Here is a 144179-nt window from a genome sequence, read left to right as displayed (position 1 = left end):
TTCTTCTGGCACTTTCCAAGACAGTGGAAAGGCCAGGTAGGACCATTGGAAACGCACAGAGACTACGTTAGGTGCCTCTCCTGGCCTCTGAATGTCCACCCGGCTTTCTTCTGTCTGCAGATTATTTGTATCTTAATGGAAGGGTCTGGGAGCAGTGCCGTCAAAACAGGTTGCCTTCTCCCCCATCTTCCATGGTGGCCACAACACGGCAATGAAGTGCAGCCTCTCTGGGCGAGCTGGCACGCATACCGGCGCTGCTCCGTGTGCACCAGGTGGACCGCCATCATCGAGAACCACGTTCTTCCATCGCTCGTGATTTTGCATTATGCCATTTAAGAAAATGTCATCCTGATGTTGTAATGCTCTCAGTTCTCTTTTCTGTACCTGAAATTGCCAATTAGATGAAAAAATTTGTGACGAGCAAAAAAAGCCCCCAAAACCCCAATCGCCTTTTGAATGAAATTGCCCAGAGGTCTAGTTTCTTCTTGAATCAGTCCAAAGACTTTAATTTTATAATGCTGAGATTTTTACCCACCAAACAATATAATTCTTTTGGTTTTAATTAAAGAATGTTTTCCTTTGCAGTAGACTGATGCTAAACTGGCTTCACTAAATCTTCTTATGCTGTAAGTAGCAGTGACCCAGATAAACACGTTTAAAAATGCAACTACTGAAACTACGGTATGTTGCCTTTGTAAGACACAGCAAGAGAAAGACTAAAATAATTCTATACATTTACAAGGGTAGCACATAGCATTGCATCATTAAAAGCAGATTCATAGACCAATTTAGTTTTTTTAGATTACAACTACAAATCTGTGTGAAGAAAGCGTTACTTATTTTGGCGTCAGATGCTTGAAAGTTACAGAGGCCTATGAAAAAAATTACTTTTTCGTTTTGCGTATAGTCCTTTTGCAGCATAAGAAGGCCTTTTGAAAAAAAGGGGCTAAGTGTGTGTTTAAGAACGCGTCGTAACGCAGCCACGCAGAATCAGGAGCGTATAGGCAACCAGGAGAAGGTTGCATTTCTGTTCTCCTCGGGGCCTGAGTTTCCAGCTTCGGTGGCTTTTTAATGTAAAGGCTGGGCTCTACGCCCAGCCAAACGCACTCGGCGCCCACGGCTCACCTAAAGCCAAGGCCTGGGGGAGACACCCGTCCTTCTCCACCGGCTGCACGGAGGACGCAGACGTTGCCCAAGGGCCTTGTTTAGCTGTGTTTAGGTAAACCCTTTCTAGGGCCTCAAAAACTGCGGTTAAGAGGATGCTGCCGCGTTGTTCCAGATGCACATTTTGTGTGACATCGTGCGTACAAGCAATGCCCGGGATGCTCTGGTAACGACTTGACTCTGCTGTCGGAATGCGCTTGCTCCAGCTACCTCGTTAAGCTCTGATTGCACGTAACTACTGCCGCTCTGAGAGCGAATGCTGTGGCCAAAACTTCCCTTCCCGGTAGCTATTGCCCAAGCCACAGCCAGCGTTGGGCCCAGCACCGAGCAGCCGCGAGCGCCCGCGCCTGTGGCTGCTGGCCGGGGAGAGCCGGGCGCTGGCGGGGCGGGCTGCGGGGCGTCCCTCGCACCCCATAGCTCGCGCAAACGCGGCCTGTTCCACTCCTTTCGGTTCTGCAGGTTTTTTTAGACGTCGGCTGTGTTTAGACAAAGAGGAAATATACGCTATCGGGAGCGATCGGGTAATAAACAACCTTTAATTAACGCTGAAGACGCAAAGGGACCTAATCCCTCAGTGCCTGTTTAGACAGCTAAACCCAAACAGCCGGCCTCCAGCACCCCGTTCCCGGCGCCCTGCAACGCCGTGCCCGGTGCTGCCGCTGCCGGGTCGGTGGCTTCGGTGCCCCCTGCCACGGAGGGGGTGGCCACCCGCCGCCCCCTGGCTGCTCCGCTTCCAGCCCCTCGGCCTCTGCCGCCCTGCGCTGGAGGCTGGGTCCTGGCGGAAGCTTTGTCCCGGAGCAGGGGCATAATTGTCCTTGTAGGACGAGAGAAAATGGGCTTAAGCTGCGCCAGGGGAGGTCTAGGTTGGAAATTAGGAAAAATTTCTTTACAGAAAGGGTGGGCAAGCATTGGAACAGGCTGCCCAGAGAGGTGGTGGAGTCCCCATCCCTGGAAGTGTTCAAAAAACGGGTAGATGTGGCACTTTGGGACATGGTTTAGTCCAGTCTACCCTTGGTTGGTTTAGTGTGGACTTGGTAGTGTAGGTTAATGGTTGGACTGGATGATCTTAAAGGTCTTTTCCAACCTAAACGATTCTGATTCTATGATTAATCACTGTAAGGACAGGGCAGGGTTTACCAGACGTTCATCGTACTGCGTGACTTTGGGATCTGTGGTGATCCACCCCCCCATAATTAAGTTTTGGTAGCAGTGTGCTCTCCTACTTACTCTGGTTAGCATTAAGCTATAAAATTGCTAATGTCAGACAAAAAGTCAATGGAGTCTATTGATTTTTCATGCTTTTGCGGCGTGCTGCAGGAGCGTATCCGCTGGACGTGGAGGACACCTGGGGGTGGCAAGATGGGTGCGCGCCCATGGCCATGTTCTCCATGAAGCCATGGGCGCCGGCACTGACTTTGCCAGCGGGGTCCGGCCAAGGGCCCTTGCCCAAACCCAGCAGCTGGCAGCTGGCTACCATCCCTCGAGATTACTGGCGTTAACCTGCGCGAAGTGTTTTCTGGGAAATGCACCGCATGGGTATGGTCCTATTAGTTGTACGAGGCAGCCAAGGAAGTGCAGGTTGGCTGTCGCAGCCCACCCTGTCCTCCTCATTGCAAAAACTGTGGATGCTGAGTTTTGGGCGGCTCCGGCGCCCTCTCGGTGTGGAGCACACCTTGGCAGAGAGCTCAGCTCCTGGTCTGCTGGCCACTGACGCCTGCCCTGGTGGCCACCCTTCCCAGTGCAGCCATGGCCAGCAGCTGCCTGCTCAGTTTCTCAAACTATGGATCACGACACCTTTTTCGGAGGATTCAGTTGGGGTCGCAAAGGGTTTGTGCTTGCCAGGGGACAGGTGTCTCCTCTGGTTTGGTTTGTGCCGTTCCAGTGTTTACCCAGCTCAGCCAACAGTTTGGCACATGAGCGTGTCCGCTGAGACGTGTTAAAAAAAGAGGTTTTTCTTGGTTGCCAGCTTAGCTCTCTGGGCTTCTCTTGCAACCCCTGTTGCAGTGCGGTTTGTTCCTGCCGTGCCTCTGCAGACTCCTCCGATTTCCCTCCGCCGCCACCCCAGGCAGAGGCTGGCCAGCAGCGGCCCCCGGAGCCCAGCGGCCTGGCACGCGCTGCTTCGGCCCCTCGCAGACTGCCCGTCCCTGCCTGTGGGGCGCCTGGCCTCACCCCCATTTTGCACATAGTAGGAGCCAAAAAGCGAAGCAGCCCCCTGGGTGGGCGCTTAGCCCCCTGAGCAGGCGGCACGTGCGGAGACCTGGTTTTGGCTGCCTGCTGGCTGCCCTGCCAGAGGGCCGGTGGAGTGCTTGTGCTGGGGGCGTCCGCCCTCCCCCTTTGCCAGCAGCAAGCCCTTAAATGAGCATGGTTGTTTTCTCTAACACCCCGCCAAGAAAATACTGATTATTTTGTACTTCTTGGGTGCTCTTGCTGTTTCTGTTTGCAAGAAAGGGTATCATTTTTGTAGCTGAGCTTGTCTACCAACATATGGATTTGCCTGAGGCAAGACGAGCATGTGCTGTTTCTCACAACTTATACAGGCTATAGGCAGTTTTTATGCCATGAAATTATTATGTAGTTAAAACTACTTCCTCCTTGTTTTGCTAATCTCCTAAGCTCTGTTGTGCTCCCTTCTGGTTACCGTCAGGTACTCGCTGCTGCAGGAGCTGCAGTAGTTCAAGCCATTGGTCTCCATCTCTGCTCCTCTGGCCAAACCCTGTGCACCCGTATGGAGCTAGCAGGAGGGGGTTGGCCGCCCCAGGGGTGAGGAGTTTAAGGGCTGGAGCATGGGGATGGGGAGGAGTGGACAGGCACGGGCGGCACCCCGAGACTGTCCCCATTTCAGGGAGCATGCCTGGCAGTGGCCCCATCCTGGTGGGACCAGGCGTTGGTGCTGATGCCCTTGTGCTGGGTACCCGGGCTGAGGGAGAAGAACCACGTGCATCGCCCGTGGCGCTGGGGCAGGCGTGGGGTGGGGTGGGTGGTGAAAGCCGGTGCCTAAGGGAAGACGGTCAAGGGGTCGAGCGCATCCATCACAGAAGAGAGGACTCGAAACGGTTAAGCCTGGGAGCAGCGATGCCGTGGCAGATCCCCACCCCCAGTACTGTACAAGGAAATGCTTAGCTCCAGCTACATGAACGACGTGTCAGGAAAATATATCGTTGCCTGAAACAGAATTTACACAAAGCGGGAGAGACAAAAGTGCCCTCAGACCCCCTTGCTCAGAGCTGCCTCCCAAACGGGCTTCGATGGAGTTGACCTTCCCCTCAGCTGCTCTTACACAGCTCCTGTATTTGCATTAGTGTGGGTGAGGAAGGGAGACAGCCTCAGGTCCTATTCTCCTGTTATTACAAGGATAAGCTAGGACATGGTACAGCCATGGAGGTTTTTATTTGTGGGTTATTTGTTTGGCTTTCCCGAAGGAAGAGCCTGTGAGAAGTATGTTCTTCCCTAATAGAGCATCACCTTACATTTTCACGGCAGACAGTCTGCTCCGCCTGCTGAGGTGGCCTGAAGAATCAAGAAGATTGACAGCAAAAAAATTTACTTCAGAGCTGCACCGGTCTGCTGGCAGGTATTTTTTTGTCTGTTAGTTTTGTTCTTCTTCATTTTTTATTTCCTTTTCTTTGTTGTTGTTGGTAAAGGAACGAAGCTGCGCAGTCAGCTTTCTTCCTTCACAGTCTACAATCTGCGTACCGAAATTCGGTTCTTTGAAGAACCGACCATATGAGGAATTAATGCCAGGCTGCAGCCCTGTGTGCCTTTCCATGCTGGCGTGCAGGACCTCCTACTGCCAGAGCTTCACGGCCATAGAGCAGCATCACCTCACCGGGAGAGCTGAGCCGTAGTCATGCTGCGGAGTGTGTTGCTAAACTGCTTCCTAGGGCTGAGCTGAACAGCCAAATACAAAATCTCCTGGTCAGATTTATTGGAGTGGCCTGGTGACGTGCCCCAGATCTACGATCTATGGTGATGGATGACGCCGATCCATTAACGTGGTAGTCTCATCTAGGAAAGATGTAATTGTCGTTCTGCATCCTGCAGTTTCCCTAAGTTCTTCTGAACACGTAATAGCACACATCGCAGCAGAAATTGCTGGTGAAAAATGCTGCAGTAAATATGTCAGGGGCTTTATATCCTATGGCAGCACACTCCTCTTCTGGTACCACGTGGCCATCATTAAGATAGGGGAAGTGATAATAACAAAATTTGGTATTCATCATGATGTATGTGCTCTCCAAAGGTTTGATGGAAGAGTACGGGCAGGACTGACCTTGTTTCCTCTTGCAGTATGTGTCTGTGAAATTTGTTCATGTTGACTGGTTCACAGTATCAGGAAAATAATATTTACTTTTACCTGCAATAGCAGCGCTATTTTTACAGCACTGATTGCCCTGCCTGCATTTCCTGAAATATAGCCCTTTTCTTCTGAGTGGCCGGAGTCTGGATCCCTGATGGCAAAAAGCATTATTACTTTTTTGTGTATTCTGGGCACAGTTGGGAATAGTCTCACCTCTGTGCAGTAGGAGCAGTGTGTCAGTCGGAGCTGGAATACCTGGCTGGAGAAGACTTCTTTGAGCTGGCTGGAAGGTCTCTGTCCATATAGTGTCAAATGAATAAAATTTGGACATTAACATTCACACTTAGACTGTAAGTGCTCCAGCAGCAAAGAAACATGGTAGACCTTGATGAAATGGGAGGAAAAGACAGGCTGGAGGAACACAACGGCAAGTAGTGGCCAGCAGCTGGACTGCAAGGGAAGGCAGTGCTGTGCCACCTCGGTGAGCATGAGTGCGCGTGTGCGTGCCCACTCGTCCTCCCGAGGGATGGATAATCGGGATTGCAGCGGTAACTGGAATCCAAGCTGAGGTCTGTGCGTTGTGCTAATCACGTGCCAAAACGATCGCTGCCCAGAAGGCCTCACAGTCAAATGGATGAGGCAAAAGGCATTAGCGAGGAAGCACTTGCAGACTGTAAATGCATGCATGCATGTATGTATGTGCGTGTGGGGCATTTGTAGGTGTTAGAAGTAACCTGGACCGGTTAACTGAACAGCAGTAACCTCAGTGGCATTGAGATGCAACAGGACAGATTTTCAGTATTTTCTGTTACTGACATATTATTTGTGGTTAGAGGCATCTATATTTCACAGTTCAGCACAGGGGCTTCTAGGAGAGCTAAACTGGTCTGTGAGGGTAAAAATGCCTTGAAAAGTTATGAGGTCTTCTCATATATCCATCAGCACTGTAATGCTGCATCTCACACTGGTGTTATCTTGAATTCAGTCAGAAGGCTGACATCTTGTGCGTCACGGCATGGTGGAGAGAAGAGGTCATTTCTCTGCCTCTCAAAGTCAGACCAGGAAACAGTACAGACAGTGGGGTGAAAGCAAGTGTGTAAAGGATGCAAAATTCAAAGAAAAAATGCTGCAGTTTTCCTCACATCACCGAAGTCCTACATTTTTCTGTCTCTTTTAAACAAAATCCTTGCAGCTGCTTACAAACAGGATCCTTACAAAGGATGAAAATAACAGGCTATTTTTGCTTGAAATTTTTTCCATCCACACATTTTTAGATAGGGTGGTGCAAGAGTAGGGCAAGTTTGAAATCTGTTGAGGATTAGTACTGTCATGTAGCTGATGAAATGTTGGGCTTGGTTTATCAAAGTGATGGGGTGGAGGAGAGGGAGAGTCAGTCTAATAAATCTGAAGCTATGAACATAAAACTTGATCTTGAAGTGGCAAGCTGAAGGAGCATTTGGTTACTCAAACCAGTGCGGAAGGATGAAGTATTAAATAACTGCATTTTGCACTGGGGAAGGGAGGACTCCTCTACCCTTTTGCTCCCCCAGCAGCACCCCAATACTTCTGCGCCTTTGTATCTGCCTGTGCTCCCAAGTGAGACCCTGTCCCACAAGAGAAGAGAAGCTGGTGAGTCTGTTTTCAGTCCCCAGCTCTTTGGCTCATCCCTAAATCTTGTCATTTGGGACAATATCTGTGCCACTGGGAGCCATCAAAGCTACAGGTGGGAGAAGGGGTTTGCCCTTTCAGCCCACCGTGGCAGGCTGGGTGGCACACAGCACACGTGCGTGTGGTTAATCACCTGCAAGCCCTTACCTGTGGTCTTAGACAGGAGTATTCATACCTCACCAAAAGGGATCTGCGAGCTGGAAGGTTCAGTTTTTTAGTTGGTTTTGCTTTTCCTCTCGTTATTTATTTATTTATTTAAGCCAGACTATATTAGGGACGATGAGAGGTTATGTGAAAATTTGGCTTTCAGTTGATTTAGGATGAGTTGCAGAAGTGTTGGAATTTGCTATTCTAACCCCCATGGCTTTAAAAGACATTCAGACTGGTTTCTGCTTCTTCTTCCTGTCTCAAGAAGGTCTAGAAGCAAGACAAGTTTAAGGGCAGTCCCCTCAATGGTGCTGAGGTTAGCCCTATTCTGGCCTTGTCTACACCAAGAAAAACGGGTTTTTAACTGGAGCTGGCATGCCATAAAGAGGGGATGGGAAAGGGTTTGTAGCACATCTGAGGGGCTGGGGCTCTTGGGGCACGTGTGGTGGTGGTGGCACCTCACTTTGTTTATGGGTTTTGAGCTGGTGAAGCTGGTTTACCCCTCGAGGGGTACTCTAGCATGCTTCGCTTGTGTGGCTGGTCGGGAACAGCCGAAGCATTTGAAACCATGCTGGTGTAATGGGGCAAAGTCAGATGTTTTGCCTGCAAAAGTGCTGTAGCAGTTTAAAAACTGATTTTAACTTTGCCTCACTAACCTGTTGGCTGAGACTTGGTAACTGGTCCGTGAGGGGACCCCATCCTTCGTAGCCAGGAGCAACACAGATTCACGTAAGCAAGAAGATACCGGCAATGATGTCAGCCTTTGCCACACCAATACCAATTCTCATCTGGATATCGGAAGAGATCAAATGAATGTAGTAAAATATCTGAGCCTGGGATTAGTGGAGAGGGTCAGGACAAAATAGCAAGCGGAGTGTCTCTGAGCAGAGAACAAACCTCTGCCGGGGAAATAATGAGGCTTTGATGTCGTTTCACTGACATCAAACTTGGAAATCCTTTGTAAGAACTGAGATGCTTTAAGGACTGTTTAATAAAGCACTTGACTGGGAAAGGAGCAAATATTTTATCAGGCTGACACTGAGTGCTTTTTGTTTTGGGGGAAGCAGGGCTGGCAATTATATTTAATTGGTATCCTTTTCCTCGTGTTATCATTGGTGTATCGATTGCTGGGAAAACAAAATGCATGGTTTTTAAAATTTACTGTAAAGTAACGTCTCTCTTATTTGTTTTGTTTAGCTCTGTGTTCTCAAAACAGCTCATTTTGCTTTGCTTTGCTGGCAAATATAATGTTTTGATTGAAAATGATACTAAATAATCAGTTAAATGGGATATTTAATGACAGGAAAAATTGTTTAAAATATTTTTTCCCATAGGAAAATCATGCACTTTATTTTTTGAGCCTAAGAAGTCTTTTAATGCTAGCGTGAGTCTGCATTCTTCCTATGATCTCACTCCAAAAGTAAACACGTGGGTGCACCGCGTGTGTGAAAACTGTGGAGGTCAAGGTATAGTAAATCTCAGGAGCTCTGATGCAAGAGGTATCCCTAGAGTAAGTGCAGTTTTTCCCTGATACCATTTTAGTTGTGACTGTCTTAGACTCTTGCCTGCTGCTAGTTTGTCTTCCCCATGGGAAGCTGTCCTACTGTATGAGAAGCAAACCTGGCAGATGAGGGGAGAGCAGTGGATATTGTCTACCTGGACTTCAGGAAGGCCTTTGACACTGTCTCCTATAAGATCCTCATACGCAACTTCTTGATGTACGGGCTGGATGCACAGACAGCGAGGTGGATTGGAAAGTGGCTGAATGGCTGTGCCCAGCATGTGGTGATTGGTGGCACAAAGTCTAGTTGGAGGCCAGTGACTGGTGGTGTACCCCAGGGGTCAGTACTGGGTCCAGTCTGGTTCAACATCTTCATTAATGATCTGGATGATGGGCGGAGCATACCCTTAGCAAGTTTGCTTATGACACTAGACTGGCAGGAATGACTGATACACCAGAGGGTCGAGCTACCATTCAGAGGGACATCAACTGGCAGGAGAAGTGGGCCAACAGGAACCTCATGAAGTTCAACAAGGAGAAGTGCAAAGTCCTGCACCTGGGGAGGAACAGCCCCAGGCACCAGTATGTGCTGGGGGCCACCCAGCTGGAAAGCAGTTTGTCAGAAAAGGACCTGGGTGTCTAGGTGGACACCAAGTTGAACATGAGCCAGCCTTGCCGCAAAAAGGCTAAAGGTACCCTAGGCTGCATTAGGAGGATGTTGCCAGCAGGTTGAGGGAGGTGATCCTTCTCCTCCTCTCAGCACTGGTGAGGCCACACCTGGAGGGCTGGGCCCAGCTCTGGGCTTCCCAGTACAGCAGAGACATGGACATATGGGAGAGGGTCCAGCAAAGGGCCATGAAGGTGATGAACAGACTGGAACATCCCCTCCTGTGAGGACAGGCTGAGAGAGCTGGGACTGTTCAGCCTGGAGAAGAGAAGGCTCAAGGGGGATCTCATCAATGCATACAAATACCTGAAGGGAGGGTGCAAAGAGGACGGAGCCAGGCTTTTCTCAGTGGTGCCCAGGGGCAGGACCAGAGGCAATGGGCACAAACTGAAAACACAGGAGCTTCCCTCTGAACATCACGAAACACTTTTTCACTGTGATGGTGACCGAGCCCTGGCACAGGTTGCCCAGGGAGGTTGTGGAGTCCCCATCCTTGGAGATACTCAAAAGCTGCCTGGACATGGATCTGGGCAACCAGCTGTAGGTGGCCCTGCTTGAGCAGGGGGGTTGGACCAGATGACCTCCAGAGGACCCTTCCAACTTCAACCCATCTGTGCTTCAGTGATGCTGAGCAAGCAGAGGTGCACGATGGGGCTGAGAGGTGGGGAGTGTGGCGGGACTGTCCCAGGAGCAAGCAGTCCTGCAGTTTGGCTTTTGGAGAGCTGCTGGTGAGAAGATGTTCCCCCAGGGCACATCCCCACCGCAGGTGCTCGGGACAGGGGTATGGTTTTTGGGTCCACGACACACCCGTCCCGCCACACTGCTGCAGCCACCGACGTCCCCATCCCGAGGAACTACGTCACGCTCTGGGAGGAGACGTCTGCACGCTACCAGCAGCGTCAAGGGAAAGCTGATTTAAACAGATACTTCTGCAGCTGCAAAAGCGGTAATTCATTTTCTCTGAACAGAAATTTGGAGCACGAAAGCTGCAACGAGTCAGAAGAGCCTGCCAGGTCAAAGGGATGTCACTAAACTGGGTGGCACATGACTCAGCAGTAATTATGGCTGGCGAATTTATATTTGTCCTTCACATGTCAGGTTTAATACATCAGACTTGTGTGCACTGTCTCCGCCTCGGAGTGTGTGTTCAGCTTACTGCAGGCTAAGCAAGCTGCCGCTGTTTAGGCATTTCTGTACCACGCTAAGGGAAAAAAATAAACCACCTTCTGAAAGGTTTTATATTTGGAAACTTGCTGCAAGTTTCCTCCAAGTGTAACAGTTTAGAGACCCCAGGAACCAGGATGTGCTGTGGCTATGAGGAGCTTGAGCATTTGGGAATAGCAAGATCAATCTCAAGTCATTTCGAAGTAGCCCTGTTTTTATAATGCCTGCTTATATGTGATACTATGTACTGCATGAGCGGTGGTCCTTTTGAAAGTAGGAGACCTTCAGTTAAGTGTTATATACCGTTATCGGAATAGTTTGTGAATGGAGCAGAGGAAGGGAAAAGGCATCTGGCAGTACGGTGGCGTGTGCTGTCTCCCTTACACTTGGGGTATGCCACAGTTTCTGCTGCAAATGTAGGGGTTTTTGCGAAGCTCTCAAATTGGATATAAAAATTCACTACAGGTTGAAATTTGTCAGGCAAATGCTCTATTCCTTCCACAGCATTTATCGTCTGTCTTGTATATATTGCCCTTGGGAGTAAAGACACTGGTTTCAGGTCTGTGACAGGATTTTTTTTTCAGTTGGTCTGATTTGTTTTTAAATGAGAAGAAAGTGAGTTCTCTCCTCTCCGGAATGGATTGCTAACTACAGGCTGTTGACAACAGCAATATAGTTAGCAAATATATGACTCTAACACGGCTCTTTGCAGGCGATTAGCCTGTGCAATAGGCAGACCGCCATGGTGTTTCTCAGCTGAACTATTTAAGAGACCGAAGTACGATCAGCCAGGCAAGCCGCTGCAGCTGAGAACGAACGTGCTGTGTGCCGGAGCACTGTATACATATTGTCAATGTCCCATCTATAACGTGCCATTTTGCGCTGCCATAATGATTTCCTTTCCCTCTCGTTCCCCCAGGGCTTAACAGCCTGGATGGGAGCCTTGACACAAATAGGTTCGCCTCCCGGAAGGATCCATAATGCAGCAGTGGAAAATAAAAGAGTACCTGTTGCATGGGCTGCGTCGGAGCCTTGTTATTCCTCCGGCGCCTTCTGAAGTTGTCTGATGAATCATAGAATCATAGAATGAGATGCTCTTATTTTAACTGCTCCTCGGCAGCGTCCAGCTCATCCTCCACGACATAGCTCCCGTAGAGTGAGAAGTAACGCGGGGCGGCACGTAGGTGCGTGCTCAGCTGGGGACGTTGCGCAGAGGGATGAGGAGCAAAGGCTGCGGGTGTAGCTTTCATACTGGCGGGGATACCCCGGTGTAGCCCTCTCTCCTCCCTCTGGCTGATACCAGAGTGAATCCTGCCCGTCCTTCCAGTGTCTTTCACACCTTGCCCTTGGTCACTTTTGAATGGCGCCTCCTAAATCTTAACAGGGAGTTGCTGGGTCTTTGAGTTGAGGGAGTGAAGGGGGAGAGGGCAGGGCTAAACTGGGATGTTTCCTCGGTGCCCCTTGGAGGCGACAGAGAAGTGCATGCCCAGCGGCTCCCCTTTGGTGATGACCAAGGGGACATTGAGCCCCCTTTCCAGATGGGGGCTGCATTTAGGGTCTGACTGTGAGCCAGCGGGAGGGCGAAGGGCTGGTGGCCTTACAGCAGCCAGCCTGCGGGTCTCTTCCGCTCTGCCTGCCCCGTACCTCGGAGGGGGGTCACCGTCAGCCCTCCTGCGAGCAGAGGGGGGACAGGTCCCACCGCCCCTCCTGGTGCCTCTGCACCCAGCTGGGGTGTGTTGGGGGTATCAAACGCAGCACCACGAATAGTGAAATGCAGGGGAAAAGGTTCCTTCACCATTAGCTGTGAGTTGGTTACTCCTCTGCCCTTCGGTGCTTGAGGATTACACTACTAAAAGGGTATGTCGGATGGCCAGGATTGTTCATCCCAGGTGCCTGAATACGTGAATCGGTGAGAAATGTGAGAGGCAAACACTGCTGAAATCATCTGTGGTTTGCATGTATGGGAGAGCCAACCTGGGTGTTATCTGTGTATTAATAGCTCTATGTATTTGGTATATGAAAGCTCACTTCATTCAAATACATTTTTTTCTATTTTAGCAAGAACACACCGCTAACAATACGGTAAAGCCTTCATTTGTGTATGGCTCGAACTATACAAAGCAAAACCTGCAGGATGGAAGAGGATTTATTATTTGTCGGTCTATGTCAACATGTGTCCTCGTTGCCTATTTATGTATTTACTGCAGAAGGATGCAGAAAGAAGTCTCAGCTTCGGCTGCTGAGACTGCTGAGGACGAGCAGGCCTAAACCTGAGCTCCTTAAGAAACCTGGGTCTCAGTAGGGCGCAGGTTGGGTGCGTGGTTTCGTGGTGTGTCGAGGGCGATGGGGCGTGCTGCCGGGCGGTGGCAGGATCAGCCCGACCTGGATCAGCGTGCCGCCGGGGGTGCTCGGCGGGTTTGCCGCCCTCCCGAAGGGCGGTGGGGTGTCCCCGTCGGGGAAGCTCTCACCATGGCCCTTGTTAATGGGCTTCTGCAGAGCAAAAATCAAACATGTTGCTTCTGGCAGGAGGATCAGTGACAGCAAGCAGTGAGTTTTGGCAAAACACTGAAGTCCAAATCTGCCCATAATTTTCTCCCCAAGCTGTTCCATTAAGTCAAGATTTCGAATTTTGTTTTGGTTTTGATCTTGTGTTTATACTGAAAGGAAACCAAATTTTTCCCAGAGATACTGAGCAGGGCATCCTACAAAGGGAGCATCTGAGACCCTTTCCATAGTGTGCTCAGTATAATTTGAATTATGTGTCGATAGCGAGGTACAAGCCGCTGTACGGACCAGCAAGGGGAGCACGGGGAGAGCTGCGCACGGTGCAGTGCTGCTGTCCCACGGGAAGGCACGCAACAGCCCTGAGAAAAATGTGTTGCATGGCCATTGGCGGGAGATTAAAAAAAATAAGCTAGAGTTATCACCACCCCTTTCATGGCATTTCTGTATAGCTAACATACCATTTCCTGTACAGTTACACACATCATTGCATAGTGCCATGAACTTAACTCTTATCAGCACCCCGGTGGGAAAGCCCGGGTTATTTACAATAGGGCTCTTTTCAGTGTTGCAAGCTTCTTTTCAATTAAAACAAACAGCAAATTAAATATTAAATAGATAAGTAGGGAAATGAAATTAATTGATTTTCCGGCGCTCAGGTGTGGTAGACAGAGGAAGCTTAATGGCAATTTCACTGAATTATTTTACCTTCATTTGTGTATATAAGGTACATGAAACTTGTTTTAAAAACTGGGTAACTCTGAATACTTTATGTGCAGTGAAGCAGCAATCTTAAAAAGACCACAGAAAACCCCAAACCCAGCACATACTTCAGGTTGATTTTTGTTAAAGGAGAAATAGGGTATAGCTATCGCCGTCAATACCAACATTGAAAATGTACTTTAGTTTAAGTCATCTCCATGTTGACTTATGGTTTTGTACTGTGTACTCAGTGTACGTAGTATAAAAAAGGAGTCCAGAAACTACAGAACACCTCTTTGGGCAACTACAGACTGTCTCTTGATCCCAGATCTTCAAACGGTTCCTCCTTTGAGACTTGGGGACTTGCATCCTTTTCGCTCTGCTTACTGACCTTGATAATAGGTGTTTAGTGTAATACGTGTTTAGCAGCCCTGGGATTGCCTCCCGGGTGAAACCGAAAATTGCTTTACGGGGCGCAGGGGGCAGCTGCGCTGGGACTCTGCTGTACCTGGCAGGCAGCTCCTGCCAAGCTGCAGGCTGTGGGCAGGATCATGAAATAAAAAATTTTTAAGTGTATATATATATATATATATATGTGGGTTTGGGTTTTTTTTTTTTCGGTAGCTATCACATGCTCAAGAAGCAGGTGCACTGGAAGTATGGAAAGGTACGCTTCCACGTAGGAAAGGTGAGGGGGGAAAAGCCCAGCCCAAGCCCATAAACCTGGGTCAAGGGCTGCACCTCACCCTTCTCTCCTCGTCTTTCCCCTCGCGTGGTGAGGCCCTCCCAGAGGCAGTGTAGGACCGTGAGCTCAACAATATATATTTATAGGTCCCAGAAACATACAGGATTCAGTATGGAAAACAGTATTTGACTATGCTTTAAAAAAAAAAAACCCAAAAAAAAAACCAACCAACCCCACAGGCATTTCTTCAAGGTGTCTGATGGTGATAGATGAGCTCTTCTTCCCCTCATCTAGATATTTCCTCTGCCTCCAGCCCTGTCGCTTCTTAAAGCAGCAATGGGAGGATTTTATTATGGTTTATACTTTCATCTTCAGTGGTGATCTGTCTCTCTCTCCGTGGGTCCATACAGCATGCTAATCCCTCAAGTCTCTTACGCAGCATAATTTTCATCTTAATTTTTCTGTTTCTCAGCGTTAAATGGGTTTGCCAGGGGAACAGGGGGTCATTTCCTGTCCCTGCCAGGTCATTAATTCCCTATGAAAACACTGCGATCTCACGCTTCTCAAGCAGACAGAAACATCGGGAAGAGCCAGTGTCGTGCAAAATACTCGGCTGTGCTGCAGCAGCTGGAGGGGCAAAGATGCTGGTGTACGCTGCAGAGACCACAGGGTTTTAAAATGGTCATTTTTAAAAAGAGGGAGGGAGAGATTATATAAGAGCAGTAGAAAATGGCTTTTTAATTCCTTAACAGAAATGACGATGTCTCTTTTCTTTCAGCCTGAATCTGCTGAGCGATCTTCTCATTGTCTTTATTTTTAGAAACGATTGCTCTTCTTTTTTTTTTTTTTTTTTTTTTCCAAAACATGACTGGCCCAATTTTTTTGGTACTGATACTTGTGATACTTGTCACTTTCTGAATAAAGGATTTGATTTTTGCTCCTGTTTTTCGGTGCTTGGGCATCTCTGCCTGCCTGTAATCTGTCTCAGCCAAAGCTGGAAAAGGAAATAAACAAAAAAACCCGCAACCCTGTATTTGTGAATGTTTTCTGCAGAACATTTCATGAGATGAGAAAAATCCGGAATTATTCTCCTTAAGCCAGCAGCAGGAGGGGAAAAGAAATGACTCATCTGTTTACTTTTAAAAATCCTTTTTAAGAACTCAAACGCGCCTGATAAATTATTAGCATTTTACCCAGCCAGCCTCCACTATTAACTCCCGACATTTCTGCAGTCTTGCGCTCGCCGTGGCATCTTGCTGCCAAATCCAAGGATTTACAGGTCTCAGGAGAGACTTGGGAGATTTCCCGCTTCCCTGCCTTGGCCACTTTTTAGCCTTTGTTTGTGGGGTTTGCTTTTTTTTCCCCCTTTTTCCCTGTCCCCTCTTAGTTTGCAGGTTTGTCAGTCCTGCAAACATCTATGCGAGCAAATCATTTCTGTAAGCGCCAGAGCCAGCGGAGCTCTTCTTGTGCTCTCAGACACAGACGCATCCCCAGGCTGGGACTCCTCACCCATCCAATTTCGGAGAGGTGCTGCCCTCCCTATCACCCCAACGCCAGCGTGCCTGCGGGACGCAGGGAAGCGCCTCGCTCCCACCAGCCCGGCCAGCCGGGCGGCGGCGATGGCACGCCTTTCCTTCCTAGGGAGCAGGATTCAGCCGCGTGCAGGTGAAAAATGTAAATTTGGGGTGCGCCGGTGCTCTCCCATGGTAACGGAGTTGAAACCGGACAAGTTTCCATGGTGATTATTACTACGGCAGGATGCACCGCGCACTTCGGGAGAGGCACGGGCGGCGCCAGGCGGAGCGGCCAGCCCCCACCCAAAGTCTGCCAGCGGCAGCTCGCGGGGCAGAAATTATTTATCCTGCTGAATAAATGGATGCGCAGCACCGTTAGCCTGCTGCTGTTTTTTTTTTTTTTCTCCAGGGGAAGGGGGTGTTAATCTTTTTAGGGAAGAGGCTGCAAATTTCACCGCAATCATGAATGGAAACCATCTCTGCCCTTTTTTCATTGCCATTTGCCTGGTTAATATAAAGGGTTGCGCTGTCAAAATAAATCTGAAGTTGTTTTTTTTTTTTTTTTTTTTTAAATTCTTTGTGTCTTTTACTACTCAGGTGCCTGGTTCACGTGACCATCTCTATCTAGCTCTGTGGCAGGGCAAACATCAGGGTTTGGTTTGGGTTTGCTCCTTTCTCACCCTGCACACAGCAGTTTCGGAGGTGCTGTACGCAGCGTGCGGCGCTTGCCTTTAGTAAATCCCACTGGGACGAAAAAGGGACGAGTATTTTAGGGGAAGCGAGGACCCTTCACCCATGGCGGAACGTTTCTTAGTCACGGTATTTTTAGAAATGTTTGGTTTTGGGGCTTTTGTTGAGTTGAAACAGCACGCTGTCGCTCGGCTCCGCCGTGCACTGTCATTATGTGAAGCTTTGTTTAAAAAAGTGAAACGGACGGCCCGAGTCCTCGTCTCAGGCTGCGTCCTGGGGGGGTGGGCTGGCTGCAGGCAGCCCTCAAGGCCTTTTAAACTATCTGTGTTTACGGCTAAATACAAGTTCCTCAAAACTCTTTGTACAACACTCATGGATGAATGTATATCCAGCATCTCTGTATATATACTACGCTGTATTATGGAGCCGTTGGCCTGAAGTGTGGAAATGTTTAACGGCTTTTCTTTGGCGATGGGGTCTTTAAAGGCAATTGCAAATATTATTTTAAGGAGGAGATTTATGCGGTGCCTAAAATACGTTTCTGGTTTGCAGGCCAAATTATGTCCGTGCCGATGCTCCTGGCAGCCCGGTGCCGCCGCGGGTCCCGCTGACGGCGATGTAGAGGCGGTGCCAGCAGAGCCCGAGAAGCCCTGTGACATGGAGGAGCTGTACAAGGACGCCCCAAACCTGCCCATGGACGTCACCAGCTCGCCCTCGGCGATGGCCAACAACAAGCTGGAGAACGGGGTGGCCCAACTGATCACGGCGGAGGCCTGGAACATCAACTCGGCCGACCTGATGAAGAAGGCCCTGTCCCCGCTGGTGACCGTCCCCGCGCCCTCCATCCTGACGCCGCCGGCCGAGTCGCAGAGCGGGGTGGCCCTGAAGGTGGCGGCCACCGTGCTGCAGCCCATCTGCCTGGGGGACAGCCCCGTCGTCCTGCCCATCCACCTGCAGGTCGCCGGCAGCGCCGCCCCGCAGATGCCGGCCACCAACGCCGCCACCCCCTACGTCATGACCAGCCAGGGCCCCGTCCCTCTGCCCGTCCTCCTGGAGCAGCACGTCTTCCAGCACCTGAACTCGCCCCTGGTGCTGCCCCCGGGGGCCGCCTGCCCCGCCAGCCCCCTGCACGCCGGCCTCTTCCCCGGCGCCGCCGCCCCCGTCGGGCAGCCCCAGCTCCTGGACCCCAAGCCCTCCGGCCAAGCCCAGGAGCCCGTCCTGCCCCCCGTCTTTCAGACGCCGGGCTTCGCCGCCGTCCTTCAGGACCTCTTTCCCTCGCAGGGTGCCCTGGGCTCTACGCCCTGCCAGCCCCCGCCCGACTACGCCACCCTCCCGCCCCAGGCCTTCAGCTCGCCCCTGTCGCCGCTGGTGCCCCCCGCCACGCTGCTGGTGCCCTACCCCGTCATCGTGCCCCTGCCCGTCCCTGTCCCCATCCCCATCCCCGTCCCCATCCCCGTGCCCCACGGCGCCGAGGCCAAGGCAGCCCCCGACCCGCCCAAGCCGCCGCTCTTCACCCCCAACTCCTGCAAGGGGACGCAGACCCCCCTGGAGAAGGAGGAGACGAAGCCCTTCGACCTCCTCCACCCACGGGAGTTTCCGCAGCTGAGCCGCCACACCGTCATCAAGATGGGCGGCGAGAACGAAGCGCTGGACCTCTCCATGAAAGGGCCGCCCGCGCCCCGGGCCGGCGAGGCCACCCCGCCGCCGCCGCCCGAGGACGGGGCCCTGGACCTGTCCCTCGCCTCCTGCCGCAAGCCGGCAGGGCCCCACGGCGAGGCGGCCGGTGCCGGCCCCGCCGCCGCCGCCGCCGCCGAGGCCGGAGGTCACCCTGCGCCGGACAAGCTCCCCGGCCCGGCCGCCCCCTTCGCCCCCTGCAAGCCGCAGGAGGCGTCGGGCAAGGCGGAGGGCAGGGGGCCGGGCGGCGGGTCGGCCGAGCTGCTGCGGCAGCCGCAGAAGTGGTTGGTGGAGCAGGCGGGCAGGGCGGGCTGCGAGCCCAAGGCCGGCAACAACATCGAGATCGTCAGCACCTCGCAGACAGCCAAAGTCATCGTCTCCGTCAAGGACGCCGTGCCCACCATCTTCTGCGGCAAGATCAAGGGCCTGTCGGGGGTCTCCACCAAAAACTTTTCCTTCAAAAGGGACCTGCCCCAGGACTCGGTGCTGCAGTGCTACGACGTGAAGAGCCCGCCTGAGCCCCGGGACAGCGCCGAGGCCCTCAGGAAACCCGTCAAAAACAGGAGCGTAAAGCTAAAGAAAATGAACTCGCCGGAGATACATATTCTTCCAATCAAGAAGCAACGGCTTGCTGCCTTTTTTCCAAGAAAGTAAATTATGGGTTTTTAGAATTTTAAGATTATTATGAGAAGAAGAAGAAAAAAAAAATAATTAAAAAAAAAAAGATGCACTTGGTTTTAAACTCATTTAAAACTTTAAACTATCTTTGTAAGTTATTTTTGGGGGAAGGGGGAGAGGATCGGATGTAGAGTCCCTATAAGCTGGGTTGGTTTTTTTTGTTTCTTTTCTTTCGTTTTTTTTGTTATCGAATTTTGACTTTTCATGGGAAACTGAATAAAAAGCAACCTATTTTTCAAGCAGATTGCACATTTTGCAGCTTTAATGGAGTAATGGATGAGTCAGAGGGGTAAGAGCTATTTTCACTGCCATAAAGTGCTTTGATGATGTAATTCTTCATAACGGTCGGAATGGAAGTTTCAAAATAAATGTTTGTACGTGCTAATTGGTTGCGGCATTTTTTTGTCATTTCTGAATCGCTTTCAGTGTACAGAGAAGATTTGGCAAAAAGTCGGTAAACTGTAAAGCGCCGCAACTGACTTGTGATGAGCCTAAAATGTTAAGGAAAAAAGAACAGGCTAAGAAAAATTATATTGTCCCGCAGCACTGTCGGAGAGCACGTCGTGACAGCCGCTCATGGTGCGCCCACACGAGCTTCTGGAGGAGCGAGAGCAACTGAGCGGCACAGCCCAGTGCGCACCTAACGCCAGCTTCATTGCGAGACCCCCGTAGGAAACCGTCTTAAAATATTAAGTACCAGTAGCAGTCATTTGAAAGAGAAAAGCCTAAAAGTCAGAGGAATTCGGTTGCCAGGGGGTGGGAGGGGAAGGAAAAGTTGCATAATTTTTCCCAGCCTGACTACAGATATATGGAAAAGTTGTTTGTTGTTGGTTTTCTAAGTTTCTTTGATGGCTGAAATCAATGCACATGAAGGAGCAGAACTGTGTAACTTTATCACTTGGCAGTGTACAAGCCGCCCACGTCAATGGAGAAATGTGAATGTACAATTAAAATAAAAGTTCTGGTAGGTTACGGTTTTGCACTTGTGTATGGAAATGAGCTGGAGATGCATTATTCTATATTGGCTTTTAAGTTCACACGGCTCGCTTGTAAAAACCCATCCCGATGGAAGGACAAACGTGAGAGCAGTTTCTGGTGGGCGCTGCCTTTTTGTGGCTATACCTGTTACGTAGAAAAACTCTTTTTTGCTCTTACTTCAAATGACATGTTCCCAGCACCGCACCAGTGCTATCTAAATAAAAAAAGCCATTGTAAAGCTGTCAGCTGGATGCCGTCACACGCTAACTGTGCCTTCCTTTACCCAGCTGCAGCCCAGCTACTTCCAAGGCTCCTCTTGGACAGTTTTGGGAAGGTTTTCGCAGTTGTTCGCGCAATGAGAAGTTGCCCAAAGAAGCGGTTTCAGGATTAGAAGTCTAATCACGCCCTTAGGCAGCGGTGTCGTGCCGAAATCTGTTGAAACTTTTGATGCCAGCAGACGCCAATTCACTATTCAGAAAATGCATCTGCATTAGGAGGCTAGGAAAGGCATGCTCTTCCTCTTTTCCTGGGCTGAAGGATCGCTGCCCTCTTGCTTAATATGAAAATAGAGGACTTTCACGTAAGCATAGCATCAAATTCTGTTAAACTCTTGCCTTTGAAGTATTTTTAAAGCCTTTTATTTTTCCCAAAGCTGGCAGAACTGACAATGTTTAGAAGAGTGTAAAGTGTTGATGGGTTCATTAATGTTTAGTCATCTGACTGTATTTTTTTTTTTTTAATTTAATTGAAAATACTCTGCTACTTTGTTTTGCTCCTTCCAAGAAACTGTGTTGATGAAATGTGTCATCTTCTGGTTGCTGCATTGCAGAGGCTCAGGATTTCGACATCCCTTGGGACAGCCATCCCAGTTGTCACTGCCCCACTCTGTTTCAGCTGGGCCCATTCCAGAGTGTCAAAAACCTTCCGAAAATGTAGTTTTCCCCAGGGCTACAACCAGATTATTTAAAAAGGAGGAGGTCACAGCATTAGCTGTTGTCATTTTTATTTCGCAGTTGACAGAAGCAAATTCAAGTTTGTGGGTTTGCTTTTTTTTGTTGTTTTTTTTTTTTTTAAAAAAGCATGTGCTTCTCACATTGGTGGTTACATCTGCATGGACTGCCCCAATCCCCGCCATCCTTGTGCAAGCATCACCCCCCGCAGCATCCTCAGCAGGCAGAGGGGGGTGTCCGGCTGATGCGCACCCCTCCTGCGGGCCACGGGGCACCTGGGGCAGGCAGAGCAGCGCCTGTCGGTGACACTGGCTGCAGGGGCTGAGGTTTTCTCTCCGCTCTTCCGCAGGCCTTTACTGGGAGCTGTTAGTGCTCCCAGGTTAACTTCAATGCCCAGGCTACCTCCCGGCCCGCTCTGCAAACAGTGGTCTGGTTTAACTGAATTTAGAGCACAACAAGTTAGGCTAAATCAGCTTTATGCCATTATAAACCCATACAAGCACTGTCAAAACACCCAATGCCTATGGGCAACTAATTCAATTTAAAGGCAACTGGTACCGGCTGTAAAGGCAGACCAGACCAGCAGCCACGCAGATGCATCTTCCCCCAGACCATTACAAGAGTAACTGCAATCTCCCTGCTCTGAAACAGGGCTGAGGAAAACCAGAGCAGGCTCCAACTATCCTAGCATCCCCCTCTGCCCCCCTGCCACAGGACTGGCCCCCCTGGCTTTACGGGGCCATCTCCGGAAGGGCCAAGCCCCCTGGCACTGCTGGCCACCACCACCGTCCCCATTGCCACAAGGCGAGAGAGGCTGGAGCCACCCCACTGGGAATGGATGGGCAGAGCAGACTGGGCTCACCCGCCCCACCGCCTGGCTTTTCCATTGCTTCAGCTGCAGCATCTTTCCGGGAAGGCTTACGGCAGCTCCAGCTCCCTCCCCTGCTTACCCGCTCATGCAAGCCCAGCCTTCAAGGCCGTGCCGGAGGAAGAGCAGCCACGCATTGGCACCCGTCCTAATGTTCAACTCTGTTGGGCAAAATGACACTAAGTAGGGACGTTTGCCTCCCACCATCCCTCGTGTGTGAAGCACGAGCCCCACAGCCCATCAGCACGGGGGAGAAGCAGCCACAGAACAAGGTACTTAATTACACCAAGATTGAGCACTTCCACCTCCTCCTCCTCCTCCTCCTCGCCTCTGGCGGCAATTACAGATTTTGTATATTGGGCCATTAATTTTCTACAGGGCTACATTTTAACTGCTTCTGAAACTTCTGTACGAGGAGAAGGACGCGGAGCTGCACTCATGATATATGGAGCTTCCATTTCTGGTGGCTGTTAATGGAGACATTAATACCTCTTGTGAAGTTGAAGAGAAAGTCATTAAGCCGTAATGGTAGGAGGAAGACGTTTTACATTGATGGGTATATGCAAGGTAGAGAGAAAGAGAGAGAGACAGAGGAGCAGTGCAGACCCTCAAGGGCACTCCTTCTTGGAGCCCTTGTTGGCTCCAAGCTTCCTTTGACTTGGACTTTGGGTGTGGGCTTTTGTTAGGGGGTAGGGGAGAGGGGAGAGGGTTGCAGGGGTGGGTTACTTTCCCCTCATCTCTCTTCCCCCCGTAAGGCAGGGGCTTCGCAGGAAGCCAGACACCAAATCCGAGGAGGGGAGCAGGGCTGCGCATCCCAGATGAAGGCCACAGTACGTGGCAGCCTCAGGGGTGGGAGAGCTCAGGTGCACCAGCCTGGAGCTTTCCTCCACAGGGCAGCTGGTCCCCTTCCCCTACGCTGCCCAAGGCATGGCCCTGGGACCAGGGGTGCACAGAAAAGGCTTTGGCACATGGAGTTAGCTGTTAGCAACACAAATGAATCCGAAAGAAGAATAAGGAGCTTCTCAGCCAGAGAACTTACCTGGAGCGGGCGGTTTTTAGGCAGAGAGAACAGACAAGCAATCAGGTAACGGGGAGACAATTACGAGCGCAAGGTGAATGTGGAGAAGCAGCAGACGGAAGCAGGCAACAGAAGCCGAGGAAAGAGCCACCTCCCGGTCTGTTGGCATCACACCTTTCTCAAAGTTAGCAAGCAGCCAGCCAGAGAACGAAAGGCAGGAGCAAAGCTGCGGCCCTTGGCCATGAGCAGATGACAGACAGAGAAAAGGAAAGTGTCAGCTTCAAAGACAAGGCTCCAGGGCCACTTGGCTTGGCGAGAGCGGGAAGAAAAGGTGAGCACTGAGCGCTGGGAGGGTAACGCTTTCTTGGGCTGAAGGCAGCTGAGAAGCGAGGGCGGGGGGAGACGGTACCTCAAATCCCACTCATGCAGAGCGCGCAAGGCAGCGTGGCCTTCCGGCTCCTGTCCTGACACAGCAGGCGACGGGGAAGAGCAGCAGCAAACCCAGCCCGGCGGGAAGGAGAGGAGGAGGAGAACAGCAAAGGCGTCCATTTCTGCGTATCGCAGGCCTCAAGTGACATGTGTGACCTAGGCTCTCCTCCCACCCACGCTCCTATCCGCTATAAAACTGATATGCCAATATATGTCCCCCGATCAGTGCCAACTTTTCTTTTTTAACCACTTCCACCCATTTTCTGCTCAGCCCCCCACCCCAGAGCACCGGGATGATTACACCGCCTTGCACATCCCCGCAGAGGTTTGACCCGCAGGGGCTCAAGGAGCAGCTTCACGCGCTTCTTGCATGCGAAAGCTTTCAGGGGAAACTGGCTGGCACAGAAGTGGCCACCGAGCACCGAAGGGAGCGATTTGGAGAAGTCCGAGCCCCTTCACTTGCACAGAGGCACCTCAGGACAGCGATCCAACAACAATAAGCAACTCATTAACAGTCCTCATGAAGAATCCTGGACAATGAAAATAGCATAAAACAACATTGCATAATATCCTGGTGCCAGATGTTCTAGTTTCTTTTTGTGCTCAAGTTTATAAAAACATGCTGAAGGGCTCAGTCAAAGACCTTGTTTTCCTCAGACTGGGATCAGTTCCTGCCTTCCCAAATGCAGCCAGCCTGCCACTTCGACATTAATTACGTTAATTCGTGCAATTTGCGTTTTTCACTTACCTTCCACTTTTTTTCCAATGCTTCCCCCTCCTCTTATTTAAAGTTGCATTTCTCTTAGACTATACCACATACTCTTAATGCTGAAGTTTGCAATTCAGAGTATGCTGGGGCAGTCCTACGCACACAAGCAAATCCCCTAATTTTAGTGCGGAAAACATATTTTCCACAGTTGTTAAAAGTCCTGGTATCGCAGCTCTGCTAGGAAAATCCATTCTGTTGTTGAACCATCTGAAACATTTCTTTGTGTTTGGGGAGACAAATTACTAATCACTAAAATATTTAGCACTGCTTTGTGCCCATATACCCCAAGTTCTCCTAGAATAATAGCATAATATCCTGGTACTGAAATTATTAGGATACTTTCAAATTAAGAGGGGAAAATTAAAAGAGCAAACGGCAGGGTACAATCTAATCAAGTATCTGGAAGGGAGCACTATTTTCAAGGTAAAACATTAGTTTTCACTGTTAAGAAGAGCATGTTTCCAGTGAAGCGCTGGTAACAGACACATTGAATCTCCACGTCAGCCTGTGTCCAGCCCCTCCTTGCTCCTGGGATTACTAATATTCCTTAGCCCACAGCTGTCTCAAAACAGTTGCATTTTCTGCATTGTTTCAATATCATCCTTCCCACCACATCCTCGTTGACGGAGTTCCCATCTTTTTTTGCTTCAGAACCACAGATAGGCAACATTTTGTCCTAGTCTGGCATCTTGTAGACCAAGTGTGCATCACTGACACAAAACAAGGAGGTCCTTCTTTCTAGAGCTTATGTACTGCAAGAAAACCCCTAAAAGTCCCATCAGTAAGCATGTGAAAGCTATTAATTTTTGAGGCTTCTGATGTACAAATAATTTCCTGTTTAGTGAGACACCCCCACCCATTCACAGTTATAAAGGTATTGAGTGGATTCTTCATTCTTTAAACAAATGTTTCTAAATACGTACCTTGAAAGCTTGGTCTACAGAGCACAGTCCAGCATAAGAGAGCATGTGCCTGCCCTTCAGAGACCCTCCACAGCTCAACCACGATGGCACAAAGCCACCACACTCAATCTTAAAGCCCAAGGATGCATAGGCCACCAGTTGCCTAGCACCACCCATAGTCGTGTACAGCAGGGTCAGGCTTGGATTAAAAAAGACCAATAGAATATTTAAGCGCTGGTTGTCTGCCTTCCACCACTTTAAACAAGAGATATGCAACAGTGCTCTAACTGTGCAGCAACAAGGAACTAAGAGAGGAGAAATACTCTCCATGGATAACTTTTTGGGCTAGATATTCTGGACATCTGGACTTCTGAGTGAGACCCCCTGTATGGCAGACCATGGGATCTGGCTAGCATTTCTTGGTTAGTACAACGTGCACCTCAACATTTCCTTCTGAATGCCAACTAGGTCTTTCAATGAAGGACTCAAATAATGGGACGGTTCCATCTTGCTTGCAACAAACAGCACTTTAGGTGGGGAATTAGCTCACATGCTGAAGTTAAGCAAGACAGGTATCAAGGCTCCCATGACAGATATTGGAAATCTAGTCAATAAAACCAATAGAGTCAAGAGAGCTATTAATCTCTTTGTAAAGCAGATGCTGGTATCTGGTCAGATCACTCATAACCTCAACTCAGTCAGCTTGAGCTCCATGGACTACAATGAGAGAGAGTCTAGACAACCATGATACACAGACATGAAGTTATATGAAATTAATCCCAATCTTGTATTCCTAGGTTTTGGCTCTTCGATCGGGCTTTAAAAGAAATTGCATCAAGAGGGAGTCAGTAGCAGCAGCTCATTTGATTAGGAAGAAACAATTTAAGGACAGAGGGAGGATGCCCCAAGAATTGGGTAGGGAGTTACAAGGACTCAGCCCATGTTTTCAGATGATATCATGTCAAGATAAAATACTCCACATCCCTAACATGGCTCAAAATGTTCATCTCTAACTTTCCTCTTTAAAACCCCAGCTCAATGCAAACAAAGACACTACTTATGACTCAACAGCCAGTGCATCCAAATCTGAAACAGTTTAAGTTAGTATATCCACACGGTTTTCTCTTTTCCGATTTTCCATTACTTCATTCTTCATACATTTTCCTTCCCATGTTTATTGCACGCAAAGCCTATCACTCATCCCAGGCTTCCATTTCTGTTTTCTTTCAAAACATTTAAACTTTCCCCAACCTGTTCATTTCCTGTAGCCAAACACCACCCAGGCAAAGACAGTTTACAATTAATACACTATGGCGAATACAAAGATGTATGAAAGTAGTATGGTCCCTTTGGCTGAGCTGATCCCTTGAAAATAAACAAACTGCTGACAGCATTCAGTTAAAAAAAAACCCCCAAAACCCCACAACAAATCAGCAGAAACCTCCAACCCCCCACCATTGCCACTGAGCCTAATAAGCAATATGTCCCAAGTACATTATGATGACCCATCTAGTACCTCACCCCTAAAGCACAAGTATAAACCAAGGGTAGACTAAAACTGAGCATTTGTTTATTAATTTCTCCCTCCCCACTATTTTGTTCATGTGAGCACAGGGACTTAAAAAGAGAGAGACAGACAGACAGACAGAAAAGCACTCTGTAGACCACACCTTGAGTAACATCGCCCAGGTGAGAGGCATCTGTTCATAACAGAGTACCACCAACATTCCCAGGCAAGGAGAGAACTCAGTAGCAACAGTTAGTATGTACATCGGAGATCAAGCAAGCAAGCTGCAGCGTCCCTTTCTTATTTTTCAAAACATGCGGGAGTAAGAAGCACATGCAAAGATCCTTCCCTCAAAATAGAGGGTCTCCAATAAGAGGAAGACCTGGTTGGCAGCGCTGGTTTGGAGAGATGGAGGTTGAGGGAAGAGCTGTTCAGACCCGTTTGAAAACCCCACTCTTAGGGATCTGGACAGCATTGGCACAATTGCCTGGGGAAACAGAGTGCCTCCATGTCCTGGTTTCGGCTGGAATAGAGTTGATTTTCTTCCTAGCAGCAGGCATAGTGCTGTGTTTTGGATTTAGTAGGAGAAGAATGTTGATAACACACTGATGTCTTAGTTGTTGCTAGGTAGTGCTTACCCTAGTCAAGGACTTTTCAGCTTCCCATGCTCTGCCAGGTGCACAAGAAACTGGGAGGGGGCACAGCCAGAATAGTTGATTCAAGGTGACCAAAGGGCTATTCCATACCATATGACGTCATGCTCAGTATATAAATGGGGGGGGGGGGGGGGTTGGCCAGGGAGCAGCGATTGCTGCTCGGGAACTGTCTGGGTATCGCTTGGTGGGTGGTGAGCAATTGCATTGTGCATCACTTGCTTTGTATATTATCATTATCATAATTATATTCTTATTATTATCATTACTATTTTACTTTATTTCAATTATTAAACTGTTCTTATCTCAACCCAGGAGTGTTTCTCACTCTTACTCCTCCGATTCTCTCCCCCATCCCATGGGGGTAGAGGGAGTGAGCGAGCGGCTGTGTGGTGCTTAGTTGCTGGCTGGGGCTAAACCACAACACTCCATAACTACTGAAAAAACCCTAAATATGAGAAAGGGAGAAATCTAGGAAATTATGGCCTCTTGCATTTGAGCACCAGACTTTCTAAGGTGCTCCACCATTCATGAAGATTTTTCCCAGTGCCTTGCCAATTGCCTTGGCTTCCACCTGGGCGGGTAGATGAGTCTTTGTCTTTCCACTTCTTGACCTCAATGCTGAGACTGCGAAGGCAGGGTAATGGCAATTATCATGGTGGTTTCGTGGTGTATTCATTTCCTTCCAGCTGTCATGACTAGAAAGGAACCATTGGCAGAAAGGGTTTCTGCCAGCTTCAAGCTGTACATCTGTTCGCATTTGTCTGTTCACACAACATGGGATGCGATCTCCCTTTCCTCTTGGGCTGGCATCTGTTTGCTTGTACTGTTTGTCCTGGAAGGGCTTTGATTTCAGAGGCTGAAAAGTGAATCTCTGTGGATGAACACATCTTCACGTATTTTAAAAAGAAAAGAAGTAGAGGTGTGCAGCCTTTGCTATCAGCACTAAACAGTTCCCCTGCAGATAATGAAAGCTGAAATAAAACTAGCAGTGGTCCATAAAGCTACGAGGAGAAGCAGCTCATGCAGGACTCCTCAGCTTGTACAACAGGACTGGGAGATTTCTGGAGCTGGTGGAAGCTAATTCTGATTCAATTGGGACAAATTACAGCTAATCAAAATGATCTGCTAGGACAGGGATGGACGATTCATGTAAGTAAGGGATTTAAAAGCCTACTGGATCACTGTAATGGCCATTTTAAGTACATATAGGACTCCCATCACCTACACAGCCACAGTAGTGAGAATTTATTTAGGACAAACCATCAGAGGAGAAGATTTATATATATATATTGCTGTTTAAAAAAATAATTGAGGTTCTCACTGTAAAAAAAAAATTACAAAAGATGTAAAATGTCTCATAGTTGCTGACTGAAAACACAGTGAGTTTACAACAGACTGTTCAGATTTTAAGAAGATAAAGTCTCAAAATGGCTCTGCATGACCTTTGAACCAACAGGAGCACTGACAGTTGGGGAACACCATCCCAGGATTAGGAGTTAGTAAGCTTTACAGAGCGAAGGATTATAATCAAGGCTGGAGAAAAAAGCAGCAACCATTTCACCACAGAAATGGATGTGAAATCAGCTTCTGCCTCCCTGCATCACTCTTGGGCACTTCCAAATGAGCACTTTTTACTCACTTCAATAGTTTTACATGTAATAAAAAAAGAGGAAGAATATATGACCTTTGAAATTGATCTCAAGGGGGTCTTTTTTGTAATTTTTTTCCCCCCTCTCTTTAAGCCAAGTCAGCCTAACTCTACATAGCTTCAACTTGGCAGGAAGATGAAGATTTTCATAACTTTTAGAACAGTTTCACACATCTAATGTTGGAATGAAATGTTTATTTTACTCTAATATGTAACTAGCTAACCAAAGAAAAAAATACTGCTATCCACTTTTAAAATGTGTTTTGTCACATGATACTGCATTAAAATAGACTACGCTCTACAGGTGACAAAAGGAAGACTGAGGAAAATGTGGGCCCACTGCTGAATGACATGGGGGACCTCATTACACAGGATGTAGAAAAGGCTGAAGTACCAAATGTATGCTTTGCCTCAGTCTTTACTAGCAAGACCAGCCTTCAGTAATCCCAGGTGCCAGAGACCAGGAAGAAAGGCTGGAGCAAGAATGATGGACTCTTGGTGGAAAAGGATCAGATCAGGGACTACTTAAGCAAGTACATGCACAAGTCTAAGGGGCCTGATGGGATGCACCCATGAGTGCTGAGGGAGCTGGCTGATGTCATTGTGAGGCCACTCTCCATAATTTTTGATCTATCATGGTGAATGGGAGAAGTGCCTGAAGACCGGAGGAAAGTAAATGTGACTCCTATCTTGAAGAAGGGCAAGGAGGAGTACCCAAGGAACTACAGGCCAGTCAGGCTCACCTCCAGCCCTGGGAAGGTGATGGAGCAGCTCATGCTGGAAACCATTTTCAGGCAGATGAACAAGACGATGATCATCAGGAGTATCCAGCATGGCTTCACCAAGATGAAGGAAGTCCTGCTTGACCAACTCGATAAACTTCCATGATAAAATGACTGGCCTGGTAGATGAGGGGATGGCAGTGGATATTGTCTACCTGGACTTCAGGAAGGCCTTTGACACTGTCTCCTATAAGATCCTCATACGCAACATCTTGATGTACGGGCTGGATGCACAGACAGCGAGGTGGATTGGAAACTGGCTGAATGGCTGTGCCCAGCATGTGGTGATCGGTGGCAAAGTCTAGTTGGAGGCCAGTGACTGGTGGTGTACCCCAGGGGTCAGTACTGGGTCCAGTCTGGTTCAACATCTTCATTAATGATCTGGATGATGGGCAGAGCGTACCCTTAGCAAGTTTGCTTATGACACCAGACTGGCAGGAGTGGCTGATACACCAGAGGGTCGTACTGCCATCCAGGTGGGAAAAATGCATGGACAAGAACCTCATGAAGTTCAACAAAGGGAATTGCAAAGTCCTGCACCGGGTGACAACTCCAGTCACCAGTACATGCTGCGGGCCACCCAGCTGGAAAGCAGTTTGTCAGAAAAGAACCTGGGGGTCCTGGTGGACACCAAGTTGAACATGAGCCAGCCTTGCCGCAAAAAGGCTAAAGGTACCCTGGGCTGCATTAAGAGGATGTTGCCAGCAGGTTGAGGGAGGTGATCCTTCTCCTCCTCTCAGCACTGGTGAGGCCACACCTGGAGGGCTGGGCCCAGCTCTGGGCTCCTCAGTACAAGAGGCACAGACACACTGGAGAGAGTCCAGCAAAGGGCCGTTAAGATGATGAAGGGACTGGAGCATCTCTTCTATGAGGAAAGGTTGAGAGAGCTGGGACTGTTCAGCCTGGAGAAGAGATGGCTCAAGGGGGACCTCAACAATACATAGAAATATCTGAGGGGAGGGTGCAAAGAACATGGTGCCAGGCTCTTTTCAGAGGTGCCCAGTGACAGGATCAGAGGTGATGGGCACAAACTGAAAACACAGGAGGTTCCCTCTGAACATCAGGAAACACTGGTGGAGGGTGACTGAGCCCTGGCACAGGCTGCCCAAGGAGGCTGTGGAGTCTCCATCCTTGGAGGTACTCAAAAGCTGTCTGGCCATGGTCCAGCACAACTATCTCTAGGTGGCAGTGCTTGAGCAGAGGTGTTGGACCCAATGACTTCCAGAGATCCTTTCCAACCTCAACTAGTCCTCAGTTCTGTGATACACTCCTCAACTCTTCCTTAGAATGGGGCAGATACAAGACAAACCTAGAAACACAAAAAGCTGTAGATAGAAAACCTGTTACATTTAATTTGAAAACCCTCACGTCTATGCTAAGCAGTATTTTTGGTTTTCCCCGTAGCACTGCTTTCTATACACTTGTTGTTTCCTGTTACTATTTTAAGTCTATTATAGAAAAAGCTTTTAAAAACTATAGTTTCAGAGTAATTGGTATAGAGAATCACACATAAAAGTTTTGTAAGTGGCCTAGACAAAAACACCAAGCAGAGTTAAGATAAACTTTGATAATGCAGAAAAAAACCTAGTCAGCTCAAACTGGAAACAGAAGAGGTAAGTAGTATAACGTAAATTATCTTAAAACAGAAAGCCTCTGCTTCAAGTTGGCTGGACACAGGCTGCTCTGAATCCTTGGTTCTGGATGTCAGGCCATTTAAATTAAAAATGATTCACATATACATACATATGAATAGACTTCCATTCGTTACTCATATTTAAATGAAAACATGATCCTAAGTTGGCCCGCTGGAATAATACATGAATAGGAAAAGGTGACCGGAGCCCTCCGAGTTAAGCAGGAAGATAAACTATTAATTCAACACTTTTTCAATTCTCTGAATTTCACCTCCAATTAGAGGAAGGACAAGCACAAAGAACCATGGTGTTTCATCTGAGCAGGTTCAAACTTCAAGATTTTAGTCATCCTTACTCAAGGCCTCATTTTTCCCCTACAGGGATACTTGAGATACTCAAATGTAGAATTTTCTATCACATTCAGGGCATAGAAATTGCATCCACAGACTCATATAAAACTGTCAGAGTTACAGAGAAGGTTAACATTGCTTTTGAGCAAATTATATCCTCAAATGACTGGAAAGAAAAAAGTTTCTGCAAGTACCATCAGTATTCAGGTGAACACCTTTGCCCCTGTGTCTACCACCTGAAGTAAAAAATGGTGTGCCTTATTAAAAGCAACAAAAAACGGGAAGATGCTCCATCTTTTGAGCCAACATTTATGACATGATGTTGCTGTCTTTCATTCCTGAAAAAGTTCTACAACATGTATACAGCCACAACAAACTTCTTAGAAGTGCCGTCACGTCAACTGCAACACGCAATCACCCTGCCACACAGCACTCTTCAATTTCAACATTGCATAGGTCTTCTGCAAGAAGAATTGTGAGAGCTGCTAGTCCTCCCAGGCAGTAGCATTTTAATTTCAAATAGAAGAGATCTTATGATGTACTGAGGAGTTATGGCACAGTCTTGTAAGATGACTGAAAGATACAGAACCAAGTAAGCAGCTGAATCCCTGTTGACAGAAAAGCAACTCAGAGAAACAAAGAGAATACATCATGTTGCCTTCTACATCAAATATGCATCAAAAAGATATTCTGCATCATTTGAGAGAGATCAGATGCAAAATAGCTCTGGACTATCGTTACTACCAACTTCCAAGTTCCATAATTTGCCTGCAAAGGATTTGAGGTTACCGTTGGACTGGATGATCTTAAAGGTCTTTTCCAACCTAAACGATTCTATGATTCTATTAACCCAATTTAAGTTACTTCTCAAGCACAGGCTGACCACTGAACAGCCACCAGAACAATAGACTTCTGTGTCATAGAAATAAGAAAGCATGAAGTATATGAAGTTCAAACCTATCACCATTAATTGCTTTGATTTAAAGTGCTTCAGGTCTTCATCTGAACACAGGACAAACAGTTTTTAGCAGTCTCTTCCCCTCAGTGGTTACATGAGAATTCTGTAAGTGGCAAAATGCTATATGCAAAACTAAATAGTGGAATATATTCCCAAGTTGTTATTTTGAAAGCATAGACCAACCCAAGTTCAAACATTAATTGCTTCAGATAAACAATGTTGGAATGATTTTACCCTTTTGATTAAAACTTCCTTGCACCAGATGTTTACATGAACTGTCAAGAACTGCCAAATGCCAGATAAGATAGCTATCCTTGCCTACACAAACAGCGCTCACACATATACACAACATCAAACAAAACGGACAGTTACAACAATGAACAAACTATTTTATTTTTGTTGATAGATAAGAACATCCCAATGAAAATAAAGAATAAAAAATATATTCTGCTACAACACTTTGAACGCTTGAATCTCACGCTATAGCACACAGTGAAATTCTGGTACTGCAACATCACAGTAATCCCTGTGCGCACGGGTGCACAGAGAGCCTTGAACAAATATTTATACCCATAATAGTGCCATGTACAAAAATGTCATTCCATAAAGGCCAAACAGAAAATTTAAACAACTTTGTTTTTCTTATGCCAATGGCAATGTAAAAAAAAATGAAAACTGTTTTCAGTCAATTACTTCCACTTAAATCGCATGAGATCTTTTTACACTAAAGAACTCTGAAATTCAGCATAATAAAGCATGGAAGAAGTAAGGTATAAACAATATACTGAACATGTGGGCACGATGTTTTCCTCAATATATAACTAACTTTCATATGGTTACACCAACAATCAAGTCAGTATTTTTCTAACACAAAGAGAAAATATTCTGTTTCTCCAATCAATGCTCTGACCTTTTCTCACTATAAAGAGCATGCTTGTATTATTCATCTAAGCATACATGCACCACAAAAGATATGCAAAACAAATCAATATAGATAACCTTTAGTGTCAAATGTCTAATGATGTAATAATAAAAACAATTCTCAAAGTCCAAATGACTTGCTAAATTAAAATTGCATTGCAGTCACTTAAACTAACAAAATACTTGGACACTTGTGAGCCACAAAATTTATTATTTTGCAGCAGTATCTCTGCTGAAACCTGAGGAGTATCAGACTATTGGTAAAGCAAGGCATTTTCAGAAAAGGAATTTGTAAAAAATACATTTATACTATATGCTTTCATATAAAAAGGCAGTAAGAAATATAATAAAACCTACCATTTTAGGACTACACCTTCCCTAGCAAATAGTTTTTATCACTTGCACTATTACATACAGTACATTCAGTTTCCTACACAGAAAGTATATTTCCTTGTCCCTGATGTATATTACAATTGGCAGTGACAACAAACTGCTTTATTATCACTACTCATTCTTGCAGCTTATACAAACAGCACCGATTTTACCCAAAAAAAAGGCTTATCGGTTACATAGCAGTACTTCCTTAAAGGAAATACAAGCCCAAAACATCAGAACCAAATGTGTCTTTCCAGAAATGTAATAGAATATATGGCTCAGAGTTAAGGGATGAATAACCAAGAGTATTGCATAGTACAGGGATCTCACCTGTATCAATAAACCCACTCTTCGATTGTTTGTCACCTTCCGACTCCAAGAATGGACAACAAATTAAACAGGTGCTAATGAATATGAAAGTAGTACACAACTAAATTTACTGGTAAAAAAACAACAAGAAATTGTACAGTTCTCTCTGGCACAGTGCAAAGTACACATTAAAAAACTGAATACATATGTACAGTGTGTATGTATATTTTTATATATATAGTATGTATTTCCTCGACACATACACGTATATATAAAAAGCATGAACGCACATATCCATGCCAAACTTAGCAAAGAGATGGAATGTTTAAAATGTAGATGCGTTGTTCCAGTTAAATCCATCTGTCCCAGAAATGGCTGTTTATACAGCCAACATGCCCTTCCATGAAACAGAAATATTTATTGCCTGCATAAATTGACAATATACGGTACATTTGTCCTCATAACTTACCAAAGGACTGATAATCACACTTTATAAAAGCTTATATTCATATTAAGCTCTCTCCTCCATAACCCTTCCCTCCCCACACCTCCATCCCCCATGACCAATTCATATGGCTATTCCCTTTATGGAAATCTAGGAAGAATAACCTAGAATAATACACTAAGAGTATTACTTTGCTGGAGGACCAGACACAGTATTCACTACAGAGGTGAGATCTTCTATTTTAAATTTTTCTTGTGATATAAAAGTTTACAGCCACCCCTGTAAAAATTATTAACACCTGATGCTGGTTTGTTTTATTTTTTTCCTTTGGGATTCAGCTGTTTTGGTTCTGAATATGAACACGTTGGCTGAAGTCTGCAACAGAGAACACACTTTTCAGGATTCAGAGAGCACTGTTACCTGACCTGCCCGCCCCCAGTATGATCAACTGTCCTTCCCTGCAAACTTTCTGAAATAGTTCGCAAAATACTAGAATGTAATATACTTCCCCCCCCCCCTTCTTTATCCTGAATGTCTTCTTTACATTTTGAGAGCACTTTCAAAAAAATAAAGATGATTTATATCAGCAAAATAGTTTCAAATAAAGGCAATGGCTGTGAACCTGAGAGCTTAGTGTGATATAAACACACATATTTGTGGTATCCCCACTGGCTAGTACTTTCCTTGTTTAAGTCTTTCAATGTGGTAGCACAACTTTAGGGCAGGCCCCAGCTTCAGTCCCATATATTTCATTATCATATCACTCCTCAGTAAGAGTAGTGCCTTCCCATCAATCTCCTGCAGAAGGAAGAGAATAAACACAACAACATACAACTACTTTAACAAGCTGCATGGTAAAACCGGAAAGTACATTATATTTGTCTATACTGTGGTAAAAATTTATCTACTATATATAAAACAGTAACTTAGTATAATTTGATATTTACAGATGGCCACTAAAATTGAATTTATTTTAGTATTTTTTTAATGATGATTAAGGTATTTAAGATGCTAAAGAAAAGTATAGTAAGTAAAAGAAACTGACCAAAAGGCCCTCAAAATTAGGTACCAGCTGGGAAAAAAGTGAATGGGTCAAGGGAAAAAAAACAAGAAGCTGCAAAGGAAGGTCTGTGCAGTTAGAGATTAAATGAGCCGAGCACTGAGGCCTTGCACTGAACCTTGAACACAGCTGTGGGAGGATTCTGGCATGCACATGCAAACAGTCACATGGAGGAAGGGGTTACAGACCATCTAAATCTGTGAAATAAGACAGATCTACGTCCAGGTTAAACCAGACAGATTGTTAGGATCAAGACCAAGGACAACTTAAGTCGGATTTCAACTGCCTGGTTGAGAAGCTGCTGAAATGTGACAGTCCTAAGCTCTTAGTAGCATTACACACTGTAGACAGGCAATTAGTTCCTTAAAACACCATAAAGAAAACCACTCTGTTTTATTTTTTTTAAACATAAACCTGACAAAACAAGTGACATTTAGTCTTGTTATACAACTAAGAATAAAACATAAGACAGGAAGCTCCGCTAAAAGTTATTTTGTGTCTTCCTTCCATTCCAGCTGACTCAGATTTAACTGTTACTAGGAGCTGGTGCAGAACAAGTGCGAAATACTACTAAAGAGAAAGCCAACCTCTTTCTGGAGGGCCATATATACAATGAAATAAGAAAGCAGCTCTTTACTGGGCAACCTGCCATAGAAAAGCACAGTGAGAAGGAAGAGGGGAGACCAAAAACAGCACAGAGAAACTGACGCAGTTTATCTCTCCGAAAACAACATCTAGTTAGATCTTACGAAACCCTACACATTGGTTTTCAAAACAGATTAATTCAACATTTCAATAGATTCTCTGAATTTTAGTATTAATGACCAAGTGTAAAGCTAATGAGGCATAACAGCATCTCTACTTTGGGATAATCAGACTCCAGAACAGACTGTCTTAGGGAGGTGTCATCTATGCAGGCCAAATGCCCTATACTGTACATGAGAATCCCATCTTCTCTAGAGGTACCAGGGATGACAGGGGTACCATGGATGTTGGCCATTAGAACTTGGACACTTCCAGTATTGGCATTATTCCACATAAGCTGGAAAGCAGTGGGTATTTACTCTAGTCTAACAAGACTGGAACATGGAGAAAAATATACTGCAGGAGGAGTTTCAGGTGGAAAAATAATCTTCAGCCTCCCGCTAATAAACAAGTAGCATCTATTCTACGTTCAATTGCAAACAGAGTGACAGACATGAAAACTGTATTTTAAGAGATTAACGCCACACACAATCTACTAGAACAGAATGGATATGCATCATACATGTCTCCTAAAGAGTTCTGCATGTGGAGCTAGTGCCTGTGGATCAGCTTCTTTCACAAAACGCATTACTTCCTCTATTGACCAGGTGGAAGGATCCTTATTCAATATTCTTGAAGGTTCCCTTTTTAGTGAATTCAGATCTGGTCCAGTTGTGGAACTTGCAGCTTTCAGTATAAAAATATTGTGAAAGGAAGAAGTATCACTAGTCTATACAGGGACAACACATTTCATTTTACATGAGACATTCTTGATATTAACATGCAGCTTTTATTATGCATTCTTTGCAATATATTAAAATGAAAGATGTTTTATTTTCCTCCAAATAATATTGAACTGTTCTATTTGTCTTTAAATGCGTTACATAACTGCAAATATTTACAGGAGCATAAATATTAGCAGTATGACATACCTAGAGGGATTAGTTTGAGTTGTACTTGGCTCCCGGGTCCCAAGATGCCATTAATTGGGAATGTGGCAAAGGCAAGTTAAGCTGTGCAGATAGAGGGAGGGACAGGAGGAAACCCTCTCCCCATATTACACCAACACAGTAAGAGTTGATAAGATGCTCAGGAAGTGAGCTGCATATAACTAGCCCTCCTTGTTCTGGCCCACTGCAGGGTCCATAACAGCAGTGAGAGGAAGGGCAGCAGGTAAGACCCCGCCCCACCCAGCTTGCGCCGCAATATTAGTTCTAACAGGCTTAAGTTCTGCATTTGCAGTTACATTAACAAGCCTGACATGCTTGGCAACAGCACATTTCACTCCATATGCAAGCTTTTCTATGGCAAAAAACTCCTTTATTCATAACTCTCAGACTTTGTATGTTAATAAGAGCAGTTATATACTTTCAGAAAGTTTAGTTATATAGCATACCTTCAATCCGCCTCTGTATTCGATTCCTGCTAACTTCATAGTAACCGCTGCTTCCAGCAGAGCTCAAGGACAGCCTGCGCAGGACTGGGGCTGAATTTGAGGTAGCAGTCACTGGCTGAAGGGTATTTCTGTAATATGCTGCACTCCCTGAAGTACGATATTCTGTGGAATTTCGACGGGTCGGGCTTGAAGGATTTACAGAACTAAGTGCAGAATCCATAGAGTCCTCAGAAAATCGGTGTTCTTTGGAAGTGCTGTTTTCTTCTATAGGTAATGTTTCTGCTACACAAGAAGCAAGTATCAGTATGTTCAAAGTGATGGACGTTATGCCTTTGTTATTGAACTCCTTGCTATGCTCTCTTGAAGGTACTGAACCTATTAACAAATCTCCTGTGAGGCAATCACTGCTGCTGAATGTTTGCCCCTTTTCCTCAAGTAATCATTGGGCTCCTATTGTTTTTTTAAAACATTCTTTGTAGCAAAAGATTTAATACATCAAGTTTGAGACAGTCTTCCATAAATCATTCCAAGTTATAGTTGCTAAATACTATGAACAGGAAAGTGACAGAGGAAATTTTTTCGGGTAAAATTGTCTGATGTTAATACTGATACATCAAGCAATCTTAGTCAAGCGTTTTCATTATCTTTTTTGAAACACATTCTCAAAAAGCTAACCATTAAGAGTGTGTTACATTTATCTTGCAAGACATTTTTAATATAAATAAAAACTCTCTATTAACTAACAACTGTTTTTGTTCTAAACAGCAGAGGGAGTCACTAACTTCATAAACAAAACAAGTGGACAATTACCATCTCTAGATCCCAATATGTTCAGACACAGAGGCCATCATTAAAAATTGAACAGGTTACAGGCAAAGCCACAGAAGGCTGGGAGTGCCAGGTATGGCACACTAACGTAACATGTTTTGACCACAACACTGCATCTACACACGTTTAGCTCTTTGCACAGGACAGGGTCTATGAGCACAGACTCTGGAAAGCTAAAGATACATGTAAATTACTGGACCCACTAAGCAAGTAAAAAAAAACCCAAACAAAAAAACCATCAGGTCCCAGGAAGGCAGTATAACAACATTCCCCTTTTTAGTTCTTATCACTTATCAGCTAATTTCTACTCTGTAAGACACAAACAACACCAGCTTAGAAGACTGGTGAATTTTTAGAGCCTGTCAATACTGTTTCTAAGGCAGACGAGCAGAGTTCAGTGGGTCTCTTTCCCTGTGCCATGAGACAGGAGCCACGTTTGCTTGATTGCTGAAAATTCCACTGAATTCAGTCAACTGAATTCAGGTCTGATTGGGAGAAACATGCTCTGTGTGTGTGTGGGGGGGGAAAACCCCAAATCAGTGAGAACACCACTCCATTCTCTAGCAATCATATGTATTCTTCTCTGTTTGCATCAGGCCAACATCTAGCCCAAGAAAGAAGTTGGAAGCATGATGTACAAATCTGTACAAAACAAATGCTGCTTTGGCAGGAGAGTTAAGAGCTGGAAAATATAGCTAACAGGTTCACAGAAGTGTAAACCCCACACTACCATCTTGAAAATTACTCTAGTGAAGTTACAAAACATATGCTACTGAAGCAGCATATTCTTTGGGATAAGAACTGGTATGTTCTGCGAAACAAGTTCCTGAAATAACCTTTTTACTACCCTTCTTATACGACAACTTTCAAGAATTTCTTGGGTGAATACCCAATTAAAACTAAAGGAAGAGTATTTTCCTAAAAAACCCAGTGAGCTTCTCAAGCATGTTTTCAACTCGCTTCATGAGGTCTTATGTTCTCTGCTGAAACCTTTTTAAAAGTGGGCTGCAGTGAAGAACTGTTAAGTGTATCTTGATCTTCAGACAGTATAATCCTGAAAGGGAACAAAGGCACTCAAGAGAGCCAGCTCCTACTTACTTAGAGAATCCAGTAAGGCAAGATCTGCAAGACAATGTAACATCTTTTACTAAACTTGATAGTCATGGAATAGAGCAGCTTTTATGGACACAAGCCCTTCTCTTTCATACATACAACCCTCAAAACAACCACTGCAAAACTTTCTAGTTTGTTAGATTTGAATCACAAAAGCAAAACAGCAGCAGCTGAGGTTTTCAAAGAAAACAAACAAACAAGAAAACTAACTTCTTTACATTTGTCAGCTTGAAGTAGTTGCAGCAACTCACCAAAATGAAAAACAAAAGGCATCATTCTATAGAATTTCAGAGAGACTTTAAGAGATGTAGTCAATGATACGCACTATAAAATTAAAGGGTAGCCAACTAAGGGAAAATTAGAACTGTAGAGAATGAAACCACTGACAGAAATCTCAGTCCAAGACCAAAAGGCAGAGGTGATACTTTAAATAGTTAGAGCAAAGCTATATGAAGGAGCCTAAGGTTTAACTGACTGAACCTGTAGATTCAGATTTCAGAAGTCTGGAAAGGTAGGATGAAACAATGGAGACAATACTCCCCAGCAGAAAGCTTCAACTAGAGTATTTAAGCATATATCAGCCAACTCCATGTACTATCTTAAGAAAAAAGATTTTTGTAGTTATAGTAAACAAGCAGAGGTCCCAAATATAGGGTTGTTTTTTTTTTTTTTTTTAAAATCATTGTTTTACTTAATCCTTCTCAAGAATTCTGAAGACGCAAAGATTTTTAAAATCGACTGTATTACAAAAGAATTTAATTTTATTTATTCCAATTATATCCCAGATTTCTCTCTGATGTTATATACCCTAAAGTAAACAATAGTAAATAGGGCTGGGAAAGATCAACTCTGCTTTTTTCCCCCCAAGATACCAGCATTTGAATTTATCTTACTGTAAATTCTCAAGTCACATACGCAAGGTGGAAAAGCTAGCATATTTCCCAGGGCCATCATCTTTCAGAGGAGGTGTTTCTGTTCAGCAATTATAGTGTCCGATCCACTTCCCCTTCCATCCATCTAGCTTCTCTACAAACAAAACGCAGCTGCAATCTCGTTGAGAAAGTGGTCAACTGGTATGACAGCTGATTCAAAATCGGCATCTAGCAAATGGAGCTTTGCAATCCATGGAGCAATGAATGACACACTTCTCCTACCTCGACATTTTGAGCAGTTGTGAATAACAGTGGTATGGAAAGAGACAGAGGGTTCCACTGCAGAACGCCTGATCTCCAGGTAGATTAATAAAAGGCCAATAAAAGGCCTTATGTTTCAAATGGAAGGATGACAGACTGTTTAAACACTGAAGGCCTTAGCAGGAATCGGACGTTTTGTTTTCCTGAAGCTCCTCTGGGAATTAGAAGCCAGTTGTTCTGCCTCATACATAATGGGAATGATGTAATCGGCCGCAGTAGTAAGAACACGCTGTTTTCATGGGGAGGGAGAATGAGTTATTCCCCACCCCCGCTCCTTTATCTTTCATAACTTTAAGAAGAAACTGCTAGTGACCAGGAAAGACAGCAAAATCTGCAAAACATATCCCTGAGCAGATCAGAAGGAAAATGAGCTGTTTGAAAGACCCTTTCCCACAATTATTCCATTTTTCCTTCAAATGGTTATTTCAAGACAACTATTTCAAGACAACTATGTCTCAATGGAACCAGAAGTTTTTGGGGGCAGATCTTTCTTGCTAACCAACCCATGACTGACCGCTATAAAATTACCTCCAGATTTTCAGCAAAGGACATTGCCCTAATGGGAAACACACAACACTCGAGAACACTTTGCCTCTCGAAATGCACAGAGTACAAATTCAAACCTCTGAAACCATGGCAAAACACTTATTTTAATTATTTTTTTATCCAAGTAACTGCACTTTATAATGAACTATTGATCTTAAAATGTATTTTAAGGAGTACACTGACTTCATCTGTAAAAGGGATCCACTAGCAAACAAAGATGAAAAAGCAGTATGCGTATGCATGTTTACTTTGAGGAAGATTTCTTACAAGATAATGCAGATCTACTCAAATATTTGTTTTGCTCCAACTGAAACAACTTCATTTGAGTATAATTAAGTGCTCTACACTTATTAAGTTACCTACCAGAAATATCTGACTTAGGTGTACAATATACCTGTGGAATTAAGCCAGTACTACTTTTGGAAAGACACAGATATCGATAATCAATGCAGAACTGTATTTCCTGCTGCTGTTACTATAAACAAAGAAGTGAATATGCTACATATATATAAAACAATACATACCATTTTAAATAAGCTATCACTGAACATTTTAATTTTATATCCTTTTCTGCTTTAACTGTAGCCCTATGACTTTTTAATCTGCACAGAGAGGTCATTCTGCCCCCACTGATGCTAACAGACACAAAATGACCCCAGGATCTCCAAAAAGAAGAAAAAAAAAATAATATGAAGGAAGAAATAACTAAGCCCCATCATATTTCAAAAAAGCCTTTGGAAACGCTGTGCAGCAGCAAGAGAAAGTATGTATCAGATGGGACAAGGCAACATCAAGAAGTTACCATGGCTTAACCAGTTAAGTAGCAAACGCGGAGTGAAAAAACCCCACTTTTTCCTAAGTGTCTCTCACTGAGGTTTAAACCTAGATGCTTTACTTCACATCTGAGGCAGACTAAGACTAGACACGTGCTCAGTTACTGCAGCTGAGCTGCAGCTGAGCTGCAGCGCAGGAAGAGGTGCTATTCATCAGTGAGCTAAATCAATCTAACAGCCAGCTGCCACAGGGAGGCTTCACTGCTCCCCTGGCCACGGCCGCATTTTATTCAACCCTTCCCTGTGCTCACCCGAGTCCACGGTGAGTCAGTCCAGGGAAGTAAACTGCAAACTACTCTTCGCTTCACCAAAAAGTTTTCTGTGCTTTTGCTGACTGGTTCAGCTCACCGCTCAGCTGGGGGACCTGGGACCCACTGCAGGGACAAGGAGGCAAGGAAAGCAGGAGCAGCAGAACTTTCAGTGGCAGTGAACCATAAATTCAGCTGAATTGTATCATCAAGCTACACCCTTACTCACTTAATGGCCCCAGCCTAGAGTTATTAAGAGTTGCTTCCAATTTATCTCTTAATCCATTTCAAGGCAATCGGTTTTCTGCTAAATAGCCATATATGAAGCAGGAGGCTTCATCCGTCACCTATTTGCCTGAGCCCCTTCTCAAAAAAGGCTAGCAGGTTTAGGAGAAGGACTGCTGGAACTTGCAGTAGATCTTCCCGAAGTGCAAAATCTGTGCTAATGATCAATAATTAACATACTTTCACCCTGACCTGTCAAAGGCTAGAGACAAACCAGACACATACGTTGAACTCGGTCCTTTTTGACTGGAAATACTGAAACCATAAATAATCCTCATATATAATCCTGACATAATGTAATTACCTTCAGATGGATGAGCATCATTTCTGGGAAGCTTAGGGGAAAGAGGAGCAGTATACGGTGGAGAGTCCTGAGAGTATCGTTTAGCACTCCTGTTTTCAGGTATTTCTTCTTTTGCTGTGAAGAGGAAAGTCACCACCTATTATTCCTAGCATAAAGCTGCTCATGGGGAAAGTCCAGGGACAAAAGGAAAGACATACATCAGCCATTCACTAGGTTACAGTTCGGTTTCTTGTGTCACAGACTCAGTCATTTTGATACAAATTTTCAAAGCTGAAGTACAGACAGTACTGTCATTGCCCAAACTACCTTGACCCTGGCTACTTTTCTGAAAAGAGTTAAAACTAATGACTTACCTATGACAGACAGAAACATAAACATAATTTATCCATTGGAAAGGGGGAAAAAAAAAAAAAAAAATTTTATTTTCCAAAGCAGCACCCAGAAGACAGACTCAGCTATCAGACAGCTGTGAGGAAGCTTCACACCCAATATGAATCTTCTGAAATTGCCCTGACATCAAGATTTTCTCAGCTATGGCTCCTGGTAACCCTTGGGCTGGGACCTGTAGTACCAGGCCCTGCAAACAACCTGATGGAAGATCTCGTGCAAGTCATTTCATTTCCCCTTCACTCCATGGCTCTGGTGCAGCAAAGATATTGGCCACATACAAAATATTACAAGCAGCCACCTGTAAAACCCACCTTTTCTACTAGAAGACTGGACTGTACATAACAGAATGTAAAATTTTTGGAGCCACCACTTGAGTAAGGTGAATAAAGAGGGAAGAAAGGACCTTTTACTGGCGTGGGAAGGGCTAGACTGAATTCCCTTTCAGGGCAAGCCCCTTCTCATAAAGCAGTAAGTATCTCTTTGCAAGTTTGTTTTATGATCCGAACATAAATTTAACAAATGAAATGTGAAGTTTTGAGCTTGTCCTTTTAGCAGTATCACAGTGGTACAATACATATGTTTCCTGGCTTGGCTACAAGGAGGAGTTTGCTGAACAAAATGATTTCTGCACATGTGGTACGAGCTATCCCATCCTGTCAAAGCAGTACCACACTGGAACCAATTCACTAAGAACTGAAGCATATTCATTTCAATCAATCCACGTCATAGAAAGACAGACTGATTAAAAAGTTACATTTCAAAGTCGCCACACTTTTCAAAAATACCAGCACTTGAAAATAACAGTTGTTTAACAGTACCTGGTTTGTTCCTATCATACTCTGTAGGACTATGTGCACATCCCATGTAAGGGCTGAAAGGCTGGCTACTAAAGAGATTATCACACTGCAGGCTGTGGCAGAGTTTCTCCAAGAAGCGTAGGACAAATGATGCGCTGTTTACAGAAGGAAGATTGATGGCGTGCTTTTCCCCATCAAAGGAAGCTGTGAATAACAAGATGATGTCAAACACTCCCCAAGCATCATGAAGTATAGTAAAACACCATCATCAACTTAAAGGAGAAGACATCCAGATTTGATTTAAACCACACAAGACATGAGAGGAGTAAACAATCATTCTGGTAGTTTAATAAATTTACATCCAAAGGACTGATTTTACCTTCCGTTGGATCCATGCCAGTTTAAATTTTCTCTGTGGGAACTTGTTTTAATAAAATAATTTTGGATTCACACCAGCATAACAAAACTGGCAACTATTCCCTCATCACCAAAACCTTACGTGTAATTTCTGTTTGCTTATAAAACAACAAACTCTCCACCACCTATCTGCAGGAGATAACACAGAAAAGACCCTTCACAGTACTTCCTAAAAAACCACAACACAACCAAAATTAAAAAACAAAATAAAAAAAAGGAAGTAAACAACTTTAAGATATTTTTCCTCAGTTTCTAACTGAACTGAGCATACTCGTGGTAATGTGCTGGTATCCATTACCACTGAAACTCTGACTACGGAAAGTGGTTTGCCATTTGCTGTTTTATCACTAAAGAAATCTATCCTGCTGTCAACACTACAGTGGTCAAGCTCCCATTTATTTCAACAGGAGCTAGGTGGCAGGGATACCACAACAGCCACAAACAGATCTGGTGTCTTTTAAACCAAGCGATTACAAAGAGCCTGGACATGTGCCTATGTCTTCTACTTGTTGACCTCCTTCCTTGCCCCCCAAACAGAGTGTTGCAGCTGACGATATTTTACTATTTTGTGAAAATTAGCAGGATTTTGAAAAGACTCACTACTACTAATAAAAGAATAAATAACTACCATTACATTAGCCAAAACTTTTAGTTACTTCTAATTAGAAAGACATTACGACAAAGCAGGAACAAACTTGAAACTTAAGCTTAGGGCTAGAAAGAAGTGGCATAAACACCAGGTTTATGCATCAATTTGTCTTCTTGGTTTTCAGCCTGTCATGCAGCTTTCTGTTGTTAACATAAGTTTCCAAACGATAAGTAGAGCTTTAAAGGATCACATTTTGTGAGTAGCAGATGCAGTTACAAAAAAAAACCAAACCAAAAAAAAACCCCAGAAATGACAAGAAAGCCTTTTTTCACAGATCTGAATTAAGGAACATTTCCATATTGTGTTACAAAAGAGACAGATAATATACACAAAACCAAAGAAAACGCCCAAGTTTAGCATATTTTAGGCTTCCTTAGGAAATCAGAAGCATCAATTACTTACACTGTTGATGTAAGGAAGCTTCTGATTGGAGTTAATGCAAGTTAACCATCTAGCATCAACAACAATGTGCTACCTCTCTCATCTGCTTTCATGACAGACTGACCCAACGCAAATGCTTAAAGTTTGAGAGTCAGTACTACAGGGACAAATCCCAGACCAATGTGTTTTCATGGCCCATTCATTTTTTCCAGGCTCCAACATTCAAATGAAATGCTAACTATTCACAGCCCCACATGTGGCTCAGACACAAGGTCCTCTACCTCCTGTTTGGGGAAGGGGTCTCCAAAGGCAAATTTTTGCTTGGAACTCAACCAGTTCTGGAGAGCAAATGGGCTGTGAGACCTAGCACAGCCTGATCTCCTGACAAATTTACTGCAAGGTAGTAGTCAGCTACAACAAAAATTTAAAATGCTTTATAATAGCCTTACGGATGTTCTTATGTGACCTTGGGGAAATCGCTTATTCTCCATGCCTTAATTTCTCATTTTGAAAAGAAGCACTGAAAACAACAATATTATCTTAGAGTTGTCAGGAGGGTAAAGCAAGAAACAGCTGAGGCAATGTGACTGCCCCAGCAAGACATACCATGGGAAAAATCCACAAATAAAGATTCAGTGCAAATCCCTTGTACTCTGAACACCTGAGGGCAACCATACGAACGCCAACCAAGGGTGTGGGATCCAGATCCATAGGCTCAACTGCGTGCTCTGCTTGGGGACAACATAAGCCTCTTACTTCCCAGATAAATGCTAGGGGAAAAAATAAAAAGCAGTACTTCTGAGGTGCAATGACCTCAACCTTTTATGACAAATAAACAGGGACTGGAGCTTGCGTGTGCAATCCCAGTGCCCAGGATGAAGAATCATTCTCATTTCTTCACCTTCCATTGTGCAAATACGTTTTAAATACCAGGTTCAAGCCAGGAGAAAGGCTGAGAGGTAAACTATCAGAGAAGCGTGTTTGTCTGATAGTGAAGAAACTCACACAGAGTCTGATTTTAATTCTCTGCTAGAGAAGATTTATCTGTGCCTCAGTCTATTTCATCCCACCAAACACCATAGTCTGTGCTACAAGGAGAAAAAAGGGGCTGACACCACCACCACCACTAGTGGGCTTGCTAATCAAGCCTTTAATTTCCTTTCAGTTATATTTGCCTGAATTGAAACCTTATGCATCAAGCAAAAATAAAATGGTTTGTGCTTTTGTTTGAATAAGAAACAATGGAAAAATCCTAAATTCAGTTCTATTCAAAACAATTATTTTCTTTGGCAGCTAAACCAAAAGAACCCACTAATTATTCGCATGTATTCTAGCAAGACTATTTTATCCACGTCCTCATCAGCATACAGTTTCCTCCTACGGCAGGTATAATACTCATCATGAAAGTATCAGTCCACAAAAGACTTAGATTTCTTTGCTTATTCTCTGCTGCAATATTTTTTTTCTTGCCAGTCTAAAAAAAACAAACAAAAAAAAAAACCCCAAACCCGAACAACAAACCAAACTCCAAAACTACTTTCAAACACAAACTCTACAAGAAAACACTCTCACAATTTCATTCCGTAATTGTCCTGGTTTCGGCTGGGATAGAGTTAATTTTCTTCCTAACAGCAGGCATAGTGCTGTGTTTTGGATTTAGTAGGAGAAGAATGTTGATAACAGGCTGATGTTTTTAGTTGTTGCTGAGTACTGCTTATGCTAGTCAAGGACTTTTTCAGCTTCCCATGCTCTGCCAGGCGCACAAGAAACTGGGAGGGGGCACAGCCAGAAGAGTTGATCCAAACTGACCAAAGGGCTATTCCATACCATATGACGTCATGCTCAGTATATAAACTGGGGGGGGGTTGGCCGGGGAGCAGCGATCGCTGCTCGGGAACTGTCTGGGTATCGGTCGGCGGGTGGTGAGCAATTGCATTGTGCATCACTTGCTTCGTGTATCATTATTATTATTATCATTATTATACTGTTACTATTAGCATTACTATTTTACTTTATTTCAATTATTAAACTGTTCTTATCTCAGCCCAGGAGTGTTTCTCACTCTTACTCCTCCAATTCTCTCCCCCATCCCATCGGGGTAGGGGGAGTGAGCGAGCGGCTGCGTGGTGCTTAGTTGCTGGCTGGGGCTAAACCACGACAGTCCTTTTTTGGCGCCCAACGTGGGGCTTGAGATAACAACAGATTAATCAGACTGTATTAAGGAGTCTGTTAACAGTTGCCGGTCACGATATTAGTTCTTCTGATCTGCACCATGTTCTTTTTTTTGCAGCACGCGTTAAAGCTTGCTGTCAGTTTGTGTAGTGTGCTATGCTCTGCAGTGATTCATGATCTTTTGCTTGGGAGGCTCCTTATCAAAGCCCTGACCTTGAGCATTCTTTGGTATTTGGGTTTCATACAGAAGTCACTATTGTACTTCGGGTACTACCTCATAGAGAGAGTTAGCAATTATACTTCTTACTCTGAGAGGCTTGTTGTGGAGGAAATACAGAATGGCACCTTTGCTGCTTTCTTCTATGATGTTTCCTCCTTCATTACAACAACTTTCCAGTATCTTGAACACCCCTGGGCAGTTAAGATACTTCTATTGATAATTCTTGGGAATGTTGTTTCCATTTTGATAAAGGTCAGTAAGCAGTTTAAAAATACCATCCAGAGATCTACCCCAAGGCTGGATAGTTATGAGTGGCAGGGTGTGTGGGATCGTATGCGCAAGTACCTAGGGCAGTGGGGACCTCCAGTGTTTTGGAACTTCACCCCTGAACAAGTGCAGAATCCTGAAGAATTAGTAAAGTATTTGGAAGAAGTATGTTGTCACCCTGGTAGCTCCAGAGAGACACAAATCATTGCAACATGCTGGGGGCTGGCCCATGCCTATCGAGCCGTGGTCAACGCTAATCAGTACCCTCAAAAGAAAGAGAAGGTCTCTGGATCTGATGACAAAACAACAAGCACTGTGGCTACTCAAACCCCCACTACAGGCCCTGCGGCTACTCCAACCCCCACTACAGGCCTTGCAGCTACTCAAACCCCTGCCCCAGGCATTGTGGCTACTCCAGCCACAGCCATGAGCACTGCGGCTACTCAAACCCCAGTGACAGACACTGTGGCTAAACCAGAGAACCAACCTGCGCCGGTATCAGTTGCCCCTATACAGAAGAAGAAATACACGAGGAAATCAGTTCGTTTAGTAAGGGATGAAGATGAACCAGGGCCATCACGAGAACCAGAGGAGGAAGAACCCATAAATGAGATGGTGACCACCCGATCCCTATCCCTGAGTGAGCTGCGAGATATGCGAAAAGATTTTGGTCGTCATCCAGGCGAGCACATCATCACCTGGCTGCTCCGATGCTGGGATAACGGGGCCAGTAGCCTGGATTTAGAGGGTAGGGAAGCCAAGCAGCTGGGATCCCTTTCCAGGGAAGGGGGCATTGACAAAGCAATTGGAAAAGGGGCAAAACCGCTCAGCCTCTGGAGGCGACTTCTGTCAAGCGTGAAGGAAAGGTATCCCTTCAAGGAGGATGTTTTATACCGCCCAAGCAAATGGACCACCGTAGAGAAAGGTATCCAGTACCTGAGGGAATTAGGCGTGCTGGAGGTGATTTACAGTGACCTGAATGATGAGCGGTTAACCAAAGACCCAGATGAAGTCAGGTGCACACAATCCATGTGGCGGAAGGTGGTACGGAGCGCACCAGCATCGTATTCCAACTCGTTGGCAATATTAGCCTGGAAAGACGACGAGGCACCAACGGTGGATGAAGTAGCTAGACAACTCCGGGACTACGAAGAAAAGCTCTCTTCCTCCCTACGGGCCTGTGTCTCGGCTGTGGAAAAACTGTCTGAAAAAATATGCCAAGAGTTCCAACAACTCAGAGAGGATCTGTCCTACTCCCCACCTGCACGGACCAGTGTCTCAGCCATTAGGAGTCAACGTCCCTATGCTCAAGAGAGAGGATATAGAGGATACACACCACGGGGCACCCTGTGGTTTTACCTGCGTGATTATGGAGAGGACATGAGAAAGTGGGATGGAAAACCCACCTCAACCTTAGAGGCACGGGTGCGTGAATTGCAAGGAAAAACTATTAGAAAAGGCGGTTCTCCCAGGAAAATTGCAGCTCCAGTTTCCAGTGAGCAGTTCCCGAGACAGAGTAAGAGGGCTAATTTTACTTCTGACCTTGATCAGGGAACTTTTGATTCACATTTACAGGAAGTGAACAACGAATACTGTGACCAGTGTTAGAGGGGCCCTGCCTCCAGCCAGGTGGAGGAAAGGGACAACCGGGTTTACTGGACTGTGTGGATTCGATGGCCTGGAACGTCAGACCCACAGGAGTATAAGGCTCCAGTGGACACTGGTGCACAGTGCACGCTAATGCCATCAAACTATAGAGGGGCAGAACCCATTTGTATTTCTGGAGTGACAGGGGGATCCCAACAGCTAACTGTACTGGAAGCTGAAGTGAGCCTAACTGGGAATGAGTGGCAAAAGCACCCCATTGTGACTGGCCCAGATGCTCCGTGCATCCTTGGCATAGACTACCTCAGGAGAGGGTATTTCAAGGACCCAAAAGGGTACCGGTGGGCTTTTGGTATAGCTGCTTTGGAGACAGAGGAAATTAAACAGTTGTCCACCTTGCCCGGTCTCTCAGAGGACCCTTCGATTGTAGGGTTGCTGAAGGTTGAGGAACAACAGGTGCCGATCGCTACCACAACTGTGCACAGGCGGCAATATCGCACCAACCGAGACTCCCTGATTCCCATCCATAACCTGATTCATCGACTGGAGAGCCAGGGAGTGATCAGCAAGACTCGCTCACCCTTTAACAGTCCCATATGGCCAGTGCGAAAGTCTAATGGGGAGTGGAGACTAACAGTGGACTATCGTGGCCTGAACGAAGTTACACCGCCGCTGAGTGCTGCCGTACCAGACATGCTAGAACTTCAATATGAACTGGAGTCAAAGGCAGCTAAGTGGTATGCCACAATTGATATTGCTAATGCATTTTTCTCCATCCCTTTGGCAGCAGAGTGCAGGCCCCAGTTTGCTTTTACCTGGAGGGGTGTTCAGTACACCTGGAACCGACTGCCCCAGGGGTGGAAGCACAGCCCCACCATTTGCCATGGACTGATCCAGACAGCACTGGAACAGGGTGAAGCTCCAGAACATCTGCAGTACATTGATGACATCATTGTGTGGGGCAATACAGCAGAAGAAGTTTTTGAGAAGGGAAAGAAAATAGTCCAAATCCTTCTGAAGGCTGGTTTTGCCATAAAACAGAGTAAGGTCAAGGGGCCTGCACAGGAGATCCAGTTTTTAGGAATAAAATGGCAAGATGGACGTCGTCAGATCCCAATGGATGTGATCAACAAAATAACAGCTATGTCCCCACCAACTAGCAAAAAGGAAACACAAGCTTTCTTAGGCGTTGTGGGGTTTTGGAGAATGCATATTCCAAATTACAGCCAGATCGTAAGCCCTCTCTATCAAGTGACCCGGAAGAAGAACGAATTCAAATGGGGCCCTGAGCAACAACAAGCCTTTGAACAAATTAAACGTGAGATAGTTCATGCAGTAGCCCTTGGGCCAGTCCGGGCAGGGCAGGATATTAAAAATGTGCTCTACACCGCAGCCGGGGAGAATGGCCCTACCTGGAGCCTCTGGCAGAAAGCACCAGGGGAGACTCGAGGTCGACCCCTAGGGTTTTGGAGTCGGGGATACAGAGGATCCGAAGCCCGCTATACTCCAACCGAGAAAGAGATACTGGCAGCATATGAAGGGGTTCGAGCTGCTTCAGAAGTGGTTGGTACTGAAGCACAGCTCCTGCTGGCACCCCGACTGCCGGTGTTGGGCTGGATGTTCAAAGGGAGGGTCCCCTCTACACATCATGCAACTGATGCTACATGGAGTAAGTGGGTTGCATTGATCACACAACGGGCTCGAATAGGAAACCCCAGTCGCCCAGGAATCTTGGAAGTGATCATGGACTGGCCAGAAGGAAAAAACATTAGAATATCACCAGAGGAGGAGGTGACACGTGCTGAAGAGGCCCCACTGTATAATAAATTGCCAGAAAATGAAAAGCAATATGCCCTGTTCACTGATGGGTCCTGTCGTCTCGTGGGAAAGCATCGGAGGTGGAAAGCTGCTGTATGGAGTCCTATACGACAAGTCGCAGAAACTGCTGAAGGAGAAGGGGAGTCGAGTCAGTTTGCAGAGGTGAAAGCCATCCAGCTGGCTTTAGATATTGCTGAAAGAGAAAAGTGGCCAGTCCTTTATCTCTATACTGACTCATGGATGGTGGCAAATGCCCTGTGGGGGTGGCTGCAGCAATGGAAGCAGAGCAACTGGCAGCGCAGAGGCAAACCAATCTGGGCTGCCGCATTGTGGCAAGATATTGCTGCCCGGGTAGAGAACCTGGTTGTAAAAGTTCGTCATGTAGATGCTCATGTACCTAAGAGTCGGGCCACTGAAGAACATCAAAACAACCAGCAAGTAGATCAGGCTGCTAAGATTGAAGTGGCTCAGGTGGATTTGGACTGGCAACATAAGGGTGAATTATTTATAGCTCGGTGGGCCCATGACGCCTCAGGCCATCAAGGAAGGGATGCAACGTATAAATGGGCTCGTGATCGAGGGGTGGACTTAACTATGGACAGTATTGCACAGGTTATTCATGAGTGTGAAACATGCGCTGCAATCAAGCAAGCCAAGCAGTTCAAGCCCCTTGGGTATAGTGAACGATGGCTAAAATATAAATATGGGGAGGCCTGGCAGATTGATTACATCACGCTCCCACAGACCCGCCAAGGCAAGCGCTATGTGCTCACCATGGTGGAAGCAACCACTGGATGGCTGGAAACATATCCCGTGCCCCATGCCACCGCCCGCAACACCATCCTGGGCCTTGAAAAGCAAGTCCTGTGGCGACATGGCACCCCAGAAAGAATTGAGTCAGACAACGGGACTCATTTCCGAAACAACCTCATAGACACCTGGGCCAAAGAGCACGGCATTGAGTGGGTATATCACATCCCTTACCATGCACCAGCCTCCGGGAAAATTGAGCGATACAATGGATTGTTAAAGACTACCCTGAGAGCAATGGGTGGTGGGACGTTTAAACATTGGGATACGCATTTAGCAAAAGCCACCTGGTTAGTCAACACCAGAGGATCTGCCAATCGAGCTGGCCCTGCCCAATCAAAACTTTTACGTACTGTAGAAGGAGATAAAGTTCCTGTAGTGCACATGAAAAATATGCTGGGGAAGACAGTCTGGGTTACTTCCCCCTCTGGCAAAGGCAAACCCATTCGTGGGATTGCTTTTGCTCAAGGACCTGGGTGCACTTGGTGGGTGATGCGAAAGGATGGGGAAGCCCAATGTGTACCTCAAGGGAATTTGATTTTGGGTGAAAATAGCCAATGAACTGAATTGTATAATATTAATTGCTTTATAATACTGTATGTTATCTCTTAACTATATGTTATCTCTTAACTGCATGTTAATATAATAATATAGTAGGTTAATATTAAGTATATAATACTATATATTATGATTGCTATATGCCGCATCAATGGTATTGCAGTAAGAATTGCCCAGCCTAAGGAAAATGAACTTTGATGAAACCATGTTGGAATGAGAACTGACTTCAGCATGCAACAGTCCAACACTGCACACCACCTCTCCTGCTCTGAAAGACTGTGATGACAGATGGAACCCAAAGTCATGGGCTAAATAAACTCAATGGACATTTTAGAGGGATGGGCCATAGACGAAGGGAATGATATCTGTGTGTATATCAAGATAGGGAAAGGGGTGGTGATTAATTGGAACACATTGGAAAGGGGAGGGCCTGTGCATGACGTAGATGGTATAGAATAAGGGGTGGATACTGTCCTGGTTTCGGCTGGGATAGAGTTAATTTTCTTCCTAACAGCAGGCATAGTGCTGTGTTTTGGATTTAGTAGGAGAAGAATGTTGATAACAGGCTGATGTTTTTAGTTGTTGCTGAGTACTGCTTATGCTAGTCAAGGACTTTTTCAGCTTCCCATGCTCTGCCAGGCGCACAAGAAACTGGGAGGGGGCACAGCCAGAAGAGTTGATCCAAACTGACCAAAGGGCTATTCCATACCATATGACGTCATGCTCAGTATATAAACTGGGGGGGGGTTGGCCGGGGAGCAGCGATCGCTGCTCGGGAACTGTCTGGGTATCGGTCGGCGGGTGGTGAGCAATTGCATTGTGCATCACTTGCTTCGTGTATCATTATTATTATTATCATTATTATACTGTTACTATTAGCATTACTATTTTACTTTATTTCAATTATTAAACTGTTCTTATCTCAGCCCAGGAGTGTTTCTCACTCTTACTCCTCCAATTCTCTCCCCCATCCCATCGGGGTAGGGGGAGTGAGCGAGCGGCTGCGTGGTGCTTAGTTGCTGGCTGGGGCTAAACCACGACAGTAATTCCTCATTTTATTCTACTGTAGCTTTACTATTCTTCCTTACTGTTCACATGCACAGCTGGTTGTAATGTGCTACATTAACCTAAGTCACATTTTGTGCTTTTCAAAATACATCACACAGAAATTTTTGATAAAATGACAGGGAGTGTTTGCTCACCCGCTTCTCAACAACCTGTTTGACAAGCTGATGAGAAGGAAAGAGTTCAAGAACACCAGAAACCCACTGGGGTCTTGTGGCTTGCTATCACCTGGGCCAGGACTCTGCTTCAGGAGCAGTGCACATCACCAAGTTCCTCAAATCCAGGGCTACAGAGCTGGTTTCTCTGAATCCAGGCCTTGGGGTGAAGCCGGGTGCAGAACAGTAATTCCTTTTTGTACAGAATTTTTGAATGTAAGCAAACCACTATGACAGAAAGATTCTGAAATTTATCTCTCCTCTGTGAAATAATTATTTTCACCTACTTAGTCACAGCCCAGATATGCCACTGGCCTACAATTTAGTCCTTCATGATAAACAATCACAAACAGAATACTGGCAATGCACATCTCTGTGCATTTTGTTCAGAAAAATTTACTTGTCTGAATTAGGCACAGCAAGGTATTAATAATGTAATAAACTTTCATATATCTTGCAAAAATAAAGCAATATGGCTTTCAAAACCACACATCTATGATGCCATTAAACCTTTACTACACAGCAGAGAAGCAGCATCCATTTTTGTGAACAAGCTCATGGGGATGCATAACCAAGGCTTACTGTACTTCTGCTACAGGCAGGCCAGGGTGCTGCTTTTTAAATATTGTTAGACAGCAACATCTTTATGAGGATTTAATTGAACCTGTATTCCACTAATCATCTTTCACACCTGGTGTTAATGTAAGGAGATTAAAGTAACACAAAGTCTTTTTATCGCCAGTGATGGAATTATGAATTGATGTGCTAACTGCTATATAGAGTATTTCCTAGCCTAGAAGGAAAAAAATGTCAAGCAGCAGCTATTCAGTTTGAGACAGAGATAATTTATCTGTAGACCTGCCATTAATATGTAGCAGAAATGAACCTATTCCGTAATAGGGTACATAGGTGGATGAACACTGACCTAAGATACTGCTACAATTCTGGGGAATGGGGAAAGGGAAGAAGCAGCAACTTTAACATGTGGAATCACTTGCCTGGAAGCAAACCCGATTAGTTTGAAACTTTTCACCCACTTGGTTAAGGCATTAAGAACACACTGTATGGATAAGATTATGCAAATTCCTTGCATTAATAAAGCTGGTATTTCACTTGTACTGAGTTTACTTGACAAATGTTTAGCTACAGCTGCTAAAGAGGTGCATGAGCTCTACTTAGTATAAGAATCTAACTGTACTGTGTATATGTAATTTAACACTGCTATTGCTAAATTCCAATTTAAAGAATCGTTCAAATCATCCTGGACCCAGAGTGAGATAAATCACACACCACCAATACTCTCTTAGTAAAGGAGTTCACAAGTCTATGTTCTTGACTGCACTTAAATAGTTCCAAAAGTGATATAAACTCATTGCAGCTACTTCAGCTCTTCTGCCCTACCTCAAGTTCACAACCAAGTGAAGAAACATAAGAAACAAAACATCTTCACATACCAGTTATCATTTCGCCTCCGTGATGGCCAGATTTCAGAAATCCAAAGACTGTTTTGGATTGATAGGCACAATCCACACAAGCCTGTACAGCCTGCTGAAGCACCACATTGACAGGACCTGGTCCAAAGTGATCCGGAAGCTGCTGAACCTTCTTCTTATCCAGGTGAGGCCCAGAATTCCCATGCTTGTTGACATAAACACACACTGAAAAAGAACAAGCCATTTTTACTGCTGAAGAACTAAGACATGTTTCCAAGTTAGAACTGCAAACCGTCTTTTTAGTTTCAATCTTGAAGAAAAGAAGTGCTGGTCAACTCAAGAAGCTGAACATGCATACCTACTTTCAGAGCATGCAAAAGTGCTCTCTCTGTCTTCCCTCAAGGTTCTCTGGCCGGAATCCTAAACCCACTTCTTTCTGTTCTCCAAAGCCCTTCTCTACCCCACCAACATAACAAAGCTGTCATGATCTGTCCTTAATGTTTTATTTTGACTAACCTCTATTCATACACTAGTTCCAATAAAGTTAAGAATTACTGACAGGTACTCTACACTACCAGGACGCAATTCTAAAACGCTAGCCTTACCCAGTTACTGCCCTAATTTTTCTCCTATTTGAGAAGCTGCAACAAAGACAACCCTATGGTATATACCTACCACTGATGCTCTTTCTGAAGCACTCATATAGCATTAACATGTGCATGTATAATGATCCTGTGTGCGTGTATAATGGCTACTGAAGATCTGTACCTTCAGAACCCCCGAACCACTCATGTATGATTTCCACACTGCAATTTGGCCTTCTCTGCTAAATAAAATAAACATACTTCTCTAGAAACACTGTAAGGTGGTTTAAAGCTTAGAACAAAACAATCAAATAGGACTTTTGAAATTACTTTTTATACAGACTATGCAAAACTCTCTTTCAAAAGGAACAGCAAGGCAGAAAAACATGGGGAAGAGCTGTAACTGAAGATTTTTTTTTTTCTTTTTGGCCTTGGCCGTTACATGACCAGGAATACACCCAAGACATTATTACAGCTTAATGAAAAAACGTGCCTCTGTGGTGATTAAGCAGACAATCTAAGTATTCTGTTATACAAAGCTGCCACATTTTCTGAACTGTAGTATTGTTTGGGCTTAGTTAAAATTTTTAAAAATGAAATATTTCTATAAGTGTTTTAATGATCTCACGTCTTATATCTGCTTACTCTCTGATGCCTGCAAATTAGAGGAAACCTATTTGTACAAATACTCAAAGATACACATCAGCAAAAATAGTTTTCATGGCATCTTCTGTCTGGGCTCAACAACTGCCTCCTGAAAGGTTTATTTTCCTCAGAAACACATACATATTTTCCCCTCATTCATGACTGAAGTCGGGAGTGAGAAGAGCCTGACAACTTCTATTGTAAAAATAGTTTTTAAATGTAAAAAAGCACCCCAAACAAAATTATCATAATTTATGGAGTTTTTAGAAAGTTCTGAGATTTCAGTTGACAACATACAAATTGTTTCACTACAGGGTTACAAGTTCCTCAATGAGTTAGCTCATTAACTAGCTTACTTCTCTTTTGCCAACCCCTTTCAAGACATATTTCAAAAACAAGCAAACATAAGAGGAAGGAGGAATGTATTTCCTCTGTTTGCCTTTACTTGGTTTAAACAGTCTGAGTTGTTTAGTTTAATGTAAGGCTATACAGAGATAAAATCTCTATTTTGCTATATTACAGTACAGCCTGCATGATATCAGAATATCATATGGGTTTTTAGCTACATCTATTCCCATTTCATACATTAAGGAGTGGGACAGACATGAAAGAACTGTACAGTTTCCTTCTTCAGACAGGAACAAACTGCCGGATCTATCAAAAGCCCCTGTGCTCCAGCTCTTCTTGTTGTAACGCAGGCATGAAAATATTTTGGCACCTACAAATATCTTTAAAAAATAAGGTAGCTGGGTAATGATTTACAGTAGTAAGTTTGCAGCACATTTTGCATAAAATGACACTACTGGTTTGCTTGAAATGGAAGACATTTCACACTACAAGTGTAATTAATTTTTTTTCCTTTGTCTTTTACCTGTGGATATAACTGCTGCAGTTGCACCAGACAAACTAATTCCATCTTTAAGTGTCTGCGTAGTGACACTGTCCCCCTCAGGAGAAGAATGAGGAGAAGAAGATGCAGGAGTCACTTGTTCCGGCAAGATTTTTTTCTGTTTAGAGAAAAAAACCAAAATCAGAAAGTTTAATGTTTTTTAAGAAGTTTGCAAAACCTTTCTGCTATCAGTTACCATCTTACTGAATGTGTGTGGTTCCTTATTACAAAAGTACTACACACAGCAGAGAAAATAAAGTCCAGGAAATGAAGACCAGAAACTGTCAGTTTGCATTTACAGCTACTTAAGTAAGGCAGTGGAAGACAAATGACTTAAAAAGGAACCCACCTCTAGCTAAAAAGTGCGAAAAGAATGAGCTTTATATACTAATTCATGACCCTTCTAAATCTTGGGAAGCACAGAAGAGGTGTTTTGGATTATTTTCCCGTCCATACCCTTCCAACCATCTGGGTTTATCACAACTCAAATCAGTTAGTTGGGCTATGTATGTATTCCCATATAAAATTTAAGTCACATTTAGGTGCCAGCTTTACAGTGCATCTAGATTTTTCCCTCAGCTTGTTTCAAAGGGGCTGAAATTATGAAGCAGTCACTTTCCGAAATTGGTGCTTTACGCAACTTATCAAACAAAACAGTAGTTACAATCCAGTCAAGTGGGTTGCCAAAACCTTTTCCTTTCCCAAACCAAACTTATTTGCAGCTTATCACGTGACAGACAACCAGAGTACACAGCACAAAGATTTAGAAATTGGTCAGTGTGCATTACCTTCCATCTGAGGAAAGAAGAATTTTGTTGTAATTTGGTTCGGACTGGGGTTTCGAAAAGAGACATGCACAAGGAAGGCATTTCTAATGTGCTCTGACATGCTATGAAAATACATGGAAATAAAAGAAATAATGAATTGGAGAAAAGTTCATCACCTCTCCCTTCACCATTTATTCTTGCATGAGAACAGATTATGTTCTCATTCTCTTACCTACCAAAAACTTTAGGAATATAAGAGATTACCCAAGGTCTTGACACTGCTGAAGGCAGCAGAGACTTGGCTACTCATGTGGTAGGGCTTTACTGCTAAAACTGTGATCCACAGTGAAGTGAAAATTCAGTCAAGTTGCTAAGGGCGGCTAAGCCCTCTTCCATTTAGCAGTATTCATCTTTTACACTTTTAGAAGCAGCATATTTTCCAAATAATATATTAAAAATCATGTAGAAAGCAATCAAAATATACACCTTCCTAAGAGCAGCACTACTTAACTTCTTCACAACACCTATAAAGAATTAATTAACTTTCTTCTGAAGTCCAGGGCACTTCAAAGAAAATTTCTGTGCCCCTTACAGTTCAGAGAAGACAGGTTTAGCTGCAGAAAGTACTTGACAGTATGGCACTGGGTGGAATCGCCATGAACATAAGGAATAGACTTCCAAGGCTTGGCATTGCACTGTGAATGAGACGAGGTGGCTCAGGTCAGACACTGAACCAAGCAGTGATGTATTACTTGTCAGGAATTGCCTATGCATCTTAACATTGGCGACAGAAAGGTCTCTCTCCATCCTTAATACAGAGAACAAAAATGCACTTGGGAAGTTTGAGCTTTTGATCTGAAGTCTGCCATTCCTGAAGGCCCCTCTGGAGCAGGGACTCTTTGGGGGGACAGTTGTCTGTCACCACACTGCAAAATATGGGTGGCTGAGCTGAGGGGAAAGAGGAGGAAACAGGAGAAATGCAGGCATGAAAACAAAATACAAACACTAAACTGTAAGAGGAACTATCTGCCCTCCACACTAACATAAGCATGGTGAGGCTAGCCAGCCATTTCCTACCTTCTCCTTCAGGAGGAGGAAAGAGCGTGCGTTTTAGAAATAGAGCGCGTTATGCTTGCTCAGCTGAGCAGCAAACTGCTATCCCAAAGCCATGTTGTTTCACGAGGCAGGCCACATTCCCAGCAGGGCTCAGCATGTTTGCTCGGTCAGGGTGTCACCGGCTGGCCCTTGCCAGCTGGGTGGGCATGCCAGCTCCATTTGCCTGCAGAGAGCACTTCTCACATTCTGGCACCACATGGCCGACTTCACAGGCTTTACCCTGATGCTTAAAAACTCTCTTCTTGTGCGGTCAAACTTAGGGCTGTGATCCACACTCAGACCAAGGCACTTCCTCAAGAAATTCTGGAAAGAATTCTTTGCATTGTTATGCAAAGTATACTTTTAAAAATAATGAAAGAGATGTAAGGAGATTTCTTCTTCATTGTGACAGAGTAAAAACATACAGTGCAAGCGGGGGGGAGACAAATGGAAAACAAAACCCGACATGCATCTCATACTTAGAGAGAAGCTTAGAAAACTTAAATAAAGGAGAAAAATGACCCAACAACTCAACATTCCTAGGTGTATAATAGAAGTTAATACCTGCACAATGATAAACATTGCAGCATAACAGCTGTAAAAGGGCAAAGAAAGTCAAACAACTCTACAGAGCATCAGGCATAGACCAATCTCCCTAAACACACAGGTTCTGAACTACCACATAGCCAGCTCACGCTTGAAGCACAATTACTCAGCCTGAAATCTCAAGGGGTTTTTTGGATTAGTCTTGAGGGGGGAAGGCACTTTCAAATCTCTAGGCACGTGCCACTTGCATTATATTTGCATATGTATTGTGAGGTATACAAGCCGTATGGCACTCCATGTCAGATACACCCTGTCTATGCAGAACTCCCACAAGGCCATTTTCTCTCTTCACCCTTATGCTAACAGGTGTAACAGGCCAAAGAAGAGCTTGCACATACATATAACATCTTGACAATTTAACCACGTATCAAAGCAATAACAACCTTTTGTGGATTCTCAAAAGGAGTTAATTTTTAAAGTTTTTAATGCAAAAGTTAATGTAGTAAAACTCCCAGGTTAGATACATCAAACTTAGATTCTACAAAACCTAAGTCTTAGTTGCCTGGTCCCACAGAGGAAACCAGGAGTGTGTAGAGGTACCTCAGACTCACTGCCTCAAGACAGGGAGTGTCAGCAGTAACCCCCATTCCCCAAGCAAGTCCCCCCAGGTACCTCACATAGACCAGGTGCCAAATGCAGTGCTCCAAGCAGACACTTTCAGACACCCAGCATTTAGAGCCCAGAAGCCTCCTCTAAGGGTGAGATGCCTCCAACTATTCTTTCAAAGAATACACAAAGCCTCTCAATTTCTTTTTCATGAGACACACAGGACAAAACTCTTACATAAAAGTGTGCATCTTGCCATACCTGAGTACGTCCTTGAGATATGAAAGTCCTGTGTTGAATGGTCTCCTTTAAAGCCCCCCCAGACTTATGGAGAACACCCCATCCACCAGCTGAGTCTGGATGGAAGCACCTTTCTCCTCTATAATCTGTGTCTCTGTGCACTTCTATACACCAAGCAAGAGATAAAGCTGGAGACCACTTGCATCAGTAGCCTGCCAGTTCGGATGCCTTGACCGGAAGGGGCAGGCACCAGAGGAGACAGTGCTCAGCTTTCAATTTCTGGGCCCCAGAATCATTTCTTACCTTGTGGTCATCATTTCAATAATGATGCTGTTGCGCCTGCTTCCAGTTTTGTGCTAGCGCCTTCCGGGTATACTCTAATAATGTTATTCACTAGCACTATCACTGAAGAGTCCCGCCTGTGCCATTACTCCACCCTTTCCCACACATCACTAGCAATAGATCCCATAGCCTACAGTGATCCAGACTGGAGGAGAAAAACCCCAAAACTTCGAGTTTTTGAAACTTGGGGGTAAGGGGCAGCGGGGGACGACCAAAACCCAAACAGAAGAAACAATGCCCCCCACTGGTGGCACCCATTGGTGCTAATGCAAAGGAGGGAGGAGCACAGGGACAGACACGAATTGGGGAAAGACTGCAGGACTGCTAGTCCTCTTTGACAGCCTGCAGTGGGTGAACAAGCCTCAGAAAATAGATTGTACTTCCACAGCAATTCTAATGGTCCGAAATCTGCCCTGCTGTGATCCTGTTGTTCCTTGCAGCAGCCGTAGCATTTGTGCTTTTTTGGGGTGGAGCAGACAAAGAAGCAAGTAAGATGGATGGATGCTGGATTAGTTGTCTGCTAGTTTAGCTCCCTGAACTAGCTCACTCTGGGATTGTTTACCCACCAGTGTTGGTGTCATGTGGGAACGGGAAGTGGGGGTTACAGCAGTGCTGATTTGTACCTGATCAAACAGCTCCAGAGGAGCTGAAGTTGGAGGCAGCTGCCAACACTCCAAGTCTGACTCAGCTTGGCAGGGAAAAAGGCAGAAAGGCATCACATCTTTCAGACCAGGGCAGAAGTAGGCCCACACCTGGAGAAGTGTGTTGCCTGGAAAGCAGCTTCCTGCTTCATGCTAGTATCTCCAGGATTAGGGGGTGTCTATGAGATCCATTTGGCAAATCTAGCTGCATGCTTAACATGCCTAAACACTGCAACAAAGCCCTCACTGTTCCTAATCTTTTGTTTCTAAACACAAAACAAAGCAAAATAATAAAAAATTATGCAAACTATATATATATGGTTCAGTAACAGAATAACCCAGACTAAAAAGCCTAAAGGCTTCCCTGGCTCTTGTAATTTTACTGGAAATGGCTATTCCAGAATAGTATTTTTCAACACCAACAACTCACCCATAAATAAATCAGTAATCTTGTTCTGGAATAAAATAATCCAGAGAAGCTTATACCGAAATGTTCCAGAACAGACATTCTAGACTTTTTCTTGTGATCAGTTGCTGAAAACAGTAAAGCCCTGAAGGCTGAACAGAAGACAGAAAACTAAATAATAATAATAATAAAAAAAATCTCACTACAAAATTTTGCAATATAAAGTAAAGTAGTAGATAAGGACTAACCTTTTTTCCAGGTTTTAAACTTTTTTTCCTTGTTTTAAGATTTTCAGTATGAGAGGTGCTTTTTGTCAGGGGAATATTTTTAGGAGACCTGCCCTTCTTGGGAACTGCAGACTGTCCAGGGGGTTTGCCCCGACCTGGTTTCCTGCCCCGTTGCGCTGGTACTGGAGCAGATTTCTGTGGAGACTGCATTGAACGCCGGGTCACTTTGGAAGGGGAAGATTGGATTTTTGCACTGCTCTTTGTAATGGAAACTGAGGAAAAACAAAAACAAAAGGGAAGGGGGGGAAAACCTCAAAATGAACGATGGAAAGCAACTTTTCTAACAAAGGCTTACAAAAAATAAAAATGTAGTGCACAATTTACATTGTAAAATAAATATACTTGGATATTTTGAACTCAACTGGTTGCCATGAAACTATATAACTTGATTAAAGGCAAAGAGAGAACTCTTTATCCCCATTCTTTTAGAGGGACTTTCCTAAGAGAAAAACATTCAAATAAAAATAAAGACTTAATCCACTCACCTTATAAACTCTTCCCATAATTGAATTATGATAAGGTATTTATAAAGTGCCATTCATCAAGAAGGCCTTCAAAATACTTTACAAACTATACAACCTATAATACATCCATTCTCCTCTGAGAGCAGTTTCCACAATTATAAGACATGCCAACCAGTTCTAAGGAGCAACAAACCAATTTTGAGCAGCAAAGAAAATCATCCTACTGAAGAGGAGAAACTGATGATAGGTGAAGTATCATTAATGAGCATCTGTGTGAGATGCCAGTTTAGAAAGTTAAGTTTACATAACTATACCCACATTTTTCTACCTGAAGCCAACCAGACTTAAAATTTTATTTTGAAGAAGGACTTCCAAAAATCAAACACAAAGTATCATTTTTATTCATTCTTAACACTGAAGTGGTTCTCTGTTGAATCTCCCATCCCAATACAAAATTGATCTAATATGTATATGATGTGACTGTATTACAATGTGGTGTGAAGAAGCTGCAAAATGTAATTAGATTGCATTGAACAGAACTTCCTAGTTAGCAATCTTTTCCACCCAACTCACTCTTCTCTGAAGTAATAATGATGATTTTATTTTAACAATTCCCTTCAAAATGGACAGATTAAAACACCAGAACGATGACAGACAGAACCTACAGATAAGGACATATGCCCAATGAAAAGATGTACCGCACCATGCTACAGCAGCACCTGCGGCCAACAAAAAGCAAATACTAAGTCCAAAAGTCCAACAAATATTCTATTTTGTTGGCCTGATTGCTGGCAGGCAGACAGATGCATAAGTTGTGGAAGAGGTAAGCAGAGGATGAAAACGGGAGATTTTGTGACATCAAACCACCCTTGTTGCGAGAGGTGTGGCAAAGGTACGCACAACATACCTGAAATCATTTGAAGCCTTTACACTAAAATTGGATGGCTTTCTAGTATCATACTGCCTCTACCACAGCCTTTGCGTCTTGCTGCTGCTGAAACCCGTGATTCACCCTAACCTTAAACACTATGAACATAATGTGACACAACTGAGAAGTATTGCAAATTAGGGTTCAAGCGGGCTTTGACTGTGTCAGTCACTAGTGCCTGAGCCAAAGCGCTACTGCAGACTGAAAGTGGAGCATAGCGGGCTGCTAATACTTAACTTCCTGGATTTTTGTGAATTTGGAATATTTCTTTTCCTGAAAATATTACTATGTTGAGGCTTTCTGGTATGCAAATAAAACAAAATAAAACTCAAAGATACATTTTTAAATGAGATCTTGAGAAAAGAACATACTTAAAGATTGAGTAACAGTTTTAATGTCTAGCTCTGTGAGTGATATTCACCTCAACAGTCCAGCACCTACCTTCACAACTGTTACTTTAACTCTGAATTTTTATTCAGGAGTTAACTGTTATTAAGTATTTGCAGTAGAAAATGTCACAGTAAGATGAAATACACACTGCAAACAGACTTATAAAATACAAGTACTACTGACACACAGTTTTAAAGCTATGGGAGCATTTACATACATTGCTATTTGTCTGATTCGGTTACTAATCTAATATTCCTAAATGGCAGTTCAGAAGAAATCTCTTCATTATGGCTGGTTGCAGTCCTAATACATCAAATACAGACATGATATCCCTAGGTATCTGAGAAGGACCACCTTCTGGATGGCAAAGTAATCACTTTCCTTTTATTTATGTATACCAAAACTTATTTTCATACGCAATGACAGCTTAAAATAAGATGAACAGAATTTTAACCAAATGCTGGCATAGCATTACTCTTATGTCTCCAAAGTGCTGAATGACAACTCGTGTTAAGCTGTATGTCTGGAAAGCAAAACAATATCAACTGTATGCTGCACAATACAGTACTACGTATTGCATCCTGTATTCTGCTTACCCCAGCGTAAAATGCAGCTATTTGTATTTATTTGTGCCACACAACTACGCATTTAACAAAACAGTCATGACCTTGTAAAGAAATGTTGTTTCACAAATTCTTTGTGCCCGTGCCTGTGCTGAAATGTAGCAAATGCATTTCTATTCTCGCACAGTAAAGACACAGCTAAGGTTAAATACACAGCTAATTGCAATGTCAACAGGTTCTAGAAGCACAGGTATGAGTTTCGGGACACTGGGCAATCCCTACTCCCTTCCAGTAGGACATTTACCTGACAAGGAGTAACAATGCAAACAGCTCCAACCACTTCAGGCTGCCCTCTTGAACCACACGCATCAAGTACCCTTATCTCAGCATCTTCCTACCTGTACACGCCAGAGAACCAAATATTAGCAGCATTAACCATTAAGGGGGGGGGTCAGGTCCCATTTGGTATTTTACCTTCCGCCTAGGGCTGAAGCCGCTTTTTTCAATAGGCAGGACTGCAACAAAGCCCATGCTGCCTGGGCAGCCTCCCGGAGATAGCAGCAAATGAGGTGGCTGCTATTTGCATTTGTTGATTTAAGAGAGGATGGGGGAGTGCAAGGGAGTGGGAGACTGCTAAAGTAATTCCCATATTGTCTGCAGGCTGCATTGACAGTGATCATCAGTCACCTGCTCATACTTCCTTCACCCCAGCCTTCAGAGGGAGACCAAAGGTTACGCTGGGTCACAGGATCTGGAGGGAAATGAAAAGACATGCAAAATCGAGCTGCCAACCCACTGCATCTGTAGACAGAGTTATCCCCACTAGGCCACATGTTCCAAAAACTAAGACGTTTTAATAGTCTCATGAGAACTTGTTAAAATATAACGATGAAGAGAATAGAAAGGAAAAATGCCAAGCTCTGCTTGCAATTACTACAGTATTTAGCTGGGATATTTACAACCAAAAAAGCACATTTGCCTTTTCAGGATGCTGCTTTGCATCACAAAGGCCTTCTCATTTGCACAAACAAAATCAAGCATTTGTGTCGTGTTGCTCTTCTATACCAATTCCCACTGCTCCAGTTTCAGGAGTGGGATGCATTGCATGGCATTCTTTCCCAGGTCTCTTATTTACACCCAAAAACTGTACCGGCATCCTCAATAACTGAAGAGCAGAGATCACACTACACAGACATACTTTACCATAGTAATGTTAGCAACTAAACAGCTTTTTCAAAGTCCACACAGCTCTAGTTATACTGTCACGATAGCGAGGGCTATAGGTGACTACCCTCATGCAACAGACAAACAGCTTTCGTACTTTCAATTACTGCTCATTCAAAACATTCTCATTTTTTTCCCCTCAAACCGTTCTGTGAGAATTCCAACACCTATAAACTTTGTATCCAACGTATGTAAGAGAAACCCCAAATCCAGTATCTCGGAACTCACAGCCTAAAGATGCATTGCCATAACTCAGTCCTCATCCGCACAAGCAGATCCACTGGAGTCAACCGAGCTCATTTGCATGAGAAGGACATGAAAGATTATTCTTTAGATGAGAGACAGATTCTGCTTGTGGAAGCAGAAAAACTGCCCAGACACATGCAGGACCGAAAAATTTGACCCCAGATTGTTATCCCCAAGATCTCTTGCCAGAATAAGTCAGATATTTAAGACAAGTGTGAAACCTGAATCTACTGAAGCCTCCAGCGCTTGGGAAGGGGATGGGACAGATGACAGCTCAGAAGCCTGAATTCTCATGCAATTCTAATTAGTAAAATTCCCTCAAATAATCCACAGTGACGGTTTCATTCCATGTTTTTATGGAAAGCGAGGGAAAAAACGTTCAGATTTGTAATATTTAAACATTAGAAATCTACCATTCAGTTAGTGTCGCAGAGCAGCAATTACAAGACAAGACTTTAAAAAGCTGAGGTGAAATTACGCGAAGCAAGGTAGGGGCTCATTTTGCCATACATTCTGTGAACATAGCATTGCTACCTTAGGTGAAGGTGCCAATTAGGACAGTAAAAACAGTAATTCAGTGTTTAAACCAGCATTTCTTTCAAGACAGAAATGATTCTATTTGTACTGCAGTATTGTTCCTATGCCCCCCACTGAGACTGAGAATATTCTTCTGAGAGTATAAAAACCTGGCCCTTCTCTCATCTACAGATAAAAAAAATGAGGCGAAGAGATTTAGCAACTTACCCTAAATTCACGTGAGCATTCCACAGCAGAAATAATGGAAACATACCTCCCGAGTTCTAGCTCAGGATTTTAACTATAAAATTAACCTTCTTTAATATGGTAAATTATCATCATGACAGTTTTGACAACTGGCAAAGGAGGTGGAAAAGATTACCAATTTTTCAAAACAGCTTACTGCCAAGGATTATAAAAATTTATGTCCTTATGTCTCAACTGAACAAGAGATCCATACAAAAGCGTAAGTATCTGTAATACATGCCACCTCTTTCTATCTGTGTTTGGATTACTTCTGGTTAAGAGGTAGCTGCAAGATACTAACCGATATGTTGCTATGATACAAAATTAGATATAAGTCATAATTTTGCTATCTAAAAAGCAACATTGCACTTGGAAACTTCAACATCCACCTTGGCAGGACATGGACGTTACGGCTTGCAATTTTCTTCTTTCTAGATTTTAGTTTCTGCTACCAGTATAACAAAGAAAAGGGGGGGCGGGGGGGAGAAGGCTCTTGCTATCTTCTGTGAAAAATCCTAGCCTTCCTTTCACAGCCCTGAAAGGTGAAACGGAGGGCTCCAAGCAACATAAGACAAAATGGGAGGAAAGGAAACCATCTCTTTCCTAGTCACTTCCCCAGGCAGCACTGTAGCACCTTCGGTCCCTCACCCCCACCCCCAGTCTCCCACATTTTCAAGAGCTAGGCAAGACAGCACCTATGGAACTGACGTGTGAAAATACTAATTAAGCTCCACCAAAACCCACTGCTAACCAAACTAACACACATCACTTCCAGAAAAACAACTTTTAATACCCCAGCTGGGGCAGAGGGTGTGCGGGAGTGGGGGTACAAGCAAAACGAAAGACTCCTGGAAAGATCTCTCCAGTTAATCTCCAGAAACCAAGAACTGTGAAAAGCCAGCTTCTAGTCTCACCCTTCAACAAAGCATCACCATTGCAACCACACTAGCAAAAAAAAAAAAAAAAAAAAACCCAACCGAAAAAAAAACCCCCAAAACCCCCACAACAAAACCACAGACTGTATTTTGTTGATAAGCTGCGAATGAAGAGAGCAAGTAAATACCTGATAAACTATCAAAGCAGCACAAACTTGAGTTAACTGAAGACAGTTTAGGTGTGCCGGTGATGAATTTGTCAATAAGCCTGGCAAAGCCTAGCTCTACAGACTGGGTAAGAGTTTTAACATCCTGATTCTTCAACCCATCATTACTGATTCTGCCCCGGTTTTGCCATTGTTTTTCCCCAAACAGCATCAGCAGGATGAAAGGTGGGCCCATGAAACAATAAAATGCAACAAGCTTCAAGGGAAGAAAAAAGAAACACAGAGCTTGGTTAGTGCAATGCTACAATTTGTTTTGTCTCAATATCCAAATGACAGCACTGATATTCTTGACATAGCTTATATGTACTAACAAAGATTTGGAAAAAATCCACTCAATCCCATCCACTAGTTGGGCAACACAACCACTGTTGACATTAGTATCCACAAGACCTGAACAAGAGCAAATTAAAAAAAAAAAAATTCCATGCAACCTTCAAAAATACATGTGTTGGAGCACTTCCAATTTAAAAGAAAATTACAACTACCTTATAAATAAAGACAGTAAGATGGTGAGGAAACCAGACTTACAGTAAGGTCACAGCTTTGGGAAAGGCAAAACCTTTATTTTTTCTTAAGTGATTACTGCCCTTGTAGCAGCACCATCCAGGCCTTGCTGCAAGATGCCAAGAAACATTAATACCAAATAAAAAAGGCTTAACATATGAAAGAATGTAGCAAATCAGATTTTAGCCTGAAGCACTGAGGAGTTTTTCATGTACAATTCTGAAGACAGCATAAATCTGCTTACTGTATGTGCCTGATTTAACTACTGTGACCTGCTCTTGAAAAGAAGCTGGCTGCACTGAGAGAAAAATGAAACCTCCAGCAGTATGAAATTGTACCATTTCAGCATTTGTTTTTTTCTTTAATGAAACTTAAGGATTACCATGCTTATCTGATTTTTTTTTTGCTACTTTGAACAATGCAGAGTCTTTTCACAGATTTAACTGTAGCTGTCTAAAGTTTCAACACTTCTTTTGTTTCATCTGCAAACATAAAGAATAGGACTTAAGTTTATATTGATGTTGCACATTTGTGTACAACTCAGCTGAAAATACAGCACTATAGCACAGCTATTTTGACATAATTTCATTATCAATAACAGAGAAGTGCATCCCCAGTAGCTAGCTTGGAAAAATCTGCACAAAGTAAGCATTGACAACACATCTCAAAATTAAATAAAACTAAACTAAGAAATCATAAAACAGACCAATAAGATACTTTTTAATTTCTGCTTGAGCCTGCACTACTCTTATTGCTGCAGGCAGCTTTTGAAGGAGACCTTTAACATCACAGGCTGATTAGTGTAATGAAAGAAGATGGCTCTCATTGACAATAAATGCACTGCATTGGGAGAAAAGCAATGAGGGGACACACGATGTGGAAGGGGGGGAGACAGAGGAGAAGGAAGGAAGGAAGGAAGGAAGAAGAGGACTAAGGATAAAAGCTACAGTGTGTCACTGGTTTTATTTAGATTAGTACATCAACTTCCTTTGGTCACCCAAATTCTCTCCTGCACACTGCAGAGAGCAGTTCCTCCTTCATGAGTTCTTGCATCACCTTTATCCACCAAAGATCCAGCTTCATAAGACTGTGGGGATCAGGGATATACAGAAACTGATCCCTCTCCAGATGCTGGTCACATCTAAATGACAGATACTACTTTATACTGAAATCAATCTTTGCAGGTGAAACTACTTCACCATTTCCCACATGGCTTGTCCCCAGTTGTTCTTTTGTTTTCTCTCTTTTATGGAAAAGGTTTTACTTCTATTATAAATAAAAAGGTGGGTTGCCTAAGTAACTGCCATTTACATGTAATGACTAAACAGTAAAATGAATATATATAGAAACAGCAAATGGAAACTGCTCTAACAATCTCCAGTCATCTGCCGTCTACTTCAATCATAAGCCTCAGATACAACTAGCTACAGTGCAATACAAGAATATTCTTACACATAGTAACAGCTTTCTATTACCCAATTGAGTAAAATAAAAATTACAATCTAGGGTGGTTAAATAGAAAAGCATAATATGTTTGGCCTAGAAAAAGAGTTAATAGAAAAACATCCATAAGATATCAAACTTAAAAAGCCTTTTTAAAGCATATCAAAAGCAGAAGTTATATGGACCCAACATATGATCAAATTTCAGAATGAGCAAACCCAGAAGATAATACTAAAGCAACAAGATTGAATGTTTTTTTGCATTCACATTCACTCCAAGGAAGCTCATCACATCAGTGCCTGTATCAGAACCCCTCTTCACAGGGTTTTGGAACAAGTTCCCCGACATGAAGGGAGTAGAGGTAGTCGAGGTCAGGAAACGGAGACAAAACAAGCAGTAGAGAGCTGGCAGGACACAGAACACTTAGAGTTTTAAGGAAACAAAAAGATGAAATGTCCAACCTATTGATGGTGCTGTGCAAGTTTGTTCTTAAAACTGCCTCAAGTTCAGAGACTTAAAAAGGTGGTTAATGCAATGCCAACAATACTCTAGCCAACAAGGCCTGGACAGGACACCTGATGTTTGTACTGGCCAAGTTGCTAAAAACTCCTGTAGAGAACAGAGGTAGTAAACCCAAAGATAAATATGATGTGTTGGGGGAGAACCAATCATAGCTTTTGTAGAGAAAAATCACATCTCACAAATCTATTACTAATTTGTTTTAAGGAGTCAATAAGCAAGCAGACAATGGAAAGTCCATTGATGTAGTCTGTGGATTTGCACTTGACAAGATCTCACACCACAGTCTCTTAAAAAAACCCCTTAGCTGGCAACGGATACAAGGGAAGATCCTCATGATCCTTCTAAAGACTTGCTTAGAAAATACCAAACAGTGGCCAGGAATAAACAGACATGTTTCCACAAGCAAGAGAGGACTCTAGAGAAATCCTGATGAGATCTGTGCTTGGGCTTGTGCCACTTGATTCACATATGATCTAGGACAAGAGTAAAGCACGAGATGGCAACAACTGCTGAACAATTATTTGAGTAAAGATGTATAAAAAGATCTGTAAAACTGAGCAGTTGCTCAGCAGAGGAAGTAACAGACAAAATTAAAATGTCAAGCAATTCAAAATAGTCCATCTTCTGTGATTAATGATGGGCTATTAGCTGATGTATACAAAAATGACATCTTGGAATTAAAATAAATATTTCTATGACAGCATTAGTTCATTGCTCAGTAGTAGTCCGAAAATCCCAAATCCCAATTCATGACTAATTATAGAAGGAACAGAAAACAAAACAGAAACCACCACTATGCCACTAAGTCTTAAATACCTTGTACACTTCTGGTTCCAGTGGCTCAGAAATACCATAGCTGAAATGGAAACAGCATGGAAGAATAAGTGTAATCAGAGGAATTAAACTCATCCCATAATGATGAAAAACAAAACAGAACAGGATTTTAAAAGTTTGGAATATAGATAGCTGAGGGAAGCTAGAATATAGGTCTACAAAACCGTGATGGATATGAAGGCAGCAACTAGGGAATGACTATTTATTGCCTCTTCCTGTACAAGTACTGGAAGTACAAGAAACTATTTCAGTACAAGAACATGAGGACCACAAATGAAACTACCAACAAGAAGGGTACCTTCTTTTCCACAGAACACATACTCAAGTACAGAACTCCTTATTACAGGTTGTTGTAGGTGCTAAAAGTTCAAATGGCTCAAAAATATAACTGAACAAAATAGATTAAGCTCCTCCAGGAAGTACTCGGCATAAAAGCATTATTCTGGGCTTGGAAGGTGCTCAGTTGTAGACGGCCAGATATTAGGAATACTTCTGCAAACCTCTCTCCTATGTGCTTATGCTTTTCTTCAGACATCTGCTTTCAGCCACTGCTGGAGAAAGCCAGCTAGAGCAGATGGTCCTTCAGATTGATCCAGCATAGACATTATCATGCCAACTTCTTTCACCAGCTACAGTTCACAACGATGTTCCTGAGTGATAAGTCATCTCTAAAAGCACTTAAGTGACCAACAGACACACAGGGAAAAAAAAAAAACAAACCAATCTACTGCATCCTCAGAACATGAACCTTGGGCCAGCAGGCCAAGACAACATCAAGCACTGTTGTCAAACCACACATAACATAAATTACTACTATCAGAGATATTTCTAAGGAAACAAACTACAATATTAGCCAAGCACAGCTTCTGCTAGTATAAATATTGAGTGCTACATTTCATACCACTGTACGCACACCCTGACACCCAGCCAGGTCTGCCTAAGTCACATTTTCTGATAAGGACTAAAGACAAAACATCAACACAAAGATTAAGGCCTGAATGCTAAAAACAGTTGGTCCAAAACAACTTTTCACCTGCCTTCTCCATTTTATCTTCTATTAATTGCATCTTAGTTCTTGAACTTATCTGTCTAAAACCAATGCGAGTTACAGAAGATACAGCTATAAAGACTAAATACACCACATAATCTGGTCTGAATAAATTCACCCATATCTAAGAAGCCTGTGTTTAAATTGTTCTTAAAAACCTCCCATGACAGAGGTCATACATTCTCTCTGGGCATCCTAAATTACTAAGACAGTAAACATCTGAAATAAAATCTTCCCTAATTTTCATATTGTCTCCCTTACTGCATTTCATATCTCTTTCAAAAGAGACGTTAAAATATAAGTCTCATGGCAGGAAATTGTTGTCTAGGTATGGATGAAATTTAAAGTGTCCTTTATCACCTTCATACTTAGATTGCAGGATATTGGTTTTGCTTGTTCACTAAAATCTGAGGGGTTTTTTCAGTCCTTTAACTACGGATTTAACACATTTAAATGCATTCAGGAAAGGTAATTACAAATATCAAGAATAATTCTCATTATATTCACTCTGAAATCTAAGCCACACTCAGTCAATTATTTTCACTTTCTATTGCGGTAATTCAAGGCAGAATTACTAAACTAACCTGCAGGAAAAAAGTCCAGGCCAGAATAATATTATAACATTTCAAGGAATCCCTACAATATAGTATCCGTCATACTTTCTTCCTTAACAGGAGTAGTCAATGTTAATGTGACTTAATGAAGAATCCTGACAACATTATCATATTTCTGAATTGAAATGACTTGATTACACTCTCCTTGAAGCTATTATTTACATCTTAATAAAGGACTATCATTACAGTTCTTTAATGGCTGAAAAGTGATCAAATAACAGTGAAAAACATAACCTGAGAGCAAAAAATATGTCATCTAGCTATGCAAATTTGACAAGTGCATATAACATGCACAAACAGCACGTAAGAAATAAGCACATGAAGCAAAATTGAAAGAACAAATTCTTTATGCTCAGAACAGGGGAAAAAGGAGCACACACAATTTTAATAAAAACTGCAGTTAACTTTGTGCTCACTTTTAGAATTAAAAATAACGAAAACCCCAGCCCGTACCTCTCCGCCCTCAGTTTCCATCACATATCCAAAATTCTCAGTTTTGACTACAAGTCTGTAAGAGCCTTGCTTCAGGTCTTACTAATGCCTAAAGTGTTATTGTTTTTCATAGCAAAGCACTAGAATCCATAAAAATACCTGGGTAGGTATTTCAAACCTTCAGCAAATTTGAACATACTCAAGAATTTTGTTTGGTTTATTACCTGAACAACTGGATTACATAATCAACTTTAATTGTTAAACAACTCTTTGATCTCTATCAAGCACTAACCAGGCAAGAAAAATTCTGGGTGTATATCTCAAAATATTGCTGGTTTTCCAGCAGTGAAACTGAAGTAGACTAAACAATTTAATAATACTTCTTTCCAGAACATGTCATTGGACTCAGCAATCTAAACTGTCACAAAAATATCTTCTAAAAGTTTTACACCACTTATTTACACATCCCCTTTTGTATAAAGCCATTTTATTTCACCACAATTAATGTAATTAACTTACCATAATAACACATCTCATTCATGATTTCTCAAGACAAGGTCAACCTTCTGAAGAAGCTGAGAAAGACACTTTACAGATTGGGAGCACAGAAACATTAAGACTGAGGTCAGCTTGGTACCTATTAGATGACTTCTGATTGAACGTAGATTGTCCTCACCTGACTTCCCCCTGCCTTCCCAATGCAGGTTTGTACTGGCAGATCATCCTGGATCTGCCAGTACAGCTACACACATAGCTGCTCCCTTGCTGAAATCCACCAAAATGGACTAAATTAGATTACAGGTACCATGACCATTGGCAGTAACTGCAGATAGTAACTACAGACAGGCAGGTGAGGGCAAGGATGCAGAGGTACCCTCAGCTAACTTCAGTTAGATTTTCCATATGGTTCTTGACCTGCTGGCAAAAGATTGAGAAAAACAATGGGGATGGAGAGAGCGGGAAACATGACTGATTTCTTGTCTTCTTGCTTCTGTTCCTTTGGTACTTCCAGTGACAGCTCTGTGATACTGGTCTACTTGTTCCTTACTCACCTAACGCCAGCTGTGAAAATGCTCACCATGAAAACAAATTATTCTGGTCAACAATATTAAAGTAATTCATTAAAATATGGTTCCCCTCTTTAAAAACCTCTGTTCCTGTCAAATTTGAAGGCAGTGAGGATAGAAGAGCCCCAACAGTCTGACAGAACAGCCTTACACTACAGAAACATGACAAGAGGTCCCCAGAGTAGCAGCGGGATTACATTCAGGGATACCCCTCTTTATTCCATTTTCCTTCTTTCTAAGGTAGATAACTGTACATTATAAAGCACAGTGACCATTAGTTAAAAGGACTCTATAACCCTAAGTACAAACATCCTTAAAGGCATGAGGATGATAAAGCATTCAGAATAGGCAGCTTCAAGACAGAATTTTGTGAGTATGAAGGAAGAAACACTAAAGATATAGTTTAAACCTTCAATCATCACAGAAGCAAAGACTACTTTCTTAGCAGTTAGCTTAATATAAAGTGCTGCTGCAGCCAATATATTACTATCATTAAACAGGAACATTTAACTATCTATAATACAAACAGCAAATCTAGTTTAAGTCCAAGATTCTTCACAAGCACACAAAAATTAAAGATTATCAAAAGCCCTCCTAACAGTATTAAATAAAACGTTCCCAGAGTTACTATGAGCAGACAAAAATTGTTTCCCAGAAACTATGCTATTAGCTTTAAACTACATAAAGAAAATTTAACAACATTTCATCCTCATCAGCTACTCACAAATCACATCTTCAGTCTTATCTGCATACAGCCAGCTGGTTTTTCAAATTCTGCAGTAATTGAGGGGAAAAATAATTAAGCAATATTATTAGTCATCTTACCATTGTTCCCTGGTGGTTGTAATGCATCTCCTGTCAAGCTACACCATCCGACTGGGAAAATATCTCGAGAATCACATCTGCACCAATAGTCAAATGCTCCTCTCCAGCCATCAAATGTAACAAAAACTTCATCTCCTTTAACATCTCCAATGGTCGCTGGGCAAATCAAGTATGGGTTCTTTCTATCTATAGCTTCAAGTTTCATCCCAACTTTAAAGCAGTTTGGCACAGGTTTTGGTGGTTCCTACAAAAGTAAGAGTCGTAGAATATTTGTATTTCTATGGCCTTTTGAAAAATAAAAAAAAGAAAAAAAAAAAAGAAAAACTTCTATTTTTCCTCAACATCCTTACTTCTTATACTCACTACTCTCAAAAAGTTATAGTAGACATTCAAGGAAACTTATATTTCAAATTTGCTTTTTCTCTTCTGTATTATAAAAATCTAGATTCTGTTCTCACAAACACAGCTGGGATAATTAGCAAAATTCTCCATGACAGAAAGACCCTGCTAAAAGTATTTACATAAGCAATAGGTTGCACCCAATACATTATGTCTGGGCAGCAAGACAGCGAAGACACTAAAATGAAATTATTACATGCTAATAAAGAAGGGGAGGTTTGCAGGGAATGGATATTTCTGGGGACTGATAACTGTCTGGTAAAAGCTTCACCTCCCAATTAATCCATGAAAAATTCATTAGCATTGGACATTATTTATAGTCTTCTGTTAACTGAGTTGGCCTTAGACCAATTCCAAGTGGACAAAAGAAAAACAAAAATCAAGTCAATGTGACCAGCATAAGTGTACCCCACAGCAGGAGTTGTGACCCAGTGGAAACTGAATTACCACCTCAGCCTCAGGAACCTCATTATCCAAAAGCCATCTCAGATGTGCTAGTCTACTAGCACAGGGAAGCGCGGCTCATCATGCCTCAGAAAATTTATATAATCTTATATAAAAAAATTATATGATTATATAAAGTTAACACACAAGCAATGTGATTGCATGTCTGGACCCAACTGTTTGATTTGCTGACATACTTGTCAATGTCACTCTCAGTATCAAAAATGAAGTCACTCAATGTGACAGCAGGTTTTTACCACCTCGACAAAAAATTGAGCCAACAAGTCATTTTAATATTACTGTTGTTTTTATATAATTGTTCATGTTTCACAGTAACTTACTTGAGTCATGTTCAAAAAAGTGAACAGCTTTTTCTGCTATTTTCCACTACTTTCTCACTACATTTTAAATGATGAGTATGTGCCCAATGAAAACATTTAACAAAATCTTTCCAAGCACCGCTGTATTCCAATGGCTGTTATTCCCCATTAATTTTTTTTACTCCTGTGCATAACCTCATGAATATGGTGCTGTTAAGAAATGTGATATGCATTGTATCTTAAATCCCTGAGACATAAAAAATGAGCTAACACAATTTTTCTAAATAACACACCATATTTTAAAGTCTCAACTCAGGAAAAGAGATGCCCATCTCAATGGCCTAGAAGCGGATCGCTTCCTGGCTAGTTTTGTAGCTTGCCAATCCAGTTCAAAGCCATTTTAAATAATAGTCTTGCCTTCCCATGCTGCAGACAACAGGGTACTATCTTGGTATCCTTGTTAAAAAAAAATGTAACCATGGACCAAACAACCAAAGCTGTTTACTAGCAGTTCCTTTCTTCTTACCTTCTTAAAGAATGCTGTGGGTGCCATTTCAGCTCCATTGAGAGTTCTTAAAAGAAACATTGGCCAAGACGACGCATTCATCTGGAACCCTGAGTAACAAACAAACAACCAACCCTACTTTCAGTTTGTAAAATAAAATAGGATGAGAAGGACATAAAGTCTGTTTTACTAATGCCTCATCCCCTCTGTTTTGGACTTGGCCAAAATAAAAGTAGCCAAGAAGGAACAAGCAGGGTTGCCGTTGGTGCAGAAAGCCATGCAATGCCTTTCTATTCTGAGTGACTTGCCTGCAGAATCACTCATCATGATCTGTGATATTACAGATAAACATCTAGGACTTAACGACATGCAAGTTCTAGTACAGGAGATCGTACGGTTGTCCCACACAGTACCGGGTCCAGTGGAACTTCCCCAGCACAAGCGTCTAGCTTACTTTTCAGGCCTGCTTTTTCCTCTCATTCTAAAACAACATTCTCCACTCCAGCTTCTCTCATTTATTGAGGAGATACCTTTTTATTTTTGAGACTCTTGTAATTCTTTCACCAGACCACAGATTGGGGGGGAAAAAAAAAAAAAAAAAAAAGAACAATCAGTTTCTTCTCCGTTCCCCATTTAAATAAATAGCTTTAAAAAGCAAAGAACATATAACAGGGAAGAACAAAAATACAATTGTTTTAACAAATGCATGTATCATATTGGAAAACATAAACTGGAAGTAGTTTCTACTTTAATATTCTTCATTAACAAGTGAATAAAAAGCACAAACAATAATCAAATTTGCTTAGATGCACTACCTTATTCAAGCAGAACAAAGGTTTGGCTGAAAACATTCTCATTCCAGATAATCTTCCCTCAGAATCAACCACTTTCAGTTAAAAAAACAAGACAAAACAAAAAAAACCTCCCTTTTGCTTTCTGTGCTATCCAAATGGATGTTTCAAAGTAATGAGTAAGATAACAGACATAGTGGACATTTTTTCTGCGTCTTTAGTTATAAGTCTGGCACAGCTCTACAGAAAAACAGACATAATAGAGCAAATTGGAAATTTTTCCACAAAGCAAACAGTACCAGAATCTGCCAGGAACTGATGAGTTCCCTCGTAACTGAGCCTCGACAATTCTCTTAAAAAAAAAAAAAAAAAAAAAAAAGTAACTGGAAAGATAGAACATGTCTGTAATTCTTGATCAGTTAAATCAATAAGTCATCTAAAATTGGGTTATATGCTATAATCGTTCCTTAACTAGTAGCTTTAAGGTATCTTCAGTTGAATAAACAGTCTTCAAGTTGGAACTACCTATGCAACACCTAAATGAATATAAAGCTCATATTTGATAAATGGTATCATAATTTGAGGACTGCTGAGCTCATTATCAGTCCTGGTTTGATACCAGAGTCTTTATACAACCTAAACAGATGTGGTTACTGAAACACAATATTCCTAAGCAGCTAGCCCAGAAAAGACATATATGTAAGACAGAGGAACGACAACTAAACAACAGTTTTAATTAACTTAATTTGGCCTCTAAGTCATCCTGGTAAAACCAGAGAAAATGTTATCCTCAGCATAATTTGTTGAGAACATTAAACTCTCAACAACAAAAAAGCTCACCTATGAAAAACAGAGGCTGGAACAGGAACCCTTTGCTACATTAATCACTTCCTCAAAATCCTTATGTAACACGTAATTAAACCTACGTAAAAATCAGGTGAGAGGGACTATTTTAGCTAGTTATTATGATAGAAGCAGAACATTAGTATCTAGAAGGTTCCCCACTACTCAGAAAAACAAATAATCAGTTGCTTAAATGTCTAACAGGAGGTAATCATACACCCAATTAGCTCCCAGCTTTGCCCAGGAGCAGGATGCTGTAAAACTGCCAAAAAGGCTTTTTCAAAAATTTACCTAGGTACGCCAGAATGTTTGATTGCTGGAATTTAGCCTATCTCTAGAAAAATCTAGGGCAAGAGGGACAAAATAATGGCACTCGCATTCTTTTCTGAATAACCAGTAATTGTTCAGAGGGCAGGTAAACTTACATGCCGGGGTGCAGGGAAACAGCTGCTTGTTAGGTGCTGCGCTACAAGCGGCCTGACGGAATAGGAGTCACAAACAGTGTCCAAAGAGATGGCATCAACCTTTCTACTGATGACTGTGGAAATTCTCTCCTCTTAATGGATTGACTGCCCCCATTATACATAAACAGAGTTGTTTTATTCATCAGGCTGGTTTAGAAATACATTTTAAAAAGCACTATGCTCCTGAACTGAAGCCATATATTTAACACTGGGCATATGTGTAGCTGAAGGAATAGGTATACTCTTTCTCTATTACAACCCTCTTTCATACTGGTATCACTGCATTCATTCTACAAGGTTACATCAAGAACTTCAGAGAGGTTAATCTAAGTAACTTCTCAAAAAAAATATTAGAATATTTTTACCCAGGTGTCAAGAATTTCCAATGCTTTCACTCAAAACCTCTATATATCCACAGGGAAGAAGGAAAAAGAGCCCTTCTGGGCTCAGACTGTATCTATCTATCCCAAGTCTTCTAGACTGGCAGCCCAGTTGCATTGCTTTTCTTGTATTTCTTAAGCACCACAACAGCACAAAAATCTACCCTTATAATCTATGTGAAGTGTCTTAATGGTTATGTCAACTGCTCCTGTGTCTGCTTCTCTACAAGCAAACCAAGCTTCATACTGAGTGAAATGACACTTTTCACTTCACCTTTCAAGCAGAAATGAAAGTTGTTAACAAATTGGGATTAATTGGTTTAGTGGTGGACTTCGTAATGTTAGGTTAATGGTTGGACTGGATGTTCTTAAAGGTCTTTTCCAACCTAAATGATTCTATAACAAGTTTTTTTTAAGAGGCTACTAAGAGAAAGCATACCTACCTTCACTAAACCTCTGATGAGAATCTGTAAGAGTTACTGATGACACCAAACCAGAAGTAGGTTCATAACAATAAGATGGGAAACCAGCAGTAACCACTTTCTACTTACAGTTCATTTCTGATATTAAAAACTCTATTTGTTGTATCTTCTAAAAATTACAGAAGATAACAGGATAACAGGGGAGGGGGTGTTGCTGTTGTGGGGGATTTGGGGGTGGGAGGGTTAAGATAATTTTTGGTCATTATTTTTCCTCTGTTTTAAAAGCAGAGCTATTTTCAGAACGACATGAAAAATGTTGTTTCTTTAAAGGTTTCCACACCTAGAAGTTTAAGCTATAAGAAACATGGTATCAGAATGCAGATGTAAATATACAGGTTAATCACAGCAAAGTAAGGTGATACCACACTTCATTACTCTAGTAGTTAGTCAAAGTTCCCTCTGACTACTCATCATATAGCAAGGAATTCCTTTGTACAGTTCCCCCTTTAATAAAATTCCTCAGTAAGACTGAGCCTAAGCACTATTTCTCAGTTTCAGGAGACACAAAATGTTGTCACCCATACTGCTCATGGAAGGCAAAAGAAATTCTGCATACTATCTCTAAGCACAGGAAAGCTACACCTTGTTCATGAGCATTTGTCATGCTCAAAAACCAGTCATGACAAACTCATCAGACGTCCCCCAACATGGATCGATTTGAGATGAGAATCACATGAAGTATAAGCTTGCAGCTTGCTAAAGCTCTGGAGTGCTATTTTTCCTACCTCAGAGCAGAAGGCTGCAATACCACCGTTAACCCACCTTATGGTGCCTTCCCCAGACCACGACCGATTTGCTCAGTGCTCAAGCAAACATTCAGAGTGTCCTGAACTGATGCACCTCTTACAGCCCTGCTGAGCGTTTCACGGCTCGGTTAACAGCGAGCGCCTTCTGCTGGGCTGCTCTGATTTACTGACGAGGAAACAAGGCAAGTCAGCTTCCCCCAGTTCTTACCAAGGTCTACTAAAAGGAGAGCGCACAGCATCAAACAAGAAAACATAGTATCCATACACACTCATACGACAGGGTGTATATGAGGGAACATTTATAGAATGGGCGCGTGACAGTGTATCTCATCATTAAGAAAGCTGTCAGACACTCCCATTTAATATTAAGGGACTATGTAAAAACAAAACAAAACAGAACTCAAACTAATTATTCTGCTTATTCTTATGTCAAAAGAATCCAAAAAGAAGAAAAAGCCACAATTCACTTACCCTGAATTAGTTTGCTTACCTCTTTTTCAATTGAATAATGGTTTGGTGAAATGTTAGTACAATTGAATTTGCCAAGACAAAAAGGTAAAATTGACTTCGTGAAAGCAATACTCCACACACATTAGTTCAGAAGCTTTGTTTCTTACCAAGTGGAGGCTGGAGCATGCCCCCTTTCTTTTCGCAGGTCCCGATGGGCTGTATATCTGAGGAATCCACAAGCCTCCAAAAATCATTTTTGTTGTCACTTCCATCCAGCCGCAACCTTAGCCTGGCACCAGTGATTCCAATTACTGTAGCTATACAAACCGAGGTAACATTGCGAGGATCGTGGGCTTCCAGTTTCATACCAACTTTGAAATCATTCGTGGGTGGAATTCTAGACTACAATAAAAGGTAAAAGACTTTTTCTTATTGTTGTTAGTATTGCTAAATTTACCAGCCAGTTCAATATACAGCTTTCATTCATCCAAACATATCATATAAATGGTAAATATAAAGAAGCCTTTGAACTCTGAGTGTTTAGCAGCAAGTCAGAAAAGGCAGCTGGATAACCTACCAACAGCTACCATTTCAGATACTTGATGTTCCTACTGTGTAAACATGACTGATTTCGAAAAAGATAAGCACACTAAGAAGGGTAACAAGGGAATCCTGACAAAGATAGGAACGCAAAGATGGGGGTGCAGTGATTAATACTTGAAGCGAATGGAAAACAAGGAAAACGTTGGGAAACATAGAATCATAGAATCGTTTAGGTTGGAAAAGACCTTTAAGATCATCCAGTCCAACCATTAACCTACACTACCAAGTCCACACTAAACCAATCAAGGGCAGACTAGACTAAACCATGTCCCAAAGTGCCACATCTGCCTGGTTTTTGAACACTTCCAGGGATGAGGACTCCACCACCTCTCTGGGCAGCCTGTTCCAATGCTTGACCACCCTTTCCGTAAAGAAATTTTTCCTAATTTCCAACCTAAACCTCCCCTGGCGCAGCTTGAGACCATTTCCTCTTGTCCTATCGCTAGCTACTTGGGAGAAGAGACCAACACCCACCTCACTACAACCTCCTTTGAGGTAGTTGTAGAGAGCGATAAGGTCTCCCCTCAGCCTCCTCTTCTCCAGGCTAAACAACCCCAGTTCCCTCAGCCGCTCCTCATAAGGCCTGTGCTCCAGACCCTTCACCAGCTTTGTTGCCCTTCTCTGAACACCCTCCAGCACCTCAATGTCTTTCTTGTGGTGAGGGGCCCAAAACTGGACACAGTATTCCAGGTGCGGTCTCACCAGCGCCGAGGACAGGGGAACAATCACCTCCCTGCTCCTGCTGGCCACACTATTGCTGGTACAAGCCCGGATGCTGTTGGCCTTCCTGGCCACCTGGGCACACTGCTGGCTCATGTTCAGCCGACTGTCTACCAGCACCCCCAGGTGCTTTCCGGCCAGGCAGCTTTCCAGCCACTCTTCCCCAAGCCTGTAGCATTGCATGGGGTTGTTGTGACCCAAGTGCAGGACCCGGCACTTGGCCTTGTTAAACCTCATACAGTTAGCCTCAGCCCATCGATCCAGTCTGTCCAGGTCCCTCTGCAGGGACATTCAACTGAAAAAAAAAAAAAAAAAAAAAAAATGCCACAAAAAAAGCAAGCCACCCACAAGATTTATTAGCTTTCAATTCAAAAGAGATAGTTATCCTCACTATAGCAATATCTTGGAAATTTAAACAAAATTTGCACCCTACTGCACTAGGCACTACAAAAGCTCAAGGCAAGAAACAGTTTCTGCATTAAAAAAAAGCTTACAAGACAAAAAGACAGAAAAAGGAGTTAGTGCTAACTGCATTTTACAGAAAGAAAACAGACAGTCACATAAAACTTCTGTGCTAAGACAAAAATTGCAGCTTGTGCTTATTTGTAGAGAACTGAATATATTCATACACATACAATGAAATGCCAATTTAATTAGCACAGGGAAAAGAAACGGGACAATGCAACTTGGTCTTTGAGCAGAACTTTTTGTCACAAGCTAAAAACGAACAAAAGAAAACGAGAATATTTTCTACTCATGTATCAACACATTACTGGCAGAGATTGACTGGATTGTAGTCTGATTACTTGCCTACTGTAGTACTGCAGGCAATAACATCATCTAATGATGTTCAAATCTTTGTATTAACACTAACTAGGATTGAATGCCCCTCACTATTCTCTTAGATGTCTCCTCATTTCCAGCCTAAATTTATTAATAGAAATGTTTGCCAACATTATCATTTAACTTAAATTCTTTTTGCACCTTTGCAAATAATAAAAAAAACTCTACAGTGTATGTACGGGGGGAAATCTGTACTCAGTACTCTTTCAACAAGTTAAGTAAGCCCAGCACTGAAGTTTCTCTTAGGAGAGGATGACTATTCTCCTGTCACCCTGGAAGCCCTTTTCTGCAACTCTTCCAGTACAATGCTGCTCTTGAACACTGATGCCGAGAACTGTAGACAGCCCTCCCCATGACATTTAAACCCAGTAGCTATCCCACACAGACTAACACAATCTGAATCCTAACATGGGAGGCAGGTAGAAAAACCAAAACCATGGGCATTCAAGGTGACAGGACTCATATGTCCCTTCTCCTGCCCGCCTGATCAGGTCAGGTGGGGATCCCATAGTAAGCAGATAAGGGTGCACTTATCTGTCTGGGTACACAGGAAAAAGCTGAAGAAATCTGCTACTGCAACAAGTGTTAGTGATATTTTGTCTCCACCACATTTAATTTTTTAAAATACTTCTTGCTCTACTTTCTATGGTGTGCAGGTGCACTATTTACAACACACCCTAGATCAACAGCAGGAGCCCTGGAGGAGCCCGAGCCCAAAAAACAGAGGCGAGCAATATTCAGTGAACACGGAGTGTAGCATCTGCCAATGCTGCATTCAGACAGCAGGCTGCCTGAAAGGGGAGCCTGAGCATATTAAATTTAAAGGGCAATTCAATTTCAGGATATTGCTTGTCAAGCTGTTATTTTCTACAACCATGAAAGGCAACTGAAACTGAGAAATTGGGGAGTTTGTTTATTTGTTTGTAGAAAAGGTGAGCTTGTTTAAATACCAACAACTTAAGGCATTCTACTAAAAAGGTAATGCCTCCACGCCAATCCGTCCTTACAGCAAAATAATAAGCCCGCTCACTAACAGCCTTGTTTTAAGCTCTGTTCAAACCACAGGGACTGAACTTTTTTTATTTAACATTTTCAGCTGCTTGGAAAAAAAGTTTCAGGGTGAGAGAAAGGGATGTGGAATGCCTTGGAATTTTAAGTAGTAATTAAAAACAACTTAGAGCAACAGATAAAATATCTTTTAAATTAAGATAAATACTTTAATCAATTTCCATTAGCTGTCTGTGCCTGTATCCTAATTTATGGTAGAAGCTTTAATTTATTGCTCCCCAGGTCATTTTTAATTACTACAAAATTTAAACTTTGTAGAATTCCCACAGGTCACAAGTTCTGAATATAATTGTCAAATTAAGCTTCTCTCTGCTATTTCATTTTCTGACTGGCCACAGCAGTGTATTTCTTTGCATTACACAGAATGATAATGACATATACAATTCATGTGTAACCCAATAAAAGCCAAATTAGTCCTACACAAAGCTCAAGCACTTTCGTTTCTAAAATCTGCAAATATTAGATAGTGAGAAGAGCTAGCTCTGCACTAATTAACACTGCATATCACTTTCTACTTAAAGGTCAACTCTTAAAAAACTGAAAGTCTGCATACGTAAATTGTTTTGAAATTTGCTATGCACAGAAATTAAAGCTTTTTTCCAACCCACACACTCCTTAAGCAATCCAGGTCACTCAGATTTATCTCAGTCAATGCATGTTACTTAAGTGTCTTTATTTAAGGTGTTAATCGGTTGTTCAGTCTGGACCTCTTGAGCATTAGTAGGGAAGAGGAAGATGCAAGAAAGGCACAAGGAAAGGTTTCTGAACAGCTTTCTGTGGCAGCTACATCTCTTGGGAGCATACACTCTGGTCATGGTGGTCCATGGTCTGTGAGTATGGCATTACTGATCCAGGGATATGCTACTGCCCTCTGCCTCTACCCAAGCCAAATTTGAGGGCTCTGCCTTGAGCTGGTACCCACTATGAAAAACGCATACTGTAGAATTAGTTTCTGAAGCTCCACTATGGACACTGCTATTCTTAGCCATCTCTCATTGAAAGCAACATGTGGGACTTTTTGTCCTTTATCTTCATCTGCAAAGAGCAAGCTGAGATTCAAGATCTAGTACAAGGAAATGCTACCACCTGCATTTCTCTCTTCCTATTCTCTATTCCTGCAACTACTTCAGATTCACCGAGTGACAGTTCCTCTCCTCCTCAGACTATTCCGTTCGTGTTGCTTTTTGTTTGGTCCCCACTGGAGGCCAGTATCATTTACAGTACCATCAGACAGCCAACAAACCCTAGAAGATACCTTTCTGAACGTGTCCAATCCACTAAAATAGACATGCACTGCTTCTCACACCTATTACAGTTCTATCAACCTGAACTATCCAATTCCTTCAGCATCTATCTTCCTAACACAGTGAAGGCATACAGACCAAAACTCATCCTATGTAACTTTATGCAGCAAAGATACTCCTCAACTTGAGAAAATACCAGCCCCGGCTCCCTCTACAGAGAGAAAGATGCCTGCAGAGGTTGACTTAGCCTCCAGAAGGCTGAATAACTGGAGGTCATTAGCTCACACAAGATGGTAGACTTGAACTGCATCTGCAAATACATGCCAAACCATCAGGTGGGGAGGAAATCAAACTTGTAGGGCACAATATAAAATATAAAACAGTGCATTAAACACCATTCATTATAAATCCAGTACTTCCTTCATATTCCCATATATTCCCCTTGATTTTTTTTAAACTTCAGTATCTGTTACTCCTTAGTTAAAAGCAGTCTGCTCAGAAAGATACAAAATTAAACATATTTGAAAGATACAGAAAAGAAGTGGTGAATAAACTACTACACATGCATCTTGTAGCTAGCCAGAATTGAAAGGACTCTTTCAGAAATGGGGCAGGAGGAAGGCTCCTCTGACAATCAGCCAAATTTTAATGCTCACTAAAACCATGGTACCTCTGCAATTACTGAAAAAAGTAGGAAATATTTTTGAACTCTGATAAGACTATCTGTTTTCATTAACTAGTCTTTTTTTTTTAAAGGAAAACAGAGTCCAAAGCTACAATTTTAATGAAACCCTCAAAGTTTAGCTTGAGGCGGAAACCAAGAATGAAAACCTTCAGTAGCTAGCATCTGCCAAAACTGTAAGCTACTGATAACTAGAGATCAAAAGAAGTTAAATGGGAAGTTTGCAAGCAGTCTAAACATAAAAGTTGCTCTAGGATCACCTTGTAACTTGCATACACACACACACACTTGGAAAATAATATCTGGCATACCTGTCTGAAACAATGTAGAGGGGCAGCTACTGATTCAGTCTCTTTCAGATAATCATCCCAATTAAACTGTTCTGGAAGACAATAAGATAAAAAAAGACCATACAGACAGTTTTTAAAGGGAACTTAAATTAAAATGGGGTTGGGGAAAGAAAGGGACAGCAAAACCCAACTATCTTGTAGAATACAATTTTCTTCCCCAAGAACAGGATTACTCTCAAATGGAAACTCCACCTCTGAAAAACATACAACCCTTGAAGGAGTTTTAAAAAGTACTGTTAATTCATTGGGGTGATCACACAATAGGCAAAATCAATATAAATATTCCCCAAATTCTTTCTTTCTTTTTTTTTTTTTTTTTTTGTGTGTGTGCGTGTGTTCTACATACAAAGATACAAGTCAGGATATCTAGATTCAATTCTCTGCATAAGGACCTCCCAAGCGTCCTTGTACAAATCACGTTAGCCTTTCTGTATCTTAGTTCTAACAGCAGGACTGACATGATAACCTCACAAGAGTACTGAGATGATATATGTTGAAAAACACAGACACATAGATTCTGTTGAAATATACGTTGAGAATACTATACCCAGTCCACTAGAAAGCAAAAAGATTAGCACAGCCTTCCAACTGCATCTTTGTCTCTTTTCATTTGAAGCCTGATAAAGGTTTCTCCTTGTAGGGTAAATATTATGGCAATGTTCAGCAACAGAATCATGGTTTTTTTTCCAATGTTAACATTGGCATTGTTTACGTGCAGGGGTGAGTGTATTCTGCATTTGATTTAATCAGTGTTATCAGTTTTGTATGACTGGAACAGCATGAAGCACTAACATGAAAGACACGAGCAAGCATTACTTAAATTAATACAAAGTGCAAGAGAAAAACTACAATGGCACAGCTAATGTTTTTGTTGTTTTATTTAAGTGAGCTCTTTTGCTTATTTTTCTTGTTTGGGCAGCTGGCATCTTTCTGATGTTCCTGAAGAGTAAATCACCCATGAACCCCAAAATGATGCAGTGATGCCACCCAGCGGCTCAGCAACAGCCGTTCACACAGCAAAATCCTTGGTGATAATGGAGAAACCACACCAGGTTTATCAGTAATCCTTCCAAAAACAGCACTGGGCACAGTTAAACACATCTCTGCAATTTTCAGGAGAGAGGAGAAGCAAAGAAACAAGCAGAAAATGGCATCATTCCCCAGCACGCGCACACTGCTTCTCTGAAGGATGCATGGTGGCTTGAACCCAGAGTCTGCCTGCATTAGCACAGCATTTAGTTGAAAATATACAGTGCCTCAAGCAGAGGAGAATTACCCCCTTGGCCTGCTCAGATCCTCTTTTTTTTTGGCGTAACAGACTCAGAAGTGTACCAGTGATTTGTCCTTGGCACTGCAGAGGCCATGTAGTTGTTAGCTATGTAACAAGTCAGTAAAATCTCAAAAGCTGTTAATTTGGTAGTCTGGACTGTAAGTAGGCTGGTAACAAAGACGTTTCCTTACAACACCTTGGAAGTCCGCCTATGTTGGAATGAAAATTTTATTCACGTATTTATACAGTTACGTTGATTTTGTATTACTCACAAAAGGCAGGGTACACTAACTTAAGCATATGTTAGATATTTGTATTTCAGGAAGACATGCTCAGGAAATGGCTCTTCAGAGCTTTCTCCAGAAAGTAGCCTCCAGATCCATTGTTCTTTCCATTGACAGGCCAAGGAGGCTGCAAAAGTTAAGTATAATGAACTGCTAGCAAAGTTTCATTTTATAAAAAGTCTTCTTTGAGTCTAATAATAAAGTTGCCGCTTCAGGATGACTTTTGGATTTTAAAGGGGGGGAAAACAAAAAAAAAGTGTTGTTTCTTAATCACAGTTTACCTTAGTAAATCTTAAAGTACCCAGTTCAATAAAATTAAATCTAGAAAAAAAATGTTAGCTATGTCCCAGCTGTCTAAGATCTAACATGATATAAAATCTGTAATCATGAATCAGAGCCTCACTGTGTTAAGGAGCATATAAATGTAGATACTTCAGAGACAGCACCTTTCACCAGGAGAAACCCCTGTTCACCTCCTCCAAAAAAATTATCTCTATATACCAGCATTTCCCAAATTATCTCAATTGTTATAACAGGACTGCAAATTTGATGGGATGACCCAAAAGTACAGAGGGAAACAAACAGGTTGTGGTTTTTTTTTTTTTCCCCAGGGAACATTTCCTAGAAAGACACATAAGGTAACACAAGTAGCCAGTTCCAGACAAAGCCAAGCAGAAAACAACATTGCCTGGCTCTTTCCTTTAAATCCTGGCTATCAAAACCTCTTTCATCAAGCAGAAATGACCTGAAGTTTCAATTAGAACCTCTCCACCTGTGAAAATACACTGTATTAAATTAAAGCTAAGCTCTCAGAGATGCTGCTAATTGTAATTTAATTACTGCAGTCATAGAAATAGGAGATGAGTGTATGTTTGCAACATGTAAGATGCATGTCTAGGAAGATAATCACATTGAAAAAAATCTCTACACAAAAAGCTTCTCTGTATTCTCAGTGTGAACAGGTGAAAAAGCAGTTTTATATAAATTTCTAATTCTAAAGCCTCTGAAAACACGCAATTTCTGAGAAATAGAAATCCTTAGGAAAATCATTTAGTGTGAGCTAATTTAACATGCATTTCTCTTCCCACTCAAACCTGCAGGCTGAATTAAACAGCTTAAGAAAAACCCATTATGCAACAAGCACAACTTTAACCCACCAGCAAAGCTAAAACTAGAGAGAAAAAGGAATTTTTACACTGAAGAACAAACCAGCATATACTGGAAACGGGGGGGGAGGGAACCCAACCCACACCAGAAGGTAACTAGGACCTTTTGTAAAAAAAAAATCAAACAGTTTGTAACCAACACAGGAGTGAGACTCTAATAAAACAGTGATCCAAGACAATCAGCACGGGCAAACAGCCTGACTAACTGAAAAAAGGAGGAAATAAGTTTATGCCATAGTTGCTTGCATTACTGGTAATGACCCATGGGTCAACAGCCCTTGACGTTCTCTGCAATGCTGTACCAATACCCTATCACTTCTTGTCAAATCTGCCAATCACAAAGTAACTCAAGCTAAAAAGGACACCAGGAGGTCTCTAGTTCAGCCTCGTGCTCCTCCAGGGTTCCATCACGCTCACTGTGAAGATTTTTTTCTTTCTATCAAGTAGGAATTTCTCATGCTCCAGCCACTATCTGTTGCTTCTCATCCTTCCGCTGTGCCTCCAAGAGGAGCCTGGCTCCATCCCCTCTACAGCCGCCTGTCAGGTAATTGAAGACAGCAAAGATGCTCTCCCATAAGCTTTCTCTTCTTTTGGCTGAAGAAACCATTTTTCTGGTTTCAGTACCAGTTTCCTGCTTACATCTTGCATTCCGGCTTTTTTTTTTTTTTTTTTTTTTTTTTTCTTGTGGACTGCCAGCCAGCTCGCTCCAGTATAGCAGTGTGTTCCTTGTACCGGGGAGCTCAAAACTGAACACAGTACTCCAGATACGGTCTCACAAACACCAAAAATAAGTAAACCCTTTCTCTTGACCTGCTGCCTACAGTTTTGCTGGTAGGACTCGGTATGCAGTTGATGTCTTTCACCACAAGAGCACACTGCTGGCCCACACTCAGCTTGCTGCCTGCCAGGGCTCCAGGGCCTTTCCTGCAAAATCCCTTCCCAGGCAGCCAGCTTCCCGCCTGGGCTGCTGCAGGGCTCCAGTCTGCCCACGTACGGAAGGGACCCTCCATTTGCCTTCGGATATTACGGGGTTCCCGTCAGTCTGTTTCTCTGGCATGGGGAGGCCCATCTGAAGAGCAGCCCTGCCTTCCAGCCTACCGGCTGCTACTCCCAGTTAGGTGTTGCCCATAAATAGCTGACAGCATGTTCTGTCCAGTCGTCCCTGTTTGTCAGTAAGGCATAAAATAGCATTGGCCCTAGTATTGACCTCTGAGAAATGCCACTAGCTACCAGCTGCCAGGTGGATTTTGTAGTGCTGAAAAAAACCCTTTGTGTCTGGCAATCCATTTTTTCCATCCACCTATCCAAACCACATCTCACCAGTTTGGCTGAAAGGACGGTACAGAAACTGTACAGAAAGCCTTGCTAAAGTCGAGATGAACAACATCCACTGCTCTCCCCTTTTTTATAGAATCAGTTATCACAAAAGGCAACCGTCACGCACAGTTCACACTTAGCAAATCCATCTCAGCTGTTCCTAACCGCATCTTTGTCCTTCATTTGCTTGGAAATGGCTTCCAGGAAGATTTTCTCCACAGTCTTCCTGAAGACTGAGGTCAGGCAGGCCAGCCTGTAATTCCCCAGGTGCTCCCTTCTTGTCCTTCTTGACACTGGGCATACTGTTTGCCCTTTTCCAGTCATCATGAAACCTCCTCCATCGCTATGACCTCTCCAAAATGAGAGAGGAGCCTCACAGTGACATCAGTCAACTACCTCCACACCCCTGGAGGCATCCCATCTGCTCCCATGAACCTGTGAATACCCAGTTTGTTGAAGTGCTCCCCGTCTTCTACTGTACATAATGCTTCAGTTTAGTTTAAGTCAAAATTTTACAAAATTTAAATTGAAGATTAAAACTACGATTTAAGTGTCACTTGTATATAGGTAGAATTTAAGATTCTGGTTTGTTTAGGCTACCTTAATACAGTATCACCATAGTCTAAACAATGTTTAAGCAGACACTCATGTCATCTCACCCCTAGGTTCCCTCGGCGTGCATCTGAGACTTTTGACAGAGAAATGTATCTCGTCTAGTCTTCATCCCACCACCTCTCTTTGTCAAAGATGAGGTTTCTTTTTAATTTTGGTTTACATACTCTTGCAAATATAGTAGTTTAAGTGCAAGGTATTTAATATCCTGCTTTATACCTTGTACCTCCTTCCATACGTTGTGATCATTCAATTGGATTTTTCTCCTCCTCCTGTCTTTCCCTGCCTACTTTAGATTGTTTTTTCAACTGTTCCTCTCACACCTCTGTATCTCCCCTCCTCTTCAACTTTTCCTATCACACATCCCCCGAAAACTCTGGAGATTTCCTGGATGTTAGCCCAAAGCATTGTAAGGCACCTTTCTCCATCCAGCACAAAGAGGCTCGCTCCTCTCCCTTGCTGCCAACAAACAATAACACAAGATAAAAATTATCATCTCATCTACAGAAAATCAGAGATCTTGCATGATCTTGAGCAAGGCACTCCTCTCTAGGTGTTTCACAGAGCTGAGTCTAGATTTCATGAGTAAATTCCGTTCTCAGACACTAGATTAACAGCGTAGTCCTGAGTGGAAGAACACAGATGACAGAATAAGGCTTGCCTGCTTAGCACAGCTTCTCCACATAGCTATTTCAACACCTTGCACTCTACTGCAGAAGGAGACAGGGACGTTTTCCAGTGACTTATGAAATATGGTTATCTTATGCACATATGAGAAGCACTTTGTTGGTGGGGGGTGTCTTACAGGGCTCCGTCTGTCATGTCAGACAACATTATTTTAAAACACAGACATGCTATCCGAGTCCAGCTTGACTGGAGCTCCTCTTACACTGCAGAAGAGGGAAAACAACACACAAATACACTTCCTCTCCTGTCTCAAAGTAGCAGGGAAGAATAACAAAGATGACTGCTAGGATCCCAAGAAATGGAAGAATTAAGTCTGGCAAATGTAACAGCAGAAAGCTGCACTATGACTGATGGTAACAGGCTACTGTATCTTGTATGCAAAGTCATCACCTCAACTACCCAGCTACTGTGTTAGTATCTTAGCATGTTGGCTCAGTGACTATACTACTTGTAAGGAACTCCTCTTCTGGTACCCAAGAAAAGCTCTGAACCAGACCATTTATTAGGAGTCAGAGGGCACGGAAACGTAAGCAGAGTGAGAGTTTAAGTAACCCAGGGATATTTTATCAAGAATCAACTAAGGGCTCCTGAAGAGATTTTCTACCTTAGTCAACAGTACTCATGACATTCTTACTGCCCGAAATTCAAGCAACCAACATGAACATATGAAGCGTATATAAGGATGCTGCTGCCCTCTCACTGCACCTCACAAAGGCTAAATTGCCAGCAAACCCATGTATATGCTGCCCTATGGCACATGTTGAGGACAGTCGAGGCTGTCTACTAGAGAGTATAGGTTTGGTAAGAAGCTGGATCGTTTCTGGCAAGTGTGTAGTTTCCTCAGTTTATTATAAACACAAAAATGATTTGAAAACAGATTAAGTTTAAAGTAAAATTAGAGTCCCAGGCAATTTAATCCCAGTAGCAATGCTAAAAACTCAGGCTATTAAACTGAAAAGCCCTTCTTCAGCACCAGCAAACACATTAAGGAAAGAGAAAATAACTGGGGCAGAAAAGGTATGAAACTGGGAAATTCATGATTAGATGAACAGACAAATCCGTAAATGATCTAAAAAAAAGAAAATAATGTTTACACAGTGTCTTTGATGATATATACAAAGAGTACTTGTCTTAGCTAGTAAAACTATCAGGCTCAAGTCAAGCAGTTTCAACCATCTTTTTCTATACCAAAACATACATTCCCAACAGAGTTAGACAAAAGCAAGCATTTTTAACTACCCACCAGTAATAGCCAAAGAGATTGCAAAAAAGCCGTAGGAGATAGTACAATCCAAATGCACACTCTTCCTTTTAGGGTACCTTAACTAATAACCTGACAGCTGCAATACCTACCACTTTTTAAAGACGGGTTGTTTGCCTGCTGATTCTTTCCATCTTTCTCTTTTTTAATATTCTTTGAATCTAAAAGACAAGATTCCATTACATAATAAATGTAATATTCACATCATAATGATGTCCAGCATAACACAGAATGCTTTCAAACAATACAGAATGTTGTGTTCCAAAGATTGACTTTCATTTATTAATTTCAGTGCATAATCAAAAAGGTATTTGTACCATAAATGTAATCACTACACTACTTTTCTTGCAAAACATATTGAGAAGTACAGCATGAAAAAGCAGAGCTTTCAACTACTTTATATTACATTATCAGAATAAATCTAGTTGCAGAAAACATAGTATTAGCTCCACAAAGAGCAACTCTGCCCTAATTTTTAACAGCTTTAGTCAACCTACATGCAATTTGAGATCCTCAAGATCACTGGATAGCTTTTTAAATCTTGTCTAGACCACTAAGAACTGAGAAACAAGGGGAAAAAAAAAACCCACACCCTAAAAGCATATTTCTGAGTTAAATATTCCATTCTATATTCAAATTATCGAATACTCAAATGCAAGCAGCTATCTCAGTGCACATTTCAATTATTTAAAAAAAAAAAAAATATTCAGAAGAATCTACCTTCTCCACCATTCTCCTCCACACACATACACAGAAAGGAGTTTGCCATATTTCATTATTGCCAGATTTCAGCTCATATGAGACACACAGAGCGGGACTGGGAGGCTAGAAACAAGACGACAGAGGGAGCTGTTCCACCTGCCCCTTTTAGTCTTTTAAATACGTTGGTTTGATGACTTGCTTTTGACACTAGTGGACTGAAATTCAAGCACAATTCAAACATGATGCTGAGCTGGCAAATGAAATGCAAGTACATTTTCAGATTTAAAAAAGTTATCAAGCTCTGCATGGCTGAATAACTCTCTTGGTTTACAGACATCTCAGCACCAAGAATGGGGCCACTCCTCCAGGAAGGTGCCTCAGCTCACGCCTTTGGCCATACCAGTCAGCCTGAACAGGTGAAGGGATGGTTCACTTGTACCAAAAGATTGTACTGGTAGCTGACCACTGTATCCACTTGCACTTAAGTCTTTATCTATTGATTGGCTTGCATTTGAAATAAAAACACTCCTAATCTAGAATAAGAGGCACTTGGTGATCAGAAACACTTGAGATACGAGTGGTTCTGCAGCAAAGATTAAACCCTAGTAGTGTTTCTCTTCTATGTTTTCTGTAAGGCTTTTCTTGAAACAGAAAGTGCCAACGAGCAGTGTGTGATGTTCATAATTTCTGCTTCACTTCTTTCATTATTTATTGAGGAACTGCCATCTACAGCAAGAGCTAAATGATGACAATCTTCTGTCATCAATCCCCCAAATCCCCCATCGCTCAGTGAGGGGGGGATAAGCCATCCACCTGGCTCTGCGCAGGGTAGGATGTGGTGCTCCTTCGGCCTGGGCACAGCACAGGCCAGGGACCCCTCAGGGGCAGCCACAAGCAGGGCCTCACCAGCCAGGGCCACCCCACTGCCCCGGCCAGGAGCAGCCAGGGGGGCACTGGGAGCAGCCCCAGTCCTGGGCACCCCTCTGGGGCTGGCGCTGAGGCCAGGCCGGGATATGGGCCCACGGCTGGGCAGGGCTGTGGGGAGCTGGAGACCAGACCTACTGCGGCATCACTGGGGCAGGGGCTATGGCCCCGGGGGGCTGACGTGGGGTCCTGGGCTGTGGGCAGAGTGGGGAGAGGCCCTCAGTGAGGCTGGGCACGGCCATTAAAGCCTATTAGTGCACTCAGGGCCAGAGACACCTTCTGAGAATAACCCAGACTCCACAGTCCCAGAAAACATACATACAGCTACATACCCGCTCAAAATATGCTGCAAAAATACCACCTGTTTCTCCTAAAGCAGATATGGGGAGTACCCAAGATTCTTTGATAAGGAAAAAAAAATGCTACATTTACTCCTTTACTTAGTCTTCTTTCTTGACTTACACACTCATTCTTTTGGAAAAAGTTTTCTTCGAAACTTTTTCTACATAGCTGAAAGCACTTGACAGGTTCCCAAAGAAAAATCCTTATGGAGGTCAACTTCAGAGGGACCCACTGAAATGCTTCTGGACGGTGCCCACAGACCTCTAACCCCAGTACTTCCTCAGGCTTTAACCCACACAATATGTCCTGACAACAACTACCAGTGGGAACCTGAGAAGGGACAGTGGTAAAACTAGCTCAGTAAGAATTGCAAGACACAAGGATAATACTCACCTTCTCCCACCTACAGATCAAAGTATATTCCCTCCAGTCTCTTTGGGACTGAACTGAATCCAGCTAGTTTTCTACTGGGTGGAGGCAATCACTAGCAGAGCCTTTTGTCATGTTCTACAAACTCAGTCAGGCTTTCCCAAAAACAGTCATGGGACTGTCGCAGACATCAGGCTGACAGCTTACAGAGTAGATAACTTCCCAATCTACTTATTTCCAAAGAGGAAATCCAATGGAGTCCCACATAAAGAGACTTACTGAAGAAGAGAACTATTAACTGCTTCCTGCAAACACCCAAAGCTTGAAAGGACAAAGTCATGAAAGACTATCTACCCAGCAGTGCCAGATTTCAAACAAGACAACAGCCTTTCATGATTAGAGACATCAAGAACAGGTGAAAGAATGTGAAAAACCACAGCCTGGACACCAGATGAGTTCTCACTGACAACCACCACTCGAATTATTTATTTCCTGTACCAGTTAGGTTTACTGCCTATCTCACAAATATCACAGCAAATACGAACACTGAATGGAGCACTCTTGGCAACACATTTTTCTTATCATCAGCCATTAGACAACTATGAGAACGAGATGAAGACATTCATGAGAAGAAATGGATTTCTCAATAGCATTTAAATACCCGTTTCATTTGAGGTGGAGGTATCTTCATTCATAATAAACCCAAAGCACCATCACTATCACTTGTTTTTCATGGCAAGAAATCTGTTCTTTAAAATGCCCACGTAAAACTCACCCAGCACATGCAGAAGCATCAAAAAAATAAGTCTGAGTAAAACAAAAACTGTTTTCAAAGGCTCCCCTTGTTTTTATGCATTCCAGCCCTCAATACTGGGAATACCGCTACAAAGCTGGAGTGTTTTGTCTAAGCAGATGAAAAGCTACTAGCAGTAAGAATTACTGTCCTGTTTTCATACGAGATATCCTGTATCTACTACCACCTCAGAAGAGTTTTCTCCCAGTCTATACTTCACAGTTGCTATGATGCCTTGGTCTGGTGTGCCTCTTCCAATGTCAGTAGTCAGGGTGAACAAGAATTTATGCTTCATTTCTAAAAGCGACATTAAATTAAGATTAAAATTTTAATTTTAGTTTCCAACAATCACTGAAAACAAAATTAAGACATGGAAGACTATTATGTCAAATTACTAGGCTGAGGAATATGACTCCCTCGGCATATGACCCTCAGTTTGGTCAAATTTTGAGGACAAACCTCAAAAATGAGGTTATAAAAGAGGGAAATACTTCTGCAGATACAAAGAGTATTTTCTTTTCATCTCCTTCATCTAGCCACGTTCAATGACTAATTTCCTCAAAGCTGAAAAGTGGACGCAAAAATGGGAACTTTATTTTTATGTTACACAGAAGAAACTTCTTAGTTCTAGAGTAACGAAGCTTACGGTGACAAAAAAAAAAAAAGTCAGTCGAATTCATTATCTATCATAGAATCACAGAATGCTTTGGGTTGGAAGGGACCTTTAGAGGTCATCTAGCCCAAACCCCTGCAGGGAGCAGGGACAGCTTTAACCAGATCAGGTTGCTCAGAGCCCCGTCCAACCTCACCTTGAATGTTGCCAGGGATGGGGCCTCTACCACCTCTCTGGGCAACCCGTTCCAGTGCTTCACCACCCTCATTGTAAAAAATGTCTTTCTTATGTCTAGTCTAAATCTATTCTTCTTTAGTTTAAATCCATTACTCCTTGTCCTGTCACAACAGGCCTTGCTAAAAAGATTGCATCCATCCTTCCTGTAGACCCCCTTTAAGTACTGGAAGGCCGCAGTAAGGTCTCCCCGCAGCCTCCTCTTCTCTAGGCTAAGCAACCCCAACTTCCTCAGCCTGGCCTCGCAGGAGAGGTGCTCCAGCCCTACGATCATTTTGGTGGCCCTCCTCTGGACCCACTCCAGCAGGTCCATGTCCTTCTTGTGCTGAGGGCCCCAGAGCTGGACGCAGTACTGCAGGTGGGGTCTCACCAGAGCGGAGCAGAGGGGCAGAATCACCTCCCTCGACCTGCTGGCCACGCTGCTTTTGATGCAGCCCAGGATACGGTTGGCTTTCTGGGCTGCAAGCGCACATTGCCGGCTCATGTCCAGCTTTTCATCCACCAGTACCCCCAAGTCCTTCTCCGCAGGGCTGCTCTCAATCCCTTCATCCCCCAGCCTGTATTGATATCAGGGGTTGCCCCGTCCCAGGTGCAGGACCTTGCACTTGGCCTTGTTGAACCTTATGAGGTTCACACAGGCCCACCTCTCCAGCTTGTCCAGGTCCCTCTGGATGACATCTCGTCCTCCTGGTGTGTCAACGGTACCACTCAGCTTGGTGTTCTCTGCAAACTCGCTGAGGGTGCACTCAATCCCACTGTCTGTGTCACTGATGAAGATATTAAACAGCACCGGTCCCAGTCTGGACCCCTGGGGGGACACCACTTGTCACTGGTCTCCATGTGGACATTGAGCCATTGACCACCACCCTCTGGATGCGACCATCCAGCCAATTCCTCGTCCACCGAACAGTCCACCCATCAAATCCATATCTCCCCCATTTAGAGAGAAGGATGTTGGGGGGGACCACGTCAAAGGCTTTACAGAAGTCCACACAGATGACATCCATTGCTTTCCCTTGTCCGCTGATGCAGTCACTCCTTCACAGAAAGCCACTCAGTTGGTCAGGCAGAACTTGCCCTTGGTGAAGCCGTGCTGGCTGTCTCGAATCACTGCCCTGTCCTCCATGTGCTTGAGCATAGCTTCTGGGAGGATCTGTTCCATGATCTTCCCAGGCACAGAGGTGAGGCTGACAGGTCAGTAGTGCCCAGGGTCCTCCTTTCTTCCCTTTTTAAAAATGGGCACAACGTTTCCCTTCTTCCAGTCACCAGGGACTTCACCTGACTGCCAGGACTTTTCAAATGTCATGGAGAATGGCTTGGCAACTACATCAGCCAATTCCCTCAGGACTCTGGGATGCATCTCATCAGGTCCCATAGACTTATGTACATTCAGGTTCCTCGGGTGGTCTCGAACCTGATCTTCCCTTACAGTGAGAGGGGCTTTACCCCTCTGGTCCCCATCTTGTGGTCGGTCCACTGACTTGGGAGGGGTGAGAAGAGAGGTTGCTGGTGAAGACTGAGGCAAAAAAGTTGTTGAGTACCTCAGCCTTCTCCTCACCTGTTGCTACCAGGTCAGCATTCTTGTTCATTGGGGGGGTACGCTTTCTTTAACCTTCCTTTTCTGGTTGACATCTATCTTCCTCTCTTCATAAAGTCCATTTTTAAAGAGTCAAGTTTGAGTTTACTTTCTATTGTACAACACAGTATGTTTTAGATCATTTTGCCAAAACATGAATGAAAATGAAATGCTGCTAGTGCGGACTTAATTACATGCTACTCAGCTCTTTTTAAAAAAAAAAAAAAAACACAAAAAAACCACCGCTAAGAGCAGGATATCCTTTACAAAGAAAGTGTTAAAAATATAGTAATACATATAAGTATATAGAGAGCTTATATATTCACTACGTAAATATATATACACATTTAGCCTATAATACATATAGGCTAAATACTTATTTTCAAAAGCCCGTGAAAGATTGTTTTCTTCTAGGTAGCAAGATTAGAATACAGCATATAATGAAATTACAAAAGCAGGATATTCTGTTGTTCAGCAACTAACAGTTTTTCTACAGCACACTTCATAATCTAATCTTGTTTTGTATCTACTGCTTTAGTTTATTTAACATAGTGCTTTCTGCTTACCGAATCAAATCTCCATGTGTTTACATTACTCCCACCCTACCTGTAACCACAGAATTCTTCTGCTGATAAGATTACTCAACGGAAGACAGGCAAGAGCAACCATATCTACCATGCAAGAAATTAGAGACAAGGAAGAAATCAGACAAAGCTATCTTGACTGGCCTGTAAATGTGACAAAAAATTACAATCAGAAAAGGCACCTTTAAAAACTAAGGTCTGGTAAAGATAATCCTGGTGACCAATATATAGTTCCTCTTATAAACTCCCAGGTTGAACTCCAGGTTCTTGTCTGAGATGCTTTAAAAATCCACAATACTTCTTTCTAGGAAGAGTTAACCTTTCAACAAACAAGATGATTGCTTTGTCTGCATGCTGGGCAAGCATCACCTCTGTCAACAGTATTAGTTTTTACCACAGAATGGTGTGCTACGTGAGGAGGTACAATGTTATTCGGTTGCTGTCCAATGTGGGGAAAAAGCAATTCACAGCCATGCCTTTCAGATTTCTGCAGCTATTTCTTAGCCACCTTAAAGTCTTCAAACTCTGTTGGGTGGTCAAAACATGCCAGGAGACCACTTTTCTTAAAGAAATCCCTTGTCTCTTCCTGATGGGTGTGAAACGCCTCTGGATGACAGAAACATTTTCTCTTCCCATGCCACGCAGTTACTCACCTTCAGATAAGTTTACTAAGACAAGCCCAAGACTTACCATTGCTCAGGAAGAGCCCTTCTTCACTCCCTACCATGCAGCATTGTGAGCACCTTTTAGCTACCCTCCACCAAGCCTCAGAGCACACAGTTGAGGATAGCAAGACAGAGTGAGTATGAAATGTCTCCTTTCCCTTCTTTTTGTGCTTCCCTAGTGGGATTATCTTATCTGCCCAGAACAGGGTGTCTCTTTTAGCATATTTAGACAACAGCCATGCAGAAAACCTACAAGAGAAGGGGACAGACTTCCTCCTTAAACTCTTGGTGCAACAATTAAATGGATGACTCCTGCCATTACAGAAAATCTACTACAGCAAAAGACAATTATTTACCAAGGGAGCGCACAAGCACATAAAGCAGCTTGGGCTGAAGGTGGAAAGCTCAAGAGAAGTACAAAAATGTTAGCAGCATTTTATGGGGGAAGACTACCCATCTGAAAGCTCTGAAAAGCAGCAGCAACCTGGTTTCAGACAGTGGGTCTTCCTCTCTTTGCATTCTCTTTGTTTCATCAACCCAAACACCCTTGTTACTTCTTAAGTCTCATTCTTTATTTTAGCACTTAACTGACAATTAACTTCTGCAGATGTGACACAGCAGAAATCACACCTCTGTAGTACACTCTGCATTTCTGGATGAATTTCTTAAAAAAAAAAAAATGTTCACTTTATCTTCAAGAGCTTGTGGAAGACAGCTGCTAATGCCATTCATTGTGGTAAAATCTGATTCCTTGTACTACTTAGTTATCCTCCTGCTAAATTATGTGCAGTTACAGAATAAAGTGCTACATTTTACTTAATATCACACCTAGACACATTCTTCCATTTTAGAGCAGTATAATGGCTTCAAGGCTGTCACAGGACAAAATTGCTTTGGTTGAACTTGTATAGAACTCCAGGATAAGCCAAATTTAGCATACTTAACTCTAAAACAACATGAAGTTTGAACTTACCTGTGTTCAATACCTACCGTAACCTCTCCTCTTTAATCTAACAGTATAGTAATTGTCAAGTAATAACCCACCACCTTCAGAAAGAGAATTTAACAGGTTCCCTATTTTCTTTCCTCTTGAATAAAAGCTAGCAGGCCTTACCTTTAGCTGCTGTTCTCCCCATGGTAACACTTCTGTGATCTTCCCTCTCACAATAAAAAGGCTGAAGTTGAAAGACCAGTTAATTCTTCCTTTCAGCACAACAGTTTCCTGTGGAGTAGTAATACAACAAGTTAGGGGGGAGGTTGTTGTTGGGGTTTGGGTTTTCTTTTTTTGGAAAGGAGGATTTTTTTTTTTTTTTTGCATTGGGGTATAATTATCTTGCTGGTTTAAAGTTGCAAACGTTTAACAAGCTATTTGTAGAAGAACAGCATGTAAACAATGGCTGTATCAAAGTAGCAATGGTACAGAAGAACCCAAACTTTTATTCTATTGTTTTAGACAGTTCATCATATAGTGATTTTACACTTTCTGTGATTTCTAATACAAAGAAAGATATAAAAAAATGCTTTATTCCTTTTTCCCCCCAACAAATATTACTGAAAAATGGAAGAAACACTTTTATACATAACCTACTTGTCATGCCTCACTTGCACAGAGTTTAAAAATCTGCAATTTAAGCCACTTTGGGTAAAACACACTATCTTTCACAACTACAGTGTAAAGGGGAACAAAACACTGATGTAAGAAATCTACACAAAGGCCCAAGCACTCACTGATACCCCTACCACTTGTAACAGAGCAGAGAGAACCTGTTAGGGGAATGCTAACTGCAGATGAAAGCAGCGTGCCATATTCTTGTAGGATTTAGAAACTAGGAGGGCCACATTAGTTAAACAATTATAACATAGCAAAAACAAACCTTATTTTGTGTGTGTGTTGCTGTGATTTTCTAGCCCAGCATCTAGTTTTTGAGACTTTGATAGTGTTCAATTCAAGTCAAACTCATTTGAAACTTTTTAGCCTCGAAGCAACAAAGTCAGCAAGTTTATTATCCTTTTCCATTCACTGTTCAAGTAATCATGAGTAAAAACACGTTCAAATTTCTGAATTATCTTCTTTCACCATTTCCTTTCAAGGAATTCCCATAAGGTTAAAGTAGATATCATCAAAAGTTCAAAATTTTTTTTTTTAAATTTAAACATGTGCACACATTTTCCAAGATTGATTTTGCGAAAGGTAACATTTTTAGAAGGCACACCTTTCCAGTGTTACATAAAAGGAATAACAGTTGAAAAGCAAGGTATCTACTTGGAATTTCTTGAATCTTACACTTGCTTGCTAAGAAAAAAAAAAAACAATTACACATACATATCGCATATAACAAGAGAGGTGTCATACAGCCAAGTATTTCCCTGAAACTGACATTTCAGTGAAATTTCGAGGGACTTCCACATAATGGTGATGGGTTTCACAATGAAAACTTTATACAGTGCAAGTCCCATGGCTAAAACTACTTAAATACAGTTTTAAAAATGCCAGTGACTGAAGAATTCATTTAGTGTGTGTATGCTGTGTGTGAACACGCTGGACAGTTATTACAAAAAACTCTCAAGACTGAGACTTGAAAGCAGCTATAAATAAAACTGAATACTAACATAAAACAACCAGGCTTTGCTACACAATAGCATTCATAGCGTAAATGATCATCGGGATTAAGAACAGAAATCCTTTTAAGCCATCAAATAAATTTGAAATACTTGATACTTTCATAGACTCCCCCAAAAATTCAAAGCTCTTCCGCTGTGAGTAATAAATTGTGAAAGGTGATGCAAAGTCAAAGTAACTGTTTTTACAGATTACTTTAGAACAGTGCATGTTTTTTATCTTTTTGTTCCAAGTACCAGATTGCACTTGGTGCAGTAATAAAGATTCCAACCCCGCAGTGATAGTCATCAAGTTTAGCACAACCGAAGCGTCTGTCAGAACATAAAAAGGATTCCAGCTTTTCATTAGCTTGTGTTGTACCAGATAGGCTATTTTACAGCATGCCCACCAGCCTGTTAAAAATATAAGACAACTGAAAGTTCTGAAAGCACTGTTTGAAATGGGGCAAACACTACTGCAGGAATACAATATATTACTATTTTGAAGAGGTGCTACTTAAAACCCAGCTACACTTACAGTATTCAATTTAAGAGCTGCTATTAAATTAGCTTGTAGATAGTGCTGTTTGTCACAGAAAACATTCAAGAACAGTATTTCTGAGCTTCTAGCTAACAACCGCTACATGCTGCTGAATTATAACAAAAAAGAAAACCAGCTACCTCCAAAACAGAGCGGGGTCAGTCTGAAACAAAGTATAACTTCTTTTGCAGGGGCTGACCCAGGAACAGCTTTCCACCGCTTCACATAATTAAGCGGCAAACCATAAGCAACGCAGTTATGTCCTTTGCTAACCAAGACAGTCCTCTTATGTTGCATTCACCATCACCAGCCTGGCTCAACCCACAGCACACCCGCCACAGAAGAGAAGAAAACCACCAGCAAATAACAGGAGAGAAACCTCCAGGGATGTTTTGGCAAAATTACATAGAAAGGACAGAGCTCAAGGCATTCTTGTACGCGCACCTTGGCAAGCAAGCCAAGCCACTGATACAGAAAGCTGGGGTTAAGAAATTAATATAGCAGCTTCTAGAAATTAAGGGAAAAACTTAAACAAAACAAGGTCAGGAATATACAAGCAAACAAAGAAATGCAATGGCAAGGCATAATGGCTGTAGGATGCACAGAACGAAAACCAAAGTTACAAAAACCAAGCTAAGCATAGTGACTGTCAGTCACGGACAGAAAACTCCCCAAACCCACCGATTAGGGAACGGAAGTACAGAATACATATCGTACACCAAGGAGAAACTGTTTGCTCTAAATTAAAGCAACAACAACAACAAAAAAAATCCATGAACCTAGGATAGTATTGGATTCATCATCAAAATATCTTCAATTTAAAGAGCAGTGGAGGATCTCCACATTCACGAACTGTATTATTTACATGACTTGCATCTCAATTCATCCTGTAAACTGAGTTTTACTCTTTCACTGATTAGGTTCCCTTACATCAGTTACTTTTTTAAAAAACAGATGGAAAGCATTCATCTGCCTTTAATTCCTTACTGAAGTTTTTATTGTTAATCCCCAAATCACTTCTACTAGCCACTTCCCACTGTGCGAGCCCTTTGTCAGAAAGCACTATATTAGTAGACAAGCCTAAGCCTTCGCCCTCTCTGCGTTGCTACTACATAATAGTAGGCGTCGAGAAACAGGATGGAAAACATTTTTCCTGTCTAACTTCGCTCTTCTGGTTTTGAAAGTATTACTCAAAGGACATGTATTGCTGTACTTCAAAGAAGCTAGTATTGCACAGGAAGTGTCAAAATCATTCTCTGTTTTGCCTGCTACACATCTGCATTATCCTCCTCACTGTAAGCCAGGTACTTAAGTAAGCCATGTCTTGAAAAAAAATCCTGCATATTTAGGGCTTCCCAGTGCAAGTTTATCTTGACAGCATGCCCGCTCATAAAAATAGGCAGCACGGAATTATGCAGATAAATGTAACATTTAAAAGAAGCCTAAGCAACCAGTAGATTGTGGGCTTAGTACCCACCAAACAGATTAAGGTTTTTGTGTCAATGACTCTGCATCTCAGGCTCAGAGGTAAGACAGAGACACCAATGTTAGAGCCAGTTAGCTTTTTAACCCTACCACTGGTATAAATGCAGTAACTTGGACCTTGTCACTGCTGTCCTCAGGGGAGGAAGGGACGGTCGCCAATGGGCAGCCTCTGATGGATAAGGACCAAGGCTGTTCTTTTATACAGAATCACAGTGCAGAAGAGGAATCGCACAAAACATCCACTTTGAAGCACCGATCAAGTTGTTCTTAATTTTAGCTTGAAATGTAGGCAAACATTTTTCAGGCTCAACCTGAACAAGGAGTTATACTTGCCCCTCTCTTTCTTCATTCTTTTTCTTCTACAAAGGCTTCCAGATCAAGTTTCCACACGCAAGGTGGGGAAAGAATTACACGTAGTTTGAACAACAAAACCAGTTATAGACAGAGAATAGCCGCAACATAAGCAAAGAAATACTCCCCCCAACTCTTTCCTATATTCAAGTCCCGCATTTGCTTTCACCACCAGCATTCACGTGCTGCTAGCTTTAGAAACATAAAAGCCACCACTTACGCTGCTGGCCAGCATCACCACGCTCCCATCGCCACTACCGGTCCTGGCCTCCTTCTTCCCGTTCGTTAGGGCCAACGCTGCAGACAGCCCTTCGAGAAAAGGAGCTGCATAGCCTCTGCCGTGGACCAACACTCAGCGCAGCAGCTGCGGTTCCCACTCCAGCTTCCACGCATGGGTAACACGTACCTACGTGTACCTACAGGCACCATTCACTTCCCAAACAAGCATGACTTTTTTTTTTTTTTGGAAGTGAACTGCATTCCTTCAAAGTTATCCTTCATGAACCTGGAATACCCTTTCTTGAACCTAATTATCTATTCATCTGTTATCTCTTAAATGAAAACCCTTCTTCACACCTTTTTCACAAGTCTTTAAGGGACTGAAAAGAGGCAATTAGAGAGAGTAAGACTTAAAAGGAGTATTTCTATAACATGCAACACTTCCAAATTTCCAATACTTGAAAGCTTACTTTCAGCAAGCTACCCAGTGTGTAGACTCATTTATTATACTTCAAGACACAACAGCATACACCTCCTTATTTCTGTAATAGAGATAATCAGTTTACACCTTCTAGAGCATATGGTGACCTCATTATAAAAACAGAAGATCTCAAAGGTCAAAAGAAAAAAAAAAAACACCCTTACACTCACACAAATGTATCAGAAGATTACAAAATGTAACACAAGCTTTGTAGTCGTAAAATCAATATTATTTTGCATTACACATACATGATTTCAAAACAAAACCTAAAGACCAGGTCTTCTTTCATTCATGCACACAAATATGTAATCAGTCAGTGTTCTGACAAGAAATTTGATCCAAGTTGGAATCTCTTTTAGTTCACATTCTTTGGGGGGGGGGTGGGGGGGTGGAATTCCCTTTCAATGAAAGGAAATTAAAATTTCCATGTTTTCATATGGCAGAACTTCCGATGAGCTGATATATCTGAACACCTTCTCTTCTAGTCGATAAAAAACAGAGCTAGGAGAGAGAGGCTTTTGTCAAATTTACGGGCTTTCAAAAAAGAAAATATTAGTTAGCCTTACGTATTATTACAACAGCTAAGGCGGAATATTTCTTAAGCTGTTAAAGGAAGAGAGTGGGTATTAGTGCTTTACAAATATCATTTTGTAATATCATTTGCCTTAGCATCAAGAAGAAATTTTCTGCACTTGCAAAATTCCTCAGAAAGTCACCAGCAGTGCACTGCTCACTATTTATTAAGTGATTAGCATAAACAAACTTTTAAGCTGTCAGCAGTAAAATACTGCCTGTAAATGTTCTGCCCTCTCTCCAGGTAAGTTTACGATCTGCTTTAGAATATGAGCAACTGTAATTACAGTAAGTCATACATTTCAGGACTACAAAAATCTCTCTAAACTTTCAAACCGTACTAAGTGTATTATTCAGTACAGAGCAAGGCATTGTGTATTTTAAAAAGCAACATTAACAAGGTTCAGACCAAAGATTTGTCCAGAAAATTCCTGTAACAAGAAATAAATACTTATAAATGAGAACAGCAGAAAAGTACGGTCTCCAAATTAAACAGCATAGCTTGCATCAATGGACAACAGAAACAATTCAGGTCATGTAGAGTCAACACTTACTCATTTGACAGTAATTTTGAACATTAAAGCTTAGGGCTGCTCTGTGGCTACCAGTGGAAAATAAAAGTAGCTTCTCTTCTCTTCCCCCCCGCCCCCCCCATCCTGCTTTAAAAGTCAGAAGATGTGGGGTTGTAAAAACCTGAAAAAGGAAATGGTATGTGTGAAGTCAGCAGTTCAGCAAAGTGGCTGACTGGCCATTAACAGCTTTAAATATTCTTAAAATGCCAGCCTTCCCACATGAAAGGGTATTTTAATGTTATATTCAAGTAAATAAAAAATACAGCTCACAGTGCTTACATTTCTATCTTAAGTAAAACCGCCCGTTTTGGTAGTTTACTAGCACATATTTACAGTAGCACAAGAGCTCAACAAACTGTTTAAACATTTTGGTGAATTCAACTCACTGCAACCTCTGTGCTGTTTTCCACTTCCCCCTTCGAGCCTGGAGTACTCTTCCTGAAAACATTCATCATCATTATTCAACCTGGCTTTGTTCAAATGCCTAACTCAAATTTCTTTCATAAAGCAAACTAATGAAATTATGCACCAAAAAACCCCAATGATTTTGTATGATTAGCACTGGCTAAGAGCTACATACCTGCATGAAATTCTCTATACACCCAGATACATCTCCTCTGCCTTCAGCTCAGCCTCCCTTGACACAGAAGAGAGCTCTCGAACTATTTGTTCTGTGAGGCACCGAGCATACTTTTAGCACAGTGTAAATACAGCAGGTAAGGGAGAACAGAAATTGCTGTTGCAAACATAGTAAGAGATGCCCAGATGCTAGAGATCCCTGTAGAGCTTTTCTGCGCTTGTCTTTGGCAGACGACAAGCAATACCACCAGCTTTAAAAGCAGCAGTCAGAGAGAGTATGTGTATGTAAGTGGACGAGGGGGAGAAAGACAAGCAGAGGAAGGATGGTAGAGAAGGGATTTTACAACCTCTTAGGCAACTTTGGCTTCCTCCCACCTACATTGCCTCCAAACTTGAAAAGGACTGTGGAAGCTCGGTTCAGATATGATCTAACACAGCCCAATCCACATACCGCATAGCCAGAAAATCCAACCCTGTGGTCCAGATTTTTTATTCATCCAACAGAGTATCTAGAGAAACCCAAGAACCTTTAGTCTGATGCAGAAGTCTGTGAAAGTCAAATAGAGTGCACAATTTATTTATTTTTTTCATCGAAGGCATGGAGAACAGTCTTGGGACTGCATTGGATCAGTCTGCTGCCAGCACCCCAGGCAGAGTTGGCTCATTTCAGAGCAACACACTTGCCTCCCCTTGTGCGTACTCAATGCCAGCAGCAACATCCTTCTGCTACTGTCCTCTTCCAGTGCTTAAAGTATCTGCTTCACTCTCCCCACTTGAGAATCCAAACAACATAATGCTGGCTGGGACTCCCTGCCACTGTATATTAACAAAGACAGAACTTGCCTCACCGCATCTAGCTGCTGCTGCAACACATTGCAGCATACCCTGCCTTATTTAAGGGGACAACTATATTGGCCACATAGGGTCCCACATACAGGTGTCTAATCAGGGCACAAAAACAAACAAACCCTTAAGCAATTTCCTGATAGCTCCCCCTTTCAGAGGATGTTTCTGAAGGGATAAAACCCCAGAGAGCTGCTTGCAGTTGTCAGGCACACCCACATCCCCACAGTGGGCTCACCTGCGCTGCTGGTACTGATGGCTGTGCTGTTTCCTCAACTTCTTAATTCTCTAACTAAAAAAGAAAATCCTTCTTTAAAGAAAAAGGGTTTAAACCCCTTCCACAAGGGAGGGAGATCATCCTCCACACAGATGTCGCCAAAAATACTTGTCCATCTGTTCGGACAAGCATTTGTAAGGACCATTCAGTGCTGCTAGACGTTTCTGTAGCTAACAAAGTGCTAACAGGTCAGAAAAGACAACTCCTAAGGACTGGGAGGGCTAGACAGCTGCAAATGCTCAGCCACAGTATTTGTCACACTTCTCAAACATGGAAGAAGGTGAAAAGCTCAAAGCACCAGGAACATCCACAGCAAGTCCATATCTCTCTTCCCCACTTCCCAGGACAACTTTCCAATTAAAAAAAAAAAAAACCCAAAAAGAAAAACCCAAAAACCCAAACACAACCCCAACACAAAAGAGGTGAAACAGGGTGTAACAGGGCAACCTCCTCCATCTCTTCCTCAGCACGGCTGCACAGCTGTCACTAGTTGTGTGCAGCTCTAGGACAGAGGGAGAGCATCTCCCTTTCTGCTACTTCTGGAGATCACCTTTCTGGAGGCAATCCCCCCTCCCTTCTCCACCCAGTGCTTACACCATTGAGCGCTGGAGATTATTCAGACAAGAACCTAGTAGCATTTTCCTACAACAAACTGGAAAAAAAAATTACATGCCACATACAAAGTTTCCCAGCCAATTATAAACACTGTCTATTTCATGATTAAAACCAGTACATATCTCCTGACCTTTCCAGAAAACCGCTGTCTGCCTCTTTATAGCACTCCAGTGCAGGGTACACATACAAGAGATCTGGTATGAGAAGTGCCATCAAACATGGTACAGCCCTTTCAATCTCTGAGCCCCTGACAGACGATAGTGACAATAAGGAGTTCCACCAAATTTAGCAGCTCTGATACCCTTTCACATTCCTCCACGTACAAGACTCACTTTTACAAACTGTGTTTTTCAAATGGGCTTTTAAAAGTGCCCCAAGAGTTGCACTCCTTCCACTGAACCTTCCTGTGTTAATCTCTGATAGATTCCATACAGTACATAAATAATGGTACATGCTTCATTTTAGGTATGCACCTCATTAAAATGGTGCTACCCTCTTGTAGGTTTTATAAACTTCAGATGCTCCCTGAACTAATGTACGCTAGAGATGATGAAAAGCTCAACCTTGTCTTTGCCCTACGCTAAAAGGAATATCGTATTACCTTGAGAAGACAACAAACTTAGATTTCCATCAAAGTAGTTCATCCCTTTCATGAAAAGACCAAATTCCCTTGGTATCTTAAACAGAATTTGACGTGATTTGTGAAGCTGAAGGCCTAGAATCAAATAATTTAACCAGGACATCTACCTTTAATGCAATGTCCTGCTTGGTTTTAGATGGCAACATACAAATGGGGAGCTGCACAGAAAATACACCATTTATGTGTAAAAAATATCAGTTCAAAACACTGTTCATACTTAAGCTGCATACAACATTATTCTAATAAATCTGAAAAAGAAAACATACTTTAGGATTAGTTTGGACATAAGATATCTAGACAGCATCTTCCCTGTGGAGCAGAAAGGCTATCCCCCTGCTAAAATGAATGGAAGAACACTAAAATTCTAAAAAAAACTAAAGGTTTTAGTATTTCAGAAAGACTTTGATATTAGGCTCTGCAAGTAATTCTGAAAGGCATGGAGAGAGCACATGGAACCACCACAATAAGCACACCCTTAGTATTGCACCAATTTGGATCCAAAACAACCAAACACTACCCATAAAGCAGGCGCCTTTGTTAAAGTCCAGAACTATGAATCAGTCTTGAATCTAAACTGCTGAAATAAGAGCGACGCGTAACTTACCATCACAAAGAAGTGCATACTTCTTCAATTCATTTAGATCCAAGATAAGAAAATACTGGATTTTTTTGGTCCTATTCCAAAGACATAGAAAGTAAAGCTGCTACTTTTTGTGACAGAGATCTTGGGAGGAGAGTTGCTAAGGGTAGGAGATATCCCCTCTACTACAAATGGTCTAGTTGTATATACCTGTGCCCAATGTCCACTGTATACAAGAGAAAGTATCAGAGCAAGCCCAAATAAGAGAGACAAGGTGGCTTGTAAAGACAGTTGCTGCTTTCTGAATGGCTGCAGCGCAGCTCCGGACTCTCCTCCAGATCTAGGTCCTTGTTGACCAAGCAGAAAGACTAACAAGGAGGAGATACAAGTACCTCTGAGGGTCATCATCACCATGTAGGCATCAGTTCCTCTTTGTCTACACACCTGCTGCAGACAGAAGGGGAGCCGGCTCACTCTTGGCTCAGATACCTGAAGCCACCCCTCCACCGCCGCAGCCTCAGCTGGCTGGTACAGGAACAGCCTGCCTCACAAGGTCCCTTCCCCAGCAGCAGCTGGCACAAAGTTGCCTTGCCCATCCCACAAGGCAATAAATAGACGTGCTCGAAGAGATCACACGTACGGGATACAAGGTTCAGGCAACGCGAGGAGTCTGTATGCACACACATACGTGCACGTGTGGACTGAGCTGCTCGCTCACCAAGCCATCTCCTGCTGCTCCCGGGAGCAAGAGGCAGCCCTGCTGCTCCACGGCCACTGCTGCCACCGGAGCGAGGGGTGGCAGGAGCTTGGTGCACACCCTCAGCCCCCGTTGCCCACGCTGGTCAAGTCAGCTGGCAGGTGCGTGAAGTGCACACATGCGAGAAACAGAATTTGCGCAGAAATATACCCTTAAAAGAATCTACAACTCATTTAAGGACTTAACCGTTTCACTTTTTAGAGGCTTCACCTGAAGCAAATGAATCGTCTCTCCACTTAGACATTTTAAGTAAAGCTGTTCTCACACACCACGTGTACTTCACCACTATCAGTCATCGCTACAATGCAAAAACAAACTTCACTGCATATTTAAGCTTCCTGCTTAAATTTATTTAAATTAATAATTTAAGCAATATGAAAGCTTCCTACTGCTACATCGAGATATCACCGAATTATAGAAGCCTTGAACCTCAAAAGAAGTCTTCAAAGAAGCTATACAAACGGTATTAGTAAAACACTGTCATATGTCAAAACCACAAATCACAGTAAAAAAGAATCATTCACTAAATCATATTGGCACGTTACCAAATATTCTGGGACTTCAAATTACATTGAGCCAAACTGCAAATCGGAAGTAGTTGCCAAAATACCAGGACTGCTACACATAATGAAAGCACCTGTAACATTCAAGCACAAATAATTGTCTGCCCAACATTTCTGTTGCTTCGTATTTACAAGCTGCTCTATTAAGACTCCACAACTTTATATGGAATTTTCTGGCTTTTCCCATGTGCTAGAAAAATCTTGGAGTTCTAGACCATTTATGTCGCAGGTGTTAAACTTTAAAGAACACAAATGGCACAGTCCTTTACACTGAAGATTTTAATCTCTAGAAGAAGCAATCAGCACTAAGGCTGGGTGCCTAAGGCTATTTCTTTCAAACAGGAATAAACAGAACTGGGGAGGTCAAGAAGTTGGTTAACACCCTCCCTTGTGTAGACTCCTTGAAGCGGTGTCCTGGTCTCTACCTCTAATTTGTTTCATACTTACACTTAGAAAATATTACAGTAGACTGTCAAATGGTATTTTCAAAGATTATCTTAAAACATGCAAGAATAACTGTGTATTTCACCCATCTTTGTTTGAGGTAGGTGTATCTAGACAAATAAGAAAGCCAGCTGCAGTGTCCTGGACAGTTAGTGACAAATGTCATTTCCCGTTAGTGATGCTATTTAATATCAAAGGATAATTACCGAGGACTTTGTTTCTCCCCGTACATCCACTTCATTATGGATCAACTGCAACAGTAAAGGGAGTAAGCGTGGCTCACAGCTCACAATCCCATTTGGAATAGTAAGAAAACAATGAGGCAAAATCATGAGAAAGACACTTATGTACAAAGGGCACAGAGGGCAGAAGGAGCTATCTACATCTGCTTCAGGCTTTTTCATATTCTCTCTTCCTAAGTAAAGCCGCGTCGTTGTTTTATACGCACAACTTTTAGACAGATATCGGAATTAATACTTTCTCAGTACTATAAAATTCACTCTAGTGAAAACAAAATTACACCTGGTTTTGTAAAGGAAACACTCTCCAGTGCCTCTTTTGAACCGAGGCAGCTACTCCAGAAAGCAATGCCTCTGCCTTACGAGGGCACGGTAGCTGGACGCAGCAAGGACAGCCGCAGGGAAGAAAAGGCGGCGGCATCTGCACACTCAAAGTAAGAATATACAAAGTCTGAGGGAACATATTTTAGAGGACTGTCATTGCTTCTTCCCTGAACCTGCCTACATCAAGATCAACGCTTAACATAGGATCAAATTTTAAGAAAAACCAAACTGGAGACAGTCACTTTTCTGTATCTACGCAGCTTCAAATTAGTGTGAAAGTAGTTTACGGTTGCAGCTGCAAACCAAAAGCCATAATCCGTTTTTCCGAATCTGAACATTACTAGGAAAATATATAATACAAGCAACCTGAAAGATATTACGCAAATACTACTATATTATTACACAAATATTACTACATTATTTACACCAAATAGAAAACAAGAGCATCAACTCCATCAGCTGAGTCTTGACCAAAATCATTACTTTCGTATTCAAAACCAGACCATGTTACAGTTAAAAGCCATACAAGTACTTCCAGGTCTCAGCTTCAGTTTTACCGTATACTCTTCCCCGTCGCCTCCTGCTTCCATTCCCGTGAAACTTCCATAAATAAAAGTAGCAACAGAAGTGTCTTCGATGCACTTTTTCTTTACATCAGTTCAAGTTATATCATCCTTAAATAGTACTTACATTTTATTATACCCTAAGGGAGAAAAGCAGCTCCCCCTGCCCCCAAGCAGCAGCCTGGCTGTACGAGTGGTTTCCCCAGCCACGCTGCCAGCGAGCCCACTCATGCGGGCTGTGGGTTGCTGCGGTCTGAGCAGCGCTTGATGGTGGCCCGTGGAGAACTCGTACGCCACAACGCATCCACTCCCCTATTTATTACCTGATGTTAACGTGACAGCTTCAAACATAACCGTAACACAGCGAATGCCTTCCTGCCATTACTCTTCCCATCTGCACAAGCGCTGCAGTTGCTACTGACCCTGAGCGACTGCCTCACCGACCGCTTTTCTCTGCCGTTTCCAAAGAGTAAGACGCAGTACGAAAGCTTAAAAAATCCAAAGGTTTAACACTGCTACTATGAATAATAAAAAATTTATAACCAGTCAAACTTGAAGAGCTGTTTACAAGTCAGACGCAGGACGCTTTGAAAAGCTACCGGCTAATCTACAAAGTCTATGCTTTTTAAATTTTAATCACCAAGCCTACACTAGTTAGAATATGCACCAGTTGCAAGTGAGGTTTACGTTATTAGAACTCACTTAAGATATCAGTATTTCACCTCTTCGTTAAACCTTTCAGGCTTTAGTATTACCTTTGGCTATCTCTGATAGCCTAATTAATCAGCAAGAAACAGAAAATAACTGTAGGAAAAGGCATCAGCTTCAAATCGCAATAAAAAAATTCTTAGTTACTCAAAACCACTTGAAGTGTCTACTGCTAAAGAACAACTGAGCGTAAAATTTAACTTGACTGTTAATTGAATTACTACAGCTTGGCAACCTGCTTTGCAGTTTGTCCCAGTCGCTAAAGACGGCGATGACGAGCACCGCTGCGAAGGCAGAACTTTTCGTGCCGTGCTCGACTACTTTCTCCGGACCGTCACGCACCCACGGAGAAGGCACCTCGCCATGCGAGACACCCCCGTCCGCCGGCAATCGACGCCCGCCATAAAGGCGGTCTGACTGTAAAGAAAAGGCGAGCGGTGCCGCAGCGCACCGCGACCCCACAAGTGCCCCGCAACTGGCCCCCCTTGCACGGCGCAGCCTTCACGCAGCACCCCCCGCCCCTCAGCGCGGCCCAGGGCAGGCTCCCCGCCACTCAACTCCTCAGGCGTACCCCGTTTTGCAGGCGAACAGCCGCCCCCCAGCCGAGCGGTCTCCAGGCGCCGGGGGAGCGGGGCAGGGGCAGCCCCCCGGGACCCCTCCCAAGCCACGCCGGGAGGGCGCGGCGGGCGGGCGGGGCGCGGAGCCGCCGCCGCGGGGGGGGGGGGGGGGGGGGGGGGAGGCAGTGGGGCCGCCCCGGGCGGGGAGGCGTGTCCTGCCCGCGCTCCTGTCAAACGCCGCCGGACCCACCGCGCCGGCGGGCGGCGGGGCCCGTCCCGGGCGCAGCCCCGCCACGGAGGCAGCGGCGGGGCGGGCAGCCGGCAGCTCAGGGCCGCGCCGCGCCCCCCCGGGGACGTCCCGTGCCGCCCCTGCTCACCGCGGGCACCCCACCCCCCCCCCCCCGCCCCGGGGGGCTGTGCCGGTGCCGGGAGGCAGAGCCGCCCCGCTCCTCTCGCCCGGGGAGCGGCTCCTGCCGCGCCGCCCCTGCCCCAGCCCCAGCCCCTGCCCCAGCGGGCGGCGGGACCCGCCGCGCCGGGAGCCCAGCCCGCCGAGGAGGGGAGCGGGCAGCTCCGAGAGGCCGGGACGCCGCGCCCCAGCCCGGGGCTGCCCCGGCCGGACCCGCTGCCGCCTCCAGCGCGGCGGAGCTAGCGGGGACCGGCAGCCGGAGGCACCCCGGAAAAGCAGGAAGGGGACGGGGACGAGGGGACGGGGCCGCCGCCGCCGCTCTCCTTCCCCCGCGGCGCCCGGTGCGGCCACGCCGGGCGGAGGTCGCGGTGGGAGCCCGGGGAGGGGGCGCGACCCCCGCCTGGCCTCCCTCCCTCCCTCCCTCCCTCCCCTTCCCCTCCCCGCTCCTCCCTCCCCCCGCCCGCCGCGGCGGGGAGCGCCGCCGCCGCCGCCACTCACCGGGCGGGCGGGAAGCGGGTCCCCAGCGTCCCGCGGCGGCTCCCGCGCCTGTCAAGCGGCTCCTGCCCTCGCTCGCCTCACGCCGCCGCCATGTTCCGGGGGCACCGCGCATGCCCGGCAGCGGCACCGGGGGCGCGGGCCTGCCCCCCGCCGCCCCCCTTCCGCCCGCCGCGGGGGGAAGCGGCGGCGGCGGCGGCGCGGCCCGGGCTCCCGCGCCCCTCGGCGGCGGCCCGGGGCTGGCGGCGGCCCCGCACCGCGCCCCTACCTGCGGGGGGCGGCCCCGTCCGAGCGGGCACCTTAGGGGCCGAGCCGCCCCGTCTGGGGGGCCGGGCGGCGGCCCCGGGCGCAGCCGGCGTCGCCCCGGCCGTTCCCCTCCGCTGCCTCCCCGCCGTCCTCCCGCGTTCAAACCCGGCGCCGTCCCCTCGCCGGGCGAGGCGAAGGGGAGGCGAGGGGCGCCCCGCTCCCCCGGAGCCATCTTGCGGCGGGGCGGCCGGCTGCTCTTCGCCGCCCGCAGCTTGGGGGGGGGGGGGAGCGCATCTCCCCGTCCCCTCGCTGCGGGAAGGGGCGAGACCCTGCGGCTGGGACGGGCTGGGGTCGGCGGGGGCTCCGCGGCCCTGGGAGCGGGACCGCCTTGCGGGGTGGGGGTGTGGGGTGTGGGGAATTACCCCTAGTTTAAGGCAGCCGTCGCGCTGCACCGCGGCCACACCTGCCAGCGCCGGCAGCGGTGCCCCGGTGCGCCCTGCCCCGTCAGCGTGACGCTGGGGCGACGGGGAGCGAGTTAGCGGCCTTAAATAACATTCGGCGTCACACACACGCGCGCGTGACCGCTTCTCCGTAATGCCTGTCGTAATGGGTGCGCATCTGCCTGAGACATGGTACGCGGTTTTTAGAGATCCACGCTTACAAACGCTGCGCCGTAGGTGCAAAGTGCTTCCTGCGCCTTTTTAAGAGGGGTACGTTTTGTAAACTCCGGGTATTTTATTTCTGAGCCCAAGAGGTGTGTGGGCATAAGTACATCAAACGGCTGAGAAATCCTGGCTTAAACACTACCGACGCTCAGGGCTGTCCATGCCCAAGCTTCATCTTAACTACTTGGGTCACTTGAAAGTGAAATTTGAAATTCAAAACTAAACTAAGGTCACGAAAGTGAGAGTCTCAGAGGTTTTTCAATGGGGGAAAAAAGAAAAAGGAAATCCAAATATATACCCAAAACCCCCTCAAACTCTTCTGTACGAAAGTGAAATTCATGCAGCACGCTTCAGTATCCTGCATACATTGCAAGTTGCTACTAACAATTTAAGCACTCTCATAAGTAGTTCATCAGAAACAAGGAAAATGAGTCCTTGCCATAAATGATAAATATTTAATATTTAGACAACATGAGAGAAATTAGTAAAAATATGCTAATCCGTGTGATTAAAAATATACAAAATACAAAGAAATACTGGAATATGCTTACAGAAAATCTTTATAGCCAAGTGTGGTATGCTCATAACCAATGCAGATTGATGCTGCTTTATTTGAAATATTTTCCCCTTTCTGTCATATTGAACTTTTGCAGGAAAACTAGATATCATGTGCATTAGATGGATATAGAAATGTGACAAGTGTCACAGAATAAGTCCTTGGGAGAGATGGAGGAAAAGAAAACGTATTTTTGAAGATATCCTTTAAACCCAAGCCAGTGCCAGATGTAACATCTGAGGTATTCATTCCCCGAGAGCCAGTGGGACACCATACCATTGGTTTCTACAGCTATTGTTGCAGAGCCTGTCAAACGTGAACCGACACAGTCCTCTACCTGCTCGTAGTTTTCCCAGGAGACTGAAATCAGGAAGCCTGGCCAGCATTAATCCTGCTTCTAAGACCCATGATGTGGTGAAACTGAGAATAAACAATGGACATAAGAATAAATGGCTGCAAGATCACAGATACATCACCAGTAAAAAGAGCAGAACAGAAGAAAACTATTAACACTCTCTTCTAATCCAGAAGCCAAATGGGTCCACAGTGCCTTCGCGTATGTCCTTCACCTATGAGCTATAGCTGATGTAAAGCAAACAATTTATTTAGAGGATTATTAGAAAAGGAATGAGGAGTCCTGCCTGCTTCCATTTTCCAGCAGAATGATTAGCTTGTTTTCTGGTGACTCACCCATCATCTTTAATTTCCTTTTAGAGGTATTAAACTGAACTATTTGGGTCAGAAAAGCCAGGCAATTTTTAAGTTCTCTGTGTTCTTCACAAAGAGAGAAATAAACGTGTGTATGTATGTATACATACATGTGTATATGTGCGTATACACATGTGGCTTCGCAGTTTTTTACAGGGAGACTCCATGATCTTAGAAAGAAGCAACAACATCAAAATAAAAACAAGATGTAAGAGGCTGCCCAGGGAAGTGGTGGAGTCACCATCCCTGTTGATATTTAAAAGATGTGTAGATGTGGCACTTAGGGACATGGTTTAGTGGTGGACCTGGCAGTGTTAGGTTAATGGTTGGACTGGATGATCTTAAAGGTCTTTTCCAACCTAAACGATTCTATGATTCTATGGAGGTAGACTCCAATGAACTCATACAACCGGTCAATATGATGTTCTGAGAGGTTGATGCAGATGAAAAAGATGTTTAAGAGAGCTAGCAGTTCCTCAAAGAAATAGCATTAAGGGTGTAAGTGAACTATTCGGGCAGAAGAGGTAAGGGGCACAGTAAAAGATGAGCCTGGCTGTCGCAAGCTCTTTGTGAACCTCAGACAGGAATGAAGCATGCAGGAAAGAGAAGCTGGGTCAGATTACTTCGGAGAGCTACAAAAGTGTAGCCCAGTTGTGCAGGGATGAAATCAGAAAATGAAGGCAGCAACTAGCAAGGGATATCGGGAGGAACATGAAATCATTTAAGTACATTACCAGAAATGGAAAAGAACCAAGGAAATGATTGCACCAGTATCAAGCAGGACTGGAAAGTTTTTGACAGACAACACTGAGAAAGCCAAGCTTCTTAATATTTTTGCACCTAATTTTGATTTTATTTTTTTTTAAATATTGGACATTATTGATAGTTGGGAAAACAGATAGGTTCCAGACTTGACTATGAAAGAACCAAGTGAGAAATTGTTCAGAGAAAATTTGCTGCTTTCATATCAACTGGACTTAAAGGACTGGCTGATGAAATCTCAGTTACTAGAGGTTATCGTTGCGAATTTACAGTGGAGGGATATAACAGGACAGAAAGGGACAAACAGTATTGTTGAAAGGAAAGAAGGAAATAGGAAGTTGTGTACCAATCTATTTAATTTCACTGCCCAGAAAAGATACTGGAGCAAGTAAACAAGCTATTTTTAAGGGCTTATAATGCACCAAGTAACAGCCAACACATTTTTGTCAAGAGCAAAAGATGCCAAACAGATGTAATCTCTCTTTCAGCAAAGTAAGAGGAATCGTCAGTGGAGGAGAAACATTGGCTGTCATGTTGGATGCCACTTTAGTAAGATTTGTGACATGGTTTCATATGATATTCTTTAAGTAAACAAGGGAAACAATGTAGATGAAGATATTTAGGGAGCTGGTACAAGCAGCTCGTTGTCAGGAGGATGTTAATGAACTCAGCGATGGTTCAGAAAACGTGTTTACATAACTGCAGATTACACCAAACTGGGAGGCTTTATTTAGCATGCTGGAGGACAGATGTAGGATTTAGAAGGATTTTCACACACTGGAGGAAGGGTCTGAAAAAAGGAGGGTGCTATTCAACAGGGATAAGTACACACTACTGGGCAGAGGCAGATACAATCAGCTGTACAAATAGGAAAGGGGGAACTACTGGGTGTTCTGCAGGGAAAAAAGCTGCAATTATGTGAAAAAGAAAAAAAAAAGATCTGTGGTTATGTGAATCAACCCATACAAAGGAGACAATGTCAGAGAGCTGCAGTGAGAAAGTCAAACCACATAAAACAATACAGAAAGAAAAGCACAGACTCTTTGTGAAACAGCCTGGTTTACATGGCCCTGGAAAAGCTCAGTAGCCGCGATCTGTCTGGCTTCAGTAAATATGTAGCCCATGAAGAGAGCAGAAGAGAACAATCTGATCAGATATCTATAAAATATGCCCTATAAGGAAATTCTAAAAAAACCCAACGGGGATTGAGGTTGAAGCGGGGAACGTGGAAGAAGAGAAAATAACATGCATAGCTGTACGATACAGATATGAATGTATATCAAATACACAAAAGACTACCGTAAAGAGAAAAGGATGAATTTGCTCTGCGGTTCCATAGTGGACGGATCAAGAGAGAACAGGTTTAAAAAGCAGCAAGAAAGATTAGAAAATAAAACTGATAAGGGTAGGGAGGAAGGTTGGCTGGGAGGTTGTGCAGCCTCCAACCTCAGGCTCTTCAAGAAGAGCCAGGCACCATCGGTCGGAGCTGGCGCAGGCAGACTGGCCCCCGGGCGGAGGGCGGACTCGGTCACCTTCCATGGTCCCTGACAGCAACACGATTCAATGAATGTAAGCTTTCTTTAAGGCCATTGGAAAGTATCAGCTTCCTCAGGGAAAGGATTTTATTGTTTCTGCAATGAGCATGCCGCTAGCTTCCAAAATTAAATTCTTTCAATAAGAATTTTAAACTGCCTTCCTATTTTCTGAGTCCTCCTTTCAAGCTGTCACAATATGATTGTCCTATGTAACTAAGTGTATTACAGATACACGAGAGAATGCACAATTTCACTACGTGAAGAGAGACGTTAATTTAGACATAAATAGGTCTGCCTTCTACTCTCAGTTACGTGAACTCAACAGAAATAGTAGGTTTTTATCTGACAGCAAGTTAACATTTTGTTCTTTGCCAATAATGAAGTCTACCTTTTCTGGAATAGCCTCAGAAGTCCTTCAAGGCCTGAAGTGTGACAACGACATATTCTTTTAATAACATTTTTTATATTTTTTTTTCTTTTCTGCTTGCCTGTAGGAAATGCCATCACCTTCACAATTTTTAAACTGTGTAGATTAAGAACAGGAATAATTACAGATGACAAGTGTAAAGAACGCTCACTGCGACTATATTAAGTAAAATATTCAGACATTCGAAAGCAGTTTCATTTAATGCTATAACGTTACAGTATATACATAAGGTGTTTAGACATGCATGTAGGAACTGGTAATGCTGAAAGAAAAGAAGTTATGTTATTTTCGTTTGCATGGCTGCAAACCTGAAAATTTCTCTGAGGTACAGGAAGCTCACAGAAATAAGTGGGAACAGAATATTGGCCACACAACTTGTTGAACTATTTTGCTGTATTAGTTAGAAATTGATTTGTAGGGGAAAAGCAGTGAGGAACCAATTTCAGATAAGATAGACTTAAGCTATGGGTAATCTTTTGCCGTTTGATGGATAGTGATTAAAATTGCCCTAGCAAGGGTAAAAAGATTTATTTTGTTTGGTTTTCTATTACCTGAAGTGAGTGCTTCCTGCACAGTGACAAGCAAAAAGAAGAAAAAAATGCTTACTCCCAAAATGCTGGGGACAAAAACTTGCAATAGATTTGTAATACCAAAAAAGATAAAATCTGAAGTGATGAGGGGGCTCTTTTTTTCTGACTTCTATCAAGTTCTCTAGAGCTTCATGCTGCCTCTTGGTTGGATAAATAATATGCAGGGTTGGACAGAAAATTGTTTTTCCTTCCCTATGAATTTTCCATTTCTGTGGTGTTTTTTCCATAGCTGGAATATCAAAATCCTGAACATGTTTGTAAGCTGACCGAGTAAAACTGTTTCAGTAAATGAAAATGGTTTGTTTCAGTGTTTCTAAATACCCCATTTCGACCCTTCTTTCTTTGTTTTCACAATAAATTGCATTGTATTTGAATTGAATTGCTGTGAATCAAACACTTTCAGAACTTTTAGCTCTAAATATCCTATTTTGAGAGTTAAAACATCCAACCTTAGTTTGGGGTTTTTTTGTTTGGATCTAGGAATGGCAGAACAATCATCCCTTTACTGGAGACAATTTCAGTGAAGCAGAACTACTTGTGTAAATGTAGTAGGAGGCTTTCCAGCTAGTCTAAAACACATGAATGAAATAGGAGAAAACATTTTATGGAATGGATATAAACATGGGATTTGAATTAAAGCAGGAGCATCAGGAAACAAACCTTCTACTTCTGGGTCATAATAATCCAGATCCATCATTTGTATTAGGGGGCCAAATGCAAAAGCTGTAATACACATCCTAAGTCACCGATCCTGACACATCAACAAATATTGTAGTAATGCACCTGACCCAAATTCCAATTAATTTTGCAACAGTTAAAAATAATGATTAATTTTTCTCATTCAGTTGAGGTGCTCCACAAAACAGTGTGGAAGGTGGCATAACTTACCCCTTTTTCTCTTAATGCAGTTGGTTGCTCTGCGTGTCTAGCTAAGAATGAATCTTTTCAAGGGGGACTGCAAGTGTCATCCAACAGGAGGGTAATGAATGGTTGAGCTCTTTAGTTACCACTGAGGAACTATTCTGGCTCCAGGTTCACATTTTGGCAAACAAAAGCAAAATCTCCTTTTCTTCAATACACTAACATTTCTCCTTTGGATACTCTTTAAAAGTGAAAAGGAAATTCAAGTAAAATAGAGCACCCTCTTCCCTAAGAAAGAGAGCAAACAGGATGAAGTGCTAATAATCCCCGCCTCTGAATTCAGGGGTTGGTGCTGTCGCTGCCATGTCGCTGCTGCAGGGGCTTATCCAGCTGTCCGGGGGGATCACTGCCCAACTCAGTCCCAGGCATGCGGTGGGGAGGTCCGTCTGGCAAGGTTTGACAGCTCTCTGGGTGGTTATCAAAAAATAAAAATCCAGCTCTTCTGGCTGTGGGAAGGCTTTGAGAAAATGGACAAATGAAAGCAAATGCGCTGTTGTCTCCCAGTATTTTCAGGCAATCTGGCACGGTCATAGGTGTGTGTGAGGGGTGAATTTCTCTGATGCGCAGCCTTTGGACCTTGTGATCCCACAACTTCCAAATCCAGTACGGTTTCTGTGGTGCCACCGAACCGAACACTTCTGCCATGGGATTTGCCAGTTGCTATCGACAGCTCTCTGGCATTTTCTTTTGTCTCCTTGCCCCACCAGCGCCTGCCGGCAGCCTCCCGTGGCTCCTCGGCTCTGCTGGCACGGGGGGAGGCAGAAGGGGGCCAAGAAGCCGAGCGAGCGAGGTAGCGAGGGGGAGCCCAGCTGGCGAGCGGCGAGGGGGAACGAGCCAGAAGCGCAAGCTGGCCACCACCTGGGCTGCCTTCGGGGCAGAGTGGCAGCTGTGACCTGGGGGAGCCATGGAAAGGAGCCGCTCCGGTTGGCAACGGGATCCCGAATTGGCCATCAAATGAATCGGGCCTCTGAATTATGGCTGCATAAGCCCTGCTCGTGCTATATCCATTGGTGAACATACCCTGGGTGAACTGCAAGCGATAGGGAGTGCCATGGGTGGGTGAGGGGCTACTGGCTAAAGCAATGTGGTGCATAAGAATAAAACCAAAATTGTGCTTTTCTTGAAGCTGGGCATATCAGGGTGTTTGAGCCCGGTTGCTATCTCTTTCAATTAATACGCTAAGACCAAAAGAAGATTTAACTGATAATAACACCATTAAAGCACTCTTGAAAGTTCAGTTTCAAGTCATACATTGTTTGGCATGATGTGACCGACCACGTACACCCTGAGAGGCCACAGCAGGCATGGATAATATGACAAATGCCATTCTTCGTGTGAACAGCACTTATTTCCATTTCAGTGCAATGAAACCTGAGATGCCAAAGTGGTTAATCCTGTTTAGTGCTGCCGTCAAGTCAGAGATCTGTCAGCGTTGTGTTTTCAAATGATGACAGAGGCAGTTTGCTTGCAGCTCTCGGCTTGCAAGCTCACCAGCGCCGGTGACTTCTGCTTTCCTTAAAATGCTCTTCTTCGTAAACAGGATAGCTTGGTTTAAACAGAACGCATAAAGTGCTGTTTCATTTATTCAGCTTCTCAATCATTTATTTATTACTTTATTTATAATTATTAATAATAATTGTAATATTTAATAATAATAATTAACAATTACAGTGTTATATATAATGCATAATTAATTAATTATAATTAAGAATTAGTTTAATCAGCTTTATTAGGAATAGATGCTTCTGCCCACGAGGGCGCTCGACACCCACCTTCGGAGCGACGCAGGTGCTGGTGGTGTGCGGGGGTCTCTGCCAGGAACAGCCTTTCTCAGCTTTCTGGGGACAGAGCCCCACTAAGTGCAGAAGACCCGGGGTGTACCCGTGCTGCTGGAGAGCGTGCAGGGAGAGCGAAAAGGGCAGGTGACTGGGGAAAAGGGGTAGGACAAGGGCCAGGAGCACAAGCAGGGGCTGCCAGCACCCTTTCTGCAAGGCAAGAGCGGTCATCTCCTGCCACCCGTCCCTGTCCTCCTTTGGGGCTGCACCTCATCTGCGCAGCGACGAGAACGAGCAAGGGAGGGACAGGGAATGTCTCAAGCTGTGGAGCAGAATGAGAGTGCCAAATGGAGTGTTCTTATTAATATTCATAAGTAAGGATTATTTTTCCCAAGGCAAGTGTTTGAATTAATAATAGGCAACCCCAAATCAGCAGTACATAGAGGAAATGGGGTTTTCTTTTCTCTGTGTCAAAACATTACTATTAAATAGTTTGAACAAATATGTAGTTTAGTTTGTTAGCATGAGAAACGATGTTACGGCAGTTGAAGTATTTCTTACAACAATACAAAAATAATGTGCTTTTCCATTCTCTTATATATACCACCTTACCTTCAGCTTTCAGCATTTGAGTGAAGAAAATGAAGCGTTTCGGCTATTTTAGCTCGCTTTCAATTTTAACAAGATTTTCCCTTTTGTTACATGTAAAAAAAAAAAGATTATGTAAATGTTTTTTGTTAAAAATATGAGAATATGAGTAAAGTTTAGGTGTGAAGGAGGGTAGAAACAGCAAGAAAATGTCAGAATTGCTCTACACCATTTCTGTTCTGCCTCCAGGTAGTGAAGATGAAGATTGAGGAATCAGAGGGAGAAGTGTTGAAACAGCAGGATAAAGTGAAGGGCAAGTCCTCAGGGTTACATAGTACCTTCAGAGAGTTTTGAAATAAATGGTGGAACTGCTAAAATAATAGGCACTAACTCTTAGGTAGAACAAACATATACTTCTCAGGAACTTGTTAGGAATACTTTCTCTGCCTGAGATATTTTTTTCAAACATTTCCCAACAAAGGGTCAAAGATGCCAGTGGTCCCTAAGGCAAATCCTGCAACACTTTAGAAGTGTCTGTATAAAAGGATCATTACCAAGAAAGGTCTATAAGCAACATCAAAAGTAATACTGACAATATGCAAGCATTATTTAAACCAGAGGTATATTTTCTATTGTGTTTAGTTTTATCCTCTTCATCTCAAAACAATGCAAATAAAATTCTTTCAAAAACAGACGATGAAACAAATTAGAAATTCTCTTGAGACTTTTATACAAGGACCATATGCATGGGACTGTTTAATATAAAAATGAATGAGGGGCAATAAATAAATACTAAAAAAAAAAAGAAAAAATACAAATAATGAAAACTCATACAGTCTTTTATTCCAAACATAAGAACATACACTGAACTTGAATATCAGGAAATGTGAAGAGTTAAAATAGAATGATCTATGAAACCCCTTCCACAATATGACATTGCTATCAAGAGTTAAGAGGACATCACAAAGGAATAGACCTGTAGAGTTCAAAATAGGCCTGACCATCTTATGATGATCATAATAGAGATAATTTTAAATAGGGAGCATCCCCTCAGGTTTGTCTTTTGCAGCTGACAGCTGCTAAGGGTAAGAAATAAAATTCTTTTTCTGCCTGTAACAATTGCTCGTACTTTTTTTGCAACCAGTTGGGTTGTCATTGTCAGAGGAAAGTCATGGGACTGCACAAACCTCTGATCTTATAAAGTACAAAAATTCCTTTGTTCTTAAAGATGAAAAACTGTCATGACCAAAATACCAGCTGAACAGGAGGCAAGGAAGGAGAATCATATTTCTAATGGAAACACCAGGGATGTAAAGAAAATGAGTTGCATTAGAAGTAAGATATCAAATATCTGGATTATCAGAACATAGTGTTTTTCTTTCTAGTAGTTCTTTTTCATGAGTGTAAGTTCTTACACACTTGTTATTAACAGCTTTTTCTTTAATCTGTCACTGTCTATGTCTTTATTCTTGTGCTATGTCTTTATTCTTGTTCAGTTGCTTGTGAAGTTATTCCCAAAATAACTTTGCAAAGTAAGCTCTAATGGAAAAATTCTCATGCATTGCAAGTAAAGGCGGGTGTGAGCACAGAGACAGAGCCAAAATTTTTTCAAATGAAGCCCTCTGCACTTGCACCCGGTTGTTGGTGCAGAGGTTGATGTTCCCATCACAAGTGGAGTGTTTCTATACATGCAATAAGGATCCTTGAGCTCTGCTACTGACTTACGTGCTTGGGTGGAGAATTCTGTACAACACGATACTGCTGCTGCATGGGAAAGCAGCAGTGCTATATAGATATGTACGTATCAGATATATGTATACACAGTATAACACATGTAGTTTTTTATATATGTAAAATATATTTAAAATGGGAAGGAGCTGGGAGAGATCAGAATTGGGAATGGCTGGAAGGTGAAATGGAAACTGAGAAATGGAGAAAGTATGGCATGAGTGCACCATATGACCATGTAAGCTGACATGAAATAAGATGCAATACTAGTTTTGCAGTGCTAAATCTGTGCTCCATTCCTGGTGGCGTGACCTGGTGTGTGCAGCCCGTTGCAGGCCGTTAGCCACTTTTGCCTGTTATGGAAATCTGTATAAGCTTGGATAAGCACCCCTAAACTGTAACTACCTACTGGTCAGCGCTCTCCTCTCCAGATGGGAGCTCTGGTTGGGATTTGGGCCCACTGATCTGGCATTTCTTTGTGTGTACAAGAGCGGTTTTGCCCGTTACCAGTTTAAAGGACCCCAGCCTCTTAGAAGGAATGTGAAGTATTAGCCCCTTGGCCACAAGCTGGTCAGAAATGCATCGGTCTCATCAGTCTTGCCAGCCATCTGCATGAAACTGTCTTAGTGGGAGCTGAGCGTGTCTGAACACAGTTTGGACATTTTTGTGCTGGGAATTGTCTAATCCAGTGAAGAGGCAGAGTACTGAAGGGGTTCCCACTAAGTGAAGTGGCAGGTGTGATCCTATACCTGTTATAGGTCTTTTCCTACCTCTGTGGAACACACAGAGTTAATTTCTGGACGTCTTCTTTCTCAGATTAGAGATGCCAGTAGCTAAGGAAAGAAAAATGATTCACCTTCAAATAGTTCAGCTGACCTTACACATTTATCACTTTACAGGATTTCATTTTTCAATGGAGTCTATTGTTTCAACACCATTACCTCCACTTTTAGCAAAGACAATTACAGGGCATTTATTTATACACCAGAGACACATTGCTTAGGTTTTTACATTCTTTTCACCTGAAATAGTTCTGTCACAAAACAGTTGTTTGTCTCAAGCAAATATTTTTTCTCTCAAAGTTGTACTTAGAAATACTCAAATGTCTTTTTATTTGCTCAAGACAAAGACCTTTTTTAGTAACTGTGACAAGTGAAGAACAAGTTGAAGTAATACACTGACAAGACATGGATTACTTAGCTAATGTTATACCATCACATCGACAGACTTTGTTGGAGGTTTTTTTTTTTTTTTCCTCTCTTAGTTGGGCTAAAAATTATCTTTCTACTAGACTGCTCTTGTAAACAAATAGCAAATTATAACATCCTACTTACAACTACTTTGCCACAATGAAAAATTTAGTTATTTTGGATTTCCAAAAGATTTCACAAAACTCTCCACTCCACCCCAGTCCTCTGCCATCAGCCCTGTGATAACTTGTGAATGTGTATGGTCACCTAAATCATTTGAAGATTAAAAAAAAACTACTTTTTTGTTTGTTTTTCATTTATAAACTGGCATGTTTCCATGTGTGGAATAGGGCCTTCTATGCCCCTGACTCATGTCACAGCAAACCATTGCAGTTCATAGCACCGTTGCTGTATTCATGCCATCTGCCACTTTTTTGGCCATGGCCAGCTAGCTGTCGTGATACTCTGGTCAGACACACCACAGCAACAGCGGAGTCACAGTACCCTCTTAATTCATAATGTTTGGCTGAAAGCTGTCCCTTAAATACATTTATAAAATCCAACACAACCAGTCCTGGTCACAGGAACCTCCTTTTGAAGATAGAAAGTTTTCACTACTGAAGAGACTGTGAACTCAGTTTGTTTTAATATTCAATGTCAGAAACCTTTATTTTCAGTGTTTCTTGATGATAACTCAATAATAAAACATCCTTTGCAAAATGGTGCCCTAGAATTCTTTGCTGAGCCAAGTTAAATAAATTGACATTCCAAGATGCCTGAGGCATTTGGAGAAATGACTACTGCACAGGGATCACACAAAGAAGTGACAGTGTTTCTCTTCTTTTATAATTAAACTCATGTACTACCCTTTAATGAAATCAAAGACCCTTTTGTGCATATTTTCAGTGCTTCAGTAGCTTAAGGAAACAATGATGTAGAGAAAATGTAGCAGGAGGACGTAAAATTGCCTTACTCCAAAAAGCCAAAGTAGTTACACAGGAAACAGAAATGTAGACACTGAACCTGAAGACTGGGCTACAAGCTCTTGTGAGATGGTGTGCGTTCCAGCAGAAGAAGCAGCAGACTGAACAAAATTGCAAGGAACTGCTGTTTTTGTTTTGCAACTTTGGAAAGCCACCACTTTAGCCTAGAACATCTGAAAAAAAAAAGAGGTAAACTACGACTGCATTGAAAATCAGATACTGAATTTGATCAAAAAGAGGCATATATTCCAACAAAGAGGGAGACTAATAGCTCAAATTAATTTTCTCTCTCTTGTGAGTCAGGACTATGGTAACGTGGCCTCAGATAACACTGAATCTGAATCACGTTGCTCTGACAACTCCCACGTAGCATCAGCCCTGACATGCACGATGTTACAGGTCCTGCTGTCCCCACCTTCAGTCTGAGTATAAGTGAACCCATAAAAAAGATAGATTGATACGTGTTCAGTTTTGGGGTTTTTTTTTTTTTTTCCTTTAGCTGCATTTGACGTTTATGTGCCATGGTAGATTTCCATACATATCAATACTTTTATATGCATCAAGACACTTCATGGTTTCCTTAGATATTCTGTGTACAACGATGTGCTGCTCTCATTCTTAGGGTTGAAAAATTATTTTACTGTCCCTTAAATCACATGGCTAGCCAGTATGTGGGACTTTATGGGGTATTTCCACTAGGAAGAATGCTAATTACATCAGCCATTGATTACATGAGTATTTCTTCGGTGTGGTTTGCGGACACTGTTCGCACAGACCTGTTGCCCTGAACACAGGAGGAAGCTGGTCTCCTCCACAGTTCCAAGCCTGCCTTTCCCAAAAGCAACCCGATAAAGCCTCCTGGCTCTATCACATACCAGTGTTTCTTTTGCTGTTCCCTAATTCTGCATGGGCTTTTCAGCTGCCATTGCCACTCAGCAGAAGATGGTACCTTACGTTTGGCTCTGTCCTTCAGTGGTGGCTCCATTTCTGAAGCTATTGTTAAGCAAATGGGCTTCTTTCAACACAGAGCATCATTCCCAGCATATTCAAATAAATCTGCAAACCCCAGACAAAGATGTATCTCTTTAGAACTATTAATGTGGTACATAATCCAAAATTCTTAACAATGACTTTAAATCCAGCATTGTGCAGATTAGGTGTGACATTTATTACTACAGGCCGACTGACTCCTACGTGTTCAGCACCTCCTGCATACTTTCTTCCCCCTGTTTACATAGCAATATATTACAGAACAAAAATGCTTAGTTTTTTAGCATATACTTGGCTTGGTTCCTTAGTTCTCACAGGGATCAAAAATCAGAAAATGCTTCAAAAATGAACTAAAAAATTTTTAATTTTGACAATCTTTCTTTAACAGCTTTTAGACTATTTTTCTACATCACTGCAAAATCCTGCCAGAGTATAAGATGCTAATGTGAAATGAGTGTTTCATTGAAGGTGCAGTTACAATTATTAGAAGTAAGGCATGAAAGAGAGCACCAAAAATATCAATCAGTGTAAAATATTAGAGTCAAATAGAAAGAATTTGTCCCGTTACAGTGTTGAAATAAATGGCAGACTTAAAATGAAAATTTCTCTGCATTGGCTGTGCCAGACAGAAAAGAAAGCTCTAGAACTGTAACAACAACAACAACAACAACAATAACGATGACAATAATAACAGTAGGGACTTTCAAGGTGCTGAAAAGGGTGTAGCAAAGATGCATCATTTTCTAGAAACATGCCAACCTCATCAACATTACCAGAAGCAAAGACTGTCATTCAAACAATCATAGTGCAACTGTGGCAGTAATTTTTAACTTTTTAGGTAAAGAAGAATAGCTGGGAGAATCAAAAAAGCCGTATTTCAGAGGCCACTTCTGCATAAAGGAGTCCCATGGCACAAATTTCAATAGCCACTGCCTTTAGGCACAGGTGCAAAAGTCCAAAATACAGGACAACATATAGTGCAGAATCCTATTGAGCAAATGCTCAAGAAGGAGGTTTCAAATACGACTTGGACCAAACCTTTCACAGCTGTACACACTAAGGCAGACTGAAGCTGTATCTTCCAGGAAATGAGCACGCAATATATGGAATGTGAATCAGGCTGATTGTGTTCGCAAGGATACTAAGCATTTTCAATGTGCTGTATGCAGTGAATGAGCAAAACAATGGAAACCCAGAAAACCCAGGAAGATGCATATGATACGGGTGTGAGGTAACCATGAAATAAATAAAGTGTAATCTATGCAAACTGCATAGCTAAAAGCTTAATCTGACACTTGGTTTTCCATGAGAAGGGCACCATCAAAAGTGACTCAAGATTTTTGACCCAGTATTTAACATGACTCCATAGGAAGAAAAGCAAAACAAAGAGAGGGTAGCCTTATAAAAAATATCCTGATCCAACAACACTTCTGTTTTCCTGCAGTCAAGGACAAGATGGCTCAGAAACATTCATCTATCAGCATTACTCTGGCATTCCTCCCAGAACTTTCAGGGTCTGCTTGGCAGAAAATATGTAGCTGAATAATTTTAGTGTACTCAACATCTCTTATCCCATGCTTCACAGTCATCTTCCTGGAAGCTCTGCTTAAGCTTAAGGTGTGTAACCATCAGCAACCTCCATATTTCAGCTTCCTTGATGATGAGAAGGAATCACTGACATCCTCTGGGGCTATTGCTTTACACTGCAGGCTAAGCTAAGTGTCAGATAGCCTGAATCATGAATGCGTGTGTGCAAAGAGGAGGGGACACACATATACCAGACCAGAGGCAGCAACCCTGATCACCTGGCATTGATAATTTGAGAGATGGCTATGATCAATACAAGCGCTTCCAAGAATGCAGAGACCTCCAGCTCTTGAAATAGCAATATCAGTATCAGTTGCAAAGTCCATCATACTCAAATGAATTTACTGATCTCAGAGCAACACGCAGCCAGTACTTGGGACCGGCATGATCTGGTTCTGTAGCAAAGCCAAAACTGAGCTTGAAATATACCCCAACTGTAGCTGAGGTCAAGTGCCTCAGGAGCAAAGGAGCCCTCTCCTCCCCAGTCCTTCTGAAAATGAGCCTGTGGAGAGGGAAAGATAGTTGGTGAGGACCCTGCACTCAAGGTCATTGCATTTTTTCAGAAAAGGTGGCACATTTCCTTCCTTGACCGAGGCATGACAGCGGGCACCAGCCGTGGCACTACTGCCTTGTCTTACTGGCACAGTGGTAACAGGCCAGGGTTGGAATTAGGAAATCCAGAATATCCGAAACATCTTAATCAGAGACCAAATTAAACCCAGGAAAAGGAAGAAGTCTGTTGTGACTTTTGGCTTCTCATAATAACCAGGTAAATTAGTCCACGCTTTATATTTCCTCAGTCGGTCCTCTGTGCTGTTTGTTCTCTCTGTGATGTTCATTGAGTTTTAGACCCTTTCTGTGATGCTTGTTTGGTAATTTTCCGTTTTCTCTCCCTCACACAAAATCTCTTCCTTTACTGCTCTTCACCTGAGAGCATATCCTCACCCTGTTCATGCTGAAGCAGAACCCTTACTCCAGCTCAGGCGGTGTGCATTTCCCACCATGGAATCAGGTCCCACAAGTGTGGAAATCTGCACTGGGATTCTCCTCAGGAACAAAACTGAGTGCTGAATCAGGCTCTCCCCTGCACACCTTAGCCAAGGTTTATAAAATGGCATTTCAGCACCTTCTACTTCTCTGAATATGAATTTCCTCATCTTTCCAGGTAGCCTGCTTAGGGGATAGGTTATTTAACCTGTTCAATTTAGAAAGTCTTTCTCAAAATTAAGGATAGCTGTAGCACAGAAAGTCCTTGTGTGACTCCTGGGGTGTGTGTCAGACAATCATATCATGGCCAGTACCTGGGGCACATTCAGACTATCTCCAGAACTAGCCTACAAGAAAGTCAAGCGGCTGCTTTCTCAGAAGGTGTCTATATGCTAGCTGGAGTAGATTTTAAACTGAATTTACTACTGTTGTGCCCTTCCCTGTGATTATATAATACAATTTGAAAAATAAGATAATGGTCACAAAAAGAAAATACAGAGCTTGGGTAAAGAGGAAACCAGGCAAAGAGGAACCTAAAGCAAATGTTCTAAGAAAGTCAATGGCTTCCATATCGACCATGCTTAAAGAACAATTTCAAAGCTGAAAAAAACTTTTGCAGGCCTCAACACTAGGTAAATAACATGGCAGTGCTCCTCTTTTTCATAATAGTTTGGAAGGTCTAATCATCAGTAGAAGGACAACAGGACTGTGTTATTGTTTAACATACACACATTATTTGAAGAGCTGCTGGATCATTACGTATTGGGTGTAATCCACAAGCCACAGGCCAGTCAGGGTTAATTCATATGACAAGGTTTATTTCCATATTTCACTGTTCAGACTGTTACAGAGGGTTTGCTTGTTTTTATTTCTTTCCACACCTTTCCACCTCCTCACTGCCAATTTAGGAGCTGTTAGTCTCAGTTCATAGTAATCGTGAGAAAATAAAATTCCATCTGTTTCTGTCAGGAAAAGGAAAGATAGGGAAGGGAATGAGAGAATCAACAGAAAATTCCACTTGCTAGACATTCTTTGCTGCTAGCTCTTAGTTTTCTAAGGGATGCCTTGCTCAGTTGGATTGCACAAAGTACCTAGCACTTAGCATATGCACAGTATTTTAATTTTATATATGTCCTTAAATTCAGCACTTCCAAGAATATCATGCCAAGTACTATTCTTCCACTGTTCATCTAAGTCCATAAATATGATATCCCGTAAATTAATACCCCATGTGCAGATAGTGCCATACAGAACTATTTAACTAATATGCAGCCCAAAGCCCATTTTTCTCTTCCTGGGTTTTCAGCTCCAGACATATCTTTAAGAGGAATGTGTAGGAACTCATGCCAGAGTTGTTGTGCATAATAGCAAAATTCAGGCTTCTGTCTTTGCAATCTGTCTTTCCAATAGCTTTGGAATGGCTTAAAGGTGAACAAATAATGAGGAAGAGAGACAGAGAGAGGGGGAGGGAGACACGCATGCTCAGACAGAAGCAGAGATAGATTTAGGCTAAAAGGCCATTAAGAGTTAAATGATCTGCAAAGAGGAAAGCCTTGAAATTAAATTTAACTTGATATCAAATCAGAGATTTAAGAGTGGTATGTTAGAAGAGGCTCCTTTCAGGAAAATGCAAACAGCAGCAAGCTGTTTTAATTATAGGCTGTGAGTGTTGCATGCTGGGAGACTAGAAAAAATATAGGAGAGCAGAACCATAAAACCTTCCCATCAGTATTTTCAGGTCTTTTTCAAACAACAGTAATCTCAATCAAGCACCATTTTGCTGCCCCATTATGCTTTTTTATAGTTCCTTGATAGTTCGACACATGCATACATTGACAGGATTTCTTCTGCTTGGAGCTATCCCTTCAAGGTGGGTCTCACAAAGAAAAAGACGTGATGCTATCAGCTTCAGAAGGTGGAGGAGCAGGCATGAATCCCACTTTCCTCCTGATCCAGATACCTGCAACCACTGCTGCTAGTGGCAGGAAGATTAGATCACATAATCCAGTCCTCTGAAACAAAGAGATGGAAGTATCCAGGTGGGGCAGCTACAGACCACACGCCTTCATCAGCAAACAAGGCTGATCTTCCCTACAAGTGGCTGTATGTAACACAAGTCGTTAGTCATTAAAAACAGGCATTCAGTTTCATTTCTGGTATGAAACAGTGCTGGCTGGCAAGGGGAGAGCATAAAGAAAACACATCATCAAACATGCTCTACCTAAATGTAATACAAATACAAGCAGTTCACCTTAATAGCAGACGTGACAATTGTCCTTGTCCTTTCCGCCTCTTCCCACCCGCTGAGGCACACAGGTCGCAGCCAGCTCTGTCTGAACACCTTGTATACTTGCCAGCCCCCTAAATTCTAATCCCTCCCCTCCTTCAGTGAGAAAAAAATCCCTTCACTTCCATTTTCAAATGGAGAATGGACTAAGACACTGTCTTTCGGGAATTAAATATTTGTATGCAAAACAAGTCACAGAATACATTAGTTAGGTATGTATTTGTTTAAAGACTGGAAACATTGTGATGATGGGTGCTGAGTAACAATCAGATAATAATAGCTGTGAAATATTCAGAGGGAAAAATATGAAACCCCTTGATATTTAAAAATACATTCAAGCTTTGGTGATTGCATTATGTTTAAGAGAGGCCAACGCTGCTTTCCTAAGGCTTTTTTCGCTTTCCTTCGGTAGATGTCACTGCAGTACAGGAGAACTAGTTCCAACACAGTTTGGGGGAAAAGGATGAGTTTCACCAGGGAGTGCCACAATGGAGAACTGAAGCCTTATGCCTTCAGATTTTCGCAGCACTGAGTATCAGTCCTCACATCCAAATTTTTTCTTATGCCTTTGTTTCTTGGTTGGGATTAAACACAAGAAATTATTTGCTGCCATGGTGGGATGAAGTTGAAATCATATGAGGGAAGCCAATCTGGGACAACAATCATTCTGAAACAAAACCAGCTTTTGTGTGCTTCATTTTGCTTCTGAGGACCCAAATCACAACCTTCTTTCTAATGCAGCCTCCAATCAAGTCCGTAATGCCACGTATGCATTATTCTGATCAAGATTTGAACTCTCTCCATTTCTTGCTATAACTTGAAAGTAAAATGTCTACCAGATTATTTTTTCGTTTTTCTGATTTAATGTATTTCACTTTTAAGATGGCTTGTCTGCTCATGTAGTAAAACAAAATGTTGTTTTTAACTGGGGTCGAGGGGTTTTACTTGAAACAATAAATCTTCAGATGTTAGCCAACAATGAAAATATTTGAAAGTAATATGTTTACTAAGTTGAAAAAATCCATTTTAAAATATTCCTGGAAATGCCTGTATGTCAAACACGGAAGGACTGAAGCTAAAAAGGGAAAATAACAGGATGTGTGTGAGAAGCAACATCAGACATTGAGGAGGGTTTTACAAGATTAAAAACATACTTTCAGCAAGCTCATGTACAGTTAAAGAAATGCAGTTGCTAACAAAGTCATCAGAATTTAGTCAGACCCTACAAACTCCTCCTCTCTTAGTCATTCCTAGAAAACAAACCAGAACTGCAGTCTGCCATGGCTCTCCGAGCCCAACAACCAAATCCCTTTTCAAACACAGGAAGGAGAAAGCTTATCTTGGAAACAGGCTTTGTGGCTTCAGGCTCTTTTGTAGACGTAATGACTGAAATACTAATGCTGGTCGAGAGCACCTTGTTGAGCGTGCAAGATGTGAGATCAACAGTCCTTTCCCGGGTATAGGAGAGAGCAGAACCCCTTCACCTGAAGAACGCCAGTTGCTGAGTTATCACAAGAAGCGAGTGGTATATTCGAGTGAGATGAATCCCATCCCAAAGCTTTGCAGTGCATGTAAAAACACACACTTTGAATTTCAGAGGAGCCAAGGCTGCCCGCCAGGAACGTTAGGAGGAACTCCCTCAGCCAGTGGGCATTCTGTGATCATGTGGGGAAGCTCCCTTTTGATCTCTGGGCATGGTTTTACGGAGCACTCTCTGTAGAAACCCAAACTCCAGTTGATAGAAGCACAGAGAAGCATCAAGGGCCAAGTCCAGGAAAAAAAGGTATCCACTTCCAAGCAAAGCTTGCACTGAAAGAAGCTTTCATAGCTGCTGCTAATTTGCAGAAGCAGCTGGAGAAACAGGAAAGTCCCTAAGATAGAAACCAACACCATTATTAAGCAGCAGAGCCCCCCAGTGCAAACTGCTGAAATAAACCTGGTCTTAGCCATTTAGGTTGCATTCAAGTTGCACTCAAGTCCATATTAAGCATTAGTACGGACATCATCCAACCAGACCTGCCTAATGTGATGAAACAGAAAGATCTAAATTTGTTTAGGAATGACACTGTTAACATCTATGCCTTCTCTCAGCTAAATCAGTCACCTGCTACTTTATTAAATGTTGTTTGTGTTGGTCTTTCCCCAGCCTAATGAACACATTGAACAGGGGAGAGTCAGAATCAGTAGTTCATTTCCCTCTGCCCTCCCCAGAGGAAAGCCCATACATCTGAGCAACTATTTGCAGATGACCTCTGGAAAGAAAAGGAAAGAATGTTTTGAGGGACTATGCTTTAAAGTCACTTTTTACTGGGATGGCTAAACAGAATTTACGACCGCTATTTTTACCATCCAAGTTCAAAAATTTTGTCTTGCCTTACGCTGTATCTTCCTTTCTTGCTGCTTCTACCTGTCTTGTTCCACAGCTTCAAATTTCACACCCACACCCTTCTTTCCTCCCACTCTCTTTGTCTCTGTAAAAAACCCTGTCATCCATGACTTCTTCATATGTCATTCCCTTCAGCCTCACCAAGTCCTGGATCCTTTTGTTTCTCTTCCCTCTCTTTCAGAAGTTTCTCTCTTCCACGCGTCTCTCCCCCCAGCTTCATTTCATGGTAGTCACACTGGGCTTCTGCTCTCTCCCTGCCTATCCTCCTCCCTGGCTAAATCCCTTATACTCTTTCCCCATTTTTAGCAGCATTGAATACAACCCTTCTCCACTTCCCCCTATCATTTTCTTGCTGTCAGCTCACCATGCAGCAGTTCTCCTCAGCCTTGTTCTTTGATTTCAACTCAAGGGATTCTTTTATTTTTACCGTATCCCATGTAAGTCTTTGCTGATCCATCCAATCCCTTTGCTGAAGAGTCCCACGTCTCTCTTCCATGTTCAGTAGGTATTCTCTCCTTCAGCTCACCCTGTACTGAAGCTTACTGTCTTGCACTGATTTTCATCAGCCATATTCTCTGATCTCTGGTGCTGTGTTCCTCCCTTTTAAACAATGATCATGTATCTTTCAGTTTCATACTTAAGGTCATCTTCTCCCTCATGCTTCGTCACTCAGTCTTTCCACAACTTCCAGGTCATCTGTATTTATCAGTATTTGTGTCCTCTCTCTTTCCCCACATTTTTTCTTTCCATTTTCCTTCTATCTCAACGATTGATGTTCATTTTCTGCCTGCTTCACTCTTTACCCTTTTCTTTTGCCTCTCTCCTGCTCCAAAACAGCTAGCTCAGTCAAGCTGTCTTTCCCAACTACAAGTTTGTTTTATCCATCTTCAGTTCTTCCAGTTTCCTAGTTAAGTAATTCTCCATTCTCCAGTTGGAGAACATCTGTCATCTCAAGTAGGCTTTTTTCTACCCTGAATCATCCTCCCTCTTTCCCTGCTCCTGCATTTCCTTTGCTCTCCACATTGGGATCTTACCAATGTCTTCTACATGAAGACATCTGCTTTCCATCACTTCCCTTTCTGTAACTCCTTTCCTTCTTCCATGTCACATACTAAGAATTTCTCTTTTCCAACTCCTCCATTTGCCTCAGTTCTTCCATCCTGAGCAAACTGTTGTTCACTCCTCCTTCAGTTCTCATGATCCCACCAAAAACATTCTTTTTCTGATCCCCTTTTCTCACCAGCTACAGACCGCTCTGCTCCTCTTTCCCATCTCCAAGCTCATTAAACATACTTTTTCTCCAGTTTCATCCCAGAACTTCTGTAAACTAGCCTTCTCCCCTTAGACACAACATAATCTGCTCTTACCTATGTCTCTCATTGGTTTTGAACTGAACCAAAGTTGAAAAATAATAATCCATCATTGAAACCTTGTCCTCCTTAAGTTTCCATGACTGTCTTTTTTTTTTGCTGTTTTCCCTCTTGTGCATCTGTCCATTACCACTTCATGCCATTTGGACTTCTTTCAAGACCCACCTCCAGCATTTATGATGATCTAACCCTATGATGATTTAGTTATTATTTTGAATATTCATCTCTTCACTCCAGATCTGCCTGGTTTTATTCAAAGGAAAGTCTCAAAAAATCTGGCTCAGATTTGTTCTTCAGGGACATGACCCCAAGAACAGTATGTTTAAAACAACACTTTCAGTTGCATCTCCTTTGCAGTCACCGTGACAAATCATAACTAGCCTGCCACTTATCTGCACTTTCCACCTCCATTTTTTTTCTCATAGCCAAATTATGCCATAATCCTAACAAGACTTTCTTCTAACATTTCTAGTAGAAGGCTTTTTGCATTCATCTGCATACTGAACACTCACCCGTATTTTCAGCATGCCACACATTGATTGCTGCAACATCTGTTTCCTTACCCTCACCATGCACTACCTTAATAATTCATCATCATTCGGGGAGATGGTAAGTTCTAAATCTTCCCTTCTTACAATCCTTTCTTTGTTCTCCACATCTTTACAGCATCAGTGTATGCTGTCTTCATTTTCAAGTCCATTTGCAATCTATCCCCACCATATCATCTCTCAAGCTCTTACATCCCGCCTACCCAGGATGATAGTTATCATCTGCTTGTTAAAATCCCAGGTATGTGCATCCACGTTATCTCCCATACTGCTCCCACATGCTCTTGCTGAGTTTCTCATAAACATCAACAAAGCCACTTCAGTATTTTCCTTAAAAATCTCTATTCGAAATTCGCCTCTGCCACGATGCTACAGATTTGGGTAAGTCTAGCCAACTGTCTATCATGCTGTGTGAACTACCTCATCCTTTCCCCAATACTCTCTCACCTGCTATCTCTTGAATTGTCAGGTTTTGGGGGCAGGGATCATCATCTTATTTTGTGTTTGTACGACACCTGATCCATCTAATAAGAATTCTGTCCCAAGAGTAGGACTCTCTAAGTACAATAGCAATAATAATACATGTTACAATAGGTAGAAACTGTAACATCTCAACTGTGTTGATATTGTTGTGCAACACCCCCCCCCCCCCCGCTATATTCAGATTTGTATTTTAGAACATAATCTTCTGTATGTCAGGCTACAAAAAACATACACCTTTTTCCCCTGTTAAAAATACATTAAACCCAAGTTGTATCTTTAATTGAAGATTATGTTTAGTGGGACAATGTCAGCCTGGATGCAATATTTCATGTATTACTGCTTCATATATACATAGAAGTTTTGGGATTCTGTATACAGATGCTAAATGTAGTGGCATGGGCTCTCCATTAGGCTTGGCTTAGTAAGATAGTTAGTAAATTCTAATTCTTCTAGAGAGGAAGGGTGATTCTTCTTTCCTATGGAAACCTATTCTCTTAGAATATTGGTCAAAAGAGCACCACATGGGGGATACTGCTGGTATAGGTGAAAACAATAGTAACTAAGTAAAGTTTAAATGCAGCCAAGAGAGAAAGGAGAAGAGGGAGAAGTCAGACAGAGAAGGAAAACAGAGTATTTAAATATAATGAGAGGGGCATGCTTTGGGAAACTGTTTATGGAAAGCTACAAATGCTCTGAAAACAAGCCTGATTTTAAGAAAATAATAACTGGAAAAATATGTGAGCTATCCTATCTAATCTGTTTCCGTTCTGACATCATTGCTAGGGACACTAGAGCTCCATGGGGGAAAAAACGGGTGGAAGACGATGTGATCTGTGAGACTGTAATGACATATGTCAGTACCATTAATCTGAGATGAGCTGAGGACTGCAGCACTGATGGGTCGAGACATACAGGAATCGCCCTGTAAGAGCTTAAGACACAGACTACTGCAACAGAAAGCCACCCTGCAATCATGTCATCTTACCCCCTGTCTTGTTCCAACCAAATGCTGATGTAAAACTATGAATTATGCTCAAGGATGAAATACCTCATGGGCAAAGCTACCTATGTGCACACTGAAGGTGCCTATTACACACAGTAAGAGATATTAGGATGAATGAAATCCATTATCCATAACTGGTCATTATTATTGAAATAAAGATGTATAGTTCTTTGAAATGTCAGATTGTCTAAATTACTGTAGTCTGGAAAGAAATATTTAACTTTATTCTGTGTACTATTTTCTTGTCATGGAGAACTTATAAAAACACACTGACTTTAGAATCATAAAAGAACAACAAAAGTGTTTCTACTTTGCTAAAAGTCAATTTACTTCATTGGAAAATACAATGCAAATGATGGCTTGCACACGTAGGTTGTTTTCATCAGGTATCAGCACTGTCATGAATACAATGACAGTAAAAAGTGGACAGAGTTCAGAATATCTAAATGAATGAAATGTCAACAACTCAATTATTCAGCTTTGCTTCTGCAAGTCAAAACAGTCACATCCTGATCTTGCAGGTTATAATTAGGCTGAGTCCTGGCTCTGTGAAAGCAGAATGTGTATCTTGCGATCTACCCACATATGTTTAGGAAGCCAGAAGAAAGGGCAGTGGTAATGCATCAAAGGAGAATACAGCAGGTGGCTAAGCAGCACAGAAAACCTATTTTTAAACTAAGAGGCAGAGAGTAGGTAAGCTCTAGATCACTGGTACTTTTCATAGCCTAAACAAGTCTTGTTAAATAAGACAGTAAAACTATTTCTTACAGACCAAGCACTGTTTCTTCTGTTACTTCCCCCTCCTGGAAGGGCTCTGTTTGGCTTAGAAGCGCTGGGCAGCCCACCTAGCAGTTCTGTGGTGGGGATGTGCAGAAAGCCCTCATCCCTGTTGAATCCCCACAAACACCCATGCCAGGCAAATCTTGTGGAGTGAACCACTTGCTGTTTTCGGTGAAGGATGGTTGCAGCACCCACCAAATGGAGGAGGAAAAAATTGGTTTGTAGCCCTTGCATGGAAATGATTGCACAGGGAGGAATAAAGCCATAACTCTTTGATCATGAGCCCAATCTTCAAAATGAAATGATCCCATTCAAGAGCAATACTTGCAAATTACACATTTTGCAATATACATTTTAAGAAAAGCTTTGTAAAAGGATGTTAGTGCAGTTACAGCAAACTCTACCACCTGAGAATTGTGACTGTTGGCCTTTATTGCACGTATTAAATATGCAATGCCGTATAGGAAATCCATGATAAAATTCTTTTTAAATTACTGCTTGCTCAACTGAGAGCTTGGTTCCTGGGAAAGCAAGAGCCAGTTTGTAGAGAATAATAATAAAACCGGCATCACTCCCTTTTGTTGCATTGTTTTCTCTCAAGACCCTAGGAAAGAAACAATATCTATTCACTTCTTCATGGTTTTTGTTTCTTCTGTATGTAATGAAATGTCACTGCAAGAAAGAATAAATGAATAATCTGCTCCTATCCATGTGCCAATTTCTGCACTTTTCAGCTGGGCGACACTCCCGTTGATTTTTGTCTGTTTAAAGGCTCTTCTAAAATGCTGCGATAGTATCTTGCCCCATGTATTTACATGTATACCTGTCTAAATCGTATGGATAATGCTACGTGCTCAGTGTCCTCTTGCCATCCGCTTCCACTGATGCTTACATCAAATTTATTCCTGCTTGGCTCTTAGTGTCAGTGTCTTGATACGGATGCAGTAGGTAAGCAGCTCTTTCCTACCGAGACTCTACTACGCTGGTTAGCCATCGAACCAGTAGCTGCCTGTACGCCTAGCTGATACAATGACTCATAGGCGCTCCTAGAGAAGACACGTGTCGGACTTGGCACTTCATGCTGTTTCCAGCAGAACAGATCAGACTGCTCTGATCTGCACTGGAGGGCCAGCCTGACACTGAGCCAGCTACTTTGTGGGACCAAAAAAGGAAGCCAAGGCAATTTGGCTGCTGCCTTCAAGTGTTTGTCTCTGGCTTGGATCACTCCACAACCCCCTTAGGAGTCCCTGGAAAAAACACTTAGGTGGCCTAAACTTGGACGTTTCCCCTCTTTTTTAAGGGAAAAATGTCTAAAAATTGTATCTTGCTATGAATGAAACCTGCTGCTTATTTGTATTCCGAGTCATATATGCTTGTTTTACCTGGTAAATAATTTTTTTTTCCTATATTTTATTGTAGTGACTTGGTGGAGTCTAGTCTAGCTTCTCAAAATAGAATCTCTGTTATAGACCATGATGTGCGTGTCAGAAAAAAAGGGCTTGGCCTCCACATCCATGCCTGATTTGCGAGGGTTCATATTAGAAAATGCCATCTTGTTAGCTGAGTGAAATTAGCCTTAAACTTTTGGACGCAGTAAACAAAAATCTGTTGTACTCTAACATTTCTGTTACAACCACAAGATGAGGGAGAAAAATATTACGACGGATCCTGAAGAAACCCAGAAGACAAGTGAGCTATGACGTTTGATTTCAGGCATGTAAAATTATGGACTGCTGTCCTTATTGAAGCAAAGCTCAAGATTAAAGTTTATTATAAAGTGTTCTGTCTTTTCTATCACATACCGTATTATCCAAAAGAAGGCACATCTCAGTAAAAAGAGTAACTACATCATGTTAGTGCATGACACTGGTTACTTGTGAGAAGCACTGTAGGAAAAGGAAATTGATTTCATGTAGGTTGTAACAAAAAATCCACAGTTGTCTCCTCAGATTTTGCCACAGCAGTGGTTCTGTCTATGCCTTCTCACAAAAATTCAACACGTACTACTACATCACTTACAATCTGGCCTCATATTAAAATGACAAGACGCTGATAGAAAAAGGTTGTTTTAATTGCTAGCATATGTTACCGGAAATTCATTTAGTTATTTTTAAGCATTAAAGCATTACCCAGTCATTTATCTTAATTTTTAACTTATAGCACCACTGCCTTCTATCCTGGAATCAGTTACAGGCCACAAAAGTCACTGACAATATCTGGAGTAGCAACACTGGTAGCATATTTTCTACCCTTTAGACAACAGCATCGCATCTTGAACTTCAAGTTATAGCTATGGATGAAGTGATGTACTCCTGACACAACAGTATGGGAAAATCCATATACAAACGGGGAGTTTTGGCAGACTTTTAAGTATCAAAGTTTCAGAAGATCAGTTTGCCTGCCTGCTGTGAACCACGGATCAGGTCTTTCAGATGTTACATTACAAATCCTCTGGGACGTTCCTTCTGAACTGCAAAGCTCCAAGTCTTTGACTACACTGGCAAGCACCAAGGCATAACAGAAGACCTGTAGAGTGCAACAGTTGGTGCTGAGGGCCCAGTCTCCAAGCTATACACATTTCTGGGACTCCTAGCGTTTGACTAGCTCAGTTTCAGTCCCACTGAGTGCTCATTTGTGGCTGGAATGCCTTAGGTGCACTCCTGGAGCACCTCTACCAGTTTAGCTTCATCCAAAAGGGATCTACTTCATATGCTCCAACACCACTCCATACTCAAAACACTGTAAGCGGAGATGATGACAGCATTTACTTCAAAAGTGCATCCGTGATCCATATTAAAACACTCAAGTACCCCAAGGCTCATGAAGCAGTCTGTGTGGAATGACAAACAAAAATGTGGAGCCTGATTTTTATGCACTGCAATGCCTTAAGTTCTGTCATCTGTCTGCACAGATTTTTTTAAGGTTCATATCCTTACAAAAGAAATATACTTTTGGTTAATGTTAGATTTGCAATACTCAACTATCGCTGAGTCCTACAGTATGTTATGTCCAGCAGGCTTCATAACATTTTTCTAATTTAAATAACCATTGAAGCATACCAAGAAAATGGGAGCTGAGATCAAGCA

The 144179-nt window shown here is 42.9% G+C and overlaps 2 protein-coding genes across 2 annotated transcripts; one reads left to right on the top strand and one right to left on the bottom strand.

The window, feature by feature from the left end:
• The first annotated feature begins 17358 nt into the window (after positions 1-17358).
• Positions 17359-19029, top strand: RAI2 (retinoic acid induced 2). Its single transcript, XM_075727686.1, has one exon. It carries the CDS (start codon positions 17359-17361, stop codon positions 19027-19029), a length of 1671 nt encoding a protein of 556 aa, XP_075583801.1.
• A 16066-nt stretch (positions 19030-35095) lies between these two features.
• On the bottom strand, positions 35096-101739 carry SCML2 (Scm polycomb group protein like 2). The gene is made up of 14 exons (XM_075714649.1): positions 101703-101739; positions 93879-93947; positions 87151-87221; positions 81847-82081; positions 77545-77633; positions 75856-76099; positions 62849-63099; positions 57940-58075; positions 55861-56064; positions 44311-44493; positions 43103-43216; positions 37753-38034; positions 36880-37043; positions 35096-35350 (listed from the first exon to the last, which is right to left on the bottom strand). The coding sequence occupies exons 1-14, from the start codon at positions 101722-101724 to the stop codon at positions 35225-35227; spliced, it is 2190 nt and encodes a 729-aa protein (XP_075570764.1). The 5' UTR covers positions 101725-101739; the 3' UTR covers positions 35096-35224.
• Positions 101740-144179: the final 42440 nt, after the last annotated feature.

The sequence above is a fragment of the Pelecanus crispus genome, chromosome 1 (genome assembly GCF_030463565.1).
Source record: "Pelecanus crispus isolate bPelCri1 chromosome 1, bPelCri1.pri, whole genome shotgun sequence".
Classification (NCBI taxonomy): Eukaryota; Metazoa; Chordata; class Aves; order Pelecaniformes; family Pelecanidae; genus Pelecanus; species Pelecanus crispus.
This window is presented reverse-complemented; position numbering and strand designations above follow the sequence as displayed.

Excerpts from the sequence above, each read along its gene's own strand:
- RAI2 (XM_075727686.1), top strand. The coding sequence starts at position 17,359 with ATGGAGGAGCTGTACAAGGACGCCCCAAACCTGCCCATGGACGTCACC.
- SCML2 (XM_075714649.1), bottom strand. The coding sequence starts at position 101,724 with ATGGGGAGAACAGCAGCTAAAG. Across the intron at positions 77,634-81,846 it reads CATGCTCCAGCCTCCACTTG|GGTTCCAGATGAATGCGTCG; the intron begins GTAAGAAACAAA and ends TTTGTTACTCAG. Across the intron at positions 58,076-62,848 it reads GTTTAAAACCTGGAAAAAAG|AAAAAAATCTTGCCGGAACA; the intron begins GTTAGTCCTTAT and ends TTCTCTAAACAG.